We start from the raw sequence: 144179 nt of genomic DNA on the forward strand, positions 1-144179 counted from the left end.
CACATTGTGGTTTTTGTTTGCATATCCCTGATGATTACGGATGTTGAGCACCTCTTCATGTGCTAGTTGGCCATTGGTCTGTCTATCTTTGGAAAAATACCTATTCAGGTCCTTCTCCCCCAATTTATTTTGGTTTTATTTATTTATTTTGAGAGTGAGAGAGGGCATGCAAACAGAAGAAATGCAGAGAGAGGAAGAGAGGGAATCCCAAGCAGGCTCATGCTCAGTGCAGAGCCTGATGTGGGGCTCAAACTCCCAACACTTGAGATCATAAACTGAGCCCACTTTGGACGCTCAACCCACTGAGCCACCTAGGTGTCCCTCTCCCAAAATTTAAAAATAGGATTATTATTTTTTTTGTTGTTGTTCTTGAGTTGTAGGACTTTCTTTTATATTTTGGATATTAACCCTTGATCAGATACATAGTAGCAAGTGTATTCCTTTATCATTTTCTGAATTGTTTCCTTTGTGCACAGTGCTTAGTTTGATGTAGTCCCACATGTTTATTTTTGGTTTTGTTGCTTGTGCTTTGGTGTTACATCCAAAACTTCAATGCCAAGACCAATGTCAAGGAGCTTTTTGCATATGTTTTCATCTAGGAGTTTGACACTTCCAGATCTTACCTGAAGTCTTTAGTCTATCTCAAGATAATTTATGTGACTGATGTAAGGAGATTGACCCAGTTTTACTCCTTTGTATGTGAATATCTGATTATCCAAATATCGTTTGCTGAAGAAACTATCTTTTCTCCATTGAGTATTTACTTGGCCATGTATGTATGGGTTGATTTCTGGGCTCTGTAATCTGTTCCATTGGTCTTTGTTTTGATGCCAGTACCCTGTTTGATTCCTGCAGCTTTGCAGTACAGTTTGAAATCAGGAAGTGGAATGCCTCCAGTTTTTTTATTTTTGTTTTTTAAGATTACTTTGGCTACTTGAGTTCTTTGTGGTTCCATATAAATTTAATTTTTTCCTATTTCTATGAAAATGGCATTATAATCTCGATCCAGATTGCACTAAATCTATGTCTTGCTGTGGGTACTACAGACAATGAACAGTTCTTCCAATCTGTGAACACAGAATATGTTGTTCGTTTGTTTCTTCCTCTGTTTCTTTTATCAGTATCTTAAAGTTTGGAGGGTACTGGTCTTTTTTCAACTTGGTTGAATTTATTTCTAACCACTTTTGACCTTTCTTAATGACCCTGAAATGTCAAACTACTGAAGAAAGGTACAGATCAGTTAATATGAAAACGTCTAAAGATTTGATTTTTTTTCTCACAGATTTGTGACTGTAAACAGTGAAAAAGCATCAGAATATCCCTGTTGTTGGAATTACATATTTGAAAGCATGTGCAGTCTTAATGAAGTTAGACTAAGTGGTACTTTTAGAAAATACTTGAGCTCCTTTAATATTATCATTTCCCATTTCTTTTTTTTTTAAATGCTTTATTTAATTTTGAGGGAGAGTGCGCACATGTGCGCAAGAGCAAGAGGGGCAGAGAGCAAGGGAGACAGAGGATCTGAAGCAGGCTCCTCTGACAGTGGAGAGCCCAATGCAGGGCTCACACTCATGAACTGTCAAATTATGATCTGAGCTGAAGTTGGATACCTAACTGACTGAGCCATCCAGGCTCCCCTCTTCTTTCCCATTTCTGTTCTTAGTTTTCTCTTAAATGTGTCTGTGTGTTTTTATGTATAGTGTATTACATATCAAAATTGATCTTGAACACAAGACCGTGCTTAAATGAAGTTAAAATCAAGATAATTAGAAACAACAACCACATGACTGATTCTATAGTGATTTTTTTTTTTCCATTCAGGATCTTTGCCTCAACTACATATAGCACAAAATGTGATCTTTAGACTATGCCGTTTCAGACTTCTTAGACTAAAAATCAGAGCTTATACAATGAATTGCTCTTCTCACCATTTAGAATATTTTTCTTATTGTAAACAATTCTCACTGAGTTTTTGACATCCATTGCTTTTATGATGTGATAACCTCCTAAGTAAAAGTATGTGGATTAAAATTGTTCTCCCTCCCATCTGGAATACAAGTGATTGTTGATAAATCTCCATGCACAGCTTCACATTCTTATTCCCTGAGGGTAGCTCTCCAGATGACTTTTACCTTGATAACCGGGGTGACCTAGTCTGATGATGATAATCACCAACTGATAAAACTGTGGGAAAAGTCACTTAGTTCAGGCCAATGATGGAAACAAATTCCTCATATCATATGGTTTTCTCCTTTCTCATCAAAAAATAAAGAATGATCATTTTGGAGTAGTCTGCCAACAATGTTCTGCTTTTCAAGTAAATTTTAGGTACTTAGAAATATATTAATATAAGGAGTTGCTCTATATGTTAGCATGATTTTAGTTACAATAATACTATTTATTAGTATTTTCTACACATAGGTTTCCAATTGTGATTTCTCATGTAAATTTTCCAGTAGTAGTTTAAACCTGGCCCAACAGTATGACGAGAAATCACTAATAGTGTGAAGTTTTCCGCTTATGCCTTTGAAACCTCAGCACTTAAAAGTTACACCATAGGACTTTGCTTATGGGAAGAAGTAGGTATACTTTTCCCTATTCCCTTCCATAAGGAAAACTAAAGACCACAACCCATATATACAAACTCTGACAAGTGGAGGATAGAGGGAAGACTGGCTAGAAAACTTGGGGCTGAAGGATTAACATAGGAGCATCTTACGTGGGTTTTGTTTTGGCCTCCTGTATTTCGACTTGGAGATGAAGAAGTTGGAAATCGAGACTCACAAACAGGTATAGACAAAAAAATAAAATAAAATCCTCAGTAAAAGCCTCTTCTTTGTAGCCAAAGAATCAGGAAAGGGGCAGCCTAGCAAGAAATCTTTCAGACAATAATTGCTCTACTCCAGCCAAATACCACAGAAAAAATTGTGCCCCATTCCCACTCTATGCCAATAGAGGTTGAGTGGGCAGCCTACACAACTGCTCTCCTCAGACTGTAATGGAGGTTCTCTAATCCACCTGCCAGGGTGGTGTCAGAGAAGGTCAAGCAAGGAGCTGGAACTTTAATTTCTGCCAGGTGATAATGATACACCCAACCCCCTCCACAGTATGTGTGGCAATGATGGAGGAACCATGGCCTCCAATCCTATCTGTGAGTACTGAATCATCCCTCCAACTGCCTGCTAAGGTGATCTAGGTGGAGGATTTTCACCCCAGCCCAGGGGCAATGAGACACCTTTTCATGGTGTCAGTGGAGGACAAATGGGGAGCACTAAAGAAGGAGTTCTTACCCCTTTCATTCAAGGTGTTACCAGTGGAGACCTAGAGGAACTGCAAGGAACCTCTACTCCCTACCCCCAACCATGGGCCTCACTGACAAAAGAAGACAAGTGGGGAATCTGGATTTCTACCCCTACCTGGCAGTAACAAGGTAATACTCCTCACTTTCCTAGCTGAAGCCGTGTCATGGAAATGAGGTAACATAAAGTTTAAAGAAGATCCAGAGTCTCATAACTGAATAGGCAAATTGTTTACATTTTAACTGAAAATCACTTATCATATCAAGATCCAGGAAAATTACAATTTCAATAAAAAAGGCAATCAGTTCATACCAGCAGAGATGTTAGAGACTTAGTGTAGTCACTATTAAAACACTTCAATGAACAAGTATTAACATACTTGAAATTTTTAAAAAAGAGCCTCAGCACAAAGTACAAAGTAGCAACGACTAGAAGACAAGAACCAAATGGAATTTTTAGATTTAGATAATATAAAAAGTGAAAATTAAAGCTTTTAGATGAAATTAAGAGTAGAAGAGAAAAATCAGAGGAAAGAATCACTGAACCAGAAGTCTGAACAAGAGATATTATCCAATCTAAAAAAAAAAAAAAACAAACCCAGATGGAAAAAGGATGAACAGAGTGTGGAGGGATTCTAGAGACTATAACAAAATAACTTAAATTTGTGTCCTAGAAGTTTTGAAAGGACAGAAGAAATGGGAGCAGGGTTGAAAAGAACTTGAACACATAATAGTTTTAAATATAGAAAAATCTATAAGGAATAAGCTAGATGGAACTGTGCTGCCCAGTTTAAAGGCATATTACAATGTGGTAGGAATCAAGCCTGTGTTGTATTGGTGAAATCCTAGATAAAAGGTCAATGGAACAGAATAGAGATCTCAGAAATAGACCCAAACAAGCCCAACTGATTTCTGACAAAGGTACAAAAGCCATTTAATAGAAGAGACATAGACTTGTCACAATGCTGCTGGAGTCATTGGACATTCATAGGCAAAAACAAACAAACAAAAAACCCTATTCAGGCGTCATACTCTATAGAAAAATTAATACAAAATAAAACAAGGGCTTAAGTGTGAAAGATAAAACTATAAAGCTTTTAGGGAAAAAAGGGATAAAATCTTTGGGATCCAGGATTAGACAAAGAAATCTTAGATTTGATGCCCAAAATCGAATCCATAAAAGGCAAATTTGATAAATTTCAACATTGCGCCATGAAAGTCCCCATGAAGAGAATTGACATAGAAGCCGAAGACCGTAAATATCTGCAAACCATGTATCTGACAAAGGACTCCTCTCTAGAATACATAAAGAACTATGAACACTCTACAGAAAAAAGCACAAACAATTCCACTAGAAAATGGGCAAAATGCACGAAGGCAATGGAGTAGCTACAGATGGCAAAGAAGCACTTGAAAGGATGTTCAACATCATTTGCCACTAGGGAAAATAAAAGTGAAATTTCATTTTAAACTACAATGAGAGAACACTACACACCTATCAGATTTAAAAAAGAAATGAAAACACCCCATACTAGAAAGGATGCAGAGAGATTGAATCACTTACACATTGTCGTATGGAATGTAAAATAGTACGACTCTTCTGGAAAATAATTTGGCATCTGCTTTAAAAATGAAACATGCTACTACATACAACCTAGCTATTGGATTTCAGAACACTTACCTCAGAGAAGTGAAAACAGGTTCACACCAAAACTCTGTACACATGTTCATTGCAGTTTTATTCATAGTTGTCCCAAAGTGGAAATACCCTGATGTTCCTCAATGAGTAGGTGGTCAAACACACTGTGGTAAATTCACAGCATGGAACAACACTGAGCCATGAAAAGAAATGAACTAATAGCACACCTAAACTTGTGTGTATCTCCAGAGAATTATCCAGAATGGAAAAAAAGCCAGTTCTGAAAGGTTACATATTAAATGATCCCATGTATGTAGTTTTCTTAAAATGGCAATATTGAGAAATGGAGAATGGGTTAGTAGTAGCTAAGAGTTAGGTGTGGGGTGGTGTCAGGGGAAAGGGGGGATGATGGCAGCCAAAGAGAAGTAGGCGTGGATATAAAAGGGCAACATGAAGAATCCTGGTGATAATGGAAATGTTCTATATCTCTGATAGATCAGTGTCAGTATTCTGGTCATGATGTAGTGTACTTTTGGAGAAAACTGGTAAAGGGTACCTAGGATCTCTTTGCATTATTTCTTAAAATTGCGTGTGATTTCAGAAATAAAAAGCTAAAAATATCAAACCATAATTAGTTGTTGTTGGTGTTATTTGTCATATTTTCTGGCTACCCAGCTTTGTTTAAGTACTTTGGCTAACTTACAGGAATTTCACACCTTAGGAATCTTGCTTCTTCAAATAGAAAACTGAAAACATACTCAAACTTCTTTTTTCTATTTTTTAAGTTTTTTAAAAAAATTCCAGTATCACTAACATACAGTGTTATATTAGCTTCAGGTGTATAAGACAGTGACTCAGCAATTCTATACATCACTCAGTGCTCATTATAGCAAGCGTGCTCTTTAATCCCCATCACCAATTACCCAGTCCCCCACATGCCTCCCCTCTGGCAACCCTCAGTTTGTTCTATGTCATTAAGAGTCTTTCTTGGTTTGCCTTTCTCTCTCTCTCTGTTTTCTCATTTTCTTGCTTTAATTTCTTAAATTCTACTTGAGTGAAATCATATGATATTTGCTTTTCTTTTCATGATTTCACTTAGCATTATACTCTCCAGCTCCAACCAATATTATTGTAAAGGGCAAGATATCATTCCTTTTTATAACTGAATACTATTCTATTGTAGATATATACCACCTTGCCTTTATCCATTCATCAATCAGTGGACACTTGGGCTGCCTCCCTGTCTTGGCTAATGCAAATAATGCTGCAATAAACATAGGGGTGCATGTACCCTTTTGAAATAGTGCTTTTGTATTTTGTGGGTAAATACCCATAGTTAGATTGCTGGATCGCAAGGTAGTTCTGTTTTTAACTTCTTGCTTTCTCAAACTTCTGAGCACAAACACAGGCATGACCTGAATGCAACTACAGAAAAAAATGGACAATTTGAACAAAAAGATTGAAACACACTCCATTTTGCTTGTGGGAATAAGGATGGCAACTGGGATAGAGGCATTTGGCTTTCAGGGCAACGATGATATGGTCCAGGGCCTGACACAAATCTGGCATTGACACATTTGGGAGAGGCAGCAAACTCATGTAAGAGTGAAGTCAGCATATCTGGGATTTGGTAACAGTGATTGTGGCTGTTCTGAGGCAGCATGGGACTGGAGGCTAAGATTCAAGCCGGATTTCCACTCCTTCTAATTTAAATGTTGGGGCCAGCTAGGGTCTCCTTCAGTAAGCAAGAAAACCAATTTTACACCTTTCTACCCGACTTTGCATCCACAGCTACAGTATATTTAGCCACTAAAGAAAGAAAAATGCCTGATGATTGCTTGTATTTCTGAGGGATTGGTTGTAATAGATCCATTTTTATTCATGATTTTGTCTATCTGGGTGCTCTCCCTTTTCTTTCTGAGGAGCTTGGCTAGAGGTTTATCAATTTTGTTTATTTTTTCAAAAAGCCAACTCTTGGTTTCATTGATCTGTTCAACTGTTTTTTAGGATTCTATATTGTTTATTTCTGCCCTGATCTTTATTATTTCTCTTCTTCTGCTGGATTTGGGGTGTTCTTGCCGCTCCCCTTCTAGTTCCTTTAGGTGCTCTGTTAGATTTTGTATTGGGGCTTTTCTAGTTTCTTGAAATACACCTGGATTGCAATATACTTTCCTCTTAGGACTGCTGTTGCTGCATCCCAGAGAGTTTGGATTGTTGTAATTTCATTTTCATTTGTTTCCATATATTTTTAAATTCCTTCTCTAATTGCCTGGTTGGCCCAATCATTCGTTAGTAGGGTGGTTGAGGGTGTGCACAATGATTATGAAGGAAAGCTTATTATCCCCATTTTTAAAATGGGGAATCTGGGGCATTTTGGTTAAGAAACTTGCTCAAGATCACATAGATCATATATGGCAAAACTGGGAATCAGAATTAAGTATGCCTCGTTATGGAGACATAATTCTTATTCAAAAAAAATGAATGGTGTAATTTGCAAATAATGTATTATAATATAATGTAAGTCAACCCCATTTACTTATTGCAAAGTTATTTTTGCAATCTGCACATCAAAGGACACCAAAACCAGAGTTAAAAATGAAAAGGCAACCTGCAATGTATCAATTTGCTAGGACTGCCATAACAAAATGCCATGGACTGGAGGGCTTAAACAATAGAAAAATATTTTCTCACAGTCCTGGAGACTAGAAGTCCAAGATCAAAGTGTCTGCAGGTTTGGTTTCTGCTAAGGCCTCTCCCTGTGGCTCATGTATGGCTACCTTGTCTCTGTGTCCTCAAATGGTCTTCCATCTATGTCCTAATCTCCTCTTCTGAAAGGTACCAACCAATTCTGTTGGATTAGCATCTACCCATGTGACCTCATTTCATCTTAATTACCTCTTAAAAGTCTTTACCTCTAAATCTGGTCACATTCTGAGGACCTACAAGTTAGGGTTTCAACATGTGACTTTGGGGAGGACACAATTGAGTCCATAACCTATGTAATGGGAGAAAATACCTATAAAACCTGTAGTTGATAAGCACTTTAAATTCAGAATTCATAAAATAAAAACTTCTATAACTTAACACAATAATATGATTTAAAAATATACAAGAGTATTAAGGAGATATTCATCCAAAAATGGTTTTCAAATAGCCAATAAGTGAGATGCTCAACGTCACTGATCCTTAGGAAGATGCAGATTAATATCACAATGACATATCACCTCACACCGTTTGGATGGCTACTCCCAAAATACAGAAAACAACAGGTGTTAGGGTGTGAAGACATTAGAACCTTATGTACTGTTGCTGGCAATGTGAAGTGGTGCAGCCACTGGAAAATGGGATGAGAATTCCTCAAGAAACTAACAGAATTATTCTATGATCCAGGAATTTCCCTTCTGGATATATATCAAAAGGAATTGGAAGCAGGGTTCCAAAAGAGATTGGTACACCAATGTTTACAGCAGCATTATTCACAATAGCCATGAGGTAGAAGCAACCCAAGTATTCGATGACAGACCCATGGATATACAAAATGTGGACCTTACTTACAATGAATATTATTCAGACTTACAAAGGAAGGAAATTCGTACATATGCTAAGAGATCAGTGAAACTGGTGGGCATTATGCTAAGAGAAACAAGCCAGTCACAAAGAGACAAATATTGTGTGATTCCGCTTGTACAAGGTATCTAGAATTGTCAAATCTGTAGAAACAAGGTGAAATGGTTGTTGCCAGGGCCTGGAGGGAGGGGAAATGGAAAGTTGTTTTATAGCTATGAAGTTCTGGCTTTGCAAGATGAAAAAGCTTTGGAAATAGGTTGTACAATAATATAAATATCCTTGGCATTCTAGACCCTATATGTTTAGAATCTATTAAAATGGTAAAGCTTATGTACATTTTACTATAATTAAAGATTTTGAAAGATTTGCTGACCATTTGACTCAGGGACAATAGTTTCTGAAACAAAGTGGATAAATTTTTGTTGAGTAAATGAGACTATTGTCATTGGATGTCACTTGTTCTCTTAAATGAAGCAGATGTGTTACATTTCAAAATTCTAATAAAAAATTAATGTTTAGGTACTTGAATTCTTTAATATTCAATATAATGTTAGGATTTCAGAAAAACCTAGTCTCATTGAATATAAATCAACACATGCTCTGCGACTGTATCATTTTCAGAAGTGACCTAAAATTCCTTTCGTTTAATGATTTGTAGAAATAAAAGGTTTTGGTGATCATTTAGATATTTTATGAGTTAAAATCGATGATGTATGAAGACTGATCATTTTTAAAAATGCTTAAAAACTGACATAAACTGGGAACAGAAAGTAACTTACTCAATTTGATAACATTTATGAAAAACCTACAAATAACATATTTAATGATAAGAAACTCTAAGCTTTCCCTACTAAGATGAGGAACAAGGCAAGAGTGACCCCTCTTACCATTCCACTTCAACACTGTACTGGAAGTCCCAGCTAATGAAATGAAACAAGAAGAGGAAATAAGAATTTTGTGATTGCTAAGGAAGACAAAAAACTGCTCACAGATGACATGATTGTCTAAGGAGAGAATCTGAAAGAATCAATTTCAGGAACTAGTAAGTGACTATAGCAAGTTGTGGGATGCAAAGTGAATATGTAAAATCCATTGCTTGCCTATATATCAGCAATATATGAGTGGAATTTGAAATTAAAAACAAAATACCAATTACATTAGCAACCAAAAAATGGAATAGTTAAGGATGAAGCTAAAAAAATGTATAGTATATTTATGGAGAAAACTATAAAACTCTAATGAATGAAATCAAAGAATTAAATGAATGGAGAGAGATTTTGTGAACCAGGAAAGAAAGACTCCATATTTCCAAGATGGCAGTATAGATCTATAGATTCATGACAATCCCAGTCAAAATTCCAAAGTTATTATGTGGGTATCAATAAATTGATTATAAAGTTCAGAGGAAGTGGAAAAGACCCAGAATATCCAACACAATATTGAAGGAAAATTGGAGCACTGACCCTACTTGACTTTAAGACTTCCTATAAGGCTATAGTATTCAAGACAGAGTGTATTAATGGAAGAGAAAGTTGAATCCATCAATGGAACAGAATAGAGAACCCAGAAACAGAACAGCTAAGTATAGTCATTTGGTCTTTGACAAAGGATCAAAGGTAAAACAATGAGGCCAAAAGAGTGTCTTCACAAATGTTACTAGGTTAACTGGGTACCACATACAAAAAAAAATGTATCTAGACAAGGACTTTGTACCTTAAAAATTAACTCAAAATGTATCACAGAATTTTTAAAAATTTTTCTAATGTTTTATTTATTTTTTATATATATAGAGAGAGAGCATGAAAGGGGGAGGGGCAGAGAGAGAAGGAGACACAGAACCAGAAGCAGGCTCCAGGCTCTGAGCTAGCTGTCAGCACAGAGCCTGGCACAGGGCTCAAACCCATGAATGTGACATCTGACCTGAGCCAAAGTCGGAGGCTTAACTGACTGAGCCACCCAGGCACACCTGTATCACAGAATTAAATGTATAATGCAAAACTATAAAATTCCTAGAAGAGAACACCAGAGAAAAGCTGGATGACTTTTGGTATGGCAATAACTTTTTAGATACAACACCAAAGCATGATCCATGAAAGAAGTAATAAGCTGGAATTCACTAATGTTGAAAATTTCTGCTCAGTGAAAGACACTGTTAAAAGAACAAGAAGATAAGCCACAGACTGGGAAAAATATTTGCAGAAGACACATCTGATAAAGAACTATCACCAACATATACAAAGAACTCTTGAAACTTCAGAGAAAGAAAATATAATTTAAAAATGGGCCAAAGACCTTAGCAGATACCTCACCAAACAAAATACATAGATGGCAAATAAGTGTATGGAAAAATGCTGCACATCTCTCATATCATAAAAGAAATGCAAATTGAAATGGCAGTGAGATACTACTGCACATCCATTAGGATGGTGAAAATCCAGAACTCTGACAGCATCAAATGCTGGTGAGGATGTGGAGCAACAGGAACTCTCTTTCATTGCTTTCGGACATGCAAAATGGTGCTGCCATTTTGGAAGACAGATTGGGGGTTTCTTAGAAAAGTAACCATACTCAACATATAATTCAGCAGTCATGCTCCTTGCTATTTACCCAAGGAATTGAAAACATGGCTATCTACTTGCACACAGATGTTTATAGCAGCTTTATTCATAGTTGCTCAAAGTTGGAAGCAACCAAAATGTCCATCAGTAGGTAAATAAACACACTGTTATACCAACCAATGGAGTATTATTCATTGCTAAAAAAAAAACAAACTATCAAGCCATGAAAAGACATGGAGGAATCATGAATGCCTATTAATAACTAAAAGGAGCCAATTTGAAAAGGCTACATACTGTCACTTCCAACTATATGACATTCTAGATAAGCCAGAACTATGGAGACAGTAGAAAGACGAGTGATTGCCAGGGATTAAAGGAGGTAGGAGAGGGGGATGGATTCATTATAGGTAGCATATAGAGGATCTTTAGGAAAGTAAAAATACTCTGTATGATAACATAATGATGGACACATGTCATTTTGCATATTTCCAACTCAGAATATACTACATAAAAAGGGAACTCTAAGGTAAACTATAGACTTTGATGGGGATATGCTAGTATAGGTTCACCAGTTGTAACGAATGTACCACTCTGGGGTGGGGGGGATGCTGGTAATGGGACAGGTTATGCGTATATGTGGGCGGGGCATACATGGGAAACCGCTGCACTTCCCCTCAGTGCTGCTGCAAGCCGAACGCAGCCCTTGAAATTTTCTGGATTTCTTAAGACCGAAAAGCAACACCTGTTTTATATCCATACTTCCCAAAAGCTAGGCTCTGAATGAAAATTTCTATTGAGAATATAATAAATGTATGCAGAGTTAATTCAAATGAAAACTCCTGAATAAAAGTGAAATATATATATGTGTATATATATGTATATATATGTATATATATGTATATATATGTATATATGTATATATGTATATATATGTATATACATATATGTATATATGTATATATGTATATATATGTATATACATATATGTATATACATATATATACACACACACATATAGGAAATTTTCAGTGAGCCTCGTAATCAAAAACTGACCAAAAAATACTTGAGTTTGCTGCTCTATTGAGAATTCATTTCATAACTTCTGTAGTAACTGAGAAAACTATTATAATATTTAACTCTGTCGCAGTATCTGAATTGTATGAATTACTATACTGTAACTTTGGGAATAATTTCATTGTCTTTGCTATATATGTGGCTATCTTCCTTAAATTATTAACATTTTATATTATCTAGCAGTTTCAAAGTGAAAACCTAAGGGAAGCAAAAAGTGTGAATGATCTACAGACTTGTAGTAACTGAGTGATTTGTTGAATGATTCTAAATTCTTCATCCCTGCCCCAATACAATGATTTCCATGTGATGGAAATAGAGAAGTATTAGGGGTAGAGAATAACAAAGGAGTTCAAGGTAACTGGCAAATGACACCAGAAGAGAACAAAGGAAGAAAGTTTATATTCTTTATTCGAGTGAACCTAACTGCTACCTGCCTATGTTCATCTTCTGTTTAAACTATGGTACCTCTTGGGGCCACCCCTGAAAACACCATTTCGTTTGTCACCTCTATTTTCAGGGGCAATGGAGAAGTTACTTTCATTCCCCAGCTGAGCTAGAATCCTATGGTTCTATCATGCTAAAAGGGCTTAAGGGAGCTTAATCACATATGGGCTAATTGTGGTAATTTTGCTCTACAAGGAGCTACGGGCAAGACCAAGCCAGATGCTCTGTCTGGTTCCTGCTGTGTAAGAGCACATTTAAAATTCAGGTTCTTGGGGCTCCAGGGCAGCGCAGTCAGTTGAGTGTCCATTTCTGGGTTTTGGCTCAGGTAATGACTCCAGGGTTGTGGGATGGGGCCCAGCGTCAGGCTCCGCACTTATTATGAAGCCTGCTTAAGATTCTCATTCATTCTCTCTCTCTCTCTCTCTCTCTCTCTCTCTCTCTCTCTCTCTCTCCCCCCCACTCTCCCTCTCTCTCTGCCCCCTCCCCAGCTTGTGCATGCTCTCTTTCTCTAAAATAACAAAAAGAAACCAGTTTCTTACACTGTGAATCAGAGACCATGCAGCCACAGATGCAGCTTCATATCCAAAAGAGATTCCCACACACTCAACATGGACCCATTCATGACTCAAGTTTGAGTCACACTAGTTGATGTTCAAAGGTGTTTTTATGTAGTCAAAACTGTGGCTCTGATGTCTTGCTCCCACTTTTTTTCTGTCATAGAGATCATTTTAAAGATATTATCAGGATTTTAGAGAACCTTATCTCTCCAGAACCATCTTCCTTTTTTAGAATCTTTTCTGATTCAATTTATTTTAACAAATGCTTGTGTGTTTATATTTGTCATGTATAAATGTATTTAATAGATTTGCGGCACCTTACTTGTTTTTCTTTGAAACAAAGTGTTACATAAAATGTACTTGAAGTTTCACTACACATCAGTGAACTTATTTTTATTCCAATGATCATAAATGGCAAGAGTTGCACTATATTAGTGATTGCTTATGGCTCTATGTGTTTGCATCTCACTCTTTGTGTTGGTACAACTCGGTGGGGTACTGAGATCACACAGCCTCAGAAGAACAGAGGAATGAGGTGTGAGAGGGTATGTATTAGAATGTCTATAAATATAGAGTCATAAATGAAAATAGACCTTATGCGGTATTATGAAGAGTAGGATACCATTTTTAAAATACTGTCCAGGGCCACCTGGCTGGCTCAGTTGGCTAAGCGTCCAACTTCGGCTCAGGTCATGATCTCACTGTCTATGGGTTTGAGCCCTGCATGGGGCTCTGTGCTGACAACTCTGGAGCCTGGAGTCTGGAGCCTGCTTTGGATTCTGTGCCTCCCTCTCTTTCTGCCCCTTCCCCACTATCACTTTATCTCTCTCTCAAAAATAAATAATAAAACATTAAAAAAGAAAAAAAATAAAGTATATTACATAGGAAATTTTTGAAGAATGTTACATCATAATGTTAACTAAGTGTATTTCTTGGTGATGCAATTAGTGCAAGTTTAAAATTAATTTCTGTTTTCTGACTGTTTGATAATGAGGCTCTATTTCTTATAACCTGGTTTGCTATGAAAATAGTTTTGGGAGAATGTATGACATGACTCGTAGAGGTCAGATATCAATAAGGTGAGCAAGAGTGGGACACCCTATCCCCAAAGGTGACCGACAGCGAGAAAGTACAGTGTTGGGAAAAGTGAAAGGGTATTGGATTTTGGGGGCATTTGTAGGGTCCTGTCCAGACTTTGCAAGATCTACACAGTAATGGAAAACCCCTACTGGGATTTTGGTAGGATGCTTTGAAAGCAAGCGTGGTGGGTGGGGGGTAGAAATTCTGATCCGGAAGGCAACATTGTAAGTGCTTTGGCAGTCCAAGAGGTGTTTTCGGAATATTACTCTACTTGTGGTGCTTAATTTGAAATCATGACAAGTGGGAAGAAGGAGGCTGGATAAAATAACACAGAGTTATTCTTCTAGGAATAAAAGATAACTGATCATGAACACAAGCTAATTTGAGAATCAAGCTAGCTTTACTGAGGGAAAAGAAGAAAAATAATAAAATATATAGCATGTTGGTATATTCTATTCTTCCTGAATAAAAAAAAAAACTATATTTCTCTACAGCCCCTGCAAAAACAAACAAACAAACAAACAAAAAACAAAAAAAAACACCTATTACTAATGAAGGTAGTTTCTCCATACTTGGTCTTTCTTACATAAAGTCTTAGTCATATAAACTAGTTTTAAGGACGGGTAGAACTTCATATTAACTTTCTAATTGACAAAATACTTCTGTGGTTTGGTTTATTAGGGATTTGGCACTTGAAATACAGCTCTCAGTCCAAGAGGAATGTTATATAGCTTGAGTTCTTTTACTGGAAATATATTGGTCAATTAAAAGGCTGCAGCAAAACATCAGAGAGGATTTGGACAAGGTATTCAAATAGGAAAACAGTTTCCATTTGTCTCTTGTCAGCTCATTTTAAACTTAATGAGTATGACTCCTTGATCTTTAAATGGTCATTTCTTTATTAAAAAAATCATAATTCTAATTTTTGTATTCACCTACATTTCCAAAAGTTAGAAAATTTCCAAGAATTCTTACAACTTTAATTGTGGAATGAAATTTTAGAGTTCTCCTCAGTAATGTATTTCCAAAATCCTTTCCGCTTTTTTTTTCCACTTTCCAAACTCCAATGATAGAAACCAGCCCTGTGCTTCCAAATTTCTGGAATAGTCACAGATGAGTTGATAAAAATGCCAACTTTCTGATCTGGTCTAGTGTAATTCCTCTGGTGGTAGTTTTGATACTCCGTGCTTTTGAATCCATTTATTGGAGAAATGCAGCTTTTTTCACTTTTGTTTTCTTATTAGAAGAAAAGGTACTCAAGCAAGGCAAGTTTTCTGATTTTTTAATGTTTGGTTGTTTTGTTTTTCTTTTTCTGGTATCGGGGGGCAGGGGGAAGCCATGGAAACATCTGTTTTCCTTCAAGTCTCTGACTTTCCATGTCCGTTCCTCTTTTACTACCAGCAACTGATTGTGAAGTGAGTGCTTTTTCTAGGATGCTCTGTACAGAACAGGAATAAAAACCTGGGATTGTGATCTTTCTGGACCCATAATATATGCATTTGGATTGGGAAGCAGTGCTCAGCCCTTAACAAACGAAACCATGGCCTGGGTTAACTGGCTATTTGGATACAGTTTGTGCTCATGCTAAGTTGTCCGAATATGAGGGTAGAAACATTTGGAGGATGTAGGTGTGACAGTGAAGGTAGCACCATGACCCGTGACTTGGTATATACTTGGGGCTTGCTCTGCTTTGGGAGATGAGCATTCTGGAATTTTCCTAATCCTGCCATTAACTTTTTAAAATAATCTTGGAGGAGCTACTTGAATTACCCTCAAATTTCATCACTAGTATATTTATTTGAAATCATTGGAGTTTTCTGAACTGTGACAAATGCAAGTATTAGTAACTTATAACTTAATAGAGAAAGAGATAGGCTTAATACTAGAGGATACTCTCCTTAAAAATAGGATTGCTATATTGGGGCTCCTGGGTGGCTCATTCAGTTGCACGTCCGACTCTCACTCAGGTCATGATCTCACAGCTCATGAGTTGGGTCCTGTATTGGGGTCTGTCCTGACAGCTGGGAGCCTGGAGCCTGCTTCAGATTCTGTATCTCCCTCTCTCTCTACCTCTCCCCTGCTCATGCTCACTTGCTCGGTCGTTCTCAAAACTAAATAAACATTAAAAAGTAGAATTAACAGAACTTTTGCAGAACTTAATGGCATTACACTTGAAATCAGATTTGCCAGAAGTTTATTCTTTGTTTCTTATGTGTGTCAAATTCTCCTACTAAATATACATTGATATTAATTGGTGTAGCCCAATTCCATGAATATTGGTAGACCCAGAATTAATTTTCAGTACTCACCGGCTGATGGCTTATTGCACTGTCTTAATTTGAGTATTGCAAAAAATTGACCCATGTGGGTGCTTTGCAAAAGGATATTGATAAAGGTTCTGAGTGGCTGAGGTCATAGGTGTTGAAATAAATACTATGCTTGTAGTCCACCTGCAATTTCAAGGGAGAAGATTAGACAGAGCTTAGGGATTTCTTTTCAGTGCCCACTACATAGAAAACATAGAACTAAATATTTTTTTCACATTTATTAGTTCATTTAATTTTCATAAAACCCCTATGGAATGCGTATTATTTGCTTCTCTTCCTTTCCAAATGTAGAACTTGTGGTTCTGTGAGATGAATAGATAGGCCTGTCATCACAGAGTTGGTCAGGGGCAGAAGTGGAACTCTAAATTCACTTGTGACTCTGAAACCTAGACCCCATTGAAGGGTACAGTTCCTTACAGTTGGAATTAGCCTTCAAAATATGGAGTGGTGGAGGCAAATTAGTGGATTTCTTATTTTTATTTTATTTTATTTTGTCATCTTAACAGTGTGGTTCCATTCAATGATGAGTTACTAGGTATAGGAGGCAAAATTCTAAGATGATTCCAATGACCTTCTACCATTGGCGTTCCTCTCTGAATCATGTTACCGTATATGGCAAAAGGGATTTTCTGGATATTAGGATTCCTGATCATTTCATCTTAAAATAGGGAAATTATCAGGGTGGATGTAACCTATCATCTGAGCCTTATTAAATCTCTTCATATGGTTGCAAGAGAGTAACCTTAATCACCAGAGGGATTCTTTGTGAGGAAACTAAGCATAAGATTGACTCTATGTGAGGAAAGTTAACCGCCATTGGGATGGGGAGTCCCTGAGGCAATGACCCAAGAGTGGCCTCTCGGAGGCACTGAATTGTGCCAAAAACGTGAAGGAGGTTGGAAGCAGACTCTTGCCCAGAACCTCCTGCCCAGCCAATACCACAAAGTCAACCTGTTACCCATGGCGAAGTACTCAGCCCTTCTGGACTTGTGACCCATGGGAATGGACGTTGATAAATGGTGTTCTAAGCTGTTCAGATTCTGGTCATTGTTTCTGTGGCAACAGAGAACCAATATGTTGAGTGAATGGTCAAATTCACAGTGCACTTAGTTATGCATGCCATATTGCCCCTGACACAATTTTTAATCATGAACTTGGCTGACTCTTTGGATAATTCCATCAATTATTTATTTTTCAGCGTGAGGAGATTTCACTCACCTTGTCTTTTTCTCCTTTATCTAAGCAGGTTGACTTGCACCAAATCAGAATAATGAATAGATTCTGTCTACCTTTTAGTTTTGTGTAAAAAAGAATAGAGTCTGGTCTAAAACCCACTATTCTTATATGCACAGATAGGGAGCCCAGTTTTCATTAAGAGATGTAAAGACCTTCTTGGTAGAGGAGGGCTGCCTATTAACCATGTATATGTGTGTTTGTGAAAGAGACAAGTTATCACGAGAAAGGCATCTTGTGTACTGGTAAGAATGAAAAATGCTTTGAATCCATTGGAGTATCTGGCAACTTTGCTATAAAGTCTTGTTTTTATTAACATGATTTGGGCTGAACGTTTCTTTGATAATTTAAAATTCCTTTCCACTCTCCATCCTCCCCTCCTTCAACCCCATGCTTAAAACATTATTGGTATTTTGGCAAATCAGGCAGACTTAAAAACAAACTACTTGCTTACATTTTGTCAAGCAGCTGTCTAACACAAAAGTATGTTGATGGGCATACTTTCTCAATGCTGCTATTGGGCATGTATTTGGTTTTGCTGTTATTACTCATGAACTGTGTATAATGCATAGCACTAACTGGTCTCATTATGCCTTTGCAGGAGATTTATATTCCTCCCAAAGCCTAACTTCTCCATGTAAACACAGGCATTCACAGTGTTGCTGTCTGTCCACCTCTGCAACATTCTGTAATCAAGCCTTCCTTTACTTGTGTACGTTTGCAATCTATCATTGTCATACCCATATCTATCACTGTAAAGCAACAATAATTGTATTACACTCACTGATTCTTTGGGTCATGAGTTTAGATAGGGCCTGGAAGGGGTGGCTTGTCCCTGATGATAATATCTGGGGCCTCAGCTGAGGGAGTTTCAAATAACTGAGGGATGAAATCATCCAAAGGCTACTTAACTCACATGTCTGGTGCCTGGGTTGGCATGACTCAAAGACTGGACTTGGTTGGGACTGTTGAGTGGTGCAGCTGCTCGTGATCTCCCGGTGTGGGTTGTGATATGCAGAGCACAGTGACTAGGTTCTTGGAGAGGCCATAACAGGAGGCAGTACCCAGAGTGAGCATCTCAAATGATCAGGACCATAAAAGCAGCATGATATTGCCTCAGTCTGAAAGTCCTAATGTGGCCCTGCACTGTGCTCTGTTGCTTCAAGCAATCAGGAACACACCAGATTTAAGGACGGGGCAAGGGCAGTGGACTGTGCTTCTGGATGGGAGGCAGCAAAGCTCATTTCACAAAAGCATTTTGGACAGGATCTACTTGGTGGCCATCTTTAGGAAATCTAGTATGTCACAATTCATGCTTTGGGTCATAGTGATTCACAAACCATGGCATGCAAAATAGTCCCTGTCTGTAAAGACCCTAAAACATCTTCTATCTCAGGTTCAAGGCCCAGAATCTTGTCCTCTAAGCTGGGAAGTGTATAAATAAGACACCATGAATGCAGTTTCTCAAGTATGGCTTCTCTCCATCTGGTCTGTGAACACAAGAGACAGGTTATGTGTCTCCAGAGCTGCAAACATATAGTGGATAAGCAGATTAGGATAACCATGGCAGACTCTCCCTACGGTACACTCACTCTCCCATAGCAGTTCTGAAATCGAGCAGGGGACATGTTACCAGCTCCTGGAATGAGGCTGAGATCTACAACCTGAGACATGTTCCTACGGCTTTGGGGTCTATCCTGAGCTCTTTATTCAACCAGAGTCCTATGTTTTCATAGCCATAGCATGTGTTCACAGCTAAGCAGACTTTCATTTATATTTGTTTTTATCTCCTATCTTGTCAGTTGTTTAGGGATTCAGGGATTGGTTTTGTTTTCCACTCTGTCATGTCTGTCCCTTTTAGTATCAGCAAAGACAGTTTAAGAACTTTGTTATTTGTCAATTTATGAACCTAGCCCTTTAGATAAAATCCACATATTCACAAATCTTAGAGATCAGCCCATTTCTACTTTGGGCCTCTCTTGTGACTTCTGTGGAATAATGTCCTTAAGAATTTTAGAAACGCTGATTTTGTTTTTTAACAGAAACCTACCCTGAAGACCATCATAAAGGTTTTTGTCTATCTGAACATTTCTGCAGGTCATCGTGTAGATCTTAGGGTTTCATGATGGTTTTCACAATCAACTGAAGGTTTTATTTTTACTCTGAGCCAATATTTTTCTGCGGGACTCTGCTTTTAATTTTTGAACCAAAGATCCTTTCTTATTTGAGAAGTTTTCCTGTCTGAAAATACTTTCCTAACACTTCAACACCTGCTTTTAATCTCTCGGCTCTCAGGTTGTACCATAGACAGCTAGGAGAAGCCACACGGACCTCGCCTCCTGTCCGAAAACCTCCTACCCAGCAGACTGAGTTCACTGGTGTATTTCTTACTCTCCATGTAACCATGGATGAATGTTGCCAAGCCCCCTATAACTACCTATGAGTTTTCTTTCTGCTGGTGTGTGACAACCACCTCTGAAGTCTCAAACCTTTTCTAACTACCTCGTAAGGGCACTGTTCCTTCCTGTCCCTGTTCTGACCAATGACCATAAACTGGATGGTTTAAAACAACAGATATTGATGGTCTCTGCTCTGGAGGACCAGGCTGATGTCAGTGTTATGGGGCAGAATCAAGGCATGGGCAGGGCAAGTTTCCCCTGAAAAGCTCTGGTGGAGAATCAACCACTTGCCTCTTCTGTTGGCCTGGTTTGTGGCTACGTCACTCTGTTTTCTGCCATCATCTTCATTGCCTGCCTTCCTTTCTGATGGGCAGCCCCGTGCTGGCATTTATGGTGCCTCTGCATGAGCCAGGCTGGTCTCCTCGTCACAAGGCCTGTAATTTAATCACACCTGCAGAGAATGTTCGATAAAGCAATGCAGGCCTAGGAATGAGAACGTGAGGGTGTCTGGGGCAGGGAGGGGAGCGGTGCACAGCATTTCAGCTCACCACAGGCCTTTTGGGTTCCACTTAACCCATCATCTTGAAAACAAATCTTGTCTGTTGGGGCAGACTTTGATTTCTAGGCACCCAATTCTATTCCATACCATTACTGCATAAACCAATCATCTTGGGCTTTGTTTTTTTTTTTCCTCTGTTTTTTTTTTTGTTTGTTTGTTTGTTTGTTTTTTTATTTACTTTTGAGAGACAGAGACAGCACAAGCAGGGAGGGTCAGAGAGAGAGGGAGACACAGAATCTGAAACAGGCTCCATGCTCTGAGCTAGCTGTCAGCACAGAGCCCGATGTGGGGCTTGGACCCACAAACCGTGAGATCATGATCTGAGCCAAAGATGGACTCTTAACCAACTGAGCCACCCAGGTGCCCCTGAGCCTTGGTTTTTTTAATAAAAATCATTGGTTTTGTTCCCTCCTAGATGCTGTGGTTCAGGAATACCCCGTGTGGCAGGGTGTCGCTAGGTAGCGATGCTGTTCTGTGGGGTCTGGGGCCTCTGCGAGGGCCGGCATGCTTGACGGTGGTGACTTAGAATTACATGCAGGCTGCCTTTGGGATGGGGTGAATTGAAGGCTGGGCTGGCGGGTGGTGTGGACCAAAGCACCTACATGTGGCTTCTCCATTGCTCAGGCTCCCCCCGGCCTGGAAGCAGAGATCTGATGGGAGGTGGGACTAGTCACAGCCCTCGCAGGCTCAAGGGCACGGGCATCCCCGGGGCAGTTACAAAGCTCACAGAAGAGCACATGGGAGGAGAGGAGTCTCTGAGGACTTCGTGGAAGAATGCGGCCTGCCACCGCCTTCCCGCTGCTTGTGGCGAGGTTGACGGGGAGCACTGAGTGCAGGGCTTTTGGTTTTTTTCTGTTTTACTTGTTGGTTTGTTTCTAGGTTCCTATGGAAGGTACATCTTCTGTCTTCAGAGTAAAGGGCAGGGCAACCCAGCGGCTTCAGCATTCCCATGAACAAGTGCTTCTCCTCACTGATGTGGTAAATCTGGGAACCCCCATATAATGTGCACACAGCTCATGGGCTACAACAGGAGTGTACAGTAAGGAGGAAAAAAGGTACATAGTGTAAGCGCTTTTCACTCAATAGCTGGGGAGTTAAGAGTGAACTTGAGTGGCAGGAGCCCTTGGTCACACCCCGTGGTATCATGCATTGGCTCGATAGCTGAGGGAAGTTTGTTTCACCATCTGTGTCTCCACATCCTCATTTCTAAGATGGAGAGAACATCGCCTGTCCCATAGGATGTTGTGGCAGTTAAATTAATGTCTACCTGCAAAGCACACAGAACAATATAAGAAATAGCAAATACTCAGTAGTTTATAGTAAAAATGCAGGTTTAGACATTCTTACTGCAGTAGCTAAGGGCACACCTACACAGGTGGCCTCCTCCCCTACCCTTACACAGAACACGCAAGTCCCAAACTACTATCTTTGTGAAGCAGGAAGCTGTGGAAAAGCAAAGTGCCATCATGAATGTTTGAGGGCTAAGCATTCATAAAGGGACTGCCTGACGTAAAATTTGAAAAGCCACCGAGGGAAATGAAATACTACAAAACAAAACAAAACTCAGTCTTCTCTTCTTCTGGCCTTAATAATTCTCTGCAAGATGGACTTTTTGAAAGACCATAGTAACTCCCCAAGATGCCTGGAAGAATTTCCCGCCATCATATATTCTTGAGAATCATGTTTTTAATGGTTAGTGCAAAGAGCTTCGTGTTTTTGAACCATGGCATGTAAAAGGAGACTCGGCCAGCATTGTTGCATAGTTACTTCCCGGTTCGTGTCTGCAGGAAGTATATGGAGGGTTTACTGTGGAGAGAAAGGGGGATTTTGTCATAAGCAGACAATTGTGTACTTGAAATGTTGTCCTTTGTTGCAAATTTGAAGGAATTCTCCTTTTATGTACTGGAATCAGAACCATTTGAAGGAATCATACAGCCATTTTGAGAGTGATGAGTAAGAAACTATGATCCTGGAATGTCCTCATACTAATGGAATTGAAGGAAAAAAGTGCACGGTGGGAAATAAGGATCGTGGTAAGCCCCAGAATTTCCAAATGCAAGGGTTTATCTCTGAGCACTTAGATGAAACTTTTCCTCTTGGAGGAAGTTAGCCTCCAACTTTAGTGGGTGTAATTTTGGACTGTCAGTGCTGGAGTGACTAATGTGCGGTTTGGCCATGACTTGTGACCTGTGACCTGTGACAGCACGAGCTTGCTTAGACTCCAGCACCTTCACAGTGACATGTTAATGTCACCCATGTCCTTTCATGGGGGAGCGATTCCCCCTCCCTCTGCACCCCCTGTCGCTGCCTTTTGTCATGTGTGCGTTCTCAGTGTGGAAGTCTCGTGCAGTTTCTCCCTAGGGACTGGTAGGTCCTCTGTCACCCTTGTAAAGATAGGGCTGCTATTCTCATGGTGAAATCAGTACAGACGAGATGTGTGACTGGAGGTCATTTTGAAACTTCTTACCATCATCAGTACTGTTATTTTTGTCCGGTTGAGGAGGACAGCGGTGCTGCCAGGGTCTGGCCATCCTTCTTTCCTCCAGGGCTTCTTGCACGGGGCTGTGCCTGCTTGATTCACAGGATATCTATGGACATGCTGGGTATCTTCCTTTGTTGACATGAGTAAAATTACAGACAGAATTATGTGACATTTGAGATGTTCTGTGTGTACTTTAGGGTCAAGACTCTGTGCAGCTGAAACTGAACATTGTTCTCCCTGATTTCTAATGGCATCAGCAGAAGATGAGCTCTCTCACATAATTATTCAGGGTTTGACAGATTCTTGAGCTGGATGTGAAGTGATGAGGAAAAAAAAAGGCTTTTGATGAGCTAAATACTACTTCATTATCCTTAGAGTGCTTTTCTACTCGGAGCAGCTAAAATATGTATGTTATCTGGACATAAAACCCTAGCTCTTAAAATATTTTGTACATGTCACAATATTCTCTTTATCACCAAGGGCACCTCTGATTTCCTTGGCCTCCACTTTGAATTATTACAACATTCCTAGAGGCAGACACACTTGGTATCTGTGTCTAACTGATGAGAAGTCTAAGATGTGGAAAGGAGAAATAATCAGCAGAAACTGTTTTAACTGGTAGCTTCCCATTCTTCAAATCTATAAATGGGAACAATTATAACTACACGATAAGGATTTTGGAAAAGTTTAAAAATTGTGTGAAGAGCCTAGTGGAATGCCCAAGAAGTACTTGATTTAAAAAAAAAAAAAAAGATGCTGCAAGACCTTGAGATGAAAGGTCCCTGGGTTGAGTATGTTTCCATATCACTTAACATGCAAGAATTGATTCACCCGATACCCCTGAGGCTTTGAAAGGCCAACAGCAAACAGCACTCTGGTTCTTATCCCTTACTTCAGAGCTGCTTACAGAGTTAGCCTGCTCGTCTTTCTGTAGTGATTTTGCCATCGCAGCAGCCTGGGCCTTTTCCTGAGCAACATTTTGTGTATGCTCTGACTTTCTGTATTGAGGACTGAAGGTTCATTAGTCAAATACATTTTTTTCTGTAAAACTTGGCTGTGAAAATGACAGTCTCAAATCACTTCTTCTCATTCTAAGTCCATGCTTTTTGGTTCTACCGGGCTAAAAAACCCGTGGCAATCTACGTGAAACAGAACGTGGGTAAGGCTTTAGCTCTGTCGGCTTTTTTACTTGTTGGCTACTCAATGGCCTGGATGGTAGCATCTTAGAGTGGAGAGAAAGAATGAAAAGCAGAGCATGTTGAAAATGGCCAAGCTTTGATGAGATCTGTGGCAAAATCTTTATCAGCCCTGCACTGCTGATCTGACACTGAAAAGAAAAAGGGGGAAAAAAAAAAGCTAAATCCTCCTTGCCTTGAGTCTCGGGAAGGTAGCTTCTTCCAGGTGCTTCTACACAGACAGCTCCCTACCTGCCAATAATGATCCATAGAAATTAAAACAAAATGTGATTTCCCAATTAAACAACTCAGTAGAAAAATTATAAGAGAAAGCACAGTCACCTTTAAAACCTAAATTATTTGAGGGGAAGATCAAGTGCAAAAATATTGTAAAATCCAGGACAAAACTACATTGAAGAATTGAAAAAAGGTTGGAAAATCATGATGGAAAAAGGAAACACATTTGGGATGATAGATTTAAGAAGTCAAAAGTGTTACTAAGAATTCTGAAGAAGAAAATATAAGATGCCAATGATACAATAAATAGTATTGTGTTACATGCCGACCGCTATGTAACTAATTAGCTCCAAACTAAGTGGCTTAAAATAATTTTATCTCATAGTTTCTATGGGACAGAAACCCAGGGTAGGCTTAGCCAAGTGGTGTTCTGACTCAGTCTCTCAAGAGATTACAGTCAAACCATGTACCAAGGCTGCAGTGTCTGAACTTGACTATTGCTGAAGCATCCACTTCAGGGTAAATTTGTGGCCCAGAGAGAATAAAAGAGTGGGTAAGTGTTCCATAGCGAAGCCAAGTCTTACAAGTTTATCTGAGGTGACATATCGTCATGTGAGCTGTGTGCTGCATCAGGCCAGCCTTGGCACACTCTCTGAGGGCTCTTGATAAGAGTGTGAGCCCAGGAGGTGGGGACCACTGGGGAACATCTTCAAGATTGCCTGCAACCAATACTATAGACAGAACACCTCTAGAATTGAAGGAGACTTGAATCTGAAATTCCAAAGAGCTCACTCAAGTAAGGCTGGGTAAGAAAATATGCACATATATTCTGCATAAAAGGCCTGAACACCAGATATCAAGTGAAAACCAAATAAGCTACAATGTTAAACTCATTTATTATTACAAGGTGAAAAATCTCATAAGGCCAGGGACTTATCTCTGCAAGAATGTAGAGCATTAATGAGGATGGTGTCTACACACTAATGAGAAGAGAGGACTGCAACTCTACAGTTCTAGATCAAGACAAGATAGTCCACATCTCAATAAAATATAAACATGAGTTTAGAATGTATGTCATTCATCTCTCCTGTGAGAAAAATAATCGAGAAAAAACATTAACCAATAACCAAATAAAGTGTTATACAGAGATCGAGATATGGGAGATAAAGAAGAAAGGAAACAGAAGCCTTGCGGCATGCATTTTCAAGAGAATGTCCAACCGTCAAAGAGGGACTTCTGAGAGGGAAGCCTAGAACATGCTGAGTTTCAGTAACAGCCCCCAAATTTCCGTGGTTTTTCTATAATAAAACTTTAGTCCTCACTTGATTATTCTAATCCTCTTCACCTTTAGTGACTTTGCCAGACAGCTGACCTCACAAGGCCTCTCAAATTTCGCAGCCACTGCAGTTTTGTGGTTCTGCCATTGTAGGACAAATGTTTTTCCATGGTCTTTCTGGAAGAGGTCGAGAGAGGCTATAAAAAGCGCACAAAAGCTTGTTTGCTTCCTTAGCTTAGAAATGATCCCCGTGACTTCTACATACATTTCCTTGGCCCAAACATGTTCCATGGCCACAGTGGAGCTGGGAAATGAAATCCAGAAAATAAAGGACAACTGAAAACTGATGAGCACCATCCTGTCCAATGATGTCAGCAAACACGGGGTAGGAAAGGAGGTGAACTGCAATCATGGGGGTTGGCAGGGAAAGGGTAAGAGGTTAGAGATAAAGTTCTTTGAAAGGTGTCATCTTGTTGATAAAGGCAGGCGGATTGTGTATCTTTACTAAGGAAGGTGGTTTGTATCTTGCCTCCATAGAACATGTGCTTCTCTATATGACAACAGAGAAAACGAACCTAACAGCAAATGGAGTGAACAGTTGACATAGATTTTGTGGATCCTACCAACACAAATAAGACAGGAAGTGACCCCATAAAATTAATAATAGAGCAAGGTGGAAAACTAAAAGCAATATACAGGACATTAAATGAAATGTCAGCAAATCAAAACTCTTACATAAGAAGAGAAAACCTATATGCTGGTTTCAGAAACAAGGCTTACAGCAAGTGGGTCAACAAATCCTCAAACTCAAGAGGCAATTGCAGGCAATTACAACATGTTTATGTTTTATTTATTTTTAAGAGGGAGAGAGCGAGCAAGAGAGAGAGAAGGAGTAGGGGAGGGGCAGAGAAAGAAGGAGACACAGAATCCAAAGGCTTCAGGCCCTGAGTTGTTTGCACAGAGTCTGACACAGGGCTTGAGCTCATGAACTGTGAGATCATGACCTGAGCTGAAGTCAGACGCTCAACAGACTGAGCCACCCAGGTGCAATTGCAGACAATTACAAACCAAGTGAAAAGACAGAGAGATACTAAGATTAGACAGCATAGTTCTTTAAGAATATTAAACAAGGAGTTGAAATCATCATTGACACCATGCATTGACTGTGGATGCAAATTGGTGCCAGATGCGTCTGATAAAACTTGGGTTCGTTTTGGAAACGTTCTCATCCTAAGCAGTCTGACTTTCTGGTGTTGTTTTCTTCAACTTGGTAGATGACTTGGAGTATAAGTATTTCCAACATAGAAATAGATGACTATTGATGACCAATATTTTGATTTATTTAATGCTGTCAATGATTAAAAAAAAAAAAAGATGGTGAAGGTCTTCATTTGTCAAACGTCTAGCTCTTGACCAGGACCTGCAACGAACTTGTCACTCTAGGGATCTAGCTCTTGACCAGGACCTGCAACGAACTTGTCACTCTAGGGACTAAGACCCCGTACATCAGTGCAAGACACGGTATCCTTCCTCCTTTCTCCAGTGTAGTTCAACTCTCTGGTACTTTGTGGCGTGAGCTGAAATTCAGTCGTAACAACTTAGTTTCTAATTGAAGCAGACTTTGTGTTGCACACAATGGTTCTAGGAGGCAAATGTATTGAAAACAGGAAACATTTAAATGAAACCCATTCCTTTAGACTGGGGCAGCTGAGAGATTTTTTTTTAAAGATATTATCTTGAAAGTTCACTTGTTGAGTTTACTTGGCTATGGAAAAAACACTGTGGAGAATATGAAATTACATGGAAATGTCTGGTTTAATATAAACAGAAGTGTGTGGTGCAGAATCTCACGAGACCGTGGGGGTTTGAAAGCTATTTTGTTATTGAAAGGGAGGCTAGGTCAACAGGCTCACATGAAAGAACAGCGTTCTTCAGGCAAATATGAGGACTGACAGCCTGGCCCTAGTGTGCCGGGCTTGACGGGACACAAGACAGAAAAGGTGCTGTCTGAAGTACTGAAACTATACTTTATTTGCAGTAAACTTAAGGGCAGAAAATTCATCAAGCTCCTTTGGTGATAAAGAAAAAATCTGGCCGACAGCATGAAGTATTTTTAAGTGGAGTAGATAAATTAACCTTTGAATATTCTAGTCTCAGGGATGCACACAAAATTGAAATCACGCTTAGAGAAACACTAAAACTTCACCCTGAAAGACGGCGTGAAGCAGAAAGCAGATGGGCGCTGTGAGGACAAGCTGTCTCAGGAGTTTTCTTGGAAGGTGAAAATCCAAAAGGAGACAGGAGAGAAAAACAAAACATGAGACCACTTCTGCAGTGGTCTTCCTTTCAAGCAGGACCATTGTTCACCACATTGTCTGAGGAAAAATTCACGGAAGGCTGCCAGCAATAATGTTTTAGGTTAACTCTCTTACCTACAACGTATTTAACTTCTCTTTGGAAACGATAATGACATTGAACCCTGAAAGGCCATTTCACAGAGGTCAGAGGCTACATTCCTGTTCCTTTATTTTTCTTTTTCATCCCAAATAGCATAAGCTTCCAGTAGGCACCATTCAGCTCTGAACCAGACACATTGTTTTGAAGTTTCCTAGGGATGAGCTTAGAGCTGCCACTTAGGGGTAGAGGTGGGAGGTAGGGTCAGGAAATGGAAAAAGGATTAAGGAATTGCAAACATCTGGCTTGATGTTTTGTTTGTTCTTAGTACTAGGGACGGTCTCCTTGAAAAGTGAAAGGGTGGCTTTTTGGAACATCTAGTTCATAGTCTGAAGCCTTTTAATACGCATATGTCTATTTTGGTGACCCAAAGAATGGCTTTTTTCAAGTTTATGCAATTATATGATCCAAACTTGGTTATCTCAGAATTGTAAGTGTAAGATTTAATAGATGGCCTTTATTTGGGGTCCACAGTCCTCGGGCGAGGTTCCGTTACTCGAGTACCAGGCAGAGTCAGGGAAGTCGCGATGGGCAGGGGTTTTAAGGGTGAGGGGTTTCAGGTTTGGTCTTAGGGGGCTGATTACCAAGTAAGGGCATTTTAGGGTTACAGCGGGACAGGATAGGTTGCCTGTCTTGTCGGGGTGGGGAAAACTGGAGCTTCATGATTGGCTATTTCCAAATGGGGCAGGACATCCCAGGTCTGCAGGTGAGGGGCCGGGGTCTTCTGTACACATGTTCTCCTCCAGCCCCTGGAAAAATGTCGCTCGGTCGCCATCCCAAGGTGACTCCCAAGGTGACTCTTACATTCTCCCAAGGTGACTCTTATAGTAAGTTACTAGTTGAAATGAATGGACACACACTTCCTCAGTATTTCCTTCTGAAAGTAGCCATAATACATGGAAAAATTAAGACAAAATCTAAGAAAACTGAATGCTTTGGAAAGGCTCAGTCAAGGAAAGTCCTTAAAAAAGGTTGTCCAATTAGATCTGAGCAAGTCAGCTGCCAATGTTTGGCTGCTATATGAAATGTAGCAGAAGAACTTTTTTTTTTTTTCAGATTGTTTTGCAAATGACTTTAATTTCCTAATCCTTGTTTAATGAAATAAAAACTCCAAAACAAAGCATTGCAGGCACTGTATATGCAAGAAAGCCAGTATCTAACTCCAAAGACAAGATGATCTTACAAAAAAAACAAAAACAAAAACAGAGTGAATTAGTAAATAGGCATATAAAAATGTATATTTAAAGCATGATTATATTCTTAATAATTTTCACTTTAACTTCTTGGACAAATCGATCACCAAGTAGGAGTTCTGATTATCTGTGGTAAGATCATTCCATCCCCAAATATTCAGACACAAATTATACCATAGGCAGAGTTTAAAGACCCCTATTATTTTAATGTCTTTAAATTTAGACAATGAAAATAAGGTACCTCATGCATTACGTGTCTATTGCCAAATACCAAGGGGCCAGTGTGATTTGATAAAGAATCTTGATTGAGATTCTATTAATGATTTTGTTCAGAGGGTGCCATTTTCCCCACACCTCATTCTCCTCCCATCCAGATGGGTTTTTATTTTCATGGAGATTTTATATTTTAATCCCAACTACCCAAAATGCATTACAATTTTTTTAAATGTTTATTTATTTTTGGGAGAGAGAGACAGAGTATGAACAATGGAAGGGCAGAGAGAGAGAGGGGGACACAGACTCTGAAGCAGGCTCCAGGCTCTGAGCTATCAGCACAGAGCCCGATGTGGGGCTTAAACCCATGAACAGTGAGATTGTCACCTGAGCCAAAGTCGGATCCTCAACTGACTGAGCTGCCCAGGTGCCCCCAAAATTCTACTAAAAGTGAAGTAACTTTATATTTTTCCTAGTAGAAAGCATCTTCACAAGGATTCTTGAGCAGTTACCGGTGGGTGACTGTCAAGTCCTGGTTAGTACTAAGACCGTCTTTGAACAGCCTTTCCACTCAGAAAGTTGTAAACCTCTTTCCAAGTTAAGGCCTGCTTCTCCTCAGCGTGTTGAACAGCCACATTGTAAGATGTCGCTTCTTTGAGTGACTGCATTCCTGTAAATGTCTCAGATTCAAGAGGCAAGAGGACTTGGGGATAAATTACCACCTACCTGGTGAGCAAGGCATTCCTCACGTCTCTCAATTTAGTAACAAAATTCTTATGAAACCCCCTTCCCACTCCCTCCCCCCGTAAAACCCACCACCTGATATGTAGTGTCTGGGAGGAATTTGCCCAAACTAGAGGGTTGAAATAGAGTTCTTAAATAGATGACGATGGACTGGTCTTTTCCTTTCTTATGTAAAGCACCCAGGTAAAATCGACAGTCAGTGTGGGATTTCCCACAGTGTAATAGGTCCTTTGGGAGCTCACCAAGCGACTGGGCAGCTCTCCCCTGCATGGGGGCCAGTTGTGAGCTGGCGAGGCTGATGCTCTCATCTGCCTGCATCTTCATACAGCATTTGGGGATTATAATTTCCAGACAGTGCCAGTCAGGAGATGGTGGGGGGATTGTCAGTTCAGAGAGAAACCCTATGACTTTCAGGGACTAAGGAAAGTGTTCAAAGACATGAGGATGCTTGCTGTGCCTACCAAAAATTTAAGATAATGTAGGCTAAGATGTCACAGCGCTGATGAAAGATTCCATAACAGATGGATTAAAAAAAAAAAGCAGATGGTCTTGGAAACAATAATTCATGAGAAAATAACGCATATATGGAGAAAGAGTGCCACACACACAACTCATGTGAAGAAATCATTATTTAACAATATCAGTAGGGCAATTGGCTAAATGATTTGGGGGACAAAGTTTCAACCATATCCTAAAATTTCTGTTGATTTAAAAAGTTGAATTTTGTAAATGACATTAAGGAAGGATTTAGTTGTTTTATAATAAGATTTTTTTGAGATGGAATCATTTTATTTTATGTCATAGATTCTCTAGCAAACATATTTTTGTTTTTTTCCCCTCTGGATAATTTTACTTTTTTATGCTGGACATTCTGCTACTCTAAGAATTTCATATCCTAGGAACAGAGCATGTCCAGGGTAATTATCATTGGTGTTATCATTCAAAGGAGCCTCTGAATGTGCCTACCAAGAAGTTAAAGTCCTGGATGTGGAAGAGAAAAAGAAGGATGACAGACCTGTCCCTAGAGCATTGTCCCACATGGAGAAGAGAGACGGGTTCATATCCCAGCCTCTCTTATGGTGCCTTGTAAATATTCCTCCGTGATTAATGCTACCCTTTTCTCCATCATTGACATAGTTCTGAAATACCTTCTAATTACTGCAAAGGGAAGGGGGTTTTGCATGAAGGACATGAAAAACAAAAGAAAAAAGGTTTGACTCTGTAAAATTAAAAACCATTTGCACATAGAGATTTTATGAACCATATAACTAGGCTAAAAGCAAATTAAAAGATGAACAAAAAAAAGATGAACAAGTAGAAAATCAAATGTAGTATTGCTGTTTAAAAAGTTTATACAATTTGGTAGGTAAAGCAACCCAATAAAAACTGATGAAGAGTAGGATTGTCACAGAGAAACGATACATGAATGGATATTCTAACTCATGGTTGATCAAAAGAATTGCAAATGAAACCATTTTAAGGTACTTTGCTTAGCTGAGATTCTTTTAAAAATAGTATTTGTGGGGATGCAAGGAAACGCAGATCTCTGGAAAAATAGTACTAGGAGAATCAAAGGACACATCTTTCTAGAGGATGATGTTGGGAATATATAGCAAGATGAATACGTATGACCCATAGATGTTACAGATAGGAAGGATATGGAGCTAGGGCAAAGTGCGTAAAGAATTACGGATCATAATTGTAATAGGGTGAAAATCATAAGCTAATTAAATGTTCAAATGTAATAGAGTAATTAGAGATTTCTGTTCAGCTGTAATATGCATTTATGCAAAATTGAGACCTTTGTTAAAGATAAGTTCACAGAAACATCAAGCACTCAATGCATGAAGCAAATCCGTATTGGTCCTATGGTCCCCGTTGTATATATTCATGAATGTAGCCCTAAAAATGTACACATCATGATTGAGTTTGGATAGTGTAACAGGCCACTTTAATTTTCTTACATGTATACATTTCTGAATGTTCTACTAGAAACATGTAGTTTTTCCAGAAATACAGACGGGAGACCAAACAGGTTATATTAGATGTGTTTAAATGCATTCTTTATGTTATGCATAGTCTTGCATCTTCTATCCTGCTAAGTGAGACTTGTTCTTCAGAATCTCGAATTTGATTTTTTCCTCTTCTTTCCCACTCCTCCCCCTCCCACCCAGTACCTAGCTAAAGCAAGTAGAGACTGATCCTCAAGGGAAAGATCTCATGGAATCTGACTCAGCAAACCCATCTTTCTGCAAAGGGGCAAGCAAACATGCAGAAAAATGAAATAGGTTTTCACCTTATGATGTGTCGAATTCTGAAACCTTGACCCACACAGTGAGGAATTCAGTAAATGTTTGAGGGTCTCCTCTGCGCACAATCCTCTGTCAGGGCCCTCGGTCACACTCCGCGCTGAGTCTATGGCAGGACCACCACCACCAGCAGCGTGGGTGTAGGAGCTGAGGTTTAGACAGCTCAGGTGGCTTCACAGCTTTGGGGGAGGGTCAGGGTTTGCACCATGCTCTTCCCACCTACCCCACGGGAACCTCCATCAGAGCAGCTGATTTCAGCCAGTCTGTTTTCTGCATTTCACACTGACACATTGATTTTGGTGAAGGCATGTGAGATTTACATAAAATACTGTTATTTTCTATATGTATATTTAAAAAAATTTTTAATGTTTTTTATTTATTTTTGAGAGACAGAGAGAGGGTCCCCTCCATGAGCAGGGAAGGGTCAGAGAGAGAGAGAGGGGGATGCAGAATCTGAAGCAGGTTCCAGGCTCTGAGCTGTCAGCACAGAGCCCAGTGTGGGTTTCGAACCACAAACCATTAGATCTGACCTGAGTCGAAGCCAGACCCTTAACCAACTGAGCCACCCAGGCGCCCCTGTAGATATTTTCCAAGATAAGCTGGCTTAGAATTTTGGATAGAGACCCAGCCACCTTGAAACTTTGAACTCTAGCCTGTAAGGTTCTTGTGATCCTCTAATCAAAATGTGTACAGATGAGTGTTTGATTTCAGGACCAGGATGTGTAGAGGAGCTTTTTAGAAGAGGATCCCGTGATGACAGTAAACTAAAAGTGGCACCTGGATGTTCAACTTTGTTAATAGTGTTGAGGCTGTCTTGGGATTTGTGATATATGGAGGATGGTTTATATTCTTTATTGACATTATAGGAAATCCTGGTTTATTTTGCTTATTAGAATTTTTACTCTGTGTGCACACACTGTGTGCCCTGGTGTTTTTATAGTTTTATTTTTAAATTACTACCTGTTAGTATTTTACACTTTAACCTTTAACCCTTTTTAGCAAATTATGCTCCGAACCACACTGACTAAACCTTCTGTTTTTGATCTTTATAAAAGGTACTCTGTATTTCAGTAGATCCCTATAAATTTATTTTCCTCTGAAGAAGGAAAGAGTAAAAAAAAAACATTCCTATCTGCTAGAAATGGATGAGGATTCCCAAAATAGCTATTTCTGAGTTAGGATATTTTTTTTACAACAGCTGTTTAATAGTTACGTCTAATCTTCTAAGTAAACTGTATGTTGACTGCATAGTGTTGCCTCCTTAGTTCAGTTTAAAGCACAAGAACGTGACACGTCGCTCAGTGACATTCTCCAGATCATGTTGCCTTTTAAAATACAGTAAGAATTCGCTCAGAGTTAATGTTTGAGAAGTGCTGATTTAAACTGAGTTTCTAAGATTTATGAATAAAGTGCATTTTCTTCACAATGAAGGGAATTCAAAAGGGTGGGAGAAATTCTTAGGTCGAATTTTGAATACAAAGTTTATTTCCAACCTAATGTCATCGATACTTAGATGCTTTTAGGGTTTTTTCCCCCCACATTTGTTTCCCTTTTCTGTATTTTTTTTAATTTAAAAAATTAAGGTAAAACTGTCCCTCATTCCTGGAATACTTATCGTGGTCTTTCACACCGTTTAGACTGTGTGTGCCTTTTGACATATTAAAGGCAAAGAGTTGGAATTGATTCATTTGCAGTGCAAAGTCTCAGGACTTAATTTGACACTGAAGTATGACTGAACTCCAAAACTTATTACAACACTGTTTTATATCATCACAAGTGGTGATGAAGTAAGGTTCTAAGATTTGATATTTGGCGGCATCCTGACATCCTCTAGATTCGCTCTCTTAGAACTTTGTTGCAATTAGTAAATGAGGCTGAATTTCTGGACACTTTAATTCTGATTAAAAAGGATTTGGCATTTGAAACGTCCAAAAATCATGGAAATGACTTAGTTTTGCAACCAGCAGTCAAGGAATTAAAGAGTTTCTCTTTGAAATCAATAATCGTGACCTTGCTGCCTGGCCACCTGTGGAATCCCGATGCTGAATAGGGTATGAGCTGGTATCTTGTTCTGGGAAAATCATTTATAGATTGCCACACTTCCCTCCAGAGTTCCTTTTGCCAAGTTCATAACCATATTAGCGATGTATGAAAGCAGCGGCAGTGCAAGATAAGCTCATTACAATATGAGGCATCTCGATGTACCCACTCTCTCAGGAGATAAGTTTAAAACACATGCTGGGAGCAAAGTCCAGCTTAAACATAACACGTATTTTATCATTTTTACTATGATTCGGTAAAGCTATTATTCAAAACTCTCTCAGGTAGAGTTTCAAGTATAGCTTGGATGTTCTTGAACTAGTTATTCTCTTTGAAGATCTTGTTTACTTTCCTCATGTACCGACATCTAACTCTATTCAGGTATTCTGACTTGAAATAAATACTTTATTGGTTTCAAAATGTTTGGTTCCTATTTCTTTCTTCTCTCTTTCCTACCAATTAAAATTTGCACATACAGAGGAGTTATTAAAGGGGCGCCTTAGTGGCTCAGTCAGTTGAGTGCTTAACTTCAGCTCAGGTCATGATCTCTCTGGTCTGTTCCATGGGTTCGAGCCCCACATTGGGCTCTGTACTGACAGCTCAGAGCCTGAAGCCTGCTTCAGATTCTGTGTTTCCCTTTCTCTGCCCATCCTCCACGCATTTTCTTGGTTTCACTCTGGCCCTTTCTCTCAAAAAAAAAAAAACATTAAAAAAAGTTATTTTGGGGTGAATTATGTCTCCTCCAAATTCAGGTGTTGAAGTCCTAACTCCCAATGTTACTGCATATGAGGATCAAACCTTTAAGATGTTAACTAAGGGTAGAAGAGTTCTTAAAAACCTTTAACATGGTAATTAGGGGTGGAAGAGATCTTAAAGGTAGGACTTTGAACTGATAAAGTTGGTGTCCTTAGAAGAGGAGACACCAGAGATCTTGCTTCTCCCACATTTACACAGAGGAAAGACCGTGCGAGGACAGTAAGAAAGAACTAAATCAGCTTAGGAAAAGAAGTTTTCCAGAAACTTCTAGAAATAACGTTGACAGTACCTCGATCTGGGACTTTCAGCCTCCAAAGCTGTGAGGAAATAAAATTTCTGTTGCCTAAGACACCCACATGGTCTTCTGTTACAACAGCTGGTCAGGTGAACACAGGCCAAAGTGGCGTCTGATGAGCTGAGCTCATACTGGCCTCCTGACACAAATTGGCGTGTCTAGATAAGGAAGTCTTCGACTTGTAGATTCCAAGTCTTTGGTAAAGCTACTCTTCATAAGGGAAGAGAGAGCAAGGTATATGGATTTGGTCCAAGACTAGTGCCTCCTGGTCGAAGGGAAGGCATAAATCTAGCCCAGGGGATGCTTTAGCATTGCTCAGGTTGTATTGTGTTTGTGCTTTGGTCTGGGCCTGTCAAATAAGTAATTTAAAAAAAATCTAAAAATTTCCCCATAAATCCTGTTTCAAGCATTATTGAGGCTGGGGCACTTTTGCATGGGAGTGAGGAACTTTGTCCCTCTCCTGATGAGAGCACGGTGACCTTGGTAGGTGTTCTGAGCATGCTTGTTCCCTGGGCCAGGAGGGGCGCCTTCATGCTCCGGGATTTGGGCTCAGCGCCAGCCATGGCTGTACCGGTAGGGGGTGAATGGTTTGGCAGAGAGTGAGAGGTCGTTAAAGTAACCCAGTAAGGTAAACCTCCTGTTTTAGAGCAGTGGTTTGAAAAAACCAATTTGTGAAGAGGTTTTCAAAAAATAAAATGTTTCCCCCTCACTCTATTGCTGTAAAACACAAAAGCCAGGCTGCCCCGGAGGGACAAGAGGTGGCCCTCCGGGACCTGGCCCAGGACTTGGTAGACCATACACTGCAGAAGTTGGCAGAGATGACCACTCCTGGTGACCTGCCCCATGGTTTCTTAGGGACTCAGCCATGCCACTGCCCGTCTTAGGGTTCAAGGCGACCTACAGATGCTTTATTTGTAACAATGAGAGGGCGGCTTCTATAATTGCCAAAAGCCCCTTGTAGGTCTAACACAAATTCTGGAATTATCTCACATGCAGCAGAAACTCTGGTTTGTTCTCAAGAACTTGGCAACCTCCACTGTCTCTTCAGCTTAGTGAGGGTCCACATGGGCCAGGGCACAGGCATTGGGCATTCCCACATCCTGTGGATAAAGGAAGGCTTTTCTTGTGTGTGCCTTCTTCTGGAAGTTGACTCGTGATGGGAGCAAAACAGGCATGTACCATGTCATTAAAAAAATGTATATATCACAACGAAACTCTGTTTCTCTGAAATTCAGGCAAAAAGATCTGCTTTAAATCCAGAGATGAAAAAAAAAAAAGATCCAGAGATGAGGACATTCTGTTTCCCCAAGGCCGTATCAAAAGCTGTGTACCACGATGTGAATCATGTGGCATCAGGGCAGCCACGTGCACAGGTCAAGACAGATGTTCCTTCATGATCCTCCAAGGATCTTGTCAGTCTTTACCAGTGAAACTGTCACATAAGCATTGTGGTATTCATCACGTTTACTCAGTAAACAGGGTAATCCAAGAACTGCCCAACAGATAATGTAACTTTGCCTTGGCCAGTCTTGTTCCTCAGTTGCAGAAATCTTTCCTGCCCGTGTCAGGAATCTAGCCTACCTTCTTTCTCTATCGCTGGCCCACAGGTCATACGAGACCTCTTCTTTTTTATTCTTTTTTAAAAATATTAGTGAACTTGTTTTTGTTTCTTCTTTCCCTTTCTTTCTCTCTCCCTCTATTTTATTAAAATTTATTTATTTTGAAAGAGAAAGAGAGAGTATGACTAGGGGAGGGGCAGAGAGAGAGAGATAGGGAGAGATTGAATCCCAAGCAGGTTCTGAACTGACCTACACAGGGCTTGATTTCATGAACCCTGAGATCATGACCTGAGCCAAAATCAAGAGTTTCAGACAGTTAACTGACTGAGACCCCTAGGTGCCCCTCTTCTCTCCCTTTCTGATCCTTTTTCTTTTTTCTTCTGTTTTTCCTTTCTGTTTTCACTTTTCCTTAATTTCCTTCCACGCTTCCTTGTCCTTTCTCTTGTGACTACTTCCAGATGCTCGTCTGTGGTGCTTTATGTACCATGTCTTTGATGAGCATACCCTTCAAAAATAGTCATTTAACTAATTAATTTTATTTATTTTGAGAGAGAGAACACACATGCGAGTCAGGGAGGGGCAGAGAGAGAGGGAGAGAGAATCCCAAGCAATCCTTGTTGTCAATGCAGAGCCAGATGCGGGAGTTTGATCCCACAAACCATGAGATCATAACCTGAGCTGAAATTAACAGTTGGACGCTTAACCAACAGAATCACCCAGGCACCCCCAAAATATCTGATTTAAGATAGTGTCCCCTGTTTTTGGTATCCATCTGTCCATCCAACGCTTGGGCTAGAATTAGAGGAGGCTGTGAGTGTTGAATCTGACATCCTGCATCTGGTCTGATCCCTGTGTGCTTTCTCCTGCCTGTGACAGTCCCACTGAGAAGCGATTGCCACAAACGTGTGGTACAAACATCAGGCCAGGAATAAGGAAAGGAATAATCAGCAGTAACAGGTCATTGTGTAAGGCGAGCCGGAAATAAGAGGAACAGATTAGTGGGTTGAAAAAAATCTGTCCTGGAAAGGAGATCAGAAGTACAAAGAAGGGGGCATGATAGAATACGTGTTTGTCATGTTGGGAAGGATTCTGAAATCCTGCTGTTAAGACATCTCCAGATGACACTAGTGCTGAAGAAAATCTTGTTCTTAAACTCCACGGGTCAGCCATGTAGTTTTATTTAAGGAAGTGTAAGGATAATCGCAAATTTGTACTGAATTTAAATATATAAATTTGAATAGAAGGAAGATTAAGTTTTAAAAACATTAATAATATGTGTAGCAGCCTTAAAACGATGAAAAATAATCCACGACTTGAACAGCACACTACAAATATGGTTATAAAGTCTTCTAAAGTAGTGTTGAAGTCCAGGAAGTGTTTTTAACGTATTTATAAATCTTATTTGTTAAATCATTTCTGATTGGGACCGTTTCCAATTCTTCGGCAGCTAGTTATTTGGTGGGTTTCAGAGAAGCTTTTAATGGTGTTTGATGGTCGTACCTGTCACACGAAAGCGGTGATGGCTGTCTGTGTGGACAGTCCTGTCTGCCGAGCCTGACGTGCAATCAGCCCTCGTGGGTGAGCCCCGGGGCAGCATCTGAGCGTGTTTGCGTGTGTACTTGTACGTGACGGAGCTGCCGGTCCCGATGGCGCGGGCCCAATACCGCATCAGAGCCAATGCTCAGAGCCCCAGATGGAACCACGCTCGAAGTCCATCCGTGTTCCAGCGGCTGCGCCTGGATGAAATACAAGGTGTGGGCATCTGACGGGGTTTGCATACAGTCCACAGGGGGTGTTCCTTTTTGTCTTCTTCTGGAAAGTTACTTGGTCTTGTTCTTTCAAGATAATTTCTCTTTCCACCACCTGAAAGAAATTTTCCAGAGTCTCCACGTGTGACCACCTTTGGTAGGAAGAAGTCAGGAGTGATGCTTTGAGCTATCTACATAGCATTTAAGTAGTAGAGGGAGACAGGATTTTTCGTGTATAATTCTTACACAAAACATTTTGACAAGATCGTTTCCTCTTGATGGGGTCACTAATGTCAAAAACAGGGCTCTCTTCACATCTTTAAAATATTTTTAAAAACATTAAAACATTTCTTTCCCCTTAACAAGGTCACTAATCTTGAGAATGGCGCTTCATTGACGTTCTTAAAAATGTTCTGTGTGTGTGTGTGTTTTCCCCCTCTGCCTGTAGTGGAGTATAAACTTTGCAACCTCAGAGGCAAAACTCGATACACAATTTTAATCCAGCTCTTTCCTTCCATAAAGTAAGAGGTTGAGACTCTGAGGGTTTTCGTGATTTGCTCAGGGGCACAGCAGAAAAGTCAAGATTAAAAACCTGGCACATAATTCCCAATCCTCTGCTCCTTCTGTTGTTGCTAGAGCAAGGAGTTACAAGGAATGCAACAAAAAAGATGTAAAACTTAGGTTAAAAAAAATGTTTTCAAGCCATCAGCCTCATTTGCACTTCCACAAGTTAACAGATAATTAGTCCCCACTTAAAAAATATTCTTAATATACATTAAATCTTCCAACATGGACAGAAAAACTGGGAATTATTTCATAAAACATGTCATCGGCTTCCTTACATCGTTCTCTGGGTGTACTCTGTGCCTTTCTCGGATACCATATTGGATTTATTCAGAACTTTCTAGAATTCATCTCTATAAAAAATCAGACAGTTAGTGCTCTTCCACTGTAGCAGAGTGAAATAACTTTTTAAAAAATGTCCTTCTCATTTGCAGTTCAAAAGGTAGAGTCCCCAAAACATCCTTTGAAAAGTCAGTGAAAGCTCAGATCTGGGGGGGCAGGGTGGTCACAAAGGTAAGGTCAGGGCAAGAAACCCTCATTCAGCTCTCTGCCCAGCCCCTCCTGGGTTCATGGTGAACACGCCGAGTTGAGTCCCCAAGTAAGGAGTGCCATGGCTTTAGGCAATGTGCTGAACAAGGCTGTGGTGTAAGTCCTCCTGCTGTGTCTGCTGCTCCTCCCCCACTGTGCTGGGAGCAGCGGGGGGGCCCCCCCCAGGAAAGATGCCCCTTTCTCCATGTCTTAAAGTGCATCCTGCGGGCCAGCAAATGCCGCTTCCAGTCAGCCCTCATACTTCTGATACGAGTCTTATGCAAGTGGAGGACAGAGGCTATTTTTAGAAAGTCTAATAATGAAATCTATTTCACTCAAACAGTTAGCAAATTAAAACCCCTTCCAAATATAAATGGAAGCTAAATGTTACACAACCGTTATTTTTTAAAGATTTTAAAAATTTTTACGTAAACTCTACAGCCAACATGGGGCTTAAATTTACAACCCCGAGATCATGCGTCACATGCTCTGCTGACTGAGCCAGCCAGGTCCCCCTTCCCATTAGTCTTTTAGACTCAGAATACAGGATTTGGTTTCTAGATATAAAACTCTGCATATGAATATTTTAGGACCTGAATATATGTATCAGGTATCCCAGCAAGCTTCTGGTGTTTTCTCATCTTTATCCTTGAGATTTGGCTGGGTCGGTATCTTGAGGCTCTTGAAGAGTTTACATTCTCACTGTAATTTTGTTTTAGCTTTTTGCTGAATCATGCTCGCTAACACTCTGAATAACTCTAAAGAAATCTCTAGTCTAAACTGGCACCGCAAAATCTCAACTATTATTAATTTAGTGATGTGAGATTTTTATGGTCTACATAAAATTGTTTGCAAATGTCTCTGGCAGTATATTGTTCTTGTTCAGGTTACTTTTAATTTTGACCAAAATCATTATATCTCCAGGGACAAATTAAGTGTTACTTCTCTGGCCTGCTTCATGCTTTAAGTTTTGGTCTAGTGATTTTTTTTTGGCTTAAGCATATATTCTGAGAAACTAATTGTCAACACATACTTTAGATTTTTTAAAGCTGATAGTGATCATTCTTTCAGGCTCTCATACTCTTTACATGGCCTCAGGGGGCTCATTTGAAACCTAGAATACATTTTCCTCCCTCAATTAGCTAAAAAAAAATCAATATACCTTAAATGTATCAAAAGTATAAATGATTGACAAGATTGCCATGACATTATATAATGTTTGTTTGCTTACATTCTTGGCTCAAATGTGATGAAAATGATTGAATTGACTCTCTGCTGAATTTCATAGATGGTGACAATTTTCTGCCCTAGGGACTCTGTCTCATCAGGTGGAAAGATATTATTTATTTTGATTCCACTTTTCCTTTGGTAAAATCATCCCTCAATGTTCTTGTGGAGAAAACTTCATAAAACTATACCTTTTGTCACATTAATTTTTCCTTTGGTATTCTATTATCATTTTCTGCTGCTCACATATTTGAAAATAACCTAGACCTTGACTGAGGCAGCATGCACAGCACATGTGTTTTCTGCCTGAAGACTTGAGCCATCCTGATAAATAGGAAGATGGTCCTAAATGTATAATGAGAGAATTTCAGAAGTGCATCTTCTCCTAATACAGGAAAAGTCTTAATGTATAAATGAGATGTTAAAGTTATGCACTGCACATGAGTAGAATTCTGTAAACATAGGGTGCAACATTATTTCAAAAGTCAATGCTGAAAACATGGAGGGCATGTGTAAGGCATTCGTCTGTTTAAGTATGTTTAAAGAAAGCAAATTATTTTATGGCAAAACACAGGTGCTACTATTTTGAGCAGTTGCCTATGCCATATAAAATGTTTTTGTTAACCTTGCAAGGTTTAAGAAACCTATCTTCATATAACTCTAGAATGTTCTTCCCCTTTCAGGACTAAGTATTTTTACGTATTGCTGTCGCTGTGTCTTTTTATGGATTGCTAGTAGCTATGTCATTGCAGGAAACAATCCTCTGTCAAGACTCAAACTACTCATATGGTTGCATTTATGTAGCCAAAATATTTGTTCCCCGAGAAAAGCATTTTAGCATAATGCCTTTTAAAAATGATGGGGTGTCTGGGTGGCTCAGCAGTTAAGCAACCGACTTCTGTTTAGGTCATGATCTCATGGTTTTTGAGTTTGAGCTCCGCATCAGACTCCGTGTTGACAGCTCAGAGCCTGGAGCCTGCTTTGGATTCTGTGTCTCCCTCTCTCTCTGCCCTACCCCCACTCATGCTCAGTCTCTGTCACTCTCTCTCAAAATTAAACATTAAAAAAATTTTTTTAAACGCAATAAGCACTTGAATTGCGTTACCGAAATGTTTCCTTTTTAACACAGAGGAGCACTTAACCATGATCTCCAGTGCATTTTAAATGTGCTAGATAGGAGCATTTCAGCTTACAGGAAGTATTTTAGCTTGTCAGAAGAAGTTAAATATCTGGGAAAGATTCTTTTTGAGTGAAATATCTTCAAGCCACTAGAATACATACTGAGGGATATTAAATCAAATGAAGAGCCCGGATGAATGATCCCAGTGCGCTGAATCACTTCCAACTCAGGGACAGAGTAAGCAGATGAACTAATAAAATATGTTCCATATTGACTCACTTGGTTATAAATTCACAAGTGTCATGTGCTACAGTATTTATAATTAATAAATATATTGAGATGAATTTAAATGCAACGTAATAGCAAATGTCCCCCTGAAACTTTCTTTTCTAGAATCACACTTTTTCATAGTCATCAACATCTGACCTGGTTAGAGGAAAGGAAGAGGTGCAATGGGAGATGAATGTTTTTGTATCATCCAGTTTGGCCCATCGTGTAAGACAGTAATGGACTGAACTTACCAGTTTATATATAATACAGCTTTCATTTTATTTTAAACATATTTTGCATGATATAAAAATATTGATCACAGTGAGCTTTACCAATTGTTATTGCTATAAAAATGAATGCAGAAACAATATTTTTAGTGGAAATAAATTATATAGTCATTATTTTTTTTTAAATCACAAGAGAAAAACCTCAGCTGTTTGGTCATTGGTAGAAAACCAGTCATTAACAAGAGGTCTTTTGCGGGTGAGCTCCAGTCCATTTCTGTAATGTTGTCCACACAGTTCGGGAGACACTGACTTCTCTTTGTCCACACGGCCCCACAAAGGTCTCTCTGTTCATGGACGCTTCTCCTGTGGCAACACGGTTTGCCAAGACTGCAAAGTGAGAAGTTGGAAGAGAGCACGGTCTTAGTTCATGTGTGGCCTTTTCCAGTATGAAGGGACGCAGCGACACACTTCCTCACTAAACGTAAGTCCTTGCTCACAGAGCTTCAGTCGATTCGTACACGGTCTTCTGTAACAACTAGGAAAACAAAGAGGAACGCATTTGTGGTGAAGACCAATGCAGTGGGTTCACGATGCTACAAACACAGCTGGCTTTTCTAAATTTAAAACGAGAACAAAGTTATTCATTTTATCATAGACTTATTCTCAAGTTTCTGTCTCACTGAAGTTTGGGCTGAGAATCAGAAAGCCGAGGAGGACTGGAAAAGCCTAGACAGTCTCCCCACTAGAACAGATGTGAGGGGTGATGATGTGAGCGCCGGGTCTTGTGACGTGTCCTCTGCTTCGTGGGGGAAAGGAACAAGAACAGAGCCCGAGAGAGGGAGTGTTTAAGGTCGGTTGATGGAGTGTGAGCAGAAAGTGTGGCCAAGTCCACAGGAGTGTGGGTACTCGTGTGGAACCCCGACTCGGAAGGGGTGGCTGTGGCCCTCGGGGGAGCCCCGCCCTCACTCTGTCTCTCTCTACTGGGCAGGCAGCTGGCGGTGTCGCGGGGTCCCCCGTCCCTCTCCACCTGGGCTCCAGGCGAGAAGAAGGTGGTCTGGAGGAGGGGAGAGGGCTGGTGCTTGCCCTGGGCACCCCTCTCTTCCCACCCTAGACTTCCAGTGGGGAAAGGACACATGATCAAACGGCCCTGTTGCTCCAGCACCCGGAGTTACGCGTGAGGAAGCTGACGGAGTGTGAGAAGGGGGCAGTGCGGGAAGGGGTGGTGTCCAGGGAGGCACACAACATGGCCTGGCGGGGAGACCAAAAGCACAACAGAGACACTGCAAGTGTGAGTTGGAAGTTTCATTTCTTGTACTCTGGAAAAGAAAGCACATCTAGTTAAAGTGTTCCTTTCCCTCCCTAAGTACAAACGCATTATTGTAAAACTACTGGTATTCCTTTATTGAAAAGATGCAATTTTCAATGATCAATGAAAGTCGTTGATTAAGGCAGTGAACAAAAATATATATACTCTGCCTCCCTCTTCCTACACTTTTGGAATAAATATGAAGAAATGAGTGTCCAAAATTTCAAAATATTAAATTATATATATATTTTGCTTCAATATATACATATATACCTGGAAGTGTAGCCTTAGGAAAATGAATACAGGGAGAGTGTCAGTAAATAGAAAGTTCTTCCTGAAACAATGTATCCTGGTAGGAGATTACAAAGATAGAAATAACTTCTCTTAAGTCAATGTAAGAATTCTATAGAAAAGTATGGTGGCTGGTTAGTCTTATGTAAACATAAGATTGAGTTTCTAAATACACTAGGGTCCCTTAGAAGGGTCCAGTGTACAAAATGGTTAATAATCTTTAATAAGACAGTATCTATAATATTCTGTATTTTTGAAATATCCTTCTGGGAGGTAGATAGGCAGATACAATTGGAATATTGTTGCTCAAAATACTCTAAAAAGGAAACAAAGGATCCCTATAAGATCCTCTGAAGCAGTAATGGAATGAAACAATGTCATCCATGAGACGCCTACATTCACTGAAGTTCCCTGATGCAGCCGCTAAACCGTTAGTGTGAACGGATCATCAGTAACATAAAACAAGAACACAAAACTTGTGAGGATCAAAAAATGGACATTTTACTTACTGGGGAAAAGTAATGAACATTAATGCAGGTAGGAAATTGTAAATACATGACATTTAATTTTTTAAAAAATGTTTATTTTGATAGAGAGAGACGGGAGGCAGGGAGAGGAGGAGAGAGAGAATGAGAATGAACCCCAAGCGGGTTCCATGCTGTCAGTGCAGAGCCCGACGTGGGATTCGATCTCAAGAACCATGATATCATGATAGGACCTGAGATCAAGAGTTGGCCACTGAACTGACTGAGCCACCCAGGTGCCCCCTGGAATTTAAGTTTTCGGTGTGAACACTCATCTGTCCCACGGGCACTGTCGCCACCTCTACAGAGTGGGCTGGCAGAAGAGAAGCCAGTGTTGGTGATGACAGGACAGTCTGAAAGCCGGAAGCGCAGTAGGGAGAGTGACATGTGAGGCCAGCCAGAACGGAGACGGGGGCTTCAGGACAAAGGACACAAAGGACAGGATACATGAAGACCAACTTGTCCACTGAATTTGGCAGTGGGGTCTTCCTTACGTAGAACTTGATCATGGAATGTGAGGGCATGACCTCGATTACAGCTCCTTACATAAGAGAGAGGTGTGGGGGGTGAACGCACTTGCTGGATGCCTGGATCTTAGCACAGCTTTGAAGAGGACCGAGCTTTGCTGCTAAAGTATGCTCTGCATCCCGGCCAGGGGCCTGGGGACTCTCCTAAGTTGAGGGGAAAGGAAAGCAGTCGAGGACGTCCCAGGTGTGGAAGAGAGAAAGCCTGTGTGGCGGACAGTGTTGAAAAAAAAATGCCAAAAGCACAGATCTGGCTAAAATGCAGACTACCTTACCCTCAGGTTAAAGAGGAAGTAGCTCAAGCCTGCCAGGGTTTGAGTCCAACAGTCTCATTTTCTTTTTCTTCATGAAGAAGGGGGCAGAGTCCATGTTTAAGGAATGAGTCTTGAGTAGTCTTTGGCGATATATTAATTTATTTCTCTAACTCCACTATTCAGCGTATCTGTTTCTAGAGACAATTCTACAATTAGTGGCACTATCCTGTCCTTCGCAATTGTGCATAGACTCTCTGCACTGAGGACAGTTGTCCTGCGTTATGAGGTGTCACAGTGTGTGGTGGGGGCAGCGGGGCATTGTTCGATGTTCTAGAAATGCTCGTCAAGTGGCCGCCCTGTGCCCCTGTCTCCCATCCTGTGTGGAGCCCCACCACCGCAGCCTCGGCCTCTGGGACCAGGATGAAAGTGTGTTTGGCGTGTGGATCTGGTTTTGGTTCCCTGGGCTCCTGTCTTGCTTTTGTTAGGAAGTAAACACAGTCTCCTGGGAAGTTGGTTACAAAATCACAGAAATCATCTCCCAGAACGGAACTGGTCTCACTCTAAAATGTAACAGCTATTGGGGCTGAGAAAACGTTCGCCATGAAGACAGGTGGATACGATTTAGGAAGATGCCTTACCTGCACGTCTGATGGTGAAATTTCTTTCCTTTTAAGAAGCACTTCTGGGAATTTTCTGTACACTCACAGGCACACTTTGCAGGGTTTAGGGGCTGATTTCTTGGGCAGGTCCTTTTACACACACACTGGCATGTGTTTTCATCAAACTCTCTGTTGGCCCCACATGAGCTGGGTAAAAGTTTGTTTTTGCAGACACACTGGCAGGAGTTTCTGTCTAGTTCTTTGTGGGGTCCGCAGCTGGAAGGCTGGAGCCCTCCTCTGCACACACACTGGCACGTCTCTTCATCAAGCTCCTTGTTGGGTCCACAGAGGTCATGGGATCCGTCTGCAGAGTCTAGACAAACACAGGCAGACATCTTTACCTTGCTTACTGCCCGGTGTGGTGTGACACAAGGAAAGCATTTAAAAGCATCTTTGTGTTTCTCATTAAAAGATGTTGACAAACATGGGTGTGTTCCTTTACAAGGAAGCTCAAAATAATACCACCGTCAAGTAGAAAACGTCCTGCTTTGTAGTCACTTATTTCAGACTAAGATGATCTGAACATTATACATGTGCTTTTAGTATTAAAAGATTTGTTGATCAGAATAGAGACCCTTGGCTTTTGGTCTTTAAAACCTCATTCTGCTTACCTTCGCCAGAATCAGAAGGAAAAATAAAATCTTGCTGAGGCAGGCATCGGCACAGGTGGTTACTCCAGATGTGGTTTGTGGGGCAAGTCTCGTTGGCAGCCTGGCACCTTGGGGGGAGAGAGATGAATTAACAGTCTAACTGGCCCACAGAACAGGTCGTCTCTGTTCTTACCCGTGTGTTACAAAGCCGAGGCATACTTGTGAAGCTTTCGAATGACAGGAGAATGCGTGGAGTGAAATGCGAGCATTCCCTCTCAGACTGCCCTCCTCCCCCCCATGTGCAGCCAAGTCCCAAGCCCCGCGGGGACCCCTCTCGGTGGTGTGGTCTTGTCACTCCAGACTTCTGTCCTGTCACTGCGAGTACGTCTATCTGTACCGTCACACAGTGGTTCGGCTTGTGTACAAACAGGATAAGCCTCTTCTATTGCTCCGGGATTTCCTTCTTCCACGCAGCAGTACATTGTGGATACTTCCCTAGGTCCCATCTCACGCTCTGCTGTTCCCTGGCTACGTAGGGGTCCATAAAGATGTGCTGTTAATCTCCTATTGGTAACTACTGGAATTGCTTCCAACTTTTGGCTGTTTCAAACAATTCTATAGAAAACATCTTTACATGTTTACCTTTACTGACGTGTCTTTTTAAAATTTTGTTTTTTAATGTTTATTCACTTTTGAGAGATAGAGACCGAGTGTGAGTGGGGGGAGGGGCAGAGACAGAGGGAGACCATCTGAAGTAGGCTCCAGGCTCTAAGCTTTCAGCACAGAGCCCAGTGGGGGGCTCGAATGCATGAACCATGAGATCACGACAGACTTGTTAATGATGCCGTCCTCCTGTTTCCTCTGCTCTCCCTCCTCCTCTTCTAGCCTCATTGTTTGAATAGAAGTTAGGAATGTACGGCCCTCAGTTGAATGCACCAAGTGCTCTTTTCCTGCAGCTGTCCCACTGTTGGCTAACTGGGACTCCTTCATGTCGGGGCCTGAATGAAGTGAGCCCTTTACTTGGAAACTTCTCTGAGATGAACAGAGGTCACGAGCTCATCTTGCTCATTTTCCTCTCCATCCTCAGAATCAGCCATTCTTTGAAGGAGCCCTAATTCTGTATGTTGCCAAATGGCCTTTGGGATTAGGTTCATTTAGTGGCCTCAGGTTACAGTGACCTTTGCAGGGCATGGAGCTAAAAACTGTGTCCCGCAGAATTCTTGGCTCTTAATATCATAACTCAGAGTGTATATAAGCCTCCTACCACTTAATTGTTCAGCTGAGGTTGGTGCTGGGGAAATAATTGTATCTTCCACACTCAATATCATGAACAGTATGTGCCAGGAGAGTTTTACATTCTGAACTGTTAGAACATAACATCATCTCAACAGGTGCACTGACTGTAAACAAAGAGGTCATGTGCTTTGGATGGTAGCAAGAGGTTTCAGAGACCTACTATGTGATGATGTAATAATACACCTTTCTGTAAAGGACAGCCTGAGATCTTGTATAGCAGTGTGAGCCCATCTGTATTGTATAACCACTCTTTCCTTGGCAACCACCTCGGAGGACTTATGGGAGCTTCCCACCCAGCAGTTTCCAGAGGAGCTCCAAGACCCACAAACTCTCTCCCCATTCCATTCAGTATGATAGTTTGCCTAAAACACCCTCCCCACACCACGGCCAATGACAATGACTGTCTTACGCTTTCCCCTTCTTCCCTGCAACTTTATTCAAGGGCCATGTCTCTAGCTTGATGAAAAACCATGTTATGGAAAGTTTTCTTGGATTTTATTTTTGATTTATAACAAGTCTTTGAATGCTCTGTGCTATCTGCTGTCCCGAATCATAAGCTAATTAATTTCTCATTCAGTATGCAAATAACCAAGTAACAATATATAAAGCAACTGTGTGTTAACAACTATGATAATTGCTGGATGATCAAGGAAATAGCATTTGAGCATTTAGATCCTATCAAGATAGGATGTTACTTTTCCTACAGGCATTTAAGTTATTTTGTAGAGAATTAGTTTTCTATCAGGTTTATCTACAATACTTTTTAATTCTTCCCATGTAAGACAATAAAAATGTTGGCAATGTATATATTTGGAAATAGGTTATTGATTTTAAGTAAAAGATACCTGTATATATTTTTAGGGAAAAAAAAAAGTCACACAGCTATTTCCAAATACAATGTAACATTACTGGGGTTTTAAATTTACTTCTTTGACCTCATACTAATAACCTGAATTAAAAGCTTTATTCCTAACAATCTTTATATTTGCTAAGGCATATATAAGCATATATTTGCCTAATATGCTATATGCCTTTTATAATTTTATTTTTTGAAACATTTATGTGATTTTAGTTAAAATTATGAGAAAATATATATTCAGATTTCATTCTGGCCCATGCCTTCAGCATGCTGATACTTTTTTGTAGCTTTTTGTTTTCAGTGTTTCTTTCTGTAAATGAAAGAAGAACTATGAATCTCTCTGTACATATACATATTCTTCCCCTTCTGTTACACGGAAGACAGAGTCCCTCACGTGCCGCTCCAAACCTTGCCTTCCTCGTGAACAAGGTTCCCTGGGGAGCACTGTGCCTTCCTGATAATTTTACATCGTCCCAAGAACAAGTCTACTTACCACACATTTTTGTCATTAGTATTTTCTTAGTTAATCATAAATGTACATTGTTCCACATAAAATTTAGACAGTCTCAGTTTTCTAAAACAATAGCATTATTTTTTTTCCTTTGACTCCTACCCAGAGCTTAGGACCCTCCATCCAAGAAGACGCAGGTATGTTTTGTTACAGAACAACAACAGATCCTGGCTGAATCTTAGATCGCTCTTCTATTAATGAAGAGAAGTCCACACTACGCTGTCTTACTCTTGACGTACGCAAGAGTTAAGTAGCGCCCTCTCTTGTATCAGGAGAGCACAGTGCTGAGGGGTTCGAGTAGGTGGGGCATTTTTGTTTTGTCAATATGGGACTCATACCACCATTACTGAAACCCAGTGTTCTCCTAGTTATTAGCTGTAACCTGTCAATGGATCACAACATCAATTATAAGGAATGGGAAGAGCACTTTTAATGTAAAAGAATGATATATACTAAAATACTCCTAGGATGCACATATAAAGATGGTTTCTGCAGTTATATTCCACTGTTGTATATGAATATATTTTTGTAATATATGTAATGTGAATATATAAACATGTATATATAAATATGCATGTATACACCATCACACATACAACCTTCCCCTTCTCCCACGTGTTTACATATGTGTGCATATGGTAGCGATTCAAATGCATTTGGTTTTTTGTTACAGTAGTTGATAAACACATGTCTAAGCTATTTTTTTATGGGAAGAAGTATCCAGAGTGATCTCAATCGCTGGCCTAAGTGAGACAGGTCACTAACGGGCTCTTCAACTGAGGGGCATGTGCTCACGGACCCGTGCTGAACTTTCAGTAGGTACACAAGATTGGGCACCCCAAATGGGTATGAAAATAAAACATTGCCTATTTCTCATGAAGTGAGGAAAAAAGTAGAGTTTTCTAGTATTTCACATTCTTTAAGATGTAAGTTCAAATATGTGGACCGTGTGTAGAAACAAACGTAGGAATGTATTTCTGAAAATGTCATATACAATAGCATGGTATCTACCGTCTAGTTTTACCAAAAGATTACAATATAATCTGGCTATACTAGGCATTTTGACTTTGCACGTTCATGTTGAGTAAAAATATGGTCTTCAGAATAACAATTTCAGTTATGTTATATATGGAGTGTTTTTGCTAACGTAAACTTTATATCACTAATTGTGCTTTGCTGAAGGTGAACTAAATATTTTAAGTTCTGATATTCTTAAAACTTAAATTTCTAGAAAAATGGCTTTAGAAGCTTCGCCAAAAGTAAGTAGCTACTACTTATCAACGTTAACCTGTTTTAATGTTGAAATCTGAAATCTAGCTAGAGACCATTTAATTAAAGAAACATGAATCTGTGTAGAATGCATTTTCATAATTACTACTCTAAAAGTGAATGGCAAGTTCTTAGCATTTAAAGCTTCTTATGGGAGAAAAAGGGAGGCACAATTTCCAAAATATTATTTTAGAATGAAAGAAAATGTTTTTAATGTGGAGAGAGAAGTGAGCACAATTTACTTATCTTTTACATATCTTAATCTCCAGAGCATTTTTATTCTATTGAAATACTTCTTCAGGTTCTGCATCTTAATGTGTGTAAACACATTAAAACTTTTAAATAAATTAGTTAGTTTTTGTCCACTCTATTTACAAGGTGATTCAAAGATGCATTTTGTCTACAAAGCCAATGAATGCAATTACTTGTAGTCTCGGTGGAGAATCACATGTAAATAAATGAACTTTCCTACTTTTCCATCTCCTGCAATCACAGCCACATCCTGTTGATATTTTGTAGGTAAAATATGCTTTTCTAAGAATTATTATTTCATTACCTCAGTCCACCGGCTTGCCAGTTGTTGCTGGTTAAAAGCAGAGAACAAAAATGTAAGGGGACGTGTGTTACAGAACAGTGGGTTTAATAACCAAAATCGTTCTCATGTTGCCATTGATCTCTCTCTTGAAATTTTAGAGGACAAATATGTTCCCTGCAATTAAATCCTCCTTATTGGAGGACAGTTACCCACAGACTTTTGTGCCTGGGCCACTGGAGCGGGCTGTTTGTGCACAGTGTCTTTTGGGTTCTTTCAACTTCTCCACTTTTTTGCCACTAGAGTTTTTATATACTTGGAAATTCCTTGACACCCCAAATCCATATTTAAGGAATGCAGACACATTACCATCTTTTGTTTGCCATTAGTGAGGACTGAGCTGAATGTATTTTGTAATATATTTCTAAGTGAAAAAAAAAGAACCGCGTCTTGATTTATATTAAACTACTACTGATCCACGTGACTAAATATCTCCTAAAATATCTCATAGTCATTCAAAATGAATGTTAACAATAACTAAATACACATTCAGCTTGTGGCATTCAATGGCTTTTTGAAAAAGCAAATTCTCTCCATGTACACGAACTGTGCTGTTAATCAAATACGCTCATTGGCATCTATTTTCATAAGGTGACTTTACAACAATCCAACTGACTAAAATTCTGCTGATCGTATGGTACCTGTAACAGCAGTCATGTTCCTCAAATAGCCATCCTGCCTTAAGTCTTATTACACGCAGAGTGCGACCCAGTAACATGAGTTTGAAAGCATGGGCTGGGGGCCCTCCTACATTTCCTCGGAGCACCTTGGTGTCATCCTGTAAGAGGCTCTGTACTCCGTGAAGAAAACACACAGGGGGCGCTCTGACCATGCTAATACTTTTGATAAATATCCAAATACAGTTTTGGTTCCCTAAATGTCAACTCTTGCTGCTACCTGAACTTCACCTGCTGTGATTAACAATCACTCAGACCTGTAATTATATTTTGAAAGGGTATCCCCCCCAGACCCTCCCAAGATTGCTGTCAGAAGAGCAGCTGGAACCACGGCTCTTTTCTTTCACTGTCAGAGCCACAGAGTCCTGGGTAAAACACTTCAACAGTTTGATTTCCAAAGACTGAGTTCTTGTGTTCGTCTTGAGTTGTTCACGCGTGGCCATGAATACACCTGACTATCTGATGCCAGGTGTTAATAATAGGGGAGTGTAGGGAAGGAGGGTAAGGGGTAGACAGGAATTCTTCAAACTTTTTTCTCACTGTTTCTATAAGCCTAAAATTGCTAAAAAAAAAAAAAAGTCTCAAAAATATTTAGAAAAAAAGACTGGTAGATTTGGTCTAATATAGACATTTATTTAAAATAATTAAGGGTGCCTGGGTGGCTTAGTCAGTTAAGCATTCTACTCTTGATTTCACCTCAGGTTATGATCCCAAAGTTGTGGAAACAAGCCCTGCATCAGGCTCTGTGCTGGGCATGGAGCCTGCTTAAGATCCTCTCTCCCTCTCCCTCTCGCTCTGCCCTGCTCCCTGATCGTGTGCTCCCTTTCTCTCAAAGAAAATAATCAGTATGTTTTTTAGTTGGATTTGATATTAAGTTGACAAAATCTTTGATCTAATGGTTGCCACCTCTCAGTAACTTTGTAGACCCATCCCTGGGGATATACTGATGGAATAATCTCGCTACAGACATTTTACTCGAATTTCTACCGGTCACCAAGCCACAGGAGTGCTGTGATTTCACCTGTTATCATTCAGAGGACAGAAACCAGGCAGTCCAAAGGTGGGTGCAGAGTAGAGCACAGTTAGCTTCCTGTTAGAAAAATATGCTCCAGGGCCTGGAGGTCACCTGAGTTCCATGCGCAAACAGATTCATATTAATAGGTGCTCATTTGAAGGCTTAGACAATATTTACATAATGAGGTTTGTGAAAAGAAAAAGGATGAGCAGACATAGGAATTAAGATTTCAGAAATAACTACATATGATCACGAGGGTTTTCAACCTATCAAGAGGGTCTTTTCGGGGCAGGACACAGATGCATGTTTTAAAATACTGGAAAAGTAGCTTCTGGTCAATTGGAGCCAAGACTTTATGTCCCGGTTTCCCTGGCAGATGAATTCTCTCTGCATTTCCATTCTGATGCAGTTTATTAACTGCATCATGCTACTCCGTTTATCCCTATTTTTGGTAAGGCAACAATGCATGATCTCGAAATTAAAAGGAAAGGAAAATTTAAAAGGAGAAAATAAAAGCCTAATGGATATTCAAGCTGCTAAGCATTCAGACCGGATCTGTTACAGATTAACAAAGACGCTGAGCCCTCAAGTTCTACATCAAAGGTTCCCAGGGCTGTAAATTTGCTCTGTTCTTTGGAGAAGAGAGTAGTTCTCACACGAATGAAATTTTCCTTAATAAGCCCGAGTAACTCTAACATCTTAGAAGCAAACATGCTGTCTTTAGTGTCTTAGTAAACAATGTGGACATTTTTGTAAAAGAAATGAAAACCAGTAAAGAAATAAAAATGAAGGAGCCTTCAAGCGAGATTTTTCCACTTACTCATCTTTTTTCACCCCTTCTTTTCCTCTGTCACCACATCATGACTCTGCCCTAAAGACTGAGAGAGTTGAAATGCAACATAATTCTATTTTTAGTATTCATTACAAAAATCCAAGGTGCCCTGGCTGTGCTGAGCACATGCCCTTGTCATTCCTCTACCAGAACACTCTGCATGCGCCCCAGGACCTCGACAGAAAAGGAGAAGCTCTCCAGGCCATACCGCGAAGCTTCCTAGGCCCAGCCTTAGCACTGTCTTCTAAAAAATTAAAAAAAATTTTTTTTTTTTTTGTTATGAGTGGCCGGCTTCGGCTCAGGTCATGATCTCACAGTTCGTGGGTTCGAGCCCCGCGTCGGGCTCTGTGCTGACAGCTAGCTCAGAGCCTGGAGCCTGCTTCAGATTCTGTGTCTCCGTCTCTCTCTGACCTTCCCCTGCTTGCAGTGTCTCTCTCTGTCTCTCAAAAATAAATAAAAGACATAAAAAAAATTTAAAAAAATTTAAATTTTCTTTTACATTTACTTATTTTTGAGAGACAGAGAGAGAGCGTGAACAGGGGAGGGGCAGAGAGAGAAAAAGACACAGAATCCGAAGCAGGCTCCAGGCTCTGAACTAGAGATCAGCACAGAGCCCAATGCAGGGCTCGAACCCATGAATTGTGAGATCATGACCTGAGCCGAAGTCAGACGCTCAACTGACTGAGCCATCCAGGCACCTCTTAGCACTGCCTTTTTAATTGAATCTCCTATAGCCTTCACCCATTAACACTCAATTCTCATCTAGGGACATTGCCAATGATAACCAATTAACCAATACATTTACCACTGGGTAAAATTCTTCATGGCACTTATCTTTCAAATGTGACATCTCTTTCCTCTGGTCTTACTCTCTTACCCCATAGAATAAACATGAATATTCATTCACGCATCAATACAGTGGAATAGTACACAGGTATTTAATGAACAAAGGGGGCCTGGAGACCTCAAAAGGATTACATCTCTAAAACATACTGTTGCGAGAAAAAAGTAATGTCGCCATTTTTACATATTTTAAGCAAAGCTGTATGATATATTCTTTTGTCTTACATTAACACATTCATATGCTGTAAACATGGAAGAGCATGAATGAGAGTACACATTCCAAGCAGTGGGTATCTTTGGGAATAAAGGGTGCCAAATGGTGACTGTGACTTTGGGTTGTGTCTTAAGTGCATGTGACAAAATTGGGGTGGAGGGATATGTCTTTTTTTTTTTTTTTTTTAATTTAAAGAAGTTAAAAATGAAGTCGTGACTGTGTCCCCAAAGGAATGACTCCAAACTTAGCCTGAATCTCTGGCTTGCCACTCTCAGGTGTGTGATGTTGGGGCAAATGCCTTCATCCCTCTGGTGCACTTTCTCACACGTAACTGGGAATTTCACTCTTTTTCTTCTCCCTCCTTCTCAAAGTGGTTGTGCAAGGTAGGTTATTAATAAATGTTATCTCTGTTTCATGTCCTTCAGATAATGGAGTCCATCAGAGTAACGCGTGAGCTTTATCTAAGATTTGATCATCTGACCACTTCGTTCCTTGAATTCTTGTTTGGCTTCTGCAATCTCCTTCGGATTTTGTAATAACCAGTTTTTATCCCTAATTTTTCTGACTATTCTCAGTCCCCTGCACAGACTCTCATTTCTCCCCCCTTCTTAGATACTGATATTCCGTTACGGTGCCAGCTGCTGTGTCTCTTTTTACTGTCTCTATTTTCCTTGGTTGGGCTCATCTCTTCCAATGCACTGACAACCAGCTTCGTGCTGGTAGTAGCCACCTTAGCGCCCTCCCGGCATCAGATCCTACCACCTTCGGAACATTTCTCTTTATTTCCTAGCGATCCCACAGATGGTAAACTGGATATAACAGACCAGATTCTCCTTTTCAAGTCCACTCTCCCTGTGAGCACGTGTTCCTGTCTTGGTAAATAATGTCCTGGCACTTCCATCGTCAACTTCCGCCTCTGGGTTCTCCCGCACATGCCATTCCCAAGTCGTGACTTCCTTAAAATGTCTCTCCATCTCTATTCTTTCCATCCCTATTTCCACCGCCTTGGTTCCTATCCTGCATGGAATTTACCATTTACCATCTCTATGAGATTATTTCAGAAGCTGCTTCTCCAGTTTTTCCACCTCTTGTTTTGGGACCCAATCTACCTGCTATAGTGCCATCCATGTTCTTCTATTGTTACACTGCCATCCAGATCTTCTTTTTATAACGTACAATGTAAATATCACAGGTCCTTAATGGTCCTCTGATGCACCAACTATGGTCCCATGTTCATTGCTCTGACTCACGGGATTTTTCTAGAGGAGCGAGCCTGTCTACCTTCCTCTCTCTCTAGCCTAGCATAATAGCAGTACTAAGTAGACATACAATAAGTGTTTGATGAATGACTCAAAAAAGTAGAGCACAGAGTACATTTATGTACTTATTTTGGACATACTTGTGTTTGTACTCTGGCAGAGAGCTGCTGTAGTTAAGGAATTATCCATTTTTTAAAATACCCCTCACTTAGGATGCTGTGACACACATGTAAGACTCAGCATAAATATCTCATGAATGAATTGACACTACTTCTATCAAGTGACAAAATCTGTGGCATCACTTCTTAATTATAGGTGACTCCTTCCATAGAAAGAGACCTTCTATGTAACAGTCCATGGGAGTCCATGGAGTTCCAGCGGAAGGAAAACAGAGGAGGAAATAATGGGAAGGAAAGAGAATAAACTATGAGAACATCAACATGAATATTAATATCTAACCACGAGAGAATATCTTCTATTTCTGTAATTTATGATCTATCTTGGTATTGATATTGAGACTTGAAGGCTTGTATTTTTCTTACTGTAAGATACTGGGGGAGAACATGGGTTTAAGAGATGGAAAAGACTTGAATTTTTTTTCTGGCACTTTTCTTAGCTGTTCAGCTTTGTTATGTGCTGATTAACATTTCTAACGCTCTTTTCTCCTTGGTAGAATGTCTGTAAAAATAGCAAAGCTTATTGAATGCTCACTGTCAGGCATCAGGCACTATGCCAGCACGGGGCAGAGTGTCACTGGGTATAAACGTCACTGCGTCCAGATGTGTTGGATGTCGTCCTTCTCTCTCGTTACTACTCTTACTCTATTACATTCTTCAATATTCGACTAACACATAACACAGCATCATGTCATCGAACACGCTGTGAGGATTAGGTTATAAATGTTACATTGCATTTTTTTACATAACATTTGAATTTATGTTTTGTACATGAGGAAAATGAGTCACAAAACGTTGAGAGACGATAGCAAAACTCAGAACAGAAAATGAGTTTTCTGACTCGGAAGCCACCCGCAGTGTGCACACTTCCGCCCTGCGCTCTGTGGTGTGGACCATCCGCGCAGCCACCTCGCAGGGGGAGGGGGAGCCTGAGGCGCTGTGTTGTGAGAACTCCCCAATGTTCTCTCTTAATCTAGATGATATCTGTCTTCCCGAGGGTTCACATGAAGTGAATCATGTAACACGTAGTTTTTAGTCTAGCTTCCTTTCTCAGCTTGTGGTTCTGAGACCCATTCATGGGGGGCATGTTACAGTTCATTCAGATTGAATGACTCAGTAATGGTCCACTGCATGGATGCACCACGGCTTGCTTGTGCCTTCATCTCTGACGGATACTTGGCTTGTTTCTAGTTACTGGCTAATGAAGCTTCTGTGAACATTCACATGCAAGTTACTGTGTAGAAACGGTCTCAGACGATTTATAGATGATATTGGATGTGTATACTTAAGTTTATCAGAATCTGCCCAAAATGTTCTGCAAAGTGTTTATGCCGTTTTACATTCCCGTTAGTGACATATGAGCATCGCATCATGTCCTCTCCAGTACTAACTTTCATCGTTTCTTTTTAATTTTGGCCATTGTGGTGGCGATTCCTGTTAATTTCTCACAAATGGTTTTATGACACAACTCTATATTCATCATACATAAATTGCTATGACAGTAGCTTTTAATTGAATTGTGGGCCACAGTTCACAATAAGTGGAGACCAACATTAAAAAAAAACACACACAAACAAGAGAAAGAAACAGAATAGAAAAAGTATCTGTGTGCGTCATGCCCCATTTACAGTGAGGGCAGTATCATCAGTAAGGGAGTAAAAATTGGTTACTGGGCAGGAAGAATCTTAACAGTTGCAGTGGTTTTTGGCTCTCCAAAACCCAACAGAAGCTTCTGAATCAGTATTTAATTTCTGTTGGGTTTTATGGGCTGTCATGTGAACAGCCTTGGCATTGAAGATATCTAACGTGTATGCAAGATCAGGGCTATAAAATTATAGTGAATAGAGGGCTGTCACTGAAGGGCCTTCTCTGAATTGCGTGCTCTATCTCAAGGTCACAGAGCTGCCTGTGTGTGCTTGTTGGCTGCCTTGGGGCTGCGGCCAATGCTTCATCCCTGGCGTTTCGTGTGTGACGTGAGCTTAGGGAATTACGTAAAAATAGTTCTTATTTTATTATTTAATTTTACAGAAGTTATCAACCCATTAGTATGTCAGACGCTGAGACGAACAAAGTGGTGACACCATCTAAGCGTCCAGCAGTTCTACAAGTTACAAGTTGTTTTCTCATATGAAGCAAAAGTTAAGTTCTCTCAAAAATGTTACATAGATTATTTTTAAAATTATCCTTCTTTTCCTGGAAAGAGAATTATTTGGAATGCTTTCTTTAAAAATATATTCATATTATATATTTATATCAGTTGGTACTTTCCATTTATAAAATGACATATTACTACTATATTAGTAAATGGCTTACCTTAAAGGTTGTCAGCAAATACTGTGTTAGCAAATTATGTTGGATGTTCATGGCTTTTATGTTTTTAATTTAACTTTTAACTATAATTTTTTGGTCACTTTTATTCCTACATTACATTAAAAAGCTTTCTACTTCCTTATTTTATGTATAAAACCCAAATATCCATATGATACATAAAGTGATATGAATAGGTCTATGTTTTTAAACTTTATGAGGGTGGCAACTAGAAAAAAGGTCTGCAAAAGGATCTTAGCGGGTTATGAGGATAAAAAAAGAGTTGGGTGGTAGTATAATAAAGGAGAGTGTTTTAAAATAATGTTTGGTTTTATTCTTACAGTTTTTTATGACTATAACTGCATGTAAGGTTACAGTTAATTTAAATCTATATACTATCTATGCTATATGCATATTATATAAACATAGATATTGTACCCACACAGATTCATGTGTGTACTGATGTGGAATGTGAAATGCATTTTTTTATTTTAACAGTGGTAAAAAAAAAAACAAAAACCCACCAGGAAACACAGGTAGATGGATGAATGAGACATGAATCTTAATGGTAATAATCAATCTGCCTTTTATGGATATCTCCTAGACACCAGGCACTGTGCTAAGCACCACATTCAGTATTTCATTCATTCCTCTTTGGTGCTTTTACATATAAGCAAACTGAAGTTCAGACACATGATATAACCGAACCTTAGAAAGCGACTTGGTGCCAACCTGAATTCAGGCTCAGACCTGGCTCACTGTAACGCACAGGCTCTATTTGCTTTTTTGTCTACTCTAGCCTTCAACAGCATATGGTATAGTAGTTATATGAACAAGTAATGGTGAAAATCTGAGCAAAACATGCAAATGCTATGAAACTGCAGATAAGGAAGTGATTTGATATTAGCAAGCACTGGCCATTCAGTTGAGTGTGTTGTTTAGCTCCTGAGTCTGGACTATGATTACCTGTGTCATCTGTATGATAAAGCTACTACCACTACGACCCTCACAGATGCTTTGTGGGGGGCGGGGCTCAGTGAGACAGTGCATGGGAAGGGCTGATAGTAATGACTCAATAATTTTCAAGCACTATTAGCTGGAGACTGTGAAGGTTATAAATCTCCCTGAAATGCTCACCATCCAGTTGCACATGCCACGTTTATAGAGCCTCACAAATCCAGTACAAGGCAAATACAGTAACTGCTACGGGCATTCGGGAAGCAAAGAAGGATTGCATTTGGGCAAGACAAACGTAGGCCCGAGACCGTCCCTGAACTCCGAGAAGTGGACAGGGCTTTGGGAAGGCAGAACAAAAGGGAATTTATTGTGAGCCAGGGCCAGAATAGAAAGGAGAAACGGGGACAGGAAATGAGCTTCGTGTTCAGGGAATGAGACTTGGTGAAACCCAGACCTGGTGAGAAATGAGAAGCAAAACAAGAAAGGAAGGCTGATGACAGGACGAGGAGGTGAGAAATCTGTGCTCAGTACTTTGAGCAGCTGAAAGCCACGGACAGCTTCCGGTCAGATGGAGGAAGTGACGCCTTCTGATGTGTACATGTGACAGTCTCACACCGCTGCATCAGATCGGACCTGCATGCAGAGCGAAGTGGGCGAGGACGGCAGTGACGGGAGGGAACTACTCACATAGGTTGGAGCAAATGTCTCCCGTTTTCCCCACCCCCACCCCCAAACAGAATCAGGCCAAACAAGAGAAATGACAACTGTGTTATTTCAAGGCCTCAAAGAATAGGAGAGAAAAGTGCTATGAATAATGCAGAAATAAGCAAAATCAATCTGAGTTTTGGACCTCTTATATCTAATACAAACAGGGCAATAGAGGAGATTTAGATACATTTTAAGTCAATCTTAAAACCGTAACTTTGGGAATGGTTAGCATGGGAATAATGGCCGAGGTGCTCAGAGCCGACCACTTGCCTGGGGGAGGGTGGGGGCAACGTTCCCAGCTGCATGAGTGAACTCACACACACACAACTTTGGGGGGTTCTTGCCCCCCTGCAAGGCAGCATCAGTTCAATTCACAGCAGCCTGTAAGACTCTTTGGTTCTCACGCGGAGGACTGACTTCCCTCAGGTGACGCTATCCTTAGTTTAAGTGACCCTGGGAAGACTTCAGGCCTCCTGTCTGCCACACTAAGAGGAATGGGGGAAACTGCTCTCAGCCTGTCACACTCATTGTCGAGTCCTCTAAACTGCAAGGCTAAACCATTGTTTTTGATAATACATGTATTTGCCCATTAATTTATTGAAAATTTTGTTACAGATGTCAAAGTTCAGTAAATTTTATTTGCATGCACTGGATAGCCTAAAGATCCAAGAGCTGAATTCTCTTGTTGGGGCAGAGAGCAGAAAGTTCATAGATTTTTGATGACAATGCATAATGGTTCAATATACACTATTCAGAGTCTGCCCTGATGCCCTCTCTAGATCCTTCTGTGTGATCTAATGCAGCAAATGCTGCCATATTACAAGCCTAAAAAATGTGATGAGAAACAAATTTGAGGAGCAGATGGTACTTTGAATGTTAATGTGAAATAGCAGTAAGTAATTCATCAGTATTTCACTATTCAATCCTGGCTGAAATAAACAATATGAATAGACAGAGAAAAACAACTGAGATTGAGAAAAAGACAACTGAATGCTAATAGTTGTAAAATAATCTTTTTTCCTATTTACTTTTTGTTTTGGACCAAAAAAATCTTACCTAGGCTTAAATGTTTTTAGCTTTAAAAACACCATTTATGAGTTTGCACACTCGATTTCAGGAAGTTAGATCAGGCTAAATTACTGATGATAGAAATATTGGTCGGATGTATGTCACTCCACAGAAATACTTGCTTTATATTGCCAACTATATTGTCTATAAGAAGGGCTTCCTGTTCGAGTTCAAGTTTATTTTCATGATGTACTATCCAATTGGTCTTTTGCATTTGATGCAAAGTATATTATAGCAAGTTTCACAAAAATTCTTTTAATAAACTGTGTACTTGAAAATACTTGTATATTAGTAGAGGATGCAGAAAAAGTAGATTTAATTCATACTCACTGTGGTAGTGTTGCTGGCAGGGAACGTCTAATAATTGAATGAACTTGTCTGTAAACGTCCAGTTTAGACATGCATCGGCAGGAAGTGTGATTGGCAAAACTGATTGTTACTGGTTTGGGGCCTTGAGAGAGAGGCACTGTAATTTCAAACAACTACAAAGAAGGGACAAAGAAAAGAAAAAAATTATATAGATGCTAGAAAGCATTTTATGGTAAATGTTGGAGTCCAAAGAGTGAGATTAATTCTTTACGCTACGTAGTAGTGCTTCATGATACATGCAGGGCGCAGAGGTTGGTTTATGATCACGACGTAAAAACTGTTTTGCTTCAAATCAGTATGTATCCTTTATCAGAATAATAAATAGTCCACATGCTTATCTCATGTCACTATTACAAAGCATATTTGATAACCAGCTAATGATTATGGAGCAGAGATGCAATAGACCAATATGTTCAGCAAAAAGCATTTTTTCAGAGTCCTCAATTATTCAAGGGATTATTAAAAAGTGGCACAGATATAAATATTTTTGTGGATGTAAGAGTAAAAAGCTGTTGGTCACACAACCTAGAGATCTTTGGTTAAGTCCTCTTCTATGTAAACCAAATACAGAGATATAAAATACATAGAAATCAATTTTCATTCCAAACTAAATTTCTACCTCAAAGTAGTTTTACATTTGTCTGAGTTATCTTCTAAATTTATTATGTTTAGAAGAAACTAAACCCATTCATCACTTAATAGATAAAGCTTTGTTGATGCTATTTTGACACAGCCATTATGACAATAATAAGCTTAAAATAAGGTAGGACATAATACATGATCTGAAAATTTAAAGTCTCATTCTGAATGCCTTGTTTACGGGAACTTCAAGTCTTCTCTTCCTTCTCCAAAGTCAGTAGTTTAAGTTGAATATACAAATATGTTAATGGTTAAGTAAAACTAAGTGGATTTAATTGCTTAAGTTTCTTAAAATCTTACTTATCGGGGCACCTGGGTAGCTTAGTCGGTTAAGTGTCTGACTTCAGCTCAGGTCATGATCTCACCATTCTGGATTTCAAGTCTTGCATGGGGCTCTGTGCTTACAGCTCAGAGCCTGGAGCCTGTTTCAGATTCTGTGCTTCCCTCTCTCTTTCTGCCCCTCCCGTGTTCATCCTCTCTCTCTCAAAAATAAATAAACATCAAAAAATTTTTAAAAACTTCTAACATCAATAATCATGGTAAAAGCAAAGTCCTGGCCATTATGTGCTTGATAAGATCCGTCTAGTGACAGGACAGCTGGCCGGCTTTGGTGTTATTTGTGCCTTTGTGGCAATCTGAGCAGGGCCAAAAATGATGATAAACTCCAGAGCCTTGTGATTTGGCCCCTCGCTGTCCTTTGATGTCAACATGTGAAGATGATTGAAAATCTTCAGGGAACTGAATTAGTTGCCCATTTAGTCCTACAGGGAGATTTATGGACATGAATTTAGAAGGATGAAACACAGAGATATCTAAATTATAAAATCCACATTTTCTACTTTTGAAATACATTTATTATATATTTGTTGAAAACTTCAACTACTTTATTAGCACAGGGGCCTTAGGAGGAAGGGGCACAGGGTCACACCCCAACAGGGCAGGCCTGGAAGGTGTGTACACTTGGAAAAGTCACTTACCTAAGATGTATATTTCATTTAAAATCAGGCAGGTTGAGGAAACATGTGACCCATGTTCATGGGATGGTTATAAAAATTACATACGCTAAAATCAATGAGTATGATATGCATATTGATGCTATATAGGCGTTTTTATTATATTTTGCCCATTTCTCAAGATTTTAGATATTCTCCAGAATACTGTCCATGATACATAGATAATCTCAACACATCCCAGTATTATGACTTTGACCAGTTACTTCTCTAAAAGGACACTTGTTTATGCAGTGTGGAAGACACCTTTTATTAGGTGAAAGGTCACCCTGGTAGAAATCCTTTGCACTAGGTAAAACTATTTTATGAGACAGGTCTATGTGCCTGTAAAGTTCTTCTGCTGCTTATCACATTTCTGGACCCTTGCATAAGAAGCAAAAAAAAAAAATGTATGTTAAATAAACTGCATATTCAAATTTTATATGTATAAAATTTATAAACTATTTAAACCCTGTGTGACAGTAGAGATGGTAGGAAGATGGATAGGCCGGCTTACAAAATCTAAGAACTTATGTCTAGTAGGCAGTTGGATTTATATCTAGAGCTTAGGAGAGCCACTTAAAAGCCATCAATATGAAAGCTGCACTTGACATCTTGGACACTGATGAGATTACTTGGTGAGGTCATTCTGAAGGAAAGGAGAAAATGTCTGATAGAAACCTGGGGAACAGGTGCACTGCAGGGATGAAAAACGCAAATGAAATAGTGGATTCGTCTGGGAAGAAGGGGGACATGAAGGTGGAGAGTCTAGACGGGGTTATGGTTAAACCAAGAGAAGCCAAAGAGAGGAGAGCTTCAGAAAGGCGTGTGTGGTGACAGGGTCCATGTCCTGGAGAAATGAAGTGTAAGGACAGACTGAGGACAGGTGGGTACCAGAGCAGCTCCAGGCCCTGCGGGGGCCGAGCTGTAGGACAGGAGCGGTGCGGGCGCCTGGAGAGAAGAGGGGCCTCCCGTGACCGTAGGGAAAGTGCTCAGCGGGCTCAGGCCAGAGAAGGCGGATTTTGCTGACAGAAAGCATGTAATCACATCAGGGTCCCGCAATGGCTCCAGTGACAGGCGGCAGCACTGAGCACGAGAGGGACGTGTGAGGTGCTGAGATCCCCACTGTTGGGGAAGGACGCCTGATGTTCCCCAGCCTCTGGGACTGCTGTGTCCAGAGGCTACCCGGGCAAGGCTTCCCAAGGGCAAAGGGATCTCTGTCCCTTTTAGCCACTGCTGGGGGGATGACGGCCACAGTCGGGACCTGCCTGTGAGTCCTGAGTGTACACTTAGGAACTGGAGCTTTGAAGAATGTTCTAGTGGGGGGGAGGGGGAGACTCATATGCATTAAGAAAGCATCTTCCTGGAAAACAAAACAAAACCCATACTTCCAAGGGGTGGAAGACATTTGTGTCTGTGAACTCACGGACTAAAAGGACAAACGGACAGGTTAACAGGCAATAAAAGAAAATCACTGTTGAGAGAACTGTTTTTTCCTGTAAGTATTAAAACTACATTCATAAGTATTAAAACTATACAGTAGAGGGGCGTCTGGGTGGCTCAGTCGGTTAAGCACCCGGCTTCAGCTCAGGTCATGATCTCAAGGTTCGTGGGTTCGAGCCTGGCTTCAGGCTCTGTGCTGACAGCTCAGAGCCTGGAGCCTGCTTCGGATTCTGTATCCCCCTCTCTCTCTGACCCTCCCCTGCTCACGCTGTCTCTCTCTGTCTCTCAAAAATAAAAATAAAAAAACATTAAAAAATAAATAAAAACAATCCAGTAGAATGGGAGAGAAAGATTTCACTTATGGTGAAATAAATAAAACCCCCAAAGTTTACTTATGTTTCATTTCTCTTACTTGAGTCTAGGCAGGTAATTGGCCAGCTGAATTCAGTTAATCTGAGTAAAAGGAATAAAAAGGCTGAAATATTAAAACAAAGTTCCTTCTCTTGAAACACATCTTCCAACTCCAAATTTTTACCTGAGTTTTTCAGATAGTTTTTTTCAATTGTCTACTTGAGTGTGTCGGTGTGGACAAAATTTAAGGGTCCAGAGAAAGATGCCTTGACCAATATTAAAAGTAGAAAGGTTCTTGATAAGTTAGTTTTATTCATCTATCAGCTTCCCAAACAGAGGCTAGCACGCCGTACATGTTTGCATTAAGCACAATGCTACCTATTGGAGCTCTTGTTATATATTGAGAAGGTCTCTTTCCCAGTGTCTTTGTGCACTGGTCGTAAGTGTGTGGACTGACTAGCTTTTCTCATTTAAAATGATTATAATGTTTCCACTACCTATTTAAGAAGTATGATAAGTTCCATTTCCTTCCTCACAGATCAATTTGTAAACTGTATTTAGCTATATTTACTCCCTACATTACTAAGAGTGTCCACAGGCCCTTTTCCCTAATCAGATAGTATGTGCTTAGACAATGTAAACTTGTTTGAACAAAAAAAATAATAATTTGAATCACTTTATACTCTCACAGCCCCCCCAAATATTTAAATATAATTTCCAAATAACCAGCAACCTCCCTCCTTTACTAGAGTTAGATGAATAACCAAAAGCCGAGTCTTACAAACACACAGACATTTGAGTCCTGCACCTCCAATTCACTATTTCCATGACTTAGAAGAACTATCTCATTTCTCTTTGCCTCCGTTTTGTTATCCATAAAATAGGGATTATAATGATGGTGGTGTTCTGTAAACGATGGCTCTTCAAAATGGATCTGAATCTTTGTTAGATGAGTTACAATGATTTAACATTTTACCTTGTTTAGTTTTCAATAACTATTTATTGAGAACCAGTAAGATGGTGAGTACCAGGTGCCTTGGCAACTTCTCAAGTCGTCAATAAATGACTCTTGCCCAGTGCGACCCTCTCTCCCCTTCCCCCCTTCTCTCTCATATACATGCACACATGTACACATATAATGGTACTCACTTAGAATTTTTAAACTATCAAATAGTTTATCACACATGCTGTTAGTGAGCAAGAACCTGCAGTTTACCTCTGGAAATCTGTACTTGCTACTATATAAAGATCTGAACCAACATAGTCATTATAATTTTCTCTCAAAAGAGTCAAGGTCTATCTGGGCACATGATTGTTGAAACAATGAATAAGTTCTTTATATTTCAGTAAAATAAGAATCCTCCTACTATTGCCAGGCTGTTTTGTGCCTTCGCGTGTGCACAATAGTATTCTCTACTTGAGATGTAAGCTCAGAGAGTGCAAAATGTATTATGTTCAGCATTAGCTAACAATTCCATGTATAGATGTGTATTCAGTCAATCCTAATTGAGGATGATGACATTTATACTTTGATAATTTGAACACGATGATTTTCCTAAAACAGTTTTATGCTGTAAAGTGAACTGGTCTTGAACAGTACATGATAATAGCTTGTATCTAATGTAGGATCTACGGAGTAATAGAATTCATAATGGACCAATACTATCTGCATAAGCCTGTTTGAGGAGTTGCTGGTATTTGAGATCAAAAGATGGCATTGAAACAAGCCTGGACATTGGGGAAAAAGATCCGTGTATTATGAAAAGCTGTAATAAACAAGAGGAAACGCCAAACATTTCCACCTGAATGGTTCCCAGTTGTTATCTACTGGAATTCTTTAATAAGAGTATTTAATAGTCAATTCTCACCAACAAGAATGGACTTCAAATACAGCCACATTTTGAAACAATAGGCTGTTTATACCAGCCTAGCAACAGCTGTAAAACAACAATTCCTATTTCTACTTATCTTGTGGGCTATTCAAGAAAACGGTATAGAACTTCCTTACTAACGGGATCCTGGACTCCGGTTTAGTATTACATTTTAAGGGAATGTCTGTGTGGGTACAAATATGAAACAAAAAATGCCGCCCTATTCAACATCTTTATACCCAGAAATATGGCCAGTTTCTCTTCATAGCATGTCTCATGCCATAATTTAAATATTCCAACCTTGACTCCATTAATTAAGTATGGGGGCAATCTGGAACTCCTGGAGAGTATGGTTAATGACTATAAGACGCTTAGAGAAACCACACAGCATAATTCCTAAAAGTGGGAAAAAGTGAAAATTGATAGTTCGTTGTCATCTTATCAAGTGAGCAGACCAACCACAGGGCCAGAGAACTTCAATTGGGTCTGGGAAGATCACAGGCTAGCAGACCCTAACAGATTGCCAGGTACTGAATTAATTTTTACATACTGTTATACATAACATGCATATACAATGCTGCAATTAGAAACCCTAATCCAGGAGTGTTAGAAATACTGAATCCAATATGTACACATGATCATTGCCTAGAGTTGGAAAAAAGGGATTATTTAACAGACGCACTATTTTTTTTTCTTAAGGCAAATGATATTCCTACACTTCTGATAACTGATATTGGTAGAGAACTTTTCCCCACATCTGGACAAAACCTGATTTCCAACAACTGTGCTTGCCAACTATTAATTAGCTAAAGATTCCAAACAAATTGCACTCCACTTGTTGGATACATATGCATGGAATCTTTCGAACTGTTGCAGTGCAAAATAATACCTCGAAGCTTTATTCCATAGCTGCATATTTTTACTTGGGTTTAAATAAATTTTGCTGTAAAAGAAAATTTTAGGAAGCACTCAGTAGAACTCAGATATAATCTGGAATGTTTTGCTAATGTTTAAGCTAATATATGCTTATATTATTTATTTATGGAATAATAAGTGTAATAGATTTTTTTCTTTTTTTAGGATGGCAACACAGAATTTTAAATAATGCTGTGCATGTCCATCAGCATGGCCTAGAGGGGCCCAGTTTCCAGAGTCGACTGGGTCCTTCTGATAGGACTGCAGAACATAGCAAAGAGCGTTCAGTTTCTTGAGCTCTAACCCCGAGATTTCCAGAAAAGTCCCACAGGCTTAGTTTTCCTTTTTTTTCCATTTCTATCTTTGGAAAAACTATGTAAGGTAAAAACTAACATTCAGATAACCTTTTTAATCCAAGCGTTTGTCTCCAAAGCAGATGACTTACTTCTGCTTTTGAGTCATCAAATAATTCATCTCCTGCAAAATTCACTTTCTGCATTTTGGTTCTATGTCTTAAACATACAACTTCTCGTAAGAACATAGACAGAAGACCTATGTTTAGGAAGGAGGTCAAAAAGGCACCCAGTCGACTTTGCAGAAGCTGGTAGCCAGGGAGGACTCTGAGGCCGTGTGACCCGTTAGTTCATTTTGGAACTCGTCCGGCATGTGGTTTCAACTAATGGCTAGTTTCCTTGCACTTCTAGTAACCTGCCCTTCACTGAGCCCTGTAAAGAAAAAATTCTAGGAAGTTTCTATAAAAAAGGTGGGTTTTATATTACTTAAGGCACATTGTCTTTAAAATTTATATGATTCTGGTTGGTGGCTTTTGTTGTTACACAGAGTGTCTGGAACTCCTTGAACAAAACAAAAGCTCTTTTTTATCCCCTTCAGAAAATACAGCAGTAAGAAACTTCCTTTTATGTTTGAAAGAGATCCTCACATGCTCCCATTTACAGTACATTGAAAATATAATGAAAAAATACACTTAGGAAAGATATTGCTTAGGAATAAGCCTTTACAAGCTGCAATATTAGTAAAAATGTTGAAACACACACGAAAGCATGTTTCATGCCTTGTTCTCCTTGATAGGCAGTTACACAAACCCTTGCATTTACTTCTTGTTCACAACACTTAGGCTAGTTTTCTTTGCTCGATAAATGTTGACTTTCCCTGCTAAACTGTGAGCTCTGTTAGTGCAGGCTTCCTGTGTCGCTGGACACCCATTATAGAGCAGGGTATGACGTGCCCATAGTAGGTGCTGCACCACACTTGCTTAATGGAATTTAAATGAAAATAATTGCTTTGACTAGTAAAAAAGATCTGAGTGGATGCTCTGGGTGGGAAAAGAGAAGATAGTATAAAACTAGAAGGAGAAATAAATGGAGCTATCAATGACTGAATGCTGGCTTTCCCTTGGCACTGGCTTTTATATGAATTCTCGACATGGTGCCAAGTACACCACAGCCTCACACAACATTTATCAATATGATGTTTCCTCTCAGAGCTACAGCCAGAGAGCCAATCACTGCTAAAGAATTCTAGAATTACATGCCCAAACTTCTTCTAGTATCTTAAATCACTCAGATTTTTGAACATCTGCATATTCCCAAATCTACCCTTGATTCCAAATCTGTTTTTTCCTTTATTCATTCAATTGAGTGCCTTAGCATTTAGTATGTGCCCATGACTGCACTATGCAATGTGTAATAGCCAAACACAACCTTTGCTTTTGTGGGGCTTAGGGCTTAGGGACTAAAACAATCTGACAAACAAGGTAGTGATGTTATCATATGGGCAATCAAGGATGCTATGGAGCAGACACCATGATGCCTTGGAAGTGACATTCACATGTTGGCCTAGAGATGAGTAGAAATTTACTAGATGAGTGGGGAAGTCAAGGCAGTATACAAGGAGTTGTTTCAAACACAGAGGACAGCAGTGTAGTGGTTTAGAGGGAAGAGATACAGACATAATTTATGGAGTGAAGGCACTTGGGTCCTTGTGGAAGGCAGTATTTGGGAGAAAGAGCAGTGACCACTGAGGCTGTAGATTAAGGTGGCGGCCGGATCACCGAGGGCCTAGTGAACCATGGTGATGGACTTAACCTAAAGAAGACACCTAAAGGAGACTGTTGCTCAAAATATTTACCAACTTGGAACGTTTGCACTGACCAATACGAACGATGCTAGCATGGGCAGTCACTGATTTAGGATTTAGCAAAGAGAAAACTCACTGCTATGTAGAGGCTACTGGACTGGAGGGAAGTAAGGAGACATAGGCCCAGTTACTAGGCTGGCCCCGTGATTGGTGAATGTGGCCTAGATCAGAGTGGGATCAGCAGGATGGAGACACCAGATGCAGTCTAGCCATGTCTGGAAGACAGATTTAACAGGAATTGATTGGTCTTGTAGTGACAGGAAGAATGACTTGGATTATTTATTATTGTGAGTGGCACTGTTTACTAATATGGAGAATACCGGAAGAGGAAAGGCTTATTACTTGTCTATTAGTGCAGGCGGGGTGGGTGTGGGGGAACAGGTTGCAAACTGCAATGTGGTGCACACTTTCCATGACCCGTCAAAGAGGAAGCTGGATCACAGGGTTGAATATTGGAACCATATGAGAATCTGAGCTGGAGACAAGGATTTTGGAGCCATCCCCATGAAGAGCAAAATAGTAGATGAGGAAACGCAAGGAGAGAGTGTGTAGTCAGAAAAGAACGCGTCCTGGGTCAAGAGCTTTGAGGTCTTAGTATCTCGTTTTCAACGCACTTCCAATTTTTAATTCAAACTCCACAACTCTTCAGCAAACGGAAGTGCTAAGATGAGCTCTAGTCCACTGTTACAGTGATGCCTACATTTAAAAACACTCCCGGGCTGCAGATCAGAACTTGTGGGAATTGTGATTACAGCACGTTATCAACCCTATCATAAAAGATTCAAGCAAAACTTGAGAAAACAACACAAACCAACAGCACGGAACCAGATCTCAAAAGTGTTACAGATTCTTGATTTTTCACATGAGCAGATGACTGGGGGAGGCAAGTGAAATGATTTCAACATTATAAATGTGTTATAAAGGTAAACCTAAATTCTGTGAAGCCTGGAGGTGCAAGAGGATGAAATACAGTGAGAATTGATCCCATATGATCTAAAGTCGATTTAGTTTTCCTGTAGAAATATACACTAGACCAAATTCTAGTTCACCTACACACACCTGAAACTTGGCACTAAATGCTCTTCTTAGCTGTTCTGAAGCCCAAAACCACATGAGGCTTCCAATGTGTCAGAGAAGTGTGTGCACTATTGTGCAGACACACTCACCCTTGAAAAATGCTTTCTCTGGCACCAATGAGGTCAACATTGGACCTAATCACACCACTGTGGGGGACAAATAGGCCCTGGTCACAGAAAAACCACCAATGATCAACTGAAAACTACGTTCACTGATTTTGGTTACTAACAATGATGTTCTGTTTTCCACGTTTATTAGATTTTACTCAGGCCACTCCTGATACCTATTTGGTACATGTTGTATAAACATGTATTTAGTAAGACAATGATAAGAAGAATAGAATGGTCACTTTTAAGTTTATTTATTTTGAGAGAGAGAGGGAGGAGGGAAAGAGAGAGCAGGAGAGAGACAGAATCCCAAGCAAGGCTCTACACTAACAGCGTAGTTCGAATTCCCAAACCAGGAGATGATGACCTGAGCTGAAGTTGGACCCTTAACTGACTGAGCCCCCCAGACACCCCCAGAATGGTGACTTATGCTCCGTATCATCTATGAATGGGGGGGGAAAGGAGGAGAATTTTCTGTTTGTTAAAAAAGACATTTAAAAATATTTTTCTAGAATTTATAGCATATATATTTCATTAGACAATAGGTTCCATTTATTTAAAAATTACATAAGTGAGTTGGGGCACCGGGGTGGCTTAGTCTTGATTTCAGCTCAAGTCATGATCTTTCAGAGAGTGTGCGCCTGCACTCTCAAAATTACACAGGTGGGTTAATCAACAATTTTATTATTATTAATCTTCAAGGCAGTTGTTTTGGAATCTGGTTCAATAGATAAGGACTAGGGTAAGGAAGGCACCTCCTTGCAACTGTGGGGTAAAATACTGTGGGTGTGTCCCTACTTTTGTTATTTTCTAGTGAGAGGCTCCAGTTTACATATGGGTCCAAAAGAAGGTGTGTGCTAATTCTGTGGTAGATACTCAGGTCACTGACGAACAACACAGACCTGCTTTTGGCTTTATGGAGGGGACGGACGTTGATTAAACAATAATGGCTATATTGTTATAAACTGATTTGTAAGCTTAGTAAGTGCAGTGAAACAAAAGGATGGGAAACTATATAGAATTTAAAAGAAACATAGGATCCAATCATGGAGGTCAGAAAAATCTGCCTCAAGGACTTCTTGAGTCATGTGATGGGGATCGGAAGACCTGGTACCCCAGCAAGGAGGAGACTAAAAGGCCAGGGTATGAGCAAAGGTCCTGGGTTGGGGGGCACGGTGGTCCCCAGGAACCCAAGGGAGCCTAGAGCATTTGGAAGCCCAGAAAGTAAGGACAAGGGACAATTTCATCAGACGATGCTGGAGAGTCAAGCCGACAGTCAAGGCTGTGCTAAAGATTTTGGTCATGTTCTGAGAGCAGTGGGAACTCACAGAAGGAAATACCGTCTGTCTTGTGTTCTTAAAAATACCCCATTTGGGGGCAGTTAAGAGAATAGATGGGAAGAGGAGAAATGGAAGCAGGAGAGCAGAGAGGCTGGTTTTTCATTATCTGGAAAAAGCATGAACAGTGCACTGGACTAGAGTGAATGTGGTGGCCACGGGGATTCAAGATACTTAGGGGATGGAACTCACATCGCATTGGTGACAGGCTGGATGTGTGACAAGAGAAGGGAGAGGTCAAGGATGACCCCTGTGCTCCTGACTGGAGACGAAGACACACGTCCAGAAGGGAACCACAGCACCAGGGTGTGTGTGGTGCAGGGGGATGAAGAGCTTGTCTGAGGAATGGTTTCACCAAATGTCTGAGCATCTGTATCTAGAGAAGATAGATTTTGAAATAGGTAATTTAAATATTAAAATGTTTAATAAATATACTATAAAGTCTGAGACTTTTTTTTAAAGAAAATTCATTTAGGTTTATCTATTTTGAGAGAGAGTGCACATGAGTGGGCATGAGCAGAGGAGGGGCAGAGAGAGAGGGAGAGAGAGAATCCCAAGCAGGCTCCACACTGCCAGCCCAGAGCCTGGCACGGGCTCAGTCCCATGAACTGCGAGACCACGACCTGAGCCGAGATCAAGGGCCAGACACTTAACTGACTGAGCCACCCAGGCACCCCAAAGAAAGTTCATTTAAAACTGTTTTTTCCCTATCAACTTAACAAGGCATCATAGAAGAATCTGTGAAGAAATTAGTTATAAAAACCAGTTTTACATATTGTCAACTGGCAACTGATTTTCATCAAGAAAATAAATTTAAAAGACACGAATTTCCAGAAATGAACCAACAGAACAAAATCCCAACGCTAAAACAATTACTCAACTTCACACCTTCACAACATGAGCACTCTGACGATAACGTTTCATCCAACAGCCAAATCCAGGAAGGCATTTTTGAGATGGCAAATAAAGAGCTCTTCGTAGATAAGATTTTATTTCATGAAATAATTCTTCAAAATCCAACTTTTGAGGCTATTTTGTGTCATCCCATTTTTAAAACAGATCTAGTTCTCTCATCTTTGGAAAATGCAGCTGGTTTATCTGGACTTTCTGAAGGTCAACCAAATCGATACTTGCTTCAAGTCAAACCCCATATGATAATGTAATCTAGGGTAAATATACTGCTTAATGGAAATATTTTAAAATGTATGTTATGAAAGGCATTCCGAAAAGGTAACTTCCCAAACCACTCGTGTGTATTTTCTCTAACTCTGAAAACTCAGAAGGCTAAAGTCCTTTTATGGACTTTGGCCTAAACAGGAGAGCAGCAGCGTTTTTAATTTTAACATCTGTTTAAAAATGAATGTTGGGTTTTGAAGACTATCCCACTGGAATAAGGACTTTGATTTATTTTTTAAAAAAGGTGTTTAGTTCCCCCACCTATAAAAGAATTTTTAAAATCCTACTAGACTTCAGGGTTAGGATGAGATGAAGGCCCCTACTATCCAGTAAAACCTGTGAAATTAGTAGCATTTTATTCAGAATAGTATACCTGATAAGAACCTTCAGTTCCTGAGCTAAAGAAGGAGGGGAATGAGTAAAGAAGTATTCTGCTCAAACACTACAATGATGTTATTCCATTAAAATATTAGAATTTTATCAAACACTGGAATGTTATGCTGTGACCCACAAACAAATACTCTACTGATTAAGTTTCTAAATGCACGAATAGATTTAGGAGTCTGCTGCTTCAGCAAGGATAAATGGACTCCTTCAGGCTGTGCTTAATTACGGTGATAGCAGAGATGACACCAGGCTCCAAAGCGTCCCCTTTTTTTAGCAGAGGGAAATTGAATGGAAAGCACAGTTTGATCATTTTGGTTTCCTCTTGAGAGTCTTAGTATCTGAAATGGCTTGTTCCTTCAGCAGGTATACAAACAATAAACAGAAATACGACTGGTTTTTCCAAAAAAGCAATTTGGGTTGCATAACAGGACAGTGTCTGCAAACTCAGAAGCCAAATTCTCCGTGCAGTAAAAAAGTTTAGAAATTTCCAACCAGATGGGAAAATGCAGTGGAAGAGACTGAGGTAGTCATTTCCACTTAGTTCTATCACAAGGAGAGTAGATTTAATTAGTGGGATCCAAACTTTAGATCAGTTAGGTCTCTAAGAGAAGTTTCTCTTCCATGTATTCTAAGTACAGAGCGTTATTTGGCTAAAAGCGTGACTCTGGTGTCATTCCACATAGTACAAATCAAACTGAGCATCCCATTTTTGAAATTATTTTTCACCTTAAAGGTCAAAGTACAGTTCTGAAGTTAGCCAGATTACCTATGTTATTGCGCCCCTTAAAATCGATTAGAAGAGCCTTCCAGGCAAACACGGTTGTTTCTCAGGAAGGTTGCAGGGGCCCGGCCCAGGCCTGGGCTGCTCCAGACATCCGTGTGCAGCGGCCAGCGGCTCACACCCCGTCAAACAACACTCCGCGGTTGTCCCCAGCACCCACACGAGCCCTCGGACAGCCACCTCCTCCTCCACGGCCGACCCACGGCGCAGGTCAGTGCATCCGCTCCGAAAACCCCAGATCCAAACCCAGCCCTAAGGTATGTCTCTTGATGATTTGCTAGAAGCTTAACATGTCATGTGATGGGACTTCCTTCACAGTGAATTCAAAATCCTTGAGATTTAGCGTCAGAACGTTTTCTTTGCTTCCTAGACGGACACAGTGAATATGCTCAGAGTGCTGGCGTATTTCCGTATCACACCGTTTCACAGAGCACCTGCATTTCGGGGTATATTTTGAATGTGTTGTTTGTCCTCAATCTCTATCATCTGAAGACTGAACTATTTATCGTAATTCATCGCCAAAGGAACATATTTAGATCTCTCTCATACACTCCTACATATATTTATTCTTGACTTCCCTTGGCTGGGATGCCGCCATCACAAACAGTTCCTAGAGCATCAGCTACTTTCTTTGCGAGGTGACACCATCCCCATCGCAGGCCCCTGAGAGATTAGCTCCATCCCCCACAGAGGATGTGAGCAGCTCTGAAGGGCACGGGCCGCCGGGCCGCACCTACCGTCTTGCTGAGGTAGCCGGTGCTGGTGTTCACGCACTGCTGGCCCTCACTGTTGCAGCAGCCTCCACATCTGTAGGCGGACACACACGGGGGTTTAAAGAAGGTGTTTGTGGCTGCTCCGAACTCCTTCCCCACATCTATACACACCTCACGCGGCAGGCACTGAGTCTTCCTCCACTCGCTGTCGATACCTGTTGGGTCACAGGGTCACAGGGAAGGCCGTGAGTGACACGGGGGCCAGCGAGGGCGGGGGGCCGCCGGCAAGTCGGGAGTCACGCTCCGTTTTGGATTTCCAGATTTCGGGACGATACGTAAGGTTCCAAGCATAAAAAAGGAGTTGACGGGATCCCAGATTGCCCTGTGACCCGGAATACGACAGAATATTTAACAGGGACCTAAGGGTAGTTTCTTAAAAAGCGGATCTCTACTAACGAGCGAAATTAGGATTATGCTTTCTTGAAACGACACCGGTTTTCTGCAGCACTTAAGTTTGGTTTTCTTGGCTTAAGAAGATGAAAATTTAATATATAGACGTTTGCAGGACCTGCAGAGAGAGAGTCATGCTCATTTGCTATAGCATGTACTAATTTTGTGGTCCCTGAGCTTTAAATACAAACATGATTTTTCTTTTTAAGCTGAGATGTAAATGAGAAAGTGGCTGTGGGTTTGGACTCAATTCAAAGATCGTTTTCCGGCAGGCTGCTTGGCAGCTCTGGGAGATGTCACGGTGGTGGCTACTGGAAAGGCCAGGGTATTTTCCATCAAGTAGGACAGGGACCCTGAACTAAGTGCTCTCAGGAAAGTCAAATTTTCCTGTTCCTTTTATGCTCTGTTTCGGAATTCTGTTTCCAGGGGGTTAATGGGTTAGTTATAGCACTGCTGACCCTTTAAATACTGCATTATAGGGGTGCCTGGGGGACTCAGTCGATTAAGCTTCCAACTTCTGCTGACGTCATGATCTCACAGTCTGTGGGTGTGAGCCCCGCGTCAGGCTCTGTGCCGACAGCTCTGAGCCTGGAGCCTGCTTCTGATTCTGTGTCTCCCTCTCTCTTTCTCTGCCTTTCCCCTGCTCATGTTCTGTCTCTCTGTCTCAAAATAAATAAACACTAAAAATAATTAAAAAAAATACATTATAGGTGATGTACTTCTTAAATGCTTTAGCTTATTTTTCCTGCAAGTAAAATTTTTAGAAAAAAGCATATAAACTATTGGTTATTCAACCATGAAGCCATGTTGTGTGCATCTGTTTGGAAATAAATTGCAATCTCAAACCTTGAGAGCGATCATATCTAACAACTGAAGGGAGTTATTTTTTTAAAAGCAGCTCATCCATTCATACTATGCCATTTTACCCAGCAGAGTAATTTTTGTGCCCCTTTCTCCTAGATCTTTCCCAAAGTCCAGCAACAAGGCAAGAAGTCACTGGAAAGATGATTTGGGGTGATTCAGAAATTCAGCATTTCTAAATCCAAATACGATAATTCATGTGCAATTATTTTGTAAGATATAGAATGCTTAAATTGTTAATGTTAGAGTGTGTAAAATCTCCACCTTTAGAAAAATTTGCATTGGGATATCACCTCAATTAAAAAAAAACCTGTTGATATGCATGCAACTTTCTAGTCTTTATATTTTGAGAAATCCTCTTCGCCACTCACTGTGAAGTCATAAAATGCTGTATTTTGAAAATCTTTATTTCTGTTTGGTTTGCTTTCAGCCCTACAGGCATTTAGTGGTATAAACACTGAAATTTAAACAAAACAAAACAAAATAGGCTGGCAACTTTCACTGGGCTGAAGGAAGCTTATCAAATATTTCCCCCCCATACTTACTTTTCAAGATCTCCGCGTTATAATGTGCTGCAGCAAATTTTATAGTGTCTTCCGTTCTTGCATTGACATTGGGCTGTTCATCATGCTGCCAGCCGCCTTTCCTTAACTGACACTTGTACATTTTCCAGTATTCTGGGTAGAGCACGGTCATGAGCTCATCGACACTGGACACGGACCGCAGCTGGTCCTCCAGATCCGTGCCTGCATACGCCTATCAAAGAAACATGCAAGATTGATCATTTCTCACATTAGGAGATTTGGAAATAAATGCACGGAGAAAACCCTGTAGGTTTAATGTTATGTACACCAGATCCTTATTAAAAATCAGGGTGCCTGGGTGGCTCAGTCGGTTAGCTGTCTGACTTGGTTTCAGCTCAGGTCATGATCAAATGGTTTGTGGGATCAAGCCCCATGTTGGGCTCTGTGCTGTCAGCGTGGAGGCTGCTTGGGATTCTCCCTCTCCCCTCTTCTCTCTGCCCATCCCCACCCTGCACTCTCTCAAAATAAATAAATAAATTTTAAAACATATATTATCAATTATCCCTGAATTACTTGTCTTGGTAAAATTGTATTTATATTTTAACTTGAATCAACACCACAATTAAAAATGAAGTACCACAACCAAATTTGGAAAATATATATTTGGGTTTTAAGACAAAAACTTTGAGAGACATAATTTTAAAAACCATCTCTAAAGTAGCCTGTTTGATTTACAGTTTTACCAAATTGGCAAATTTTAAGTTTGAAAATTTATCCAAGATTGTATTAGCCTCCAGCACCTATAAACCCAAGTCCACTCTAATCCTTTGCTTCACTTTTACCAACCAGCATCAATAAAATCTAACTAAGCAGGATGCGTGGAATTAGGAATCTAAATGTATGGAAGTTATTTCAGAATAAATAATCCCGTGAAGAATGAGATTTCCACAGAAGTGTCACAGTTAGGCATATACACTGGCTGAACCTCCATATATTTCCAAAAATGTTGGTAGGCAAGATCTATTTTGCTATGGAAAAGACACGAGACGATCCAGAGAACATGAATTCTGCTTATAACTTATTGTCTACATTAGTGTGTCCAATTAAGTTGAACATTCCGAGTTACATTCAGGTAGTTACTGGGGCACCTGAGTGGCTCAGCTGGTTAAGTGTCTGCTTTGGGCTCAGGTCCTGATCTCACGGTTTGTGGGTTCGAGCCCTGTGCTGGGTTCTGTGCTAGTAATGTGGAGTGTGCTTTGGATTCTCTCACTCTCTCTCTTCTCCCTCTTCAGTTGCGCGTGCGTGCACACACACACACACACACACTGCACTCTCTCTCTCTCTCTCTCTCTCTCAAAATAAATAAACTTAAAAAATGTATACTCAGGTAGTTGCCAAGCTACGAAAAAAATAGTTTTCTAAACCATACTTTGAAATTCTGGGAAAATGGGCATTATTTAACTTTATATACAAAGTGAAATACAACATGAAATGTTTATTTTACACTATCATAAATACGGATGTCTAAAGATGGAAGAAAACACTCAGGACACAGTCCTTCAGGTTGGGAGTGCACAGGCATCAGCCTGAGAGGTGTTCAATTCAAGAACCACTCCACCTGTCTCGGACGGAGGTCACCAGTTCACATTCTAGCACGTTACAGCTTTCTCCTTTCTAATTTTGATGTACAAAATTAAAATATTTGCTTTGAAAAATCAAAATACTATTGAAAGTCTTTTCACCATTATTTTGAACAAAGTTATTCTGATGTAGGTGCTGTTTGTACTTTATTTTGAGAAACAGCATCTAATATAATTTTCTTTTATCATAGCACCTTCTAGGCAGTAGATTATGAAATGTATTCCTTTCTTTTAGATAATAAAATTGGCTATTAATTTCAGGATTTCCCCTTTCTTCATTAATTGTGTAATTGGGGCATATCACTTCATCTCTTTAGGTCTGTGTTGTAAAGATAATGACACTAGTCCATAACCTTCTGGAATATATACGGTGACTCCTGATACAGCATGCAGTCATACAGTGTTAATTCCATCGACTAGATGGAGGGTGAGGACAGACAGATCCCAGCTTAAATGAAAGCGATCACATAACCTCCCACAGAAACAGCCCAAGAAATATTTGTCTCAGGAAAATCTCATACATCACGTAACATTCAAGACTCAAAAATGTGTCGTAATAGAAAAGGACTGCAACCAGGAAGCTGGCAGAACTTTATGGGTAAATGTTTGGTCCTTGCTACCAGAAGCGAAATGCCGTGGGTAGGTTTTGCCTGCTTGGATCACCCTTGAACCAACATGAGCAACATGGGTCTCTGTGACTGGTGGGTCCTTGGGATTCCTTTCCCTATAATTCGGCCAGAGATAAAGTCAAGACGTGACCTCAGCTCATCACACGAATCTCAGGCACAGACACGAGTGTTCACTCTCCCAGGAAGAGCTGCAGCACCACACGCCAATGTCACACGCCAATGTCACACGCCACAATGAGAGGTGCACGCCAGGCCAGTAAGATAAAAGGTAGTAGCAAAGATGGACTTTCAATTAAGTATTATTTGGAGTTTTAAGGAAAATCACTTTTGTACTTTAAAATTAGGAAGGGAACATAAGAGGGATGCCAAGAAGGCCCCATGTGGTTAAGCATCTGACTCCTGATTTCGGCTCAGGTCATGATCTCCTGGATTGTGAGTTCGAACCCCATATCGGGTTCTGCACTGGCAGTGTCCTGCTTGCGATTCTCGTTCTCTCCCCCACCTCTCCCTGCCCCTCCCCCGCTTGCACGTACTCTCTCAAAATAAATAAATAAATAAGGGAAAATAACCATACTTATATCTAGGACAGAAAACACTGTTAATAAATAGGAGAAAAATATAAGCATATAATTTACAACAGAAATAATGCAATATAAAAAAACTTGAAAAGAACCTAAAACTAAACAACAAAGAACTAGAAGATAAAAGTTATATTGATGCTCTTAGGCTGAAAAGAGGCCTTTCTGAAGGTGAATGTAAAAATAAAATATACCCTATCTGTATGGTAGCAAATACTGTAAACTAAATAAAAGACAAATAATAAAGGAGAAAAGCTATTTGCAACACACAGGACAGATGGAGAAGGACTAATATTCTTAAAATATCACATAACCATGTTAATGACAAAAAATAAACAGGTACTTCAATAGAAAAAGGGGCAAAGATCCTAAATGGAATATTTACTAAGAATATATTTTTATGTATTTAGTGGTGTAAAATGAAGGGAACTATAGTTTGTTTTCCAATCCTGGTAGGAGTATAAATTTGTACAACTCTTTAAGGCAAATGTGTTATTTCAAGTGCTCTATTTTAGACAGCAAATTCACTTTGGAATTAAAATTTCCATCCAACAGAAGTGAGAATATAATTATGCCAGATGCATGTACAACTTCCTCATGGGGCTATCATCATGAATTTAAAACACAATCTATACAGACAATAATAAAAGTATGGATTAAATAACATACAGCACAAACAGAAATTAGCAGAGAAATGTAACGAAATGGCATTATAAAGTGATACATAATTGAGACATGTCAAGAGGTTCATAAATACTTTATGAAGAAGTATACAACTTATACACAGTACACACAATGTTTATACCTGTAGCACAGTCTTTTCACAAAACCAAATTTATGTAGAGATAGTATGCATACACGTGTGTTTAGAAACAGGAGTAAAAGATGCAGCAAAAACAGATCTATCTTTCCATCTATACATATCTTCCCCAAACTGCAGGATTAATGACATTATTATGTCGTTCTTTATATATTTATGTACTTTAAATTTTAAATAATGTACATACATAACTTTTACTAGCAGAATGAACGTTTAAAACTAATGATATTGGGGTGCCTGGGTGGCTCAGTCAGTTAAGCATCTGACTGTTGATTCTGGCTCAGGTCATGATCTCAGGGTCATGAGATACGATGCCCTGGGCTGGGCGCCTTGCTAAGCATGGGGACGTTTAGGATTCTCCCCCTCCTTCTCTCTGCCCTCCCCTGCTTGTACGCTCTCTCTCTAAAATAATAATAATAATAATAATAATAATAATAATAATAATAATGGCTTCTGGGTGGCTCAGTTAAGTGTCTGACTTTAACTCAGGTCATGATCTTGTGGTTGGTGGGTTCCAGCCCCATGTCGGGCTCTGTGCAGACAGTGCAGAGCCTACTTGGGATTCTCTCTCTCCCATTCTCTCTGCTCCTCTCCCACTTGTGCTTTCTCTCTCTTTCAAAATAAATAAACCTAAACACTTCTTAAATAATAATAAATAAAAATAATCATCCCTAAGTGTATGGGCAGGGCCAAGCATGAGACTTCACTGGCTTTGGTCTTCTGGTGCCTCTAACGAGCATGCCTTTCAAATATTACTTAATGTATAACAGCCACTGCCAAAAGCAAAAGCCATTACAGACAAAATAGTGTAAAAATAGCTTCATACTGAGCAGTTAACTGATTTATTCCCACTAGACTTATTTTATCTGTGTAAGAAAAAGAAGCTCTCCAGATTTCCATCTTGGTTAAAGACCTTATTTAATGGAGTATCATTAGATTTCATTTGAGTCTCACTTTACTCTGAAAAATGGGAATGATAATACCTTCCTCATAAAATCTGTATGAAGCTCCAAACAGACGTTTGATAGAGAAGTATAAAATTTTATAGTTAAGGGTAGGATTACTTGTCACTTGAACATCATTAGGTAGGAAACAGCACTGATTGTTTTTTATACAAATTGAAATTTTTACTCAATTTTGAACTGTAGCTTTCAGTATTGTACCAGTTCTGGGACGAGATTTCTTTTGATCTGTCTTCTGTATTTTTGTTCCCAATGAGTAGCAACCTAGGAATTCAGCATTGTCAGCTAAGTGACAGGGCTACTGAGTGAATCCAGAGAAGACCCAAATATTAAGGGGGTTGAATATTAAGCTACAACCAGTTCTACATGGTATCTTCATATTCTACTTTCAATGAATTAGAAGGTGTCCCAGTAACCTAGAATGAGTTCTGAACTTGGGACATTCAAATCTTTCAGGCAGAAGTGTTATCCATACGAATGTCAAGTTCTTTCTCAAAGATTTATTTTTTGGAGGCGCCTGAGTGGCTCAGTTGGTTAAGTGTCCAACTCTTGATATGGGCTCAGGTCATGATCTCATGGTTCATAGGATCAAGCCCCCAGCTCTGTGCTGGTGGTGCTGAGGCTGCTTGGGATTCTCTCCTCTCTGCCCCTACCCTGCTTGCACCCTCTCGGTCTCAAAATAAACAAACTTTTAAAATCTAAAAAAAACCCTTTCTTTTTTTAAAAGTTGCAATGTACAATGTTATATTAGTTTCAGGGACAACATAACGATTTGACAATTCTGTATGTTATTCAGTTGTCACCATAAGCATAGTCACCATCTGTCACCAGACAATATTAGCATCGTAGCACTGACTATATTCCCGTGTGGTTCTTTGAATTTCCAGGACTTATGTATTTTATAACTGAAAGTTTGTACCCCTTAATCTTCTTTATCTATTTTAACCATTCCTGCACCCACCTCCCCTCTGGCAACTACCAGTTTTTTCGCCATATGTAAGAGTGTTTATTTTGTTTTTTAGATTCCACATTTCCATATAAGTGAAATCACATGGTATTTGTCTTTCTCTGACTTGCTGCACTCAGCATCACATCCTCTAGGTCCATCCATGTTGCTGCAGATGGAAAGTTCTCATCATTTTTTATCACTGAGGAATATTCCATTAAGTGTGTGTACCTGCACCTATCACATCTTCTTTATCTGCTCAACTTTTCATGGACACTTGGGTTACTTCCTTATCTTGGCTCTTATAAATAATGCTGTAATAAATGTAGGTGTACATGTATCTTCTGAAATTCATATTTTCATTTTCTTTGGGTAAAGCAGGAGAATTACTGGATCATATGGTATTTCTAGTTTTAATTATTTGAGGAACTCCCATACTGTTTTCCACAGTGGCTGCACCAGTTTACATTCCCACCAACAGTGCGCGAGGGTTCCTGTTTCTCACATCCTCACCAGCATGTGTTATATGTCTTTTTGATTATCAGCTATCCTGACTGGTATGGGTAGTAGGTCGTTGTGGCTTTAATTTGCATTTCTTTGATGACTAGTGATATTGAACACCTTTTTCATGTGTCTGTTGGCCATTTGTATATCTTTAGAATAATTTCTATTCAGGTTCTCTGCCCATTTATTAATCGGATTGTTTGCTTTTTTATGATATTGAGTCATATAAGGTGTTTATATATTTTGGATAGTGATCCCTTATCAAGTATATCATTTGCAAGTATCTTCTCCCACTCAGTAAGGTGCATTTTCATTTTGTTGATGATTTCATTTGCTGTGCAAAATCTTTTTACTTTGGTGTACTTCCAATAGTTCCTTTTTTGCTTTTGTTTCTTTTGCCTGAGGAGACATATCCATAAATATGTTGCCATGGCTGACGTCCAAGAGATTACTGCCTAGGTTTTCTTTTTAGCATTTGATGGTTTTAGGTCCTACACTTAAATCTTGAATCCATTTTGAATTTATTTTTGTATATGGTGTAAGAAAGTGGTCCAGTTTCATTCTTTTGCATGTAGCTGTTCAGTTTTCCCAGCACCATTTTTTGAAGAGACTTTTTCTCCATATCTTGGCTTCCTTTGTCACAGATTAATTGACCCTATAAGTGTGAGTTTATTTCTGGATTCTCTATTCTGTTCCATCGATCTATGGGTCTATTTATGTGGCAGTACTACACCATTTTGATGAGATTACTGCAGCTCTGTGGTACATTTTGAAGCCTGGAATTGTGACACGTCCAGGTTTGTTGTTTCTCAAGATTGTACATTTCCATGGATAATTTCACAAAATAAAACAAAACGAAAATCATTTGGCCAAATTATCAGTTTTTAAGACAAGGAATTTACTAAAAAAGTTTAAAGGAAAATATTTTTCATATTATTCATCACATGCACCATTCCTTTGTCCTAAGAAACAAAATTATCAGTAAGGACCCATCTATTGTAAGGCAGTTATTAAGATCAATGACTCTACACTACCATTGGGTTTTCTTTCTTTCTTTGGAAATAGCATCAGATTCAATCATTAGAATAAGTAGTTGCTGAAATTATTCTTTCCCCAACATAACAAAGGAACTTGTTATTCAATCCTTCTTACTTAACAGCGGTGGTTCTAGGACACATGAGCTGTGAGTTGTTTCCTTCAGATAACTATCGATGCTAGGCAAACCGAGAAGTTTTAAAATTATATTCTGATGAATGAAAAATACCCTTTTAAAGCAGAATCTGGACAAGATGGTGGAATGCAGAGGGTTTCGGATTTGAGAAATCATCTAATATGTAGTTGTAAAATTCTTTTCTAAAAGTCCCCTTTAGTAGAGAGTCATAAATAAATATGTAAAATCAAATGAGATCCTTCTGAGGAATAGAAACTTGTAACCTTAGCATGTCGTTTTAGCTAATGTTTCAGTGAAGGTGTCAGAGTCAGGTTCTTTCCCCCACAGGTCACCCATCATCCATGTCTACACCACCCTGATGTGCCACAGATAGGTGACCCTGGAAGCAGACATTTAATTTTAGTTTAATATCAGAAATTTTTAATTGCGAGTTTTAGGTTTTAGTTTTTTGCCTAATCCTCTGAAAATGTTTTATGATAAAATTTTCAAATAAAGCCATAATAAAGAATGGAATCTTTTTATATCTATTATAGATAGCATAAGTTGTTTTTTCAAAAAGGAAAATCATCCAGGCTAGAGCAACTTCTTACTAGACTCATTACCCGAGACAAAGGAAACAAAAGCACACATGAACTACTGGGACCCCATCAAGATAAAAAGCTTCTGCACCATGAAGGAAACAATTAACTAAAAGGCAGCCTACAGAATGGGAGAAGATATTTGCAAATGACATATCTGATAAGGGGTATCCAAAATCTATAAAGAACTTATCAAACTCAGTACCCCCAAAACATACAAGCCAGTTAAGAAATGGACAGAAGACATGAACAGACACTTTTCCTAAGACGACAACCAGATGGCTAACAGACACAGGAAAAGATACTCAACACCACTCACCATCAGGAAAACACAAATCAAAATTATGATGAGATCCTACCTCCTACCTGTCAGAGTGGCTAAAATTAACAACACATGACATAACAGATGTTAGCAAGGATGCAGAGAAAGGGGAATCCTCTTGCACTGTTGGTGAGAATGCAAACTGGTACATCCCCTCTGAAGGACAGTATTAAGGGTCCTCAAAAACCTAAAAACAGAACTATCTGTAGCAATTGCATTATTAAGTTTTTACCCAAAGAATACAAAAATACAGATTTCAAGGGGTACATGCACCTGGATGTTTATATCAGCATTACCAACAATAGCCAGACTACGCAGAGAGCCAAAAATATCCATTGACTAATGAATGAATAAAAGAATTGTGGTATATACATGAGCTGAATATTAGTCAGCCATCAAAAAATAAAAAACAGAAATCTTGCCATTTGCAACAATACGGATGGAGCCAGAATGTATTATGGTAAGTGAAATAAGTCAATCAGAGAAAGACAAATACTATATGACTTCACTCACATGTGGAATTTAAGAATCGAAACAGATGAATGTATAGGGAGGGGGGAAAACCCATAATGCTAGAGAACAAACTGGTGATTGACAGAGGAGGTGGGTGGGAGATGGGTCAGATGTGTGATGGGTAGTAAGAAGGACACTTGTGATGTGTACCCAGTGTTGTTATGGAAGTGATGAATCACTGAATTCTACTCCTGAAACCAATACTGCACTGTATGTTAACTAAAACTTAAATTAAGAAAAGTACTTGTGGAGGCATTAAAAAAGTCACTTCTTTACCACATATATGTTACATTAAAAAATAAAATACTTATTTCATCATCTAAGCAGACTCTTAGAAAATATTTTAAATATTCATTTTCTATTGTTACTTCTGAGACAATTTCTAATTTAGTGCCAAAGTAGACATAATCCACAAAATGGATGACTCTATATACCCCACTTTCTTGCACACACTACTGAAAACCACTCATTTGCCTCTTATTTTCAAATGGAATTGGTTTCCCTTCCTTGTAGAATGACAAAACGATCTCGGAACTATTAAATCCAACCTTTGTCTATAAATGATGGCAGAGACATCATCAGATAGATGAAGCCAAACATAGTGAAAGTTCTTACTGACAACAGGGAAATTCTAAGGAACTAAAACTTATTACTCTATTATTCCAATATATGCCTACTGGAGAGCAGTGGCTCTACACCAGCATTTGGCAACACCTGCAGACATCTCCATTTTCACAACTATGGGGTGATGCTACTAGCAGTAGCTAAGTGAAGGTCAAGAATGCCACCAACCATTCTAAAATGCACAGTCCCTACAAGAAAAGAATGATTCAGGCCAACACTCACTGGTGCTACTGTTGGGAAACTCTGCAGGTGAGTAGGAGTGGATTTTGTCATCGATTAGCCTCTTGAGAGCATGTCAGAAGGCTGAAAATTTGCATTAATTTTACCTTTTAAAATCCCTAGAGACATCAGAATCCGTAAATGAATGAATCTAAAATATTACCAGCAGATGGACTTAGTAATTGTAACATTCTTAGGGAGATTTATCTATCATCCAGGGTAGTGTCTTATTTTCCTTTTGCACATGCATTTCTCAACACCAATTATTTGTTTCATAAAGAGAAGAGAATGCAGCAGTTTAGGCATAGTCTTCCTAGGCAAGGAGATTCAAAACGTAGGTAAGTTAAATTAAAAACCTTTCATAATTATTTTCCTTTGATTGCTTTCACTTTTTTTGAGGATTAAACTAATTTCAAAATTATTTTATACATTTTCCAAGTTTATTTTGAAATTAATAAATAGGTTATAATATCCCTTTCCAGTAAATTTTTTATTTGATATTTTAATGGCCAATTTATGTTAATCCCCTTTAATCCTGGAAGTAGTATTAATAATGCTTTAACAATTTTAATGAGTAATATTCATACAGGAAAGTGAACAAATGATAAGGACACAGTTTGGTAAATTTTTACAAATTGAACACACATGGTAATCACACCCAGATCAAGATACAGAGCATTGGCCACTTTCCGGAAACTTCCTTTGTTCTCCTCAGGGATAACTCTCCTCCAAATATTGGCATTTTGCTAGCTTTATGCATTTCTGTCTTCTACCAACATAGTTTTTAGTCTCTTTCAACTTTACGTAAATGGCATCCAATAGCATAAAATATTTTCGATTGGGTCCTTTTCCTCAACTTACATTTGGGACACTGATCTCTGTTGAAGTCGCTTGTTTCCTGCTGTGTCGTTTCTCACCATCTGAACTGCCAGCTATTAATCCAGTCTACCCTCAGCATGTCTTGTGACGGACATAATACGGATGAGGGGTCTATAAATATAAACAGGATTGGCAATTCATGAGGTACGCATATACAGAGCTTATAGAAATGGCCTGTTTCCCAAATAAGCTCACCAATTTACACTCTTGAGGGCTGTATGTCAGAATTCCTGACTCCTTAGGTTTGCCAATGACTAACATTGGTGCATAATTTTAGCCATTGTCATGGGGTTGTGATAATATTTTGCTGTGATTTTAGTGTGTAGCACACCTCTATGATGATATTGACTGCTCTCATGCTTTTTGGACATTAGGGGTTATCTTCTTTTATTTATTTTTATTTTTTTTATAAACTGTTTAACTTTATTTTTTAATAGTTTACTGTTAAGTTGGTTTCCACATAACACCCAGTTATATGGGTGTTCCTTTTACCCCTCCCCCTTCAGCCCTCAGTTTGTTTTCAATATTCAAGAGTCTCTCATGATTTGTCTCCCTCTCCTCCCTAACTCTTTTCCCCCCTTCCCTTCCCATGGTCTTCTGTTAAGTTTCTCCTGAAAGACCTATGAGTGCAAACATGGTATCTGCCTTCTCCGTCTGACTTATTTCACTCAGCATGACACCCTCGAGGTCCATCCACTTTGCTACAAAAGGCCAGAATTCATTCTTTCTCATTGCCATGTAATACTCCATTGTATATATAAACCTCGTCTTCTTCATCCATTCATCAGGTGATGGACATTTAGGCTCTTTCCATGATTTGGCGATTGTTGAAAATGCCGCTATGAACATTGGGGTACATGCGCCCCTATGTACCAGCACCTCAGTATCCCTTGGGTAAACCCCCAGCTGTGCTATTGCTGGATTACAGGGGAGTTCTACTGATATTAAAAGGGACCAGTTAAAAGCTTTTAATGCATTTCTGTGGCTGTCTGATTTGCCACTGATTTGTAAGAGCTCTTGATGACTCTGGATACAAATCCTGTGTAGATTATGCATATTGTTAATGTCTCCTTCCAATATGAAACTTGCATTCTCGCTCTCAGTGGTGGTTGCTCACAGAAATTAAAGAAAATGTCAGTAAAGGAAGAGACCTACCATGTTCACAGATTGGAACCCTCAGTATCATGAAGTTGATCACCCTCCCAACATACATCAGTACATTCAGTGCAATCCCAGAATTTCTTGTAGAAATTTCAAGCTGATCTCAAAATGTGAGCAAAGATTCCAGAATAACTAATTTTATTTACAAAAAGAAGAACAAAGTTGGAGGACTCATATGATCAGGTCCAAACTCCGTGTGGTAATCAGGACAGTGTGATACTGGCTTAAGAACAGAATGATAAATTTGAATGGAGAATTTGGAAACAACAAATAAAAGACCTCTACGCTGCTGATCAAAAGATTTGAGACTAAAGTGCCAAGGCAAGTAAATGAAGAAGGGTAGTCTTGGGGGTGCAGGGACAATCCGTTAATCAAATGCCAATACAAAAACAGCAAAACAACAACCAGAAACCTCCCCCAAACCAGAAAACAAAACCACTTCCTTCTCACTAGACTCATAAGTGACTACAAAATACATCACATACTTCAGGGTAAGCATTAAAACTGCAAGATGTTTAGAACAAAATGTAATTTCACCTTTGTAAAGTTGGATTAGGCCACAGTACCTTGGATAAGACATCAAAAACACAATTTACAAAAGAGAAGATGGTAGATTGGACTTTATCAAAATGGAAACGTGTGTTCTTCAAAAGATATCATTAAGAAAATCAGAAGACAAGCCAAACATGGAGATAAAATGTCTTACCATCATACTGCTGATAAAGAATTTGTATCCAGAATATATGAAGAAATATTCCAAATAAAAAAGGAAAGACCACCCAAGTTTAAAAAGGTAGGAGGCAAAAGACTGGAAGAGATGTTTCTTCTAAAAAGATAGTCAGATGGTCAGTAGGCATTTGAAAAGGTGTTAAACGTCATTAGTTATTAAGGTAAATTATGTAAATTAAACCACAAGCCACTAGAATGCTATAATCCAAAAGAATCACATACCAGTACTGGTGAGGAGGTGGAGAAATTACAACCTATATATTGTTCATGTGAATGTAAAATATACATTTTGGAAGCTATTTTAACAGTTTCTTAAAGAATTGAACAAATACTGATCATATGGCCCAGTAATCCCACTGCTAGTGAAATGTCCACACAAACACTTGTACATCAATGTTCATAGTCACATTATGCCTAACAGCCCCAAACCGAGAAAAATATTACAAATCCAGCACCTGGCTAAATATGAGAAAAATGTGTTACAGTGATATAATGGAACAGCTATTCAGTTGAAAAGAACAGATTACTGATACATACTACAAAACTGATGCACCTCAGAAATATTATGCTGAGTGAAAAGAGCCAGACACAGAAGACTATGCATTATACAATCCCATTTACAAGGAACTTCTGGAAATTGCAAAACTATAGAAAGTGGACACAAATTGGCGGTTGCCTGAGCCTGCGGGTGGGGTCAGGGATTGACTAAATACAAAGGCTCTTTTTGGGGGAAGATATAAAACTGTATCGTGATGTTTGCTGTATGTCTATAAAGCATGATCTATTTAGAGTGAGCAAATTTTATGGTATGTAAATCACACTGCAAGAAGGCTGTTAAAAAATGAGGTTCTTCTTATCCCCCCTCGTGAGGAGCACCGGGTGTCGGAAGTGTGGGGTCACTACACTGCACACCTGAACCTAGTGTCACGCTGCATGTTAACTAGCTGGAATTTACATAACAACTTTAAAAAATGAGATTCTTTAAATAATGAGGGAAGAAGCCAAGAAAAAGACATATGGCCCAGGAGATTAGCGTTTTCTGACTGGCAAGATGTGAAGAGCTGGGCAGACGCCTTGAAACTAGTGGCAGAGAGAGGCCTCCAGGAGAGGAAAAAAGAGAAAAATATATAATTTCTAAATTAACTTCTATGTTTTGCTAGCAATTTTCAGTTGACTTTTGTAATTATTTTGGAATATCTGGAAGCAAGCAACCTATGAAATAATTATTAGTTCCAGAACTCCCTAAAATCTTGTCCAAGAAGAAAAGTTACTCAACAGTAAATAGTACAGTGCATGGTAAACACTGCACATTTACCCCCAGATTTAGAGGGACCACAGCTCCTTTAAGATGATGGATGGGTGAGGGGTGCCTGGTGGCTCAGTCCCTTAAGCTTCGGACTTTAGCTTAGGTCATGATCTCAGGGTTTATGAGTTCGAGCCCTGCTTCTGGCTCTCTGCTGTCATCAGGGAGCACGCTTCAGATCCTCTGTCTCCCTCTTTCTCCACCTCTCCCTCACTTGCAGGCATGCGGACTCTCTCTCTCGTTCTCAAAATAAATAAACATTAAAAAAATCCTACCATTAAAAAAAGATGATGGATGGGTAAGAGGTATGTTTATTTAATGCAGAGAATAATCAGTGCCGGGTGGATAAAAGGAGGAATAAAATGAGGAATACAGACCAGGTCCTTATATTTTTTAGTAATGAGCTAATAGAGAAAATACAAATGCAAAAAATTGAGAGAGTACCAAAATATGGAGGTAACGACCAACAGCAACCAAAGGGGCTGTGTATCTGGAGAACAGGATTCAGGATAGGAATGGCAGTGGCAGGAAATGGTTTTTTCATTAGTAGAACTATCAAACTATCTTACCTTTAACTGTTCTAATGTATCACTTAATCAAAAGTTAAATTTTCAGTCATTCAAGAATGTGGTTGAAAAGCATAGCCCAGTATTTTGGCCTCTGAATCACCCAACAGTTAACGGGTTTTAAAACCCTCCATAATTCATATCCAACTTTCCACACAGCTTCTGTCCCGACTCCCCAAAGTGATTCTGTACCAAATGATTCTCATGGTGCCCCTGTGTAATTTGCTTCTTAATGCAACCCCTCTCATCAAATTATTTCTTTCCTTTTCTCATCCATCAAAAAGGTACTCATCACTCAAAGTCATGTTTACGTATTAATTACGTCTTGAGTTTTTCTTCAGCCATTTACGTGAACGTCACATCTTGGCTCCTGATTATTCACTCTTTTAATGTGGGGCAATTGTAGTCATCATTATCCAATGATCACTTGCTGAATTCTCCTGGTGTGCGATAAACCATTCTTTTTGTGGACATGAAGATGGGGAAGCTGATCTGAGGGCTACTGAGTGCTAAAACGTAGACTCTGTGTTCATGTTAGCAAAGTGCAGGAGAGGGCAACGTCCACGTGGGTGCAGAGATTCTGGAATGAGTAACACAAGGTGAAGAGGGAATGTGATGGGAGAACCAGATTTGGCCGGGGGGACATTCCACCTGAGAAGCATGTAAGACTTCCATGTGGAAATTCTGAGTTGGCAGTACAACAGTGACTCTACCAGTCAGAAGACGCCTACCCTATAAATACAAATGTGCCAGCTGTCTGTGTGTCTAGTCGGTCGAAGCTGAGATCGTCTCAGATGAGGAGACGGAGGGAGCAGAGAGGCTCTGAGAAGCGGGGCTGGGAGCCAAGACCTGACCGTTCTGATTCCAGAGCGTGAACCAATGAAACACCAAAAGGAGAGGCTGGAGGAGGTGGGGTCCTAAAACTTATGGTAAGAGACTGTTTCGGAAAGGAGGGAATGGTTTAAAAGGAGAGGTACATTTGCCTGCACACACTGGAACCCGAGAAGGCCCAGAGCAAGGGCGGCGATTTCAAGCAGTACACGCCAGGGAAGAGCCAGACAGAGAAAAGGTGTCGATTCGTTGAAGGTCGAATTAGCCCGAAGAGTGGGAATTTTCCTAACCAGTTCATGCTAATCTGTTGGAAGACTCAACTTAGGTTTGGGGGGGGGGGGGTCTAGGATGACTTGAGGGACTCTGAGTGGTTCTTAGAGGAGCCAAATAACATCACTCACAAAACGTGTGACTCGCCAGTTTTTGAGGATAGATTTCAAAACCACCTCGCCTTTCAGTGGAATCTCTGAAGGGGGAAGGGAAAGGCATGCAGAAATAGCGTCAACATTGCTCAGAGAGCCGAGGTGAAGTACAGAGAGAATAAACAAAAAACACATACATTAAAAAAAAAAAGTTCTCAGAAACCTGAACGTAAACTCTTATCAAAATTTCTAGAAGAAAATCTTTGTGCTCTTGGGTGAAACAAAGTGTTCTTAAACTTGATACCAATAGAAGGAAACCTAAAATAAACTAAAATCCAAATACAAATTGTATTTCAGTAAAACTGGAACGTCTTGCTTCTGGAAAGACACACAAATCACACACTGAGAGAAGATACGCACAGAGCATGAATCTGATAAAGACGTTCCAAAACCGAAAGGAACTCTCAAAACCCAATGACAACAAAATAACCAAAAGGCCAAAAGACCTGATCAGATACTTCACCAAAGATAGACAAAGACAGCACATGAAACAAGGCTCCACATTATTAGGGAAATGCTCACTATGAACTTGATGAGATACTACTTAACATCAGTTAGAATGGTTAAAATAAAAATACAATACTAAGTGCTAACAAGGGATAATATTGTTATGATACTTATAATAATAATAATTAAGCTTTAATGACAAAGAATGGATCTCAAGTCTAACTAAAGTGCAAATATATAAAAACTGAATAAATACAATTTTGTATTTCATCTAAATATCTGTACCAATAAAAACTAAAAGGCCAGTTTAAAAGGGAAACACAACCTTAACACCATCGACTCTTTTAGCAATAAAAAGAATTCAAACAAAAAACATAATTTAGATGTTCATCTAGAAATAAATTTCTTGGTATGTGTAGGATTTATGAGTTTTTTTTCTTTTTTTTTTTGCTTTTCAAATGCTATGATCTTATATTCTGAGTGAGTTGGGAGCAATATTATGTTGGATGTGGTAATCTGGGGTCAAATATGGGCTTTGTTTCTAGTTACTGGCTAGGTAACTTTGGAACAAAGACCTGAATTCTCTGGGTCTTGGCTTTCTATTAAAAAGATACTGAATTTAGCATCTGTGTAAAAAGTTCTATTGTTTATGTTTTTATAGTATACAAAGTACAATAAATAAAATTTGAATAAGAGTCAAATCTTTAAGTAGATCTAAATGGTGGTCTGCTCTGTCATCTGCAATTGTAGCAAATATTTTATCATTAAAAACACATTTAACAGTTTTTGTAATAAATTAGGCAAGTGGTCAATAAACAGAAAAGATTATCACATTTTTATGTTAGAAAACTCTTCCGTAGGGGCCCCTGAGTGGCTCAGTTGGTGAAGCGTCCGACTTGGGCTCAGGTCATGATCTCCCGGCTCTTGGGTTCGAGCCTCACTTTGAGCTCTTTGCTGACAGCTCAGAGCCTGGGGCCTGCTTCCGATTCTGTGTCTCCCTCTCTCTGCCCGTCCCGCACTTGTGCTCTCTTTCTCTCTCCCAAACATAAATAAACATAAATAAAACCCCATCTTTAGACTGATAAGAAAAAAATACAAAATAATTTCTAAAACAAACATTGTTTATATTTTTAAATAAAAATAATCACGTTTATGGGTTACAAAGCCTAATGTAAAGTCGGCATTGACTAATTGCTTTTAGGAAAATGGAGTCAAAGAAATTTGTAGACTATAAGAAATTGGTAAAAATGGCAAAAGTTAAGTGACAGAAACCTAAAAATATGTGAAAGTACTGGAAAAGAAAATGTTTAGAATGAATATATGTGTTTATGGGTATACATATTCATTACTTACTTGCAGTGAAGGATTTATAAGATGTATACTAATTTGCAAAGAAGGATTTCATTTATAAAATCGCAGTGGAGAAATGCTCACCCAGCTTCTATGAATGTGGTTTTGGAATAATGATTTTAAGAGAAGTAATTAAAGACAGTGATGATTCTTATGATTGTATTCAGGTAGAAACTTAATTATACTTCAACAAAATGTTTTACATGACAAATGTTTTCAAATTACATGCATTAAGATATGGTGTCATGTAAGCGTTAGGTGTATAATGATTCAGTTCTGCACATCACTCATCACCATACTTGGAGTCTTAATGGCCTTTCTTCTCCTATCTCCACACCCACCTGCCTTCTGGCGACCACCAGTTTGTCCTCTGTATTTAACAGCATGCGTTTTGGTCTTTTTTTTCCCTTTATTCCCTGTGTTTTAATTCTTAAATTCCACATATGAGTGAAATCATATGGTATTTATCTTTGTCTGTCTGACTTACTTCACCTAACATACTCTCTAGGTCCATCCACATTACTGCAAATGGCAAGAGCGCATTCTTTTTTTTTTTTAATGATTGAATAATATTCCATTGTATATAAAAATATACCACCTCCTCTTTATCCATTCATTTATTGATGGACATTTGGACCACTTCCATATATTGACTAGTACTATAAATAATGCTGCACTAAACATATGGGTACATATACCTTTTCAAATTATTGCTTTCATTTTATTTGGGTACATAACCGGTAGAATAATTGGATCATATGGTATTCCTATTTTTAATTATTTGAGGAACCTCCATACTGTTTACCACCATGGCTGTCCCAATTTGCATTCCCACCAACAGTGCACAAAGTTTCCTCTTTCTCCACATCCTGGCCAACACTTGTTATTTCATATCTTTGTAACTAGCCGTTCTGACTGATGTGAGGTGGTATCTCACTGTGGTTTTGATTTTCATTTCCCTGATGATTAGTGATGCTGAGCATCTTTTCGTGTGTCTGTTAGCCATGTGTATGTCCTCTTTGAAAAAAATGTCTATTTAGGTCCTCTGCCCATTTTTTTCAACTGGATTATTTTTTAGGCATTGAGTTGTAGAATTTCTCTCTATATTTTGGATATTAACCCCTTATTGGATATATCACTTGGAAATATCTTCTCCTATACAGTAGATTGCCTTTTACATCATTTTACTGATGATTTCTTTTGCTGTGCAAACACTTTTTATTTCAATGTAGTTCCAATACTTTAATTTTGCTTTTGTGTCCTCTGGCAAGGGATACATATCCAGAAAAATGTTTCGACGGCTGACACCAAAGAAATGACTGCCTATGTTTTCTTCTGGGAGTTTTATAATTTCAGGTCTCAAATGTAGGTCTTTATTTTGGACTTCTGTGTATGGTGTAAGAAAATAGCCCTCTGTTGTTCTTTTCCATGTAGTGGTCCAGTTTCCCAGCACCATTTGTTGAAGAGACTATGTTTTCCCCATGGTATATTAGTTGCTTTTGTTGTAGATTAATTGGCCATGTAGGCATTGGTTTATTTCTGAGCTCTTATGTTCCATGGATCTGTGTGTCTATTCTTTTTCTGCCAGTACTATTTTTCTTCAGCTTTGTAGTATATCTTGAAATCCTGGATTTTTCTTTCTCAAGATTGCTTTGGCTATTTGGGGGTCTTTTCTGGTTCCATATCAATTTTAGTATTTTTTGTTTCAGTTCTGTGAAAAATGTTATTTGTATTTTGATAGGGATTGCATTAAATCTGTAGACTGCTTTGGGTAGTATGAATATTTTAACAATACTGATTCTTCCAATCCATGAGAATGGAAAGCTTTTCATTTGTTTATGTTGTCTTCAGTTTTTTTCAATGATGTTTTATAGTTTTTAAAATTTTTTTAAATGTTTATTTATTTTTGAGGGAGACAGAGACAGAGCATGAGCATGGGAGGGGCACAGAGACAGGGAGACACAGACTCTGAATCAGGCTTCAGACTCTCAGCTGTCAGCACAGAGCCCGATGTGGGGCTTGAATTCACAAACTGTGAGGTCATGACCTTAGCTGAAGTGGGAAGCCCAACTGTCTGAGCCACCCAGGTGCCCCTGATGTTTTATCATTTTTAGAGTGGAGGTCTTTCACATCCCTGGTTAATTAAGTTCATCCCTAGGTATTCTGGGTTTTGGTGCAATTGGAATTAAATTGTTTCTTAATTTCTTTTTCTGCTTCATGATTAGTGTAAAGAAGTGCAACATATTTCTGTATCTTAATTTTATATTCTATGACTTCCCTGTATTCACTTATCAGTTCTTGCAGGTTTTGGTGGCGTCTTTAGGGTTTTCTATACATAGTATAATGTTATCCACAAATAGTTTTACTTCTTCCTTACCAATTAAAGCATTTTATTTATTTTTTGCCTGATTGCAGTGGCTAGGCCTTCCACTACTATGCTGAATAAAAGTGGTGGGAATGGACATGCTTGTCTTGTTCCTGATCTTATAGGATCCTACGGGAAAAGCTCCCATGTTACACTGAGTACCATGTTACCTGTGGGTTTCTCATCTATGAGCTTTATTATGTTAAGAATTTTTAACATGAATAGATGTTGTCCTTTGTCCAATGCTTTTTCTGCATCTTTTGAGATGATAATATTTGTAAGTATGATGCATCACACTGATTTATTTTGCAAACATTAATCTACTCTGGCATCTCTGGAATAAATCACACTTGATCATGGTTGCAGTATTTTCTTTTTAACTTAAATGACTAGCAAGGCAACTAGTTCTGATTTTGCTAAAGATGTTAAAAGAGTCTGCTGTTTAAAGAGTCATTCCCTGGTTTGAAAGAAAGTATTTCCAGTGGATTTCTCTGTAATGAAATTTTGTTTATTCTCAATCTACTGGGAATCTTTTTTCTTCTTGCAGTAAACAGTTCTCTCCTCCCTTGGAGCTCCTTCCTACATGACTTACTGATGGTAAATAGATTCAAAAACACCTTTTAAATCCTCACATTCTACTAACATTTCCTAAAATTAGCCTTTCAGGTACAAATGAAAATTTGTCTTCTATTTGTTATGGTTTTTCAAACATCATTGTCTTTTATCCAGCACTTTTACTCATATTTTTAGGGTCATATTACAAGATTGCAAGACACTTCACCATGGTAAGATTAGTGATTATGGGTTTTTAGTTTAATAAATTAAATTTTGACAGTACAGAAAAACCTTTTGTTCAGAACAAGCAAATTTGTCCACTTTTTGGATAGACGACAGAATTCTGGCTCACATGCCTTTCACTCAATTCTATTCTTTACACGGGAAAGAAAAGGAAAAGATACTAAGTATTAGTGGCTATATACCACCACTACCTTTGCCTTTTTTCAGCACTGGATGTTTTGGACAGAGGCTCTAGAGGAAATCTTTCCAGAAATGAAATTCTCATCTTTGTCTATTTGGTCGTGTAGGAAGAATTTAATGGAGTAAGAGATTGTGAAATGTCATATTCAAGAGCTTGCAAATGCATGCTTCTGAATGGTGATACTTTGAATAGAACAGTGCAAAGTTTAATCTTGGAGGCCCTAATGCTCACCTTCCAAGTGTGAGGAGACAGTGGACCAAGTAGCATCACATTGCTTCAGAGGGGTGCCTGCCATTTGGGTCATTTTCAAATGGCGATTTGAAAGGACTATGAAATTGTTTCAGTGCTGTATGTAAAATTCTCATAATCTTTTGGAATCTTATGTAAGCTAACATATTTAAATAGCCTTCTATAACATCTAAAATAGCAAAGACTCTGGAAGCTAATTGGCCTTAGTTGTGATACATGTACCCATTCATCTGAAAATGGACTTACATCCCTCGTTTCCTGCTAGAGAAAAGGCACTGTCTCCACCATGAAGCATTATCTCCTCCATGGAGGCTCTTCCTTAGTTTTTAGAACCAGAGAAATTCTGTAAGGGCTCTAGGCTTGGAAATTATTTGCTGAGTAAGACAGAAAATACTGGAGTAGTATGCACCTAAATCACCGATACCAAAATAAAAGGTTGCATGCTTTAGGACAATAATGGCTAAGTATGTGATAGTCAAATTTTGTGGTGTTTTCTCTTGATTTATAATTTTAAATAACCATTAACTTTTCTATACATTCAATATAGAAGTTAAGAACCTAGATTTTAGACCTAGCCTCAGAGGTTACAAACTCAGTTGCATATACATTATTTAGTGTCTTTGTGTCTCACCTAATTGTGTCATAAAGAAGATATAATAAACTTGGCTGCCTTACTATTTCTTAAAATGATTAAAAGTGATGATGTGTGATTTCCGCAATTCTAACAGTTGTGAGGTGGTATCTCACTGTGGTTTTGATTTGCATTTTTCCCTGATGATAAGTGATGTTTAGCATCTTTTCATGTGTCTGTTGGACAACAGGTGTCTTTGGGGAAAAAAGTGTCTGTTCAGGTCCTCTGCCCATTGTTACTCAGATTATTTGTTTCCTTTAGTGTTGCGCTGTAGAAGTTCTTTATGTATTTTGGATGTTAACCCCTTATTGGATATATCATTTGGAAATATCCTTTCCCATTCCTTAGGCTTTTTGTTTTGTGGATGAGTTCCTGGGCTGTGCAGAAGCTTTTTATTTTGATGCAGCAAAGGGTATTATGCTATGTGAAATAAGTTAGACTGAGAAAGAGAGAAGTCCTATGATTTCATTCGTGAATGGGATAAAAATATTTAATAAAAAAAAACAAAAGCAGAATTAAATCTATAGACACAGAAAACAAAGTGATGGTTGCCAGAGGAGAAGGGAGGTGGGGGGTTGAGCAAAATGAATGAAGGGGAGAAAGAAAAACAGGCTTCTATATTGGCATGAATAAATCATGGGCATAAAAGACACAGCATAAGGAATATAGCCTATGATATTATAATAATGACATATTGGAACAGAGTAGTTACACTTGTGGTGAGCAGAGCATAATGCATAATCTTGTCTAATCACTACATTGTACATCTGAAACTAATGTGTATTGTGTGTTAAACATACTCATAAACAAACAAATAAAATGTCTAGAATTCAGTATAATTCTGGGTAAGCATAATGAATACTACACAGTATGAAACTACTACTTCTAAGGCTCCAAGAGAAGTATGCATTTCAAAGTTAAATTTATGCACATAAGAGGAATGAAGGACTCTTATCTTTGATATAAATATTCATTTCAATGAGGATATCTCTTGTAGTGATTTTTTTAAATGTTTCTTCTTTTATAAAATTGTTAAATATTTCGAAATTGCTTCAACATTTCTCATATTCCTAAATAGGGTACTATTCACCAAATGAAAAACAATGCTTAGCTAAACACATAAGATAGAAGAAAACTACGAAGTAAATATTTATTAATGAACTACACAGTGAACATTTTTAAGGATGCATACTAAAATAATGAGACTTCCAGTTCAACAAATGTTAATTATTTTCTGTAAACCTTTCTTAAAATATCTAATGTATCAGTGTATAAATTTTAAATGGTCATACAAAACACGCACTATTTAAAAACCTGAGCGGTAATATTAATTAAAAGACCACCCACTTTGTTGAATTAACTAATAAACACCCAAAAATAAAATGTAAACCACCAATGCAAAAGAAATGTAAACGGCCATAAAGATCCATTAATTCAAGAGGAGGGAATTATTATGTTTGTTTGAAAATACTCTAAAAATGTTTTGTAACTATTAACATAGAAATGTTAAATTTGAGATGTTTTTCAGAAAAAAATACACATGAATCCAGAATGTAGTCAATGTTTCTTAAAGATATTTATCTTTCAGTGTTCATATAGTTCATATCTAAAAATTGTTTGAAAAGGGGAAATACCTTCTTCCTTCACTGGATAAAAAGAGCCCCAAATAATGATGTAAGTTAGCATTCTAAACAGAATAATCATACAGAGAGTCTAGTTATAAAACCTTGGTTGTATAACTTTGCTGCTATCCCAATAAACTCTCCTTGGAAAAATCACATTAATTGTTCATAATTTATCATGTTTTATTCCTTAGTGGCTATTTAAAAATAATCCTATGATTCGCATATATAATTTCAAACTTAGTTTAAAATACAAGCTGCCGATGCAGAAAGCACAAAAGGATCAGAATGTTTTGCAAACCTTGAGAGATACTACTCCATATTTCTTAAGTTGCTAAATAAAAGTTTGTTTTGGCAGATGATAAATTGAAGAAAAATCTGGGGTGCCTGGGTGGCTCAGTTGGTTAAGCATCCGACTTCAGCTCAGGTCATGAGTTTGAGCCCCGCATTGGGCTCTCTGCTGACAGCTCAGAGCCTAGAGCCTGCTTGGGATTCTGTGTGTGTGTGTCCCTCTCTCTCTGTCACTTCCTGGCTCACATGCTCTCTCTCTTAAAAAATGAATAAACATTAAAAAATGAAACTGAAGAACAATCTTTTTAATACCAACTCGATACAGTAAGATGCTTGATCTGGGTAAAAGGTAGGAATGAACTATAGCTTGACACTCTGAGAAAAAGGCTTTGAAATTTTTAAGAACTAAAACAGGATAAGTAATGGGTTGAAGTTTTAAAATCTGGATGCCAGGACAAAGTGAGGTTATGTTTTATAACTTTAGTAACTTTTGATGGACAGATAACCTAGGAGAGATTCTTCACAAAGCCTGCTCTGGACCAAAGTGCATCAGTATGTAGTGGAAATTTAGGAGTTTAAAGTCATTTTGTGGCTCACCTCATCACAGCAAATCACTCACAAGACTTTTGGTAAATACGACATCTAAATCACATGGTGACTTGGTAGTTTCCATACTGATTTTTGGGATTAACCATATTTTTTATAGCTTGATGGTGGTAAGGCTGGTCCTCAAAGATAGTAAGTTCAGGAAAATGTAAGTGAGCCGTATTTTGGGATCTGTGTTTCTCTACTTATTAGCTGCTTAGGGGGCTTTGTCTTCAGAGGCTGTAAAAAGGATTAGGAACATGCCCAAACCATAGATTTCAAATTTGAAACTGTTTTCTCAACACAAAAGAAAAAAAAAACCCTTAACTGTTTACAGTTACATGGATACTGTGATCACAATCAGCCTTCTCTAATAATCGGAATACCCAAATGGCTTACCGAACTTGGCCTCAAGTAATTTTTGGCCATTTTTATGCTTGGCACTATTTAGATTCTTCCAAAGAAAAAGAACTGCTACAGATTATGGAGACATTTTCAAAAGCCAATAGTCCTAAAATGTCTTAAGCCAAAGCAAACTTCTCCTTTGTCCCAAGTTCCGGTAATTTTTTTTTTCCATTCACCTCAAACCATTCTTTCCACACAGTATGACCTCAATTAATACTTGATGATTGAAACGAATGGCAAGCACTCGGCAAATGTCTGTGGTATAAAGCTGTTAATACATTAAAATTAACGAGGTCAATGAGAACTCTCTGAATTTGAGAGAGAAAACAACAAAAAAAGTGAGGAATAAATATTTTGTTTTACATTCTTCATTTATCAGTGACACTGTCCAGTATCTTTTATGTACTGGGTCTTTTGTGTGTGTGCGCTCCCCATGGAGCACATCTAAGTACTCATTAAAAAACTTGTTTTAATGTTTATTGAGACAGAGAGGGTGTGAGTGGGGGAGCGAGAGACAAAGAGAGACTCAGGATCCGAGGCAGACTCTGTGCTGAAAGCAGACAGCCCAATGCGGGGCTTAAACCCATGAACCAAAAGATCATGACTTGAGCTGAAGTCGGGCACTTAACCGATTGAGCCACCTAGGCACCCCAAGTGCTCATTTTTAAAGCTAAAGCTCCATGTTGATGGTTTGTCTTCATGTAAAATTACCATCTTAAATTGGAAAGTTAGAAAACACAGGAAATGTGTTTGTTTCACATAAATCCTTACATTGTAGCATGGAACAGTCTTAATGTAAGAAACGAACAAACAAAAAGGCTATGCTAATTTCAAGCTGATTTAGTTGTTGGAATCATGACTTATTTTATGTAACCACGTGTGTGCCCAGGGCTCTGTCCCCTGGACAGTGAGCACTGATGCAGATTATGTTAGGATGGTCAGCAGGCACATTAAAATGTGAGACATCCAGGCCAGAGTCTACTTTGGGGCTTGATTTATCTGGTACAGTTATCTCTAGTATTGCAGCAAGTGGGAAAATGCCAAATTGCTACTGAATTATGCTGTGCATGTGACGTCTTAGACCTCTAGTTCCTAATTTTAAACTAATAGAGTACACTGTGTCCCATACATCCTAAAACACATTGTGCTGTGAATGATAAAAAAAAAAAAGTGTAATCTTTAGTTGAAAAAGCATTTAATGAGTATTTTAAATTGAACTGTTCGGTGCAACTGTTACTGATTGTGCTATTCATGAAGAAAAACTATTCTGGACTTTTTCCAAGATCTACATAAGGGAAAGGAAAGGGACACAAGGCTGACTATTAGCTTTTTCTTGTCAGTTCCTACATTTAAGAAGAAAAGCCATAAATCATGTAGTTTTAAATTAGTTCTCTTATTTAGTTCTGTGTTGTTTTTCTCTTTCTTCAGATGGTTTAAGTGCATGGCTTAACAGGAGATCCCGAGTGTGGGATCAGACAGACCTTCCTTGGTTCAAATCCTAATTCTTCTAAGTACTTTTGGGTTTACTTTCAAATAATTATTCATAATAATTCTGAGTCCCAATTTTATTGTGTGTAAACGTCTTTCTTAGTAACTATCTTTCGGGTTGTTCTGCAGATTAAAATGCTCTACCTGTTCCACAACTCCATGTCACCGTCTTCCTGCATTTTCTTGGCACTAATTTTTAAGTTGTACTATTCTAAAAACAACTCCATTCTTAATTCTGTTCAGGTTATTCTATGATTGGTGGCGTAGCTCTTGCCTATAATGATGCGAAAGGTCACATACTAAATTTATTCTCCCAAAAATATTTATTTGGCAAGAAGTGGGTCAGGTGCTAGAGAAGGTTCCTAATTTGAGACAGCAACAATGTCAACATCAAAGCAACCACAGTCAGCTAGCCACACAAAGGAGCCCATTTGGGCGTTGGATGAAGGGAAGAGGAAGGATACCGAAGCCAGATATATTCAAGGAGGGACTAGCAACCCAGGGAGATGAGAACAGTAAGAGAGAACTCAAGAAGGAAGTCCAAAGGTGGACATGGGCCAGCGGCAGACACCCTTGGTCAGCATTCCTTCCTAGTCTGATCTACATTGTCTTCTTCCTGGCCCTGGGAAGGCCACTGAATTCAAAGCACACAAGACAGAGCAGACAAGAAGAGCCTGTTTTCAAAGCATTTTCATATTAATAGGATACAAATGCTGAAAATACTTGTGGCAAGAAAATCTGTAATAAACGGTATATGTAGCTATTTGCTATGCCCTGCTTATTTAAGTAAATGCAATGATACCCAATAAAAAGATCACACAGCAGAATCATAAAATAAGAATAAAGGATGAAAAGACTTCTAGGGCAGTAGACCCGAAACAGGATGTAGCATACGCAATTATGTAGTCAGTATATATATTCTATGTTATATAAACATGTATAAATATATAGGGCAATATGACATATAAATAATATACATTTTATAACATAGTTTATGATTGCATATTCATATAAATATAATGTTCCAGGGTTGAGGATGCTTAGTAAGATCTTCCCAGCAGCAATGAATATTATATTTCTCTACTGCTTTATTCATATGAATGACAAGTGTGTGTAGCATTCAATCATATGTACTATTCAGTGGTTTTAAAACATCTACTCTGCGAGCTAAGTAACGGCACCCGTCCAAACTTCACAAAACAGCCACAGTGTAAATGAGGCACAAGTATTGCTACTGACCAATGACTCCGAGTCCCCAGCCCATACTGAGGGCCACACAAACTTATCAGAATTTTGATTTCCAAAAATGCTGGTCACCATCCAGAAAGGAAAAAAAATGGCCACAATTTCAAGAAACCTTTGTCATTCTATTGTATGTTCAGTTATCCTTTCCCAAAGCCATTATCTGACTCAAAGCTGTCATATTAGGGCATTCATATAATTTGAATGTAGTAAAACTTCCACCTTAAGAAAGAAAAATCACTTTATGTTGAAAATGTTTGGTAGTGGGGCGCCTGGGTGGCTGTCGGTTAAGCGTCAGACTTTGGCTCAGGTCATGATCTCGCGGTTCATGGGTTTAGGCCCCACATCAGGCTCTGTGCTGACAGCCAGCTCAGGGCCTGGAGCCTCTGTGTCTCTCTCTCTCTCTGACCCTCCCCTGCTCACACTGTCTCTCTCTGTCTCTCTCAAAAATAAATAAAAAAACATTAAAAAAAAAGAATTTGTTTAAAAAAACAATGTTTGGCAGTGATTCATCAGTCCTGTGAATTCATGGACTCCGTCTGGTCATACTGTCGCTGGTTACAGAACTATTTCCGCGAATGGAGTTGTATAATACCAGTCTCTAGTTTATAAACATACGTAATTTATTGTGGGTGGAATCTGTGACGGGTGAGGTTTTGAGCTAGAATACAGAGAATGCTCAGAACATCTAGCGAATCCTGGCCAGCCTCTACACAATTTAAGCAGAAGGAAATACCCAGTTTTCTTAGAAAGCCCGAAGCGCCCAGGGCAAACATTTCCTTAAGAAATATCAAGGCTCCATTCCCTTTACCACTTAGGGTCCATCTGTGAGGGGCCTACAGATAGAAAGTTCTGTAAGATGTTACCTCTTTCTTTTGGGCCTTAGGATTAATTATGACATCCACAAGAGAGATTTTAGTATGTCAACCCCAATATTTTATTAATACTCACATAAGGATATACAGTTGATGAGAAGGAGGATAATCAAGATACATAAGCTCATTGTATGGGGCGCCTGGGTGGCTCAGTCGGTTGAGTGTCTGACTTCTGCTCAGGTCATGATCTCACATTTTGTGGGTTCGAGACCCACATTGGCCTCTGTGCTAACTGCTAGCTCAGAGCCTGGAGCCTTCAGATTCTGTGTCTCTTTCTCTTTCTGCTCTTTCCCGGTTCACACTCTGTCTCTCAAAAAAAATAATAAATGTAAAAATTAAAAAATAAAAACATGTATTATTGCTTTTCCTATAACAGTACTTTAAGGTAGGTAGTATTAACCTTATTTTACAAATAAGGAAGCTGGGGCTTAGAGAAGTTAAATAACTTGCCAAGGATATGCAGCCAGTAAGCAAGGAAGATTCAAATCTATATTCCTGTGACTTCACAGTCTGTGCTATTTGCACTACATTTCCATATTTCTGTGTAATTCTAGAAATATGTGCATTTTATTTTTAAAAATTTAAACATTTAGTTTTTAGAGACAGAGAGAGACAGAGACAAGCAGCGGAGGGGCAGAGAGAGAGGGAGGCACAGAATTCGAAGCTCCAGGCTCCAAGCTATCTGCACTCATGAACCGAGAGATCAGGACCGGAGCCTAAGTCAGACGCTTCACAGACTAGGGCACCCAGGTGCCCCTAGAAATCTGTGATTTTACAATTTTACGCTCCCCAGTACTAGTGCAGCCTTGATAACTGGGTGCATCTTACCCTTTCTGTCTCCATCCTTCCCGACAGCCAGCTTTTCTCCTAATCCAGTTGGTGAAAGACCTGGAGGCTCTGATAAGTGCCTGTAACAGGGACCAAGGTTTTCAGGACAGACTGCCCTGAGTCAGACAGCACCCGCTGGCCCTTGCAGATTTCTGAGTGTGCCTTTCTGGGGGTGCTATGGGAAGCGTTACCAATCCTCACAGTCTTGCGGTTGCTCGTCCCTGGCGTGAACACCCATGCTTGTACCTTCACTATACCTGTGACTCCAAAGCTCTTGTTAAAGAACATACAAGTTTAGGGGCACTGGGGTGACTCAGTCAGTTCGGCTTCCCACTCTCAGTTTAGGCTCAGGTCATGAGCTCATGGATTTGTGAGTTCGAGCTCCGTGTCGGGCTCTGAGCTGGTAGCATGGAGCGTGCTTGGGATTCTCTCTCTCTCTCTCTCTCTCTCTCTCTCTCTCTCTCTCTCTCTCTCCCTCTCTGCTTCTGTCTCTCTCAAACTTTAAAACACTTAAAAAAGAATATGTATATTTCTGTTAAAAACAGAAGTTCCTGGGTCTGCCTCCTATAGATGCTGATTTATTCTTTGTCACTGGGAACTCACTGCATGGGATTCGGATCTCTGGGCCACTCTACCAGAGCATCTGGTCTGAACCTGCCAGGAGCCGTGGGGTTAGACGGCTTTTCCACTGCCTGCCTATAGGAGTTGCTAGACCAGGCTCCAGGACCTGCCATGTCAGACCATGTCTCAAGTAATGCAGAAAGCATCCTGGCCTAACAGTTTGTGTGGAAAAGTCTGGGTATTTTAGGTGTTTATGAGTTCATGCCAATCCCAAACCATGATGCTGGCTGAAGTCGCACCGCGGCCTGCTTGGGCCCGTTCTGGGCAGGACAGAGCTGGGTGCCGTGCCCAGGGCTTGCACCTCACTGCAGGACAGAAGAGGATGATACACAGGAGGACAACAGGGCCAATAAGAATACTAAGAGGCCACAGAAAGTGCTGTCAAGAGCACCAGAGACACAGAGTGTAGGAAGCACAGATTCGATAGAAAATTTATCTATTTCCACACACTGTGTTCATGTTTGGAGGAGGTTTCCTGTTACTCAGGGGACAGAGGGGGAACCAGTGTGCAAAGGCGAATTTTTGGTTCCTCCTAAAAATAATTTTCGAGGAGCTAGAGCTTTCCCATAACATAAAGGAATGAGGTCAGCACCATACAGAAGCAAAGTGACCTGTGAGGGAGATGGTATGGGAGAGACTTGGCCAGAGACGGTAAAGAAAACACACGGGAAGATGATACTGCAGAGCGTTTTCTGTTTATGAGTCACTGGCGGTCGCTCCTCCTTTATATAAAATGATAAGCAGACTATCTCTTTAGCTCACAAAACTAAGGCCACCACCCCCCACCCCCCAGCTAATGTCGGTGCTAGACCCCTGTTCTGCGCCTGGAGAAAATGCACCCGTGCGAGACCACGGGATGGTGGTCACCCTTCTGGGACTTCCAGACCATAAAATGTAGAGGGAGATGATCTTTGGAACCGAACGCCTGAATGTACATGTGTCTGAAAGATGTGACATTTTACAGAGCATCCAGGAACCTTCCAGAGTTTTGGCGTGCAGTCTTGGTACTCCACACTAAGATGGTATAATTTTTTAAAGGAAAAAAAAAATCCCTTTTTAATGAGCAGCTGGTAGGAGTCTGTGTCTGTTACTTGCTAATAATATACTTTTGGAATTCTCCCTCCTTTCCTTTAAAAAAATTTTTTTAACATTTATTTATCTTTGAGAGACAGAGCATGAGCAGGGGAGAGGCAGAGAGAGAGGGAGACACAGAATATGAAACAGGCTCCAGGCTCTGACCTGTCAGCACAGAGCCCAATGGAGGGCCCGAACCCACGAACCTATGAAATCATGACCTGAGCCAAAGCCGGACACTCGACCTACTTAACCACCCAGGTGCCCCTCCCTTTGTTCCTGATAACATGTAATTCTTAAATATTTTTTTTTTCTCTTGGTGCTTGTGTTTTGTAAAGTTCTTCAAGGTGAGGTATATGTGACCAAAACTGAAGGCTACAGGACTTTTGCTGGTTGATCCTGGGATTTCCAGGAAGTAAGTGTAAAGCAACCAAGAAGTTGGTTATGGTGTGAACACTCACAAAGGCACACAAACATGAAGCCACTATTGAAATTCTGAGCAACCACAAAAATGATCCAAGGTCACCAGGCATCAGTTATTCACATAGAGCCACTAGAGGAAGGCACAAGCCAGATGTTGATAAGCCCTTGTTGGCTTAATCGATTAAGCGGATGCAGGAATCTTACTGCCCGCCTGCTTCAGCACCACGGGACGTGCACCCAAGGGGCTGCGGGCCGGGAGAAAAACCGCATCCTCCGCGCACACCGCGTGCTGAAGGAGCGGTGTGCTCCTGTTCGTGGTTCCGGGTCCTGTGACTGCGCACGAAACTCAACAGCACAGCGTGTAAGCTTTCAAACGGGAAGCGGAGGGAAATGAGATGCACTTAAACACCAATTGGGAGCTGTATACGCTGAGGTTAGGAACTGAGTGTGCTCTTTTAGGGTGCTGTGTTAAAGAAAACTGACTTAAATGATTTATACGTACATGACGATGTCATTCTTTTTTGAATCATTCATAGTAAAAATACAGGCAGGGATAAATTAGATCAAAACAAATCCACTCTTTTTAACAGAAATGTCCAGACCTCCTAGCTCTGTAGCACTAGTAACATCGCCGACAGCAACAGAGAATCACTGGCCCTTCACGCGGACTCTCTCTGACAGCCCAGGACGCAGGCAGATATGAAGGGGTGACGGGCAAAAAGAATCATTCCTACTATTAAAATGGAAATTTCTCCTGAGCCTTTTGGCAGCTCAATAGCCCTACAAAGATGAGCACGTCCTCTAAGGAAAGTTCTTGTGTAAGATGTTCCGTGCACACGTTACGCAAGCAAACAAGGGTGCTGCTCACACACAGCGGGCACAGAAGTGGACGGTGGCCCGCAGAGGGAGGGCAGGCAGAGCAAGGGAGCTTGGGCCTCCCCACCCTGGGCTCGGCCACTTCCCAGCTGGCTGGGGACTTAGCGGCCTCAGCTCCCTCATTTCTAAAATGAGAACTGTCTACCGCACTCTGATGTCATTTTATTTTTTTCTAACTTTTTTTTTTTTACATTTATTTATTATTGAGAGACAGAGGGAAAGCATGAATGGGGTAGGGGCAGAGAAAGAAGGAGACACAGAATCCAAAGCAAGCTCAAGGCTCTGAGCACGCTTTCAGCACAGAGCCTGACATGGGGCGTGAACCCGTGAACCATGAGGTCATGACCTGAGCCAAAGTCAGTCGCTCCAACCAGCTGAGCCACCCAGGTTCCCCTCTGATGTCATTTTAAAGACCGAAGCTACAGTCGGTGGCTTGCAGTCTGTTCAGTGAATGTTCCGCTGCAGTGTATGGACGGAGGGTGGGAAGTAAAGGCGAACAGCTCGCGGGCCCTGATGGCAATGAACTAAATACTGCACAGGAGGAGAAACCGTGACCCTCCCCACCTCCCTCTACCCCTTCCGGACTTTCCTGCTGAACCCCAAGTGACGGGCTGCAGCTGTGCCATCAAGGGCTGACGGATGGCTGTGGCATCTGAAAATCAAACAGCAAACTGTTTATTATTGTTTTGCTTTGAGCTCGTGTTTGGAATGGGCAGGAAAAGGCAGGCGGTGTCAAAAGCTGATCGATAGGCCGCAGGAGGGAAAACCTGCGCACCAGGGCCTCATGCCCAGGGCCCAAGAAGAGAGAAAGCTGCAGCCACACCGTATGGAGCTCATTAGCTGTGCGAGGAGCCCACCGCCCACCTGGAAGCTTGAAGGGTGACCCCTTTCATCAGAGGCCATCGGTCCTTCTCTGTGCCCCGAAGACTCTTTGCTGAGGTTAAGACAGATGCAGAGGGAGGCTTGGAACAATATTTGTGCCCAAGTTTTAGAAAAGCTAGAACAAGAACACAGGTTTATAACACCAGCTGAAGTCGGCGAGGCCAGGTTCAGTATCCGATAGTCCCCTGAAATGTTTTATTCCCACCTAAGTGAAGTATTTTAAAATATTTTTTAGTTTTTTAGAATGTTTCTTTTTATTTTTGAGAGAGAGAGAGAGAGAGAGAGAGAGAGAGAGAGAGAGAGAGAGGCAGAGTGCAAGTGGAAGAGGGGCAGACAGAGAGGAAAACAGAGAATTAGAAACAGGCTCCAGGCTCTGAGCTGTCAGCACAGAGCCCAGCGCAGGGTTCGAACTCACAAATGGTGAGATCATGATCTGAGCCGAAGTTGGACCCTTAACCAGCTTAACCTGCCCCTAAAATACTTCTAGTAGAGTAAGGGACAGAAAATGCATCTTAAAGCATATGACAGAAAAATAACAGTGGCATGTTCTCAGTAATAATCGTGACTTAACAGACTTATGACCTGTTGACTGGATATAGTATTGGTGCTTATTGATTCAGAAACACTAAAAAATCTATAAATGGACCAGAATTATGTGGCTTCATTCGTATATTTTGAATTTATGATTTCTGAGATTAACTCTCTTGCACCAGGTAAGAATGCATATACTATTTTAAAGTCTAGAAAGTACTTCTACGTGGATTGTTTAAACTGTTCTTTCAATAAACTCCAAAGGATCAAGAGTGTTTTTACCCTTGCTACGTTCCAGAGGGCAAACTTAAAGCTAAGAAAAATGAAATGTTAGCTGAAATGAAATAGAGAATAATTAGGCAGAACTACAAACCAGTTCTGTTTTTTTCAAATTCCAAAATCTGTTCAGTGTTCAAAACAGTATTCGCTAATCTGTCCACCTACGTGTATGAAAATGGTTATGATTTAGAAAATACAGGTCAACCTTTTTTTTTTTTTGAGGTGACCTTACATCTCTGTGTTTGATTAGGTAGCATATTAGTTTCCTATTGCTGCCGGAGCAAATTGCCACAATGCACCTGCATTATTTTACAGTTTTGGAGAGAGCAAGTGCAAAGTGGTTCTCACAAGTGCTGTGGTTATTTTTAAGGGGCTCTAAAAGGGAATTCACTTTCTGGCCTTTTCCAGCTTCTAGAAGCTTCCCCTATTCCTTGGCTCATGTCCTCATTCCATCTTCAAAGCCCGGAATGGCCAAGAGAGTCTTTTTCACACCACATTACTCTGAACCTGACTCTCCTGCCTCCTTCTCTCACTTATAAGGACTATTGGGGTTACATAAGACCTCCTAAAATAATCCAGGATCATAATCTTCCCAAACTTCCTTAACTTCATCCAATCTGAAAATCCCCTCTGCCGTGGAAAGTAAAATTCCAGGGATTAGGATATAGGCATCTTTGGAAGGCATTATTCTGCCTACCACAGGTAGGTCTGAGTTATCCAAACACTAAGTAGTTATACCAATGTGGTTGGAGGCGTTTTAACACCTAGAGAAACACTGATAAATTTGTCAGAGTTATCTATTGAGAACTTATCCTAAAGAGGATGGCTATATATCCTGTAAGGATGTAGCTTTCTGAAATATACCAACAATTCCTAAAATTCAGACTGTCACATGGTTCATGTCAGTATATACATTCAGACAGAAACCAATTTACGTAGAGTGTTATCTGCATATTCTATCGCTGCAACTGCATCTAAGTAATTCCTATATTCTCGTTTTCATTCAGCTACTTTTCTTCATTTGGCCCCAATTCATCCAGATATGTATAAGCACAAGAAACCACCATGTGCACATGGGTTGTTTAGAAGACCTTGTCAATACCTTGTGTGAATGTCCGTGTCCTCACTGTTTCAGTCAATACCAGCACCCCGGCGGCCTTGCTCCATGGCTGGGATAGCTCTGAGCTGCACGTTCTGTACCGATTCCCAGACTAACCCTTGGCATTGAACTCCAGCTACTCATGGCAATAGTTGGCTTGATAAGGTACTGGGTCCTCCCCCATCCAGTCTCAGCTCAACACTTCCTTGTAAGTGCACCCTTGCAACTTCTCCCAAATAAACTCCTTGCCTCAAAATCCCCATCTCAAAGTCCACTTCTAGGAAAACCCAAACTAATGACCCTATTGGTATACATGTAGTCACAGAACCCTGAATTCCCAGTCCACGAGTTTGTATCTCTAACGTGAATGTATCACTGCATTATTCTAAGGCCAGTCGGGTATATTTAGTCGGGCAATTCAAGTAAACAGATGTATTATGTGTCCAGATAATTTATGCATGATTTGTTATATAAAGACTATATTCGTCTGCCAAAGATTATTTTGTAGATACGTTCTTTGATATTCTAACTTAATAATTTGGCACAAGGGACTGAAGAATCCAGGTAAAGTTCTAATGCCTGACAGAGGTGAGTTCAAATTCTGACTCTCCCACTCAACATATTAGATGGCTGTGGGCAAGGTAGTTCACCTCTCAAATCTCTGATTCTGAAAAATGTTAAATAACAATAACAGCATTACACTTAGAATGCTGTCCTCAGAGTTAATGTGAGATTACATTTTCTTATTTAATAAAATGTACTAAACACTTATAAATATTCTTTGAATGCCAGACATTATTCTAGGTTCTGGGCATTTGACTGTGAACAAAACAGTCCAAGCCCTTAGAATTTCTGCCGGAGGGATAGAATCAATTAAGAAATAAAGCAATAAATCGAAGAGAACATGAAGAATTACACTGAAGCTGAAACCAGGACAACAACAGAGCCAGCCTTGCTCCTCTAGGGAAGAACATTCCAGGCTCTATGGAAAGAATGTGTTTACATGGTAGCAAAAAATGCGGGGATGTAGTCTTCTGTGAAGAGGCGCCGTGTGGCACAGTGCAGTGGGCGTGAGGTTAAAGAGGCAGTCAGGGCCAGGTCTCACAGTGTCTAGCTGGCAGTGTGGGTTTTAGTCTAGATGTGATGCGGGAAGCCATTGGTGGGCTGAGATTTTGGAATGATATCATCTCATTCACAACATGAAGAACACTTCGGCTGTCATGGGCAGATTAGATTCAAAGAGGGTAAAAGGCGGAAATCAGACAATTAGGTTCTGTTACAATCTTCTAAGCAGGGGATAATGACAGCGTATGTTAGCAGGATAGAGGCTGAAATACAGTGAAATAAATGGATTTGGGATTGATTATAGAGAAAGAGAAGCCTTGAGTTGCTGATAGATTGCTGGAGGCTTAGAAAATGAGGTAAAAAAAAAAATCTTGGATATTTCCCAGATTCATTATATATACAGGACACAGAAGAGGCCTTGCTGAATGCCTAGAACATATTAAGCACTCAGTAAATGATAGCTACATGATAAAGCTTAATGGAAAGTGAATTTAAATGCAGACCAATAAAATGAGTAATACAAACGGAGATAGTATGTTAACAGGCAGTGAAAATATGTATATGGCTAGAACAATTATTCATTAACACTGTGTATATTTTTTTCTGAGCACCATTTATAATCCAACATACAGAACTAGATATTGAACGTTAAGGGTTGTAAAGGGACATACATATGGAACCAGTCTTGATGTTACTATATATTAAATATCAAATGAACGGAATAGGTAATGATGGGCCACACAGGAGTTCAGAAGACAGAGGATCCCGGGATCTGTGACGTAAACTCAGAATTTCAGTACAGAAATTACATGACCTACCTCTAAGCCATGCAATACCACGCACAGGGAAACTGAACTGTAATAGACAGGCTGATCTGTTAGAGACTACTTCAAACAAACAACACTAGGGCGTAAGACCCGCGGTGCTACCACAGTTAAATCGCAGATAATTACATGCTCATGTAAATTCTAAGGCATCATGCATTACGAAGACCAAAAGACTTAAAGGAACATCAAGTAAACCAAAATGTTCTCTTTTTAATTAAGCTCTTTATTAACATTTCTTATGATTAGTCATCTTTTGAGTTCAGTTTTTGAATTCTCTTTTCTACTTGAACATACAGTCTGTCAGCTCTCTTCAGTTTTCAATTCTTTTTCCATACAGAGTATTCTCGTATAATTAGTCCAGTGTTTAAAGAGCAACTCTTTAATCTTGAAAATTAACCTTGTTATAGATTATAATTTTCAGAAATATTAATTTATTATATTCAATATATTGCCTTGTCCTAAATTTCCATAGAAGTGATTTTCTGCGTTTCATGAAATTTTGTATCTTAGGTCTTAGTACTATCTTGTGTAAATTTCTCACTCATTCATTCAATAACACACATTGATCGACCATTCAATTATGTGCAAAATTCTTTGTTTTTAACCTATAGAAGGGAAGAAGATGACTTGGGCATGGTCCTGTTAGAGGGAGAAATGAAAAATATTCCCAAATGGTAGTCATTAGTAAATGGGAGGGAAGACTGGTTACCAGCAGCAAATAAACCCCGTTAGATCTGAGGCCTCAGTTTTAGAGGCTAAACTTATTCCAGAAGCTTCTGCCTTTCTCACCAAGGTTTGTTCCTCATCATCCTGAGGGGCCACACTTCAGTGACCATGCTGATCTGTATACTGAAGGACTATCCTGAAGTTAAATATACTTCCCAGTAGTGACTTCGTATTGAGAGGAACAAGCACCAAGCATCAATCGCACCAGACACTGTGGAGGGCTAGCACACGCACATCCTTTTGGTCTCGGCAGCTGGTGCTAGAAAACCTCCTTCCTGTTCGCTGAAGTTGAACTAGATGGTTCTCTATCCGGATCCACGCCAGGGAGGATGTCAGGTCCATCAGCAGGTAGCTTCTCCAGTGGACCCCAACCATTCTGGATCCTCTGCTTTTTCTTGCTTTTGTAACTTGTCCCCAGAAAATGAGCTCTTCCTTAAGCCCTGGTTAGTAGTACCGCTTATGTCTTGTATCCAAAGTCTGAGGCCTCTCCATGATGTCCACCGCAGGCCCCATATTGCGTTCAAGTACCAGACTCTGTTCCCAAGCTGCTGATCTCTCGTCTCCTGAGATGCTCAGGCTCAAACCCTCTTCTGCACACACATTATCACATGGCCATTCCTAGAACAGACCCCTGATTTCTTCCACGCGTTTAGTCTTGACCAGCATTTGCTGGCCGCTACCCCAGCCTTCCTGAGCTCATGCCACTGCAGCCACGTCCAGGGACAGCACAGTCAGGACCACTTACCTTCTAGGCCACTGCTGATTGAGCTACATTCTAAGTGCGCTGGGAGAGTTTCCTATTAAAAGAACCAGGAGACTTTCTGAAAGGCCAAGAAACTCTCTCTAGAAGGATAATTATGTCATTAAAAGTATCTGCCTTCCTAAAAGAGAACCAGTAAAGTCTGAAAAAATTTACAAGTACAAAGGAAGCTAAAATAACATCTGACCAAAGTAGAAACTCAGTAACTGTACTACCTACTAAAATTGAAAATTGTCAGGATAAAACTTTCTTAATTCATATTTAGAAATTAAATGTATAGGCTTCCCTTTGAGAAGACTTCTTAGATCTGGCATTTCTGGGGATGAGCAAATTCATTTAGGAGAGTGGAGGGCAAAGATACTTGTGTATTTATCCTACAGAAAAATGAAAACAGCTAACAGCTAGGAGGACAAAAAGCAAATTAAAAATGAAGTAATGTTGTCATTAAAATCATATTCTTGTGAAACAGAATATAAAAAAGAGATTATTATATTTCAAAATTATGCTATGAAACAATATTTTAAGCATGGTTTTATTTTTTCCAAATATAGCTTGGAAAAATATAGAGCAAAACATGGTCAGCACTGATAGTAACGACACAGATTGTCCTTTTAATATAGTTCTGATTTTTAAAAATTACCCATCAAGATTTAATATATAAACAAGCAATTTTTAAAAAGGCTATTTTTTTCTATATGTTTACTTATTTTTGAGAGAGAGGAAGAGCAAATATAAGCTGATGAGGGGCAGAGAGAGAGGGTCAGAGGAACTGAAGTGGACTCCAGTCTCCAAACAGATAGTAGTGAGCCTGACCTGGGGCTTGAACTCATGGACTGTGAGATCATGACCTAAGCCAAAGTCAGATGTTCAATGGACTGAGCCACCCAGGTGTCCCCCCAAAAGGCTATTTTTAATTGGCTTTTATACATATGTTTCGACTAGGTTACTAAATAACAGTCTTTCCTTTTATAGCAATCTCTAAAGAATACAAAATAATTCTTCAAGCAAAGCTATCTTTCAGTGGTTGGGGGGGTTAATCAGACTCAATTAAGACCAGCCACAGAGTCTTCAGATGTCTACATGTTCCTAATACATATATACTGCTGACTGATGACTCTTCAGGGTTGCAGGTAAGCAGGAAATGCAACAAGAATTCTACCCTGTAACAAGCCTTCAGTGTTTCTTTTTCCTACCCGACATTCCCCCTCAGCAGTCTACTCCAGAATTTTCTGCATACAACCTCAAGTTCTCCATGAAACACGGAATGAAAGAATCATTTTCTCTGGCCAATTTTTTCCCATGCATAGGGTTTGAAAAGGTCCTGTTTATTCCCCCAGAAATATGCCATTCATTAATAATCTACTGATTCCCAAACAAAGAATTATTTTTTAAAGAACTGAACAAACACTACATTGAGGCGGTTCCAGATGGCCTCAATCTCTGTTAGGATGTTGTCTAAGCTTATTACTACTCATCATATCATCAATCGTTGTTTTGCTCCTGGTAAAATCACTCAAAGTCGGCACAAAGAAGTTTGGCGTGCTGTGTGTCTGGCCCAGTGAGCAAGGCTAGGCCTCCCAGGAATTTAAAATGGTCTGTTTCCTGATGTAAAAAAGTTCTGTGTTTTCCTGCTACTGATCTAGCAAAAGCAAGTGACAGTTTTTGAAAAATAAAAATTAGTGCATGACCACAGTGTTTTTACGCAAGTGTCCTAAAATTGCTATGAAATCAAATAGCACAGTTGAGAAACAAATACATTTATTTCCTCTTGCTGTACATTTTCCCTCAAATATCAGCGAACATCCTAATATGAGTATGTTTAACAGAGTACCCGTGAATATAAAAACAGCTGATCTCATTTGTAGTGACTAGAGACACATGTGAGTTTTCTGAGTGAACAAACACATAGTTTTTAAAAGTGATCCCTAAAACAAAAACAAAACTATGCCACAGAGTTGCTAAGATTACAGGAATTTATAATGGGGAGCACTGCATCCAGGACAACAATGAATTGATATTAACTCTGGTTTTCCTTGCATATGATACACATGCCCGTATGACGCTAGAAAAAGAAACATATACTTAGCACTTGGGCTGATTATATCTCATGGTACACACAAATAATTCAGAGGGAAGTGCTTGCAGGCTCATCCAACACAGATGGAAGGATAAAAAGGGCAGAAATAAAGGCATGGAGTATAAATGGGGTGAAAGAAAGTACTAGAATGCAGAGTTGGAAGCCATCATCAGCCTGAGAAGAAAATGCGGGCAGAGAGACAATGATAAGAAAGGGATAGTGTGTAAAAGACCAGCTGTCTCTACCTGTGTATTAGTTTTATTTAGAATAATCAATTTATTCAGTATGGCCAACCAATTTCCCATGGCTTTGTACCAGCTAAGTGTAGGAAGGAAGTGAAAATCGCCCATCTGACCCTGTACCTGTGACTAAAGATGCCCATGGCTGAGCAGCTGGCAGCACTGAGAACTCGTATCAGAAGCAGACACAGAACACAAGTCCTTAAAATCACCAAGTCATAAGGACAATCCTAGAATCTCTTATAAAAATGAATTAGTTTCTTCTAACCATTTGGTAGAGGAGACTCTTTATAAAAAGATGTCTATCGACCGGCCGACCTACCAACCTACCAACCTACCTACAAACATACATATAAGTGTGCATGTGTGTGTGCATCTCCAAATACACTGAAAGTCTAGTAAGAAAGTGCAGATTCCTAGGAAGCCAAAAATGAAGTGAAAGAGAGAAATCATAGATGAAGGAAGCACTCAAGTCATATTCACTGTGGAATAAGGAACAGGTGCTTTAGTGGGTGAACTTGGGCTTTGAGGTTGATCGTGTCAGCGACGACAGAGCCCAGAGCTCTCCTGGGGTCTGAAGTAATGGAACATCCCTGTGTTGAGCTAGAACATCCGGAGTCTACAGTTTCCTCTCAATACAGGGGCCAACGAGAAAAAAGCTCACGTCCGCAGGAGACAGTAGAAGTCTCCACCTCAACTCTTCTCCTGGGCGAAAGAGGGGAAGAAATCTCTTCCTTGTGAGATGATCATAAAAGAGCTCTCACCTTGGTCTACGTTTGGAAATAACCCACCCGTGCAGTTCAAGCAGCCTTTTATCGAAACTACCTTTGAAAGTGGTCTCTATTTATGGGGTCCGCAGGTGCCTAACACAGCAGACATAAACTTGCTCTACAGAAATTCATCCTCAATCTACCTAGATATAGTTCCAAAAAAAGAAAAGAAACCCAAAATGAAAAACCAGAAAACATATTTCTATTCATAGGAAAATACATATTTGGGGGATATTTTTACAATAGAATCTAGCTATAATGAAAAATGAGGGAGGATCAAGGAACTAGAGCTACAAAATGTTAACATGGAGGAATTACAGACTCAATGTCAAGGGAGCAAAAATCTTATGAAAAAGCTCTAATTTTCTTATTAAAGATGGTAAAACTGAGCTCTCAGTAGGTAAGTATTTCATACACAGTAAGTGGAATTCAAATCAGAAACCTATCCAAAGCTTTGCTCTCTTAGTCACTGAGCCATCCTAACCAGATAATTGTTAAGATGGCTTACTTAGTGAAGGCCACTTCTCACCACGATGGGTGCAGCTTGTGACAAAACAGTGCTTCTGCTCAGGACTAGAACATAGGAGATAAACGTTAAGTCTGTGCACACCTATGTGAATATCTAAATGCAGAGGCAGCCAAGGCTACAGGTGCCAAGATGTTGAGAGGAAAAACTCAGAAACGTGGGCTGACAGTTTGTGCACTACCCTTGGATATATACGCCAGTCCTCACATGGGGAAGAGGCTGAGCATCTAGGCAAAAAGAAAAGAGGTTAAAAAGGGGGACTTCTGGCAATTGACCGGGTTAAAAAGATGCAACACTGAAGTTTGGGACTGCAGGGAAAGTCAGGCTTTGAGGGGCTCAGATCCTGAGAGAAGGTAAGGTAAGAGAAGCAATCTGACCTTTCCCATTTTCCTTTTGAGGCACTGGCTAAGATTTTCAAACTGTCCAGGGCAAGAGGCAAAGTAGCCAAGCAAAAGCATGAAAAGTATGGGGTGTTTCCAGCAGTATCACAGAGCTGAGGGAACTGCAATTGGAGTCTGGGTCCCACCAAAGAGCAATGATCACTCTCAGATCTATCTCCCGATTGATAACCCCCTGGAGCATGGGGTAACCCACAGCAGTCTGATGCACCCCTGGACTGCAGACAAGCCTCCAGGCACATCACCTTCTGACTGAATTGGGGTGACCTGTCCCCATCTTAGCTGACTACCAAAGGTCAAAGTAAACCCTCTCTGAACGAACAAGCCTAATTGGATTATAATTCTTCATATACAATGCCAGGCACTTAATCAAAAATGTTCAACCATACTGACAAATTAGACGAAGAAAACAAAAACAGAGAAGAAGTAGGCAATAAAAATAAAACCACAGATAAATCAGGTATTGAGACAGGTACTGTGTTATGCTGTGACTAGTATGGATAAGAAAACAGAAGGCAAGATGGAGAATGTCACCAGGGAAACTGAATTTATTAATGAAAAAACAGCGATTTGAGGGCTGTATAACACAGTAACTGAAAACACAGGGATCTTAGTAGATTGGATTAATAGTATCAGGGCAAAGAGGGAATTAGTGAACTTGAAGATAGGTCAGTAGGAAACACCCTCAAGAAACAAGAAGAAAAGCATAACAGATACAAGTGATCCAGAAATACAGGAGACAGTGAGGTCCAGCATACATTCAACTGGAAAATGGAGACCTCAGGGCAGAAGAAATATTTGAAGAAGTGATTTAGAGTTTTCCAAAATAATTTTAAAAAATCAAGCTATAGATTGAAAAATTGCTATGAACTCCAAACATATTAAATACAAAGGGAGCTAGACCAAAACGTGTAACAAAACTACTGAAATCCAAAACCAGAAAACCTGAAAAGCCAACAAGGAAACTCATTTCTTGTTCAAAGGCGTAGTGATGTTGGCAGTGGGAACAATGAAATCAGAACCAGACTTGGGGAGAAAAATGTTTAAAATCGGACTAGGAGTGCCTGAGCGGCTCAGCTGGGTAAGCGTCAGACTCTTTATATCAGCTTCAGTCATGGTACCGCAGTCGTGAGATCAAGGCCCACACTGAGCTCCATGCTGGGCACAGAGCCTGCTTGGGATTCTCTCTCCCCCTCTCTCTGATCCTCTCCTGCTCTCCATTGAAATAAATAAATATTAAAAAATAAAATAGGGAAAGAAACAATGCCAGTGTAGAATACTATACCCAGAAAAGTTAGGCAATGAAATGCAAAGGCAAATGCCCTTTGCAATGGCATCAGAAGGGTCAAACACCTGGGTACCAATAAGGAAATCGTGCAAGACCTCTACACAAGAAGAAAAAAAAGTTTTTGTATAACTGAAAGAAATTTTAGAAGACCCCAATAGAAGGCTCAATATTGCTATATATGCCAACTTTCCTTAAATCATCTTTAGATTCAATGCAATCTCAGCATACCTAGCCAAGACAACGTTTAAGAAGAACAAACTGGAAGTATTTATGCCATGTATCGAGTCTTTCTATGAAACCACAAAATTTAGGACAACATAACACTAACACAAGACAATTAGAGTAAAATAAAAACAGATGATCCAGAAAGGAACTGTGTATGTATAGAGAGAACATTTCTGATAAGAGTCACACCAAGGATCGGTGGTAAAATGCACTGAGATATTCATATATCCAAATAGAAAATAGTTATCCTGACTCATACTCCTCCTGCTATACAAATCATTCCAGGTTGATTATAAATCTGTGAAAGGTAAAACAATAAAGCTTCCTGAAGAATACCTTCATGACACTGGGTAGACAAAAACTTATTAAACATTTTAAAGAAAAAGTTTATTTTTTTAAGATTTAAAAAGCATTGATCGTAAAAGAAAAGGAAGGAAAATCACTCTACAATTAAAACTTTAAAACTGTGGCCATTAAATACAGGAAAAAAACAAGGCCAGTAGTAGGTGGAAGAAAATACTTGGATTATATATCTTATAAAAGTCTGGTATCCAAATCACATAAGTTAATTTTAGAAATCAACTGAGGGGCACCTCGGTAGCTCAGTCAGTTAAGCATCCGATTTTGGCTCAGGTCATGATCTCCCGGTTTGTGAGTTGGCACCCTGTGTCAGGCTCCGTGCTGACTGCTCAGAGCCTGGAACCGGCTTCAGATTCTGTATCTCCCTCTCTCTCTGCCCCTCCCCTGCTCACGCACTGTGTCTCTCTCTCAAAAATAAATTTTTAAAAAATTGCAAAGAAAGATATACAGCCAAAAAAAATGAGCAAAATATTTCAGCAGGCACTTTTATAATGAAGCTATCCAAATGGGCAAAAAAATTATAAAAAGATGTCCAACTTCATTATAGTCACCATGGAAAGGCAAAATAACACCATGATGAAATATGATTACATAAGGACCAGAATGGCTAAAATGGAAAAGGGTGACAGTATGAAGTGCTTGACCAGGACATGAACAGAAACCGGGCTGGGACATTTCCTCTTCCCAGGCTACATCCCTGCCCGACCACACCTACGAGAATGCGTGCATGCCGCTCGCTAGATCCTGTCAGACAGTCTCTGCGTCACGTCAGGTGCCCGCGACTTCCAGGACGGACACCACCACCCCCTCACCCGACTCTGCAGGACTGAGGTGCACAGGGCTTCCCACAGCTTCTAAGTCCATGGGTGCTTCTGGAACACCCACACATCCTTAAACAGATCCTCATTACATTCTTTTCGATCAAAACACCTGCAGAATCCTGAGCTGCTACTCCATCGGAGAGATTCTGGTGTCTGCTGTGCGCAATAGGGAAGAAGTGTTTTAGGGCCTTTAGAAGAGAACACTGTGATGTGGCTTGCTCTCTACAGGGATTATTCTGTTTGTTCTGCTGAGGACACTCTACGAAGGGCTGAAGGGCAGAACCAGAGAGACCAGCGAACAGACCACTGCTCTGATCCATGAGACACAACCGTGGCTCCGAACAGGACAGGCCACAGCAGACACGGTGAGAAGTGGTTAGATTCGGGATACACTTTGAAGGCTTAGCCAAGCAGACTCGATTCCCGTATCTGGATCTGGGGTAGGAAAGAAGGAAGTCAGGGATTACTTCCTCCATTCTGACTTGCCCGACTTGAAGCACTTCGGTGCCACTGACTGATTAGGGAAAAGCTGTGGATAAGGCAGTCTGGTCAGGGATGAAGGAGACCACAAGTTCAGTCTTTGACTCTGTTAGATCTGGAATGTCTCTCACCGTTCAAGTGCAATGTCAAATAGGGAGGTGAAGAGAGAGTTGGTTGTGTTCTGAGGTTCAGAAGAGGGATCTGGACTCAAGACATTATTGGGGGATATTTGGAACCAGGGGCCTGGTTTCTATCAATACCAGAACAGGGGGCCTGGGGGGGAGCTATGGGTGCTTGAGTATTCAAAATCCAGGAAAAAGAATGGCCAGTAGTAGTTAAGGTTGCAATTCTTTTCTGCACTAGGGCTGGCTAGCGTGGACAGAGAAGGGCAGTAGTGGGGAACATGTTTTTGATATGCAAACTAGCCAGTCCAGTGGCTCACCTCCTCTAGCTGGCCCTCACACCGCCTGAGGCACTATTCCTTTGCCATCAGCATCTGTGATCAGTTACCAGGCAACCAGGGACCACCTTTCCAGTTTAGAGGCCACCCAAATTTTTCAGACCAGCCAATCCTAACCCCTTGCTATGCCTTTCCCATGGAAACTCCAACAGCGAGTCTTAGTCTCTGCTTCTGCCTCACCCCTGCTCCTGCCTCCTCACCAAATCTTCCCCTGTGCCCATGCACGGCTTGCAGGGAGCCCTTCTTGTGGGTATAATAGACTTTGTTTCCTTGTGTCTCTCTCGTGACTCGTCTTGTGGCCACATCTGACTGACCGTCACAGAAAAGAACACAGAACAGAAAGTTCTGATGATTGTATGCTGGCTTCACCAACATGGAGATCACTGGGATCCGGAAAGAGTGATGTATTATTTATATTTAATTAACATGTATTTAGCCAGTAGATATTACATTAATAAATGGATGTTTGGATGAACTTTATTCCATCTGTGGGCCTTTGATGACAAAACCTTAATTAAAGACTCTGAAGGCAAGAGTGTGAATCACACAGATGGACTTAAATATTTTGACAGGCCCTGGAGAGGGAACTTGGGCTTTGTCAGTAGTTAACATGAGGCAATGCTTTACATGAGCTCTCTTACACTGCTGTAGGGAAACGCTGTCTCCCCCAATTTATAGTGGAGAACCTGAGGCAGGAGTCTTAAGATCTCCCAGCTATTAAGGTGCGGTGCTGTTTCAACGACCTTAAGCATAAGGTAAAAGCAGAGAAGGCATACTTGAATTATCTGGGAATCAAATCTGGGTCCCTGTACTCCCTGAAAACACTATTTCCTGGGAACCTATGCTAAAAGAAAATTTTATATATTTATAAAATATACAAAAACATATTCCTACAAGGCTTGGGAAGAAACCTCTCCTTACTAGGAAAGAAGTTTTTAGGTAACTTAAAAAATATCTGATAATTACACATGATCTTCAAAACAGTAATTCTGGAAAGCAAAATTCAACTAGCTTAAACATTCAAACTTGCAATTATAACTAGGTCTTATTCTTTTTTCTCATCAAACTGAAAATATTTAGAAAAGTTAAACTAACAAACACCAGACTGACTTCTCTGCCCAGCTACCCAAAGACTTCAACCAGTATTATTGCTTGAAATTAATTGGCTGTTTTGTAAAAACAGCAAAAAACAAAAACAGAAACAAAAAACAAAAAACAAACCCAAAACTTTGTTAGTAAAAATCTTTTCTAAACACATTTAGCAAGTATATTTAGCTACCCATAGAGTCTCTTTCCAGATGTAACAAGTCATTCCACTGAAAAGGGTAAATCATTACTCACATTATTATTGTGCAAACATTTTAATATGTTAGTCACTAGAATGATTTTCTAAATATATTTAGCAGGTTTATTTGGCTACATATGACGTCTCTTTTCAAACCCGACATGTTATTTCCAGTGACCTGAATAGGGTATTTTCCTGAGACAGCAGAACAGCAGAACGTCTCCAGGCAGACTTTCCCAACAGAGAATGAGAATGTATCTAAGGAATTTTCAGCTCTGACCATACCTGCTCCTATCACAGTGTCCTCTGGACCGCTGCCCCTGAAAGATAAACGGGCTCCCATTTTTGCAACAGACATTCTCTTGAGTTGGGTTCAAGTAATCAGGATAGAGAGTTCAGTAAAAGCGAGGAGAATTCCATCAAGGCCTACTGCGTCATGTTGTTCCCTGTGATGAGTGCCTTCCCCCTGCCGGTCCTCTATCCTCCATCCAGAGGGGCAAGGAGAACACAGCAGGGGGGTGGGGATGCGCAAATCTGGATCTGTCCTGGGCCTTTCCCAGGGGGTGAGGGTGGAGTGGGTGGGGTGCGGCAACCTGAATCCTCCTCTCCCTCTGAGTTAGTTTCTATCCTATCTCAGGGGGAGTGATCTTAAATCAACCCAGTAAGGTCAGGATGATGGTGTGCTCTGTTAGCAGAGTGCCAGGCATCTGAGGACAGCAGTGCCCCACTCTTCAAGCAGAACCCTGGGAAGGAAGGGAAGAGTGCACATCTCCATCAGTCCCCAACTGGCCCACCAACAGGACCGCCCAACGGAGAGGAAAGACTGAGCACATTAAGGTTATGCCTTATGCAATGACGATGAATCCATTATTAGACATCATATAAAATCTGAAAGTTTTCTGTGTCCAACCTCACAGGGAATATGGAGTAAAAGGAAAATCAACGTCAATATGTTACAGAAAAAATTTTAAATGAAATGGGTTATATTTACTTAAGGTAGTATTTTATGTATTACACTGAAATCCACACTGCTCAAGTAGTTTTCAAGAACACTAGCTTTTCCAAGTTTTTCCCTTCTCTGTTACTGCACTTACTTTCGACACAATACAATTAGCAGGTTTAAATTCTCTTGTTCTAGAAGTGTTTCATATAGGCACTATCTCTCCAAGCAGGCTTTTTAAATGTTTTGAATAGTCAAGGTCTTATGTGATGCATTCGTATTACTTAAAAATCAATGCTTCAGTGACATTACTTTTAAAGAAATATTTACGGGACATGTTGCAGGCATGAGGAAAAACGTGAGAAATATGGGAGAAAAGCTACAAATCATATTGATACAATGTGACAAACACTGCTACTCAAAATCCATTCACCTTTTCTTCCTTAGAGAGTTCCAATATTGTTTGAAGTTGCAGGTAGTTTCTTGCTCTGCCTCTCTTGCAGCTAGAGTTGGCCACATGACAGTTGTAGGAAGTGCAAGTTCAAATCTACCAGGGATTTCTGAGAGCTGCTGCTCTCCTATTAGGGCAGTGGCCTCCTGTCTCCTGCAGCTTCCCTTCTTGAGACCAGGCAAGGAGACAAGGTGGCAAGGAGGCCGCCTTGCTCCATGAGCAGGGAAGCACACACAAGGCCCAACACACTGAGCACAGAGGAGCACCATCCTGCACGAGCCCTTCATTGCCCACTGGGGAGAAAAAGAAACTCAAATGTGCTTACGCCACTGCCGCTAGATTTGTGGTACAAACAGCCCAATCCCACGTTAACCGATATTCTCAGAGTATGTGGTGAGATCACCAAAGGCTGATATAAAATTCTTTTATGATGTGGCACTAATGATAAAAGAAAAAAAAAAAACAACAACCAAAAACTAGAAAACAAAAAATACCTCCCTTCCACCAAAGAACAGAAGTACAGAAGCATTAGGGAAAGGAAACAAAAAAAAAAAAGTATAAAAGCAAATTTTTAAAAAGTGCAAAGGCTCCTGTAAATAGGAGAAGTGGTAAATAACGGTGTAGGAGAAAACACAGGGAAGTAGCAGTAATTATTATTTTATAGCCAAATTATTAAAATGAGGTTATGATCAACCTGCTTTAATCAACACAATAAAAATATGAGATATTATACTTAAAAGTGCTAATTTTCAGGAGTCCAGAAAATTCATTTAAGAATTTTCAAACATTTATTTTTGCGACAAAAAAAAAAAAAAATCTTTCCAGATATAAATCACCTAAGAAGTGAATTTCTTTAGGGGTGCCTGGGTGGCTCAGTCAGTAGAGTGTCCGGCTTCAGCTCAGGTCATGATCTCGTGGTTCATGGGTTCGAGTCCTGCGTCGGGCTCTGTGCTGACAGCTAGCTCAAAACCTAGAGTCTGTCTTCAGACTCTGTGTCTCCCTCTCTCTCTGACCCTCCTCTGCTCATGTTCTCTCTCTCTCTCAAAAGTAAATAAAAAAAAATTAAAAAATTAAAATAAGTGGATTTCTTTAGAAGACTGAATAAATGACATTTATTTCTTTAGAAGATTGAATAAATGACAAGTGTGTATCCTTTGCTTGTGGAATTGACTTGTTCCCAGCACACTGCTAGGAAGAGAGAAAATAAAATCAATGCTACATAATATACAGGTGATTTGCGACATGCAATTGGCTAAAACTCTTGAAAAACGTATCGCATAGGACTGCTTAATATATAGTTAGACAAACAATTTTTTAAATCTTTTTTAATGTTTTTTATTTATTTTTGAGAGACAGTGTAAGCAGGGGAGGGTCAGAGAGAGAGGGAGATACAGAATCCGAAGCAGGCTCCAGGCTCTGAGCTAGCTGTCAGCACAGAGCCCGATGCGGGGCTCGAACCCACAATCCTGAGATCATGACCTGAGTTGAAGCCAGACGCTGAACCGACTGAGCCACCCAGGCACCCCTAGACAAACAATTTTTAATAAGGAGAAACTGAATGTTAAACACGAATTCTCATTGATATTTTGAATGACTACATTCAGTAATTATTGTGAAAATTAACTTTATGCATTTTAGGTTTTAAATATGAAAAAAAAGTAATATGTAGCGAATAACTTCAGAAACCAAAAAATCAAAGACTCACTTTTGCTTGTGACTCTGTCCCTGAACTGAGTTATGCCAGTAGTCTACATGTGTGGGGTGTGTCAAGTATTTATTTTTGTGGCAAAAAAAAAAAATGTATCTTTCCTGATATAAAATGGCTACTGCATGTAACATGGAAAAATATGAAAATGAAAATTTATACGTCAGAGAGTGAGAAATGGAAAAGTATGGCCACTTCTAGAAATTAAAATGATATCCCAGTAAGAAATTTTGTAAGTAAAAATACACTTCATGGTCCGTATTCTGTTTTGAGGGAATGCATCAGAACATATGCTTTGTTTAATGCAGCTTCCTGCGTATGAATGTCTTGATTTTTATTCTCTAGATCGTAAGTCAAGAATATCTTGGAAATCAACTGGCTCAGGCTCAGACCAGAAGCACAATCGATCAGATTTTAATGACCAGATATGGTCACAGTGCCCTGAGCACAGACAGGGAGCCTACCGTACAGATGTGCCTGACTCGCCAAGAGCCTGACAGTCCCCCAGAGGCAAAGTCACATGCAGAAGTGAATTTCGGACATTTACCCAAGCTGGAGTGGAAGATAATAAACCCCCAGCTCCAAGGGGAAGAAGTAACTTTCAGGGAGAGGGCCAGTCCAGGATAAAAGCCTTAATCACTGCATGTTACTACAGCTTGGCCTGGCCTGTGAGATCCAGATCCAAAGTCTTACAGCTGAAGGGAAAAAATCGAACTGAAAGAGAACTGTGTTATACTCATAAATAAACTATTATTAGAAAAAGTAAACTAAGGGGCGCCCGGGCGGCTCAGCCGGTTAAGCATCCGACTCTTGGTTTCGGCTCAGGTCATGATCTCAGGGTTCATGAGTTTGAGCCCCACATCGGGCTCGCTGACAGCATGCAGCCTGCCTGGGATTCTCGCCCTCTTTCTCTGCCCCTCCCCTGCTTGTGCTCTCTCTCAAAATAAATAAAAAGAAAGAAAAGTCAACTAAGATTATACATCTCTTACTATTTGATGTAGTTTGTTCCCCCAAATGTTCAGCTGAACTATTTATCCTGATGGAAGAGATTGTATACATTTACAATTTGTGTTGGACACAACTTTCCTCAAGAATGAGGACCCTGTATGTTGTCCAATCACATTCTTGGAATCACCTCTGAACATTCCATTGGGTTTTATAATTGCAGTTCAAACCATTCATGTGGCATCTGTAAGCACTTGTTGACAGATGTGAAGATGGCCCTCTATGCCATGTACTGTATTTCCAGCTGCTTCCAATTTAAATTAGCATGCTTTCCTAATTTCCCATCCTGATGCTACACTGACGCAGTCAGGCTTGGAACGGGCCGGAATCAAACACAGGCTCTGCACAGTCCAGGTGTTTAATTATTCATTGATCCGAATGGAGATATGAAAGCATTTCCTTGTTTGCACATTTTCCCTCATATTTGAGATTTCTCATTAACTTTCTCTCTCTCTCTCTCTCAATCCCATGAAAATGGTCTCTCTCTGTTCTCTCTAGCTGCCATTTTCCAAACAATTAGAGGTGGTCTGGAGTCACTCACAAGCTATGAATACTTCTGATGGTGAGAAGGGACAGGGGGTATAGACCTCTTCATAGACACAACTGTTATTTATTTGAGATGTGGCTGGCTTAAAGTATTTACAAAATATGAGCATAAATATCATTTTAAGAGAATCCATCCGTCATCCAAAAAATGTTGGATATTAAGGTACAAATTATTACAACTCTAGGGGCAACAGAATGAGGACATCGTACAAATTTAGAAAGTCACTCTACCGTCACACGCTTACATTAATAATTAAAAATTTTTAGTCCACAGAAGTCTAAAAGTGTTCTTTGTTAAGTAAAAAGTATTTTTAAATTCTAAGCAATTTTCTTCTTTCCAGGAAAGAAAACAAGAAGAAAAGCAGGGTCTTATCAGAGAAGTCAAAGTTTTTCCATAAATCTGTTAGGTTCCACCTTATCCTTCATTGGCCAGAACTATCCTACGCCAGTGCTATCTACAAAGAAAGCTAGAAAATAAGTTTATAAATTTTAACTGAGGACATGAAAACCTCCATAAAAAAATGGGTCACTATTATATATGAAACTTTTAAGCATATAAAAGCTTATATCTTGGAATTTTATAGAATTGTTTTCCTCAGATTTTACTTAGTACTGTAAACACTGACACACAGAAGCAATAACTACTTAGTAAACTGAGTGATCAATTTTATAAAGTAACAGATATAGGTATAGGTAAGGTATCCATTTTATAGTCAGAATGTGCCTAGAAATCTAGTTCTTTGACTTATCTCTGCTTCAAGTTATACTCAAATTCTTAAGTAATTCTTCAAGTCTAAGAACTTGATGTCTTTTCTGTTTACAATTAAAATCAAATACATTTATATTCAGCCCCCAATTATAATCATCAAAATACTGAACTTTAGCCAGAAGAGTATATAAAAAGGGAAAAGAAATGCATGAGGAACAGGGGACAACATGCAGACGCGGATGGTCTGGTTGTGGCTCACTCTCTTCTCATGGAAGGTACACTTCCTGGTGAGCTCTGATGACTAGTCCCTACTGCGTTACAAAGAATTTCTACTGATATTGTTCACAATTATAATTGGGAGAAAGCAAATCACTCACACTCACACTCACACACACACACACACACACACACACACACACACGCAAATGAAGAAAGCATGTGAACAGTCCCCTCTTCTAGAAAAGAATGCTACCAGAGGGAAAATTGTTCCTTAAGATGCCCTAAATCAAAGAAAACAAGGGGCGCCTGGGTGGTTCTGTTAGCTGAGTGTCAGACTCTTGATCTCAGCTCAGGTCATGCAAGGCTCCTGACTTCGAGTTGGAATTCTCTCTCTCTCTCTCTCTCTCTCTCTCTCTCTCTCTCTCTCTCTCTCTCTCTCTCTCCCTCCCTCCCTCCCTCTCCCTCTCCCTCTCCCTCTCCCTTTGCCACTCCACCATTTGCACTCTCTCTCAAAATAAATAAATTTAAAAAAAACACATAAAGAAAACAAGTATTTGTTCTCTAACAATCATTAAGCCAAAAAATCCCAAATGATTGAGTGCTATGACATCTATTATAATCAAATGTTGATTCAAGTATGAACGACCTAAGCAAATAATTCTGACTCAATCACCTGGCCCTGCAAGTTATTTGGTTGAACAACTAAGGGCTTAGAGGGGCTAATGTAAACTATACTCGTCTTTCATTCCCAGTCTCGGTGAAGTCAAGCTTTGATAACTAATCATGACTCTGATACCCTTACCCATGCTCTCACTCCCTGCTGCAAAACATTGGTCTCGCCCCGAACACTGTCTGCTCTACATTCTACATGTATAGGAACTTAGTTTCTCAATTTCCTGAGAGTGTTTCATTTTCAAATATTCCTGCTGTCCTCAAAACCCCGGATATATCCTCGAAAATTTTCTGATTTCAAATTGCAGCAATAGCATACATCAGTTTAAGAAAATTATGATAAATAGATACATGTTGCCGCAAAAAAAAAAACCACGCAAAGTTGGGAAGGAATTCTAGTTCTTCATCTTAAATGCACACTAGATGCACATATGATCTATACGCTGTATGTCTATAGTTATGGATAAAGTACACGTACTAAGTTTTCCAAACCACAAACCAGCGAATATACATTAACATGGAAGCAACTGTGATATAAAAGCATCATTTATGCATCAAAATAGTGAGAAGATGTGTTAAGATGCAAAAATGGCAGAGCCTGGAACCTGATTCCCCCCCCAAAAAAATTAAGTTCCAATTTAAATTTACTCTAAGAAAATCTACTCTCGCTAAATTGCTAACATTCTTTGTAAAATGCTATTTATATACTTAAGTACAAGGTAGTATAAACAATGAGTGACTCTTGGCAGAGGTAAACACGGGGGGTCATGCGCTAAAGTTGTTTAAAGTGTGTTTAATAATCCTTAACTGCAAAATATTATACTAGAGTACAAAGATGGAATATAGGAAAAGGAAAGATTGTGGCATTTATCAGGAAGTGTTTCATGGGTCTGAAATTTTGGTTTATGAAAGAATGGTACTATGTGTATCAGCACCTGAGGGCATATTATCCAGTGGGATACTTTGCTTTAATTATTTTTTAACATGTTAATTGATTTTTGAGAGACAGAGAGTGAGGGGAGGGGGTGGAAGGCAGAGAGAGAGAGACACACACAGAATCGGAAGCAGGCTCCAGAGCCGGAAGCGGGCTTAAACTCACAAACTGGGAGATCAAGACCTGAGCTGAAGTTGGCTGCTTAACTGACGGAGCCCCCAGGCGCCCCAGGACACTTTGCTTGTGAAGTATCACTTTCTTATCGCTCTCCTTCAAGGGAGCCCATGATCCTGGAATTAGCAAGTTTTCCCTGCACTTAGGACAGACCAACTCACGTGGAGGCGGGGGCGCAAGCACCCAAACAGAAATAAGAAGAATTTAATTAACTAAGTGGTAATAGTTTAGGCTCGGGTTAGAAAGGCAGACACTGTTCTGGAAAAGACTGAGCGTAAATCCAGGTAGAAAGCAGTGCTCCAGCGTACTGCTCGTGAAGTCAGCAGAGACTCAGACTCACGCACCATTGGGTCTATACGACACCCATCGTTATAGGCACAGAAGTCCGTGTTTAATGATAGGATGGTGACAGTTCGTTAGAAATGGAAAGGTTTTATACTTCAGTGTTTAACTGGAACTCTTCAAGTTCAGACTAATAGCAATGACTGCTTGGCCCTTCACAGAACGGAACTGTCGAAACTCGTTTTTGGTCCCCGGGCTAAGCGAGTATGTAACCCGTGCAACATAGAGCACATATGGTAGGGCATACGGCTCATGGGAATACCGCAGATTTAATTTTAGCACATCAAGACCCTAGTTTTTAAGTTATCATATTAATTTGGGGGCAGAAGATCAAATTTATAGCTAAAACAATCCCAGGAGGAGCAAAGCCAGTCAGCCCCAGGCGGGGGATTGAAGGCAAATCAGGCATATTTTCCTTTCCACCATCCACCCTGCAAACACTTTACAGAGGTGCAATAAAGTTAAAATCAATGTCAAGGGCACCTTTATTTAAAAAAAAAAAAACCATAAGAACAAAAAAGCCTTGACACACAAAGGCAAAATTTCAGTGATTTTCTGCTAGAGGAAGCCTGAGGCAGTCACCCTACCACTGGCCTTAGTTCAAGAACCCAGAGAAAAGCTGCAGGCCGCACTGTCAAACAAGCATGACCCAGAGAGGCGGCGCCAACTTTAGATCTTTTCATCTTTCATTCACGAAGGCGGGGGTCGCCATATGCTAGTTTACAGAAATAGGATTATGCTCTGCTCCCGTGGCCGTAACACAGAGGTGTGTTTTTCTAAAGTAAAACAGAGCAGTCCCCCCTCCCCCCGCTACAATGTTTAGGAGGAAAAAAATCATTTTGCCACAATTTATGACATCATTATTTGCTTCGTCTGTCTGCATCGAAAGTAGCTTCAAATTACTCAATTTTAAGTGTAATGGTCATGACTCACGAGTAATTCTGACCTTGGTAAAAATTTTAATTTGGCATGGATGGACACCAATTTTTTTTTTAAGCCCCAGGATTCAAAGAGAACAAACAATGATTCACTATCATCCCAAAACTTAAATTTGGCTCTGAGACAAAAGGATTAGTTTGTTTTTTAGGGAAGTCTTAAGTGTCATGACCCATAAACAAACATGAATCTAAATAAGTGTTCTATTTTTCAAAACATAAACTTGGAAGAGGCCTTTAAGAAGGATAAAGTAGCGAAATATACACAAGAGATACAAACATAAAGAAAGAATTAAAAATATTCCATGGAGGCAATGATACTGTAGTAAAGTAAACCACAGTGGTTTAAAACAGCCTCACATCTGGTATTTTATATTAACCGGCTACTTCCAAGGAACTCTGAGTGAGAGGGGGGGAAAAAAACCCTTTTACAGATTATAGAAATTCGAGCCTAAGATTCATGGCAGATGTATGGTCACTCTGGTTCAAAGAGAATTAGGACTATTTTCTTTCAGATTTCAGTCTGATTTAATTTGTCAGGTTTACCCACAATTTGTTTTGAGGGGAGGGAGGGCACTGGAAGAAAAGACTCCATGTTAAGTGTAAACAAGGAAAAGAAAATGCACTATTTTGAGGAAAGGTTATAGGGCTCTTACCACTCCATCTCTTTTAGTGAGGTAATTTTTTTTTTTTGCCATTTCAGAAGAAAAGACATTAAGGGTTTGAACTCTGGCTGGCTGAGGAGGGGATACGCAGTCAGCTTCCCCTGCTCCCAGCCGGATCCTAGGGGTAGGGCTTCTCTCCACCAGGCACCCAGGCACATCTGTGAGACTCCTCCTGACCAACCAGTGTCAAAGGCTGCTCTTTCTTCTTAGAGATGTGTCATCTGTTTCAAGTCCTTCAGCAAGTTAGAAGCAAAAGTTTTATTAATTGCACAAACATTTCCTCTCCATAGAAAGGAATATTACATATACGATGCTATCTTAATTTTGTTTCAGACCAAAAATATAAGTAACAGCCCTTGTAAAAGGGAAAAAAAATTGTATAAGAGTAGAAGTGACTGTAAGGAAAACACATTAAAATTTAAATGTGCAAAATTTAAATCTGAAAATAGGGACTATAATGGCACTTAAATGTAAAGCTGCATTTTATATCATTACACATAGTTCTGATCCTGAAATAAAAAGAGAGGCTACCAGTATCTGCATATAGATTTATACAGATAATCTACATGGATATGCATAGATTTCTATCTAATCTTTATTCAGTTACTAGGGGGCTGAGTCCGTAGTTAGTGTCTAATCTTTTGGTCCAAACTGAGTCAGGATGACATTCTCCGTTTGGAAATAAGGTATCGGTCAGAAGTTCCCCAAATACTTCCACTAACATCTGTATTACCGAAGGAAGTGAACTTTCAAGATGTCACTGGGAGACAAGTCCAGTGCGAGCTCCTGAGGAGCGAGGAGGAGCTGTGCACCCCACTTCTTTGGAGTTTCCTCTTCCTAATTTGCTCACACACCTCCAACACCACTCACCCCGACCAGTACCACGCGGCTGCACCGAGAGTTTCAGTGTCTACTGACTGTCTGGCAGACCGGCAAACAGAACCATCAAACAAAATCAACCAGTGCGAGCAAACCAGAGCAGTCAACATGGTACTCACCCTAGGAAGTAAAGCACCTGCTCCCCGATTCTCCTCCGTGACGGCACAGACTGGACAGACTCTGCTGGTCTGGAAAAGTGCCCCATACAGGCAGGGCTAGGACATTTTCCTAAACAAATTTACGCACGTTTACCTCTTACAGGTAACACACTAGCATTGTATTTTCTTTATATTTTACTCGTGCACATTGATTGTAGTTTTAATATTTCATCTATCCTGGAAAGGATTCCCTGTAAATTTAGAATGTATATTTCTATTTCTCTCATGCCAGGTAATAATATAAAGATTTGAGAGATTTGCAGACTAAAGTGGCAACATGAGTCTGTTTCTTTAAAAAAGATTTGGAGTGTAAAGTATTTAAGCCTTGAAAGTATTCAGGATGAGGTCATGTGAAATTATATGGCATTATAAAACTCTTGTGTGTATCAAAATCCTTTTCACCAAATGACTTAAGTGCAGAGCATTTCAGGTGATGACCACTGTCCCCTCTTCCTGGACTCAGCGGTCTGGGGTCAGAAGTATCATACCCAAGGAAAGACACAAACCCAGATAACCAGGGGAGGCAGAAGCACAAGCAGATCTCGAATACATAACCTCCATACCCTGAATGATTGAACACCATGGATTTTCCCAAAATCCATTGTCTCAGAATCAGATATCAGTCTTATCCCTTTTCCCATATTTTAGAAATCAGGAAAATTGTGAGCTTATGATAAAAATGCCATAAATTAGGTGGAAGGTGCTGGAGAATCACTTTGGAAAATATCACAGTTACTTCCTATGCCTAGGACCACAGGCTTTCTGTCTATGATGTGTTTCGGATGAAGAAACTCATCTATTTAACAAAAATTTATAGAATTTGATAACTCCTGGCTCTCCCCTCCTCTATCTTAACTGTTGGTGGGAATACTTGTAAGCAGAGTAAACATAGTTTTTAATGTTTATTTATTTTTGAGAGAGAGAGTGTGAACGAGGGAGGGGCAGAGAGAGACGGAGACACAGACTCCAAAGTAGGCTCCAGGCTCTGGGCTATCAGCACAGAGTCCAACATGGGGCTCAAACCCACGAACCATGAGATCACGACCTGAGCTGAAGTCACACACTTAACCAACCGAGCCACCCAGGCGCCCTAAAGCAGATTTTAAAAAGTGGAAATTGCTGGGGCACCCGATGAGTTAGTTGGTGGAGCATGTGACTCTGGATCTCAGGGTTGTGGGTTCAAGCCCCACATTAGGTACAGAGCCTTTTTGAAAAAAAGGCAGGGGCTGGGGGAGGAACTGCCAGGACACTTTCAGGTTATCCGTCTCTTTCTTGCTCTCCCTTTCTCACTCTTTGTCAACTGAACTACAAACCAGTATATAAACTATGGAGAATACAGTATCATATACTCTAATTTTTAAAAACATTCTCTTTCAAAGGATTGTCCAAAAATATTTAGCTAGGCAAGAAAAAATACATAAGCTATGGCTGGCAGTTAGAAGAATGATTAAAGGGAGAGGGATGGGGAGAGAAGGGGAAGGCGGGGCAGTGTGTGTGTGTGTGTGTGTGTGTGTGTGTGTATCTAAGCATGACCATTGTTTACACTGCTTGCTCTGTTTGGAATGTGAGCCCTAACAGAAAGAAAGATCTGTTATTAATATATTTTATAAATGTTTCCAGAGAGTGCAGGGATGGGTGCTCACATAAGTCTGCAGTGATCATCAGTATCATCAGCAGAAATAATCAGGAACACATAGTGGAGTTCAAATTCCATATACGGGTGGCCCATGGAATGAGAAGACCAATCGCTGACAGACACTCAAGGAAGTCTGCAGTTGATAATGGCTTCGGGGAAGCTCCTGGCCAGCTTCTAGACTTCTTCTTTTAGATACTTTTGCACAGTGATGCCAAACTAGGTTCCTTAAGCCACCACCTTCAGCCTGTTATTCAGGAATCTTTAGTGGTTCTGGTTCTGTCATCCGAGATCCAAACTTAGGTCCTGCTCCTTGGTTTCTTACACCTTCTACAAGATTCCCTTGAAGCTCTGGACTTTTTAACCAACAATCTCCTCTGGTCTCCCCAAACACCCTCCTGACTGCATTGACCTGCACTTGGCGTTCACACTTCAATATCTGAACTATCTGCCCTGCGCCCCCCCCACCCCGCCCCCCTGTTTCTGTAACCAGCATGGACTTGCCCTGCACCGCTGACCTAATTCCAGTGCAGCCTTCCCATGCTTGTCCATGCAGCCTCCAGCGGCTCACCCAACAACTTCTGGTAAATCAGGAGACTTCCTCACAACGGCTCTTCTACTGTCCACATTTCAACCCATTTCTGGTATGTTTAATGAGTAAGTTTCTGGTTCCTCACACAAGATCACATGCTTGTAATAGACAGGAATCACTCACTCTAAGTTGTGTGATCACTCACCACATTGTCATTTCCTGCCTAGAACTGAAGCTGCCACTAGTGAGAATGAATTAAAATGCCCCTGAATTGACGTCAAACTAAATAGAGGAGAATTTGGGGTAAGAAATCCATAAACCTGATACCAATGGGTAAGCGGAGTTGGCAGCATCAGCATGGCCGCCTTCCTGAGTACCTCAGTTTCCCCTCCAGGTGGTCACTGGGGAGATCAGGGGACAAGGGGAAGCCTTTGGGGAAGAACCACTCAACAGTCCAATCCCCTTCCCTTGTCCTAGAGACTATGCAGTCTTCAGATCCCAGAATTCCTCAGGAAACTCAGTGTATATGTTTGTACATCTCATAAAGTGAATCAGTAGACTTCCTTAAATGTCTTTCATGAAATTTAGAAATATTCAAACTCAGAGGATGAATACTATGTTGTGTTACATCAGGGTTATAGCACCAGGTAATTTATGAAAATGAGCTTTTGGATTTCAGAACTTCATGAATGCCTTCTAACACTATGAAAGACGCTAGAGCATGACCAGTATCAGGAAACAGTAAGACCCTATCAGAAAAAGGTATTTCAAGGCATCCACTTGATGGACTCTTATGAAGAATGCCTAGTAATAAAGATGATGTCTTTCTCTAACAGTTAAACTATAAACTCTGAAAGAGAGTAAATCAACTAAGGATAAGAACCACCTGAATACACATGAGTAAATCCAGAAGAAACAATTACCTAGACAAATCTATAATGTCTACTGTAAATTTTAAACATTTTTATAGTTTATTTATTTACTTTGAGAGAGACAGAGACAGCTTGAGTGAGGGAGGGGCAGAGAGAGAGAGAGGCAGAGAGAGAGAATCCCAAGCAGGCTCTGCACTGTCAGCACAGAGCCTGGCACAGGGCTCAAACTCATAAAACTGTGAGATCATGACCTGAGCCGAAACCAAGAGTCAGACGCTTAATGGACTGAGCCACCCAGCTGCCTCTTTAATGTAAATTTTGGAATTACATTATAAGTTAAATGAACTATCATCTCTTGTTTGAAGTTCTCTGCTACATTATTTCTAATGTGAAAAATCAATGATAGCTTAATTCAAAATGTATACAGATCTGAACTTACAAACGTGCGTTCTGCAACAAAATGTAGGACAAGGTAGTAATTACAGAACCTCTACCAGACATAATGTAACTGGTGCAAGACGAGACAACATATGCCTGGAAGTCAGAGGGCCTGTAATGTTTTTACCAACCACACAGTTTGTTCTTTCCGAATCCAATTATTCCTGGAAAGGTCACTCGGCATAGGTAAGACCACAATCCTTCAGTGAAGTTAGAGCAGTGCAACTCTGAAAAACTGGGTGATTATGGTCAGGATTTCTGGTGAGGATTCTCATTGTGCAGTTATTCTTACAACGCTAGTATGGATTAGGCCATCTGTGATGGCTCTGTGGTCAGAGGGCCACCATATGGTAAGGACTGGAAGAAAGTGCAAGTGTATGTCAGATTTGTCCAATGGTAGGGAATCAGGACAATGTAACTGGGTAGGCCCTACCTGCAGATTACATCTTCTCTCTGCCTTCCTGCCCCCGGCTAGACCAAGAAAGGAATATATATATGATCATGAGTCTTTCATAAACCCAGAAGGCCCAAACCCATTATCACACTTTTCTAAAACATATGCTGCATAAGCTTTTTCTTAAAATGAGAAATGCGGGCGCCTGGGTGGCTCAGTCAGTGAAGCATCCAACCTCGTCTCAGGTCATGATCCAGTGGTGCATGAGTCTGAGCCGTGCGTCGGGCTCTGTGCTACCAGCTTGGAGCCTGGAGCCTGCTTCAGAGTCTGTGTTTCTCTTTTGTTCTGCTCCTCTCCCACTCATGCTCTACTTCTTTCTGTCTCTCAAAGGTAAATAAACATTTAAAAAAATAAATTAAATAAATAAAACGAGAAAGGAAAAAAACAAAAAGCCCTATCCTTGCTCCTGGCTAAGTCATAACAACATCCATCTCTAGATGTAGTGAAAAACAAACCCAACTTGCAAAGCTCTCAGCACAGTGCATGGCACATGTAGATACTCAGGATGTTGTAGAGGAAACCGAATTATGATGTAAACGAGTACGCAATACTCAGGGGTATGTCTGGCACCCCGGGGGTGATTAGAACCTATGAAAAGCCCTATAGCTGCCAAAGACAACAGCCATGCCAGGGGCAGAGGAAACCTTTCCTCTCCCACCACCTGGTGTCCCAAACCTGGTTGGTCTCATGCTGCTAGGAGGCCAAGACCTCCATCCCAAGAGCCCCAGACCTGGAAGCCCAAAAAGACATCTCCCCAACCCACCATCCTCCACCTTCTCAGATCAACTCAGAAGGACGAGAACAGAGACCCACGGGTCTGAAAGCCATACCACCGACATCAGTAACTGCTTCCTTTGAAGCAATTCTGATGATAAACGATTCTTAAACAAATGACTGCCAATCAGGTGTTCACCATTCAGAAGGAAGACAACACAGAAGTGGAAACCAATATGAAGGATGAATTGAGTTTCTTATGCCCAAACCATAGGTCCACAGCACCATTCAGAGGTGGGTCAGAAGTCTCTGCTAAGACAGGAGACTTGCAGGACACGTAATCATACACTCTAACGCAACTCATGATCATAAAAACTGCAGACTTGCCATTGGCGAGTCAGATCCTTGGGGAAAGGGAACAAGAACCCAATCCAATCCTTCCATTATGTAATCCTCTGCCCTCCTCAGAAAGGGGCTCTAAGGAGTGAACCTCCAAGCGTCTGACATAACTGATGCACAGTGAGGTGAAGACAAGAGAGTTCATGGGTCTCCACTTTCACAAACGGATTTCCTTACTCTTGAGTCGCCTTTCTAATGACTGCTGCCAGAAAGTACGGAAGTTTGCAGGCCCTCAGGGAAATGGCATGGAACGGCAGCATGCAGCTAGGACAGGGCTGCAAGTCAACGACCACGTATTTCAGTGGCATTTATGACCTAAGTCAGTGGAATAAAATTTGCCTCTTCATTTTTAATGCAGGGCAGTAGGCTATGCATACTGTTAATTTTCCCTTTGGGATTGTAACAGCACTTGTCAAATGCTCAAATACTTTAAGAATATTACACCATTTAAGTCTTGTTGATCCTACGCAATTATTTTCCTTTAATAGGATGTAAATGTGTAAAGCTTATTTTGCTTCTCCAAAGAGTGTGAAGTCTGGTAAAATCTTAAGTGATTTACAGAATAATGCCGCCATCCTCCACCAATGGTCTGTGAAAAACTGCCTCCCCTCATCGAATGCCCTAGTCCTGCATGTGGGACCAACATTGTCCTAGGATTAAAACACTGAAGCCAAGGTTCATTTCTTCCACTTCCTAATCTTTCTTGTAAATCAGTCACCAAGTCTGCGGGTTCTTCCTCTGTGACAGCTTTGGCTCTATGCTCACTGCCTCCTCTCTGCCCTATTCATCACTTCCCTTTAGAGAATTGCTATTTACTGGACCACGTCCCCAGAAGTCTTTATGATCTCTAATCGAATCCCACAAATGATTCCAATATTTTTTTTGGTACCTGGATCTTTCAGGTGCTCAGGGCACGAATTGCCCTCCAGGACTCCCCCGCAGCCAGCTTGGGCCATATACAGTGCAGTTCCCGCCATCTCTAAAACTGTGTTCGCAGTTAAGGTTCTTCACTCTAAGTAATCCCTTGCCTTCTTACCTTCTCAGGCCATCCACAACTCAAAGGGATTCCTGTGCTTGATGGACTCTAGTCATCTGCCAGAAACCCTCACCCAAGTTCCAGCCCAAGTTCAGCCTTGTGTCAGAGCACTCACACCGACTAGGCCACATGGCTGTCTTGTGCAAACTTCCGGACACAATGCTCTGGTACCACTCCCCGGTATCTCACAGTCCTTTTGTGCTTCAGCCTTTATTTTTTCTACCTGAGTTGTAAGCTCCTTGAATAGAGGAAATGTGGTTTATGTCTTTTAAGATGCCCGGTGCCTAACACGTTACCTTGCAGACTCAACAGTTATATGATGAAGTTGGTAAAACCAATGACATCACACATTGTTACACACCTCAGATCAGTGACTTGCACACTATCTTTGTGTGTGAGAGTAACTTAGGATGTTTGCTAGAAATGTATACTCCTAGACCCAAATCCAGAGATTTGGTTGGTCTCAGGTAAGGGGAAAGCAGACTTCTAGAAAATTCTCATGCAGCTAAGACGCACATGGTATTTTGAAAAACGTTATCACTGATTAATTTGAAACTGTAAATACAAATAAAACAAGTACAAAAGGACGCATCATTATAATCAGTGGAGACAGAAAACCAAGCATGTTGCAAACTAGTTGCCATTACTGGGAAGTTTTTTTGGTGATAGACACCATAAACCATACATAGGTGCTTTTACTATTTTAATTTAAAATAGCAATTCTCATTAAAGCATTTTGTGTTAATATTAATAGCTAATTCTTTTTTGCATTTAAACTGTAACGTAGGGATATTTAAAGTTATGCAAAACAGAAGAGAAGTTATATTTCCCACTCGGTAATAACTGATCTTGTAGATTATTCTCTTAATTGATACAAGCTTGTAAGTCTTAAAGCTTTCTTTTGTTGATTTTGACCTTTAACAAAGGCAAGCGCAACAGAAGACAAGCTCTCCTTGAATTCATTCCTCTAAAAATATATAAGGATCTAGGTATTTATACTCCCAGTCCAACACTTTTTGGAATATAAGTACACTTCACATAATTCTTCCTTTATTATTATAAACATTTTTTTTTCTTTTAAAATCAAACTCCTGAACTCCATCCAACTAGAGTGAATGCTGTGCAATGTCATGTTGGCCAATAATTGCATTGAGCAATCCAGTTGCTCTTTCTAGGCTTTGCAGTTTTTTAAAGTGGATGATAATTCTATATATTTCCTCTTTTTCCCATCATGCTGAGTTAACTTTGATTATATAATAAACAATTGTTTGCCTTACTTTTCTGTTGCTGGCTTGCTTGTACTACTATCCTTGAGGGAAACATTTTAGGATCTTTTAGTAAGTCATGTACCACGAATAGTTAGAAAGAGGAGACTAACAAAGGCAAATATAAGTCAAGGAACAAGGAGACCTCATTTCTCTTGGTGATTTTACCTCCCATTTTTTGTGTGCCTTTGTGGGTGGGGTGAAAGGCCGGATGGCTAAGCTTGGTTTATAGTTTGGGAGCTGGTTAGTATGTTTGAAACATTGCAAAAATACTTCCTAAATGTAAATGACCCAAACTCCGCATTTGCTGGGGATTTTGTATATTTAGTGTCCCTTATTAACCTGAAATCTCTTCTTGGGGTATAGGTCATTCAGTTCCTCTCCAAGGTTACCATCCAAATGAGTCACTTGTTTAGGCCACTAGGGAGAGACATGGAGTCTCTGGACCATGTCTTCTGGGAGTTTCATGGCAAGGACAGAGCAATTTCACTGAAGGCATTCACGACCCAGGCCTCCACTCAACCAATGAGGAACGCTTTAGCGCTCACATAATATGAGCTGTGGAACTCAAGGGACCTGAGATGATATTTCACCAAGTGAGAAAGAATCCGTATCACATACAGAGCATCAACTCACATGCACCGTACCGTACGGGATATAAAAGATGGCTAACTAAGTATGAAAAGCAAATAAAAATGCATAAAGATTTTCACAGTAAAGAAAACACTGGATTACATCACCAGTGAAGACTCTTCGAAGACTCTATGACCCACCAGCGAGTGACTGTCAACACAGGCTTCTGGCTTATCAGGAAAGACGTCTCATTTTACTTCCTTCTTCACACTTTCTTACCGTAAACTCACGTAAGTAATCACGCAACAAGCTGCTCTCAAACAGGTCACGTGGCCTCTCTCACCAGAAACCTCTGCAGGTGCTGCCTTACCAAGTCACACTGTTAATGCCCTCACTTTACAGAAACAGAAAGTGAGTAGCTATCGTGAAACTCAGTGCGTTCCAATTACAGGAAGCCTGCGGGGGTCTAATGCTACATTTTTGTGGCGCTGATAATTCTCACGATAATAATCCTATGACTGTAAGTATTTGTGTTGAAAATTATTTCACAAATCCTAGAATACTCTGTTCTGCAAATTTAACAGTTTTTTTTTAAATTCACAAGGTTGTTTTCCTTGACTCTTATATATTGAATTACAAATTCCAGGTGTTTTTTGTTCAAATCCTCCCCCCAAATTTAAAATGTAAAGGTAGTTGTTTTTTTTAACTAGTCTTCTCAATCTTAAAATGTATTGCAAAATGTAACTGAAGGCAATTCAATTTCTACACATTCAGCATATTGTCCATCAATCAAGTCAACTCACAGCTGACAGTCACACACCAGGGGCACCTCTGCACTTGTCATCGTTTGAAATACAGCTCTTCACTCTGTACCCAACCAGGGGCACTGCGCGTGTTTGAACGGGGACGTCCCAGAGTATGTGGAATATAAAAAGTTCTCCAACTCCAGTACGCATACTCTCCATCCTTAATGTCGAACCTGAAGGTTCTCAGGAGCACATTTTGGAAAAGCAAGTTGAGAAGCGGGCACACCTACGGTAACTCCTTTTTGAA

General features: G+C 39.9%; 1 protein-coding gene across 1 annotated transcript; it reads right to left on the minus strand.

Moving 5' to 3' along the window:
- Window positions 1-43179: 43179 nt before the first annotated feature.
- On the minus strand, window positions 43180-115562 carry VEGFC (vascular endothelial growth factor C). Its single transcript, XM_029933276.1, has 7 exons — window positions 115422-115562; window positions 78052-78262; window positions 76220-76410; window positions 62214-62365; window positions 47322-47428; window positions 46690-47023; window positions 43180-43687 (listed from the first exon to the last, which is right to left on the minus strand). Exons 1-7 carry the CDS (start codon window positions 115560-115562, stop codon window positions 43573-43575), a joined length of 1251 nt encoding a protein of 416 aa, XP_029789136.1. The 3' UTR covers window positions 43180-43572.
- Window positions 115563-144179: the final 28617 nt, after the last annotated feature.

The sequence above is a fragment of the Suricata suricatta genome, chromosome 1, assembly GCF_006229205.1.
Source record: "Suricata suricatta isolate VVHF042 chromosome 1, meerkat_22Aug2017_6uvM2_HiC, whole genome shotgun sequence".
Taxonomy (NCBI): domain Eukaryota; kingdom Metazoa; phylum Chordata; class Mammalia; order Carnivora; family Herpestidae; genus Suricata; species Suricata suricatta.

Coding starts and splice junctions, on each gene's coding strand:
- VEGFC (XM_029933276.1), bottom strand. CDS start 115,562: ATGGTTGGGGTCCACTGGAGAAGCTACCTGCTGATGGACCTGACATCC. Junction 62,366..76,219: donor CCGGCTACCTCAGCAAGACG/GTAGGTGCGGCC, acceptor CCTTCTTTGTAG/TTGTTTGAAATTACAGTGCC. Junction 47,429..62,213: donor CTGCCAGCAACACTACCACA/GTGAGTATGAAT, acceptor TCTCCCCCCAAG/GTGCCAGGCTGCCAACGAGA.